Genomic DNA, 144,179 nt, shown 5'->3' on the forward strand with positions numbered 1-144,179 from the left:
CCCATAGATGCGGCCAAGTTGAAGACAGATGCAGGTCTCATTAGTCACGGCCTTTTTCCAGGTAAAGATAATAATTGTTGTATACCTTTCTTTCTTTTTGTAATCCTTACTTATTATCATATATTTTTACCATCAGAAGTAATTGCTCGTCCAATCCCTAATGTTGCTTATCTCCGAAGAAGTGCTTCAGAGGAAAAGAAATCCGATTCTAGGGTTATTAAACCCTCCAAGAAAAGGAAACACACTGCCTATCATCCTTCAAAAAGAAAAACTGTTAAAAAAGATTCCCCTGACCAGGAGAAAACCATCCCGGCTCCAGAAAGTGCCATCAGAGAAGATACCGATGTGCAAATTGTGAAAACAGTTGCAAGTAAGACCCCTGGTCCCAAGATGAGGACCTCCAGAACCTCCAATACACTGAGATGCAGACTTAGGTCTACAGGTCCAGTTTCTAACCAGGGCTTGTCTGGTTCAAAGAAGAAGAAGAAAAGAAGAAAAAAAATTCATACTGCCCCCACAGAAGTTCCCACTGTTGAAGATAGTCCACATGAAGAAATTCCTCATGATACTTCCGTCTTCCCAGAAAAAATGGTTGAGGACGAAGGTCAAGGTAAGGATTTATTTGACTATTCTTCTGAACATCTGAAGAGAATTGCTGAAGACATATTAATACATGTTGCAGGTGATATTATTGAGGAAATAGCTGACCAATTATGTGATGAAAATGATGATGTTCCTGTCTCTCCCTTGGATGTTGTTGCCGAGGATCATGTGAATAAAATTTCCGTTTCCGTTTTACCTTTATCCATCCCTGTGTTGGATGTTGCTGCCCCAGATACTGATGTTGTTGCTGCCCTAGATACTGATGTTCCCCCTTTTGAGAAAAGTGATCAAGATGCTCCTCCTTTGGAGGAAAATAACCAGAATATTTCCCAGGAAATTCATGAAGTAGCTCCACCAAAGAATAATCCTGCCCCACCTAAAGCTCTCATGGTAATTGACCCTCAAAATGGTCATGAAAACCAAGAAAATATCATCATGCAGACTGGTTCAAATGATTGATCAACAGATGTTTTGGGGCTGCCTTCAATGCATTTTCTGAAGTATTGGAGAGAGAAAAAACTTTGTCTCAGGAAAATGATGAACTGATCAAAAAGAACTTCGAATTGGTCAATGAGGTACAGGATCTTCGAAGAAAATTGGGATCTTCCGAGAGAAAATTAACAGCAGCTAAGTTCAGAGAGATTGATTTGATGAATGATCTTGATAGTTTGCATACTGATTATGAAATTTGCTCTGACCATTGTGCTGAATTGCAGGAAGAAGTTTCTATGTTGAGAGAAGCCGTTTTGAATTATAGGAATGAGCTTTTTCAGCTTGAAATGTTAAAGAATGATGCCCTTGACAGGGCTAGAATTGCCACAGGTGAAAGAGAAGATTTTAAAGGAAAGCTAACCAGAGCCTTGGTCTGGTCACAAAGTATTGAGAAAAAAAAGAATGAACTCCAGGAAAAGTTTAATGAGATTGAAAAGCTAAATACAACTTTAGAGTTGGCTCAAGAATATCATGTGAAAGCTTTCAGTTCAATTCTGCTGGAGAAGTCTGCTTTGGAGGATAAAAATAATGATTTGGGGTTAAGACTCGATGAAATAACAGCAAAAAAAGATAATCTTGATGCTTCCTTTAGTTTGGTTTCTAAAGAGAAAGAAAGTCTTCATGCTCTCCTGGATGAAACTTTAAACTTCAAAACTTTGCTGCATGAAGATTTAGAAGCAGAGAGGAAACAGTTTGAAGTTGAGAAGAGAAGAATACAAAGTGAAAACCAGATAGTCTTAAATTCAGTTACCTCCTCAATGAAGGAAGTTGGAGATAATCCAACTTTCCTAGGGTTTTGCAAGAATATGGTAAAGGATTGCTCTGACCAAATTTTTTCAGAAATCCTTAAGATTCATCCTGGTTTAGATTTCAAGCTGTTATCCCCAGAACTTCTCCGTTCTAGAACCTTTTTTAATCTTAGGAATTTGAAGTATCCCAACTCTGATTGCTCATCAGAAGATGATTCTGACAATGACATGAGTGATTCCTCCAGCTTTGGCCCGATCATTTTGCCAGTGGTTCAGATGACAATGATGATGATAACTTACCTGCTCAAGGAGATGAAGAGACTGTTGCTGATGATATTGTTGATGTTGATCCATCTGGTAATGCTACAGATGTTGATCCATCTACAAAACCACAAATTTGAAGAAAACACTCTTTTTGCTTTATGAACTTACCTTTTTCTTTCTTGTCTACCTCTTTTGCATATGAGGTTTTTTAACTTGTCAAACTTTTATATGAATGAAATTTTCTTCCTTCCTTCTGTTGTTGTTTTTTTTTAAAGTTTTGACAGAATAGTATCTTTCGTAATGTTAACTATCATCTTCTAACCAATTCATAATTGATTAGATGTATACATCTTTGATCAAACTTTGTAAATTGACTTCTGCTGAAATACTTCTGATAAAAAAGTATTTGAAAGGAACTTTAATACCTGATCAGATACCTTGAGATGTTGATTTAATACCTGATCTTTGAACTTCGATTAATAGTCCTCGGTGTAACCTGATCCTTGAGTTATTTTATTGATTAATTCCGTCGTACTCGATCCGAATGCTGCCTTAGAAAGATGGCTACTGGAGCTTGACTTCGGAAAGTCGGGATCATTCCTCGGAAGGAACAATCCAGGACCACCCTCGTGAAAGGAATGATCTGTGATTAGCTTAGCATGACCTGGCTTCTTGAGCCTAACTTACGTAAAGTCGGGACCACCCTCGGAAGGAATGATCCGTGATCAGCTTCGGAAAGCATGACCAGGCCTCGGAAGGCTGGCTATTTGAGCCTAACTCACAAAGAGTTGGGATCACCCTCGGAAGGAATGATCCGTAATCAGCTTCGGAAAGCATGACCAGGCCTCGGAAGGCTGGCTACTTGAGCCTAACTCACGAAGAGTCGGGACCACCCTCGGAAGGAATGATCCGTGATCAGCTTCGGAAAGCATGACCAGGCCTCGGAAGGCTGGCTACTTGAGCCTAACTCACGAAGAGTCAGGATCACCCTCGGAAGGAATGATCCGGATCAACTAGCATAATCACGCCTCGGAAGGCTGGCTACTTGAGCCTGACTTCGGAAAGCCGGGATCATCCTCGGAAGGAGTGATCCTGAGTCAGCGTTGAAAAGGCATGACGTGACCTCGTAAGGCTGACCACTTGGGCCTGACTTCGGAAAGTCAGGATCATCCTCGGAAAGAATGACCCTGGATCAGCATTGAAATGGCTTGATCAGAAGAACTGGTTCGCATAAATGTCCTTTGGATTAATAATGAAGAAGAAACTTTGGATGACCACGTTTAATAAAATGCTTTCTCCAAGAATACCAGAAAATTCTTTCTCTTGATAATATTTCTTAAGGTGAATTACATCCCACGGTCGTTTCAAACAACTTCCATGAGAATCCTTCAGCCAATATGTGTTTTTGCTCACAGTTTTTGTTACCACATATGACCCTTCCCAGTTTGCAGAAAGCTTTCCACAGTTCCTTAGATCTGATGCTGATTTTTTCCTCAAAACCAAATCTCCTACTCTGAAAGATTTATGTTTGATTCGAGCATTATAATACGCCGCTGTTCTCCTCTGATATTCCATATTACGATATAAGGCCTTTTCTCTGACTTCATCTAAAAATTCGAGGTTTGCCCGCAGTCCTTCTTCATTAGTTATTGGATCAAATCCCTCATATCTGTTTGATCCCACCATAACCTCCACTGGAACCAATGCTTCTGACCCATATGCCAGTCTGAAAGGTGTTTCACCTGTTGGGGTCCTGACCATAGTCCTATACGCCCATAGTACATGGGGTAGTTCATCAATCCACAAACTATGCGCTTCATCCAGCCTCCTTTTTATTCCCTATAGAAGTGTTCTGTTTGTTACCTCAATTTGGCCATTGCATTGAGGATATGCCACAGATGAATGTTTGCACTCAATATGATAGTCTGCACAGAATTCCTTGAATCTTTCATTGTCAAATTGCGGTCCGTGATCAGTCAGTAGAATCTTTGGTAGGCAATATCTGAATATGACATGATTTCTGAAGAACTTTTCAATTTGACTTGTGGTAGTTGTTGCCAGGGATTCTGCTTCTACCCATTTCGTGAAATAATCGATTGCAGCCACTACAAACTTTTTCCCTCCAGTTACAACAGGAAAAGGTCCCAACAAATCCATACCCCACATAGCAAATGGGAGAGGATTAAGAATTGATGTTAGCTGCTCTGCTGGCTGGTTCTGAATTGGTGCATGAATCTGGCATTGATGACACCTTCTTACATACTCAATCACCTCAGATTGCATACGTGGCCAATAAAATCCTTGTCTTAGAATTTTATAAGCCAAAGCTTTCCCACCTAAGTGGTTTCCACAGATTCCTTCGTGAACCTCGGATAAGGCATAAAAAGCATCAGAGGGTCCAAAACATTTCAAAAGTGGCCCAGAAACTGTTCTTTTATATAATAGTTCATTTTTTAGAATAAACCTGGCAGCTTTTCTTTTCACAGTTCTGGCCTTTTCCCTATCTTCAGGAAGAATACCATCCTTCAGATACTGTATAATAGGATCCATCCAAGATATCTCTGCGTCAATTTCCATTATCTCTGGCTCTGAATATGTCGAAATATCTAGCTCCTCATAATATACAGCTTGTGGAATAGAAACAGACTTTGCGGATGCCAATTTTGCCAGAGAATATGCTTTCATTATTTTGATTTCGAGATATCCTTGTGACTGAGAATTGTGCGAACCACTCCTTACATTGTGATACTTTTTTAAGATAGCTGACCATTCGATCATCTTTCGCACCATACGCTCCGGTGACTTGACTGACCACCAGCTCAGAATCACTTTTTACTTCAATGCTTTGAACACAGAGAGATCTGGCTAGTCGTAACCCTGCAATAAGAGCTTCATACTCTGCTTCATTGTTTGAAGCATGAAAATTAAACCGAAGTGCATTTTGAATTACAAATCCGAACGGATTTTGTAAAATCACCCCCGCTCCTGATCCCTGTGAATGACTTGACCCATCTACATGTAAGGTCCACACAGAAGACACCTTACTAGAATCTTTTTCCTCCTCTGGTGATGAAATACTTTTAGCAATAAAATTAGCCAAAACTTGTGCCTTTATGCAACAAGGAAAAATCAATTTGACATATTTTCATCTCGTGCGATTGGAATAAAGAATTTGGGCAGCAGGAGCTTTAGGACAAAAATCTAAATTCATTAGAAGCACCTCTCTTCTAAATTTATGCAATTTCTTTCTAACTGAATATCATTTTGAAAACATATTAAAATATGGTTTTTCTTTAATTCCATAATTACTTGTAATTTTATTTGGCTAGCAAGGAATACAAAATATATAACAATAAAAATCCAAATCTTTCTCACATAATTGATAATGTAAATAGATGGATTAGGGACTTAAAAATTTTTACCAAAAATATGGAATGGACAAATAATGAAATAACATCCTAGAATACCTGTTTTAAATGCCTTCATTTAAACAATAACTTTTGGAAATTCACCAATGTTAATGTGTGCAGGCATATCTGATGAACTGAATGGAGATAGATGGAGCGTAGGATTGCTCAGGGATAGAATAATCAAAGATGTACAAAAGGAAAAGTAGAAGTTACGAACCAAACATTATTGGACGAGATAAAGAAGAGGTTGGAGGACAGCAGGGCAATGTGGTTAGAGGAGCTCCCGAGTGTCCTGTGGTCATATTGGACAACCACCCAAACCCCAACGGGCGAAGCACCATTCCGCCTGGCTTACGAAACAAAAGTCTTGGCTCCAGTCGAGGTCTTGGCCAGGTCAGGGAGATATCAGGCCTATGTGAAGGAGGACAATGAACAAGGCTTAGGACCAATCTCGATTTCTTAGAAGAAATTCGTGACATGGCTAACTATAGGAATCAAAGGTACTAGAAGAGAGTGACAAAATACTAAAACTCTAGGGTGAACACCCGAAGATACAGGTCGGGAGACCTTATGCTGTGAAGGACCGAGGCTTCAGACTCGAGGAACCAAGGAAAACTAAGCCTGACATGAGAAGGGCCCTACGTTGTTGACAAAGAAACAAAGCCAAGGGCATATTGCCTAAAGGAGCCCAGGACAGGAAAGCCAATCAATCAATCGTGAAACTCCACCAATCTGAGGAAATTCTACCAATGACAGTACAAGTCTTGCATTCAAGAATAAAAACACTTTGTCCCTACCATGGGTCCCAAGCAAACTCCCAGTCATGTCTCTTTGCACCTCACTTGAGGACTAAACATACTCTGAGTACTATGTCCCAGGCACCACCCTGGTCATATCCTTTTGCACCTTACTTGAGGACTAAACGTACTTCTAAGTACTATGTCCTGGGCACCACCTTGGTCATATCCTTTTGCGTCTCACTTGAGGACTATGTCATGGGTATAATCATGGTCACATCTCTTAGCTCCTCATTCGAGGACTCAACATTCTTCAACATACAATATCCCAGACGAAATCCCGATCACATATGATACATTTACAATACGGGGTCCCAAATGTGTTGGAAGATGTCTCAACCACTAAGCCGGATTGTTAATTGGGCACGTCCATAACCATCCATAACCAAGGGTTCCCGAGTACGTTGTCTTCATAACAGTTGGGAGGCATTCGGGACCATGCGTTAGTATGTTAAGCCTTATATGTTAGGCCACAAGAAACATTTTGATCAAGTACAAGCACAATCAAAGATCAAAAGAAATTTCATTCATAAAAAGATGGTCGGGATCAAGGCTGGCTTACAAAAGTTCGGGACATAAAAAGTCCCGAAAAAAGAAAAAGAGTATAAAACGATACAAGTATGAAAATAAAAAATTCAAGACTAGCTCAGAGAAGACATTGGCTCTGTAGATTGATCAACAAGAGGGGCGGCATCAGAAGGGGCAGCAATATCAAGGATAGTATCATCCGGGTCCCATCATCTTCGATCTGAAGCTCAGGAGTGGGCACAGGAGTGGGCTCTACTTTGGGGAGGGGAGAGTCTATGAAGTCCACGGGATTAGGATCCTCAACCATTGCAAGCTCGGGAAGACCCTCGAGATGAAGCATTTGGAGTTCATCGAAAACCAATGGGTCAAGGAATGAGTGCAACTTCTCCATATCCGAGAAGGTAGTCTGCTGTAAGGCCAGCTTAAACGCCTGGTCCCTTCCTTTCTTGAAAGCAACCACCAAAAGAGCACCTTGCAAATCTCTGAACTGAGGAGTCTCGAAGTACTCCTCCAACACCTTCCTCCTCATTTCCTCAGGAGCCCCCCCGGGAGAAGAAGCAGGTTTCAAATGCTCAATGGTCTTCTTTAACTCCTCATTCTTCTCCATTGCCTCATCAAGCGAAGTGTTGGTCTTATCCAAGTCTGATGAAAATTTCTGAGCTTCTTCCTGAGAGACATAGCTTTCCCCTTATATTTATAACTTCAAAACATCAAATACAAAGTAATTGACAATAAAAGGAAAGTACAACTTAGTGCCAAGAGGAGTGCCAAGAGTGAATCCATCCTGTGAGCTGAATAGTACTATACCTGTAACATCCTCTCTTCCAACCAACTAACATAGACATCCCATGACATTTTATACTCTTTTTCATAGCCGGGAAAATGTCAAAATGATCAAGGACCTCAACAAAAGGGGGGGGTGGAATGGGAGATGCAGCCCCTCGATGAAAGCATCAAAGTAAAGAGAAAAACATCCCTCGGGTGGACGGTTAGCTCAGTCGTCCTTGGTCGAGAGAAAATTTTCATATACCTCGAGAATATGAAAATAGGTCAAGAACCTGCTTAAATCTTTGGGAGTAAGGGTGCACGGATAGAAGTGAGGACCCGAAGTATTAAGGACATAATCCACGTGCCATGGGGTAAGGCACTCGCTTTGGGCCCGAGCTAGAGCAGTGGCACTTAACCTCTTCCTATCAGGTTTAGGAGGATAAGGGCCACGAGTCCCACTCGGACGTTGAAACGGAGGGCGAAAAAAGGACCAGCCTGAGAAGAAGATGAAGGTCTAGATTGGGAAGAAGTACCTGATGGACCAGCACAGGAAAAAGGACCATTGTGAAAAGAAGTGGAGGGAGAAGCAGACTCATCCTCGAGTTTTGAAACATCCCGAGAAACTACACCAGGGTTCTCTTCAACCGGGATAGAAGATGGACCCGCTTGATTAGCTAACCTTGTAAAAGAACTCACTAACTCGATGACCTTTTCAAATTCTCTCGTAACGTCATCAACGGGATTGTACCTGGGAGACCGATTGAACATATCCTTTGAAGATTGCTTGTGCAAGTCTTTCAAACGGTCCCACATGAGGTTGATAACTATTGTTTGGTCATTGTCACCCTCACTAGCATAGCTCTCCCAAGCAGGACGGACTTTCTTCCTTGGGTTCTTAGGCAAGTCAAACATAAATCTATAGTCGAGACCCAAACCACATCTCTTGGGCATGATTAAGAATGAACTTACTGATCAGGAAAGTACGAAGATGACTGAAAGCAAAGATTGATCGGCAACTTGGTCAAGAGCAGGGAAAGCGATGAACCTTTACAAATGAAAATGAAAGGGGGTATTTATACCTCTAGAAGAAGTGGATGATCTCAATCAACTGGTCGAGAAGTAACATGATCAACAGCTCAGATTGCGAGACGTTTGAGATATTTAGAAGAGTCATTATGACCAACTGCCTTGTCAGGTGACGTGTTAGCACAAGACTAGGGCTAACACCTAGGAAGCTCAACGGTCATATATTCACCAAAAAGGATCGAGAAGTAAACCAGGAACGATCGACTTCCCGCCAAACTCTGCCCCTCCCAATGACAACTATCATCACCCGGGCCAGGGGGCTAGTGTTACAGACAAGATACACACACGCGCACACGTGGCTGATTGATTGGGTCATTACTCGAGTAATCACTCGGTTGTATGGTCGGGACATGCCCTAGTCATTTCTAACTAATATCGAAGACTCTATTCACGCCAAGGCAAAGAAGGTAAAGTCAACATAAACAGAAGGTCTACCCCAGAAACAGCTGGGCAGGCCAGTGATCGGGATTCTATCAGTTCTAAGTAATGTAATCCACACACTATTTAACAAGGACTCGATCCTTAGGTAAACACACGAACATTTTCTTAATCCTTGAGTAGCACTCGCTCGGGACCTTAATCTAATCCTCGACTGATTTAGCCATCGGAGGCAGTTGCCTGGCATCCAACCTGGCCTACGTCTAACTTCTCTTGCAGGTTTTATCTTTCTGCTTAGGAACTCACTCAGGAGTCATACAACCTGAGTCAGGACCAGGGTCAGATATGAGACGCAACATTAGGTAAGACAATTTGACCAACTTCTACTCCTTAGTTGGTCGACTTACGTGAGTCCAATGCCTTGTGCTCTTCAACTTTTTCCCAATGAAATGCTGATTACCCAAAAAAGAAAAAAGAAAAAAGGGAAGTCAAATAATAGAAATCCAGTAAGCTTCCTTATATAGCTTAGCAGACCTTACTAAAATCCTATGGTGACCTTTAATTTTATAGCAAATTACATATATATTACCTAAATCTGCAAATTGTTACATTTATATCTCTTGAAAATTTTCACATTACGTGAGCACTTCTATGCCTAACATAGTTTTAAATTAGAAGAGACATGTTTGTTTCTGCTGAATCTTAAAAAAAAAAAAACCCAAAAGTGAATGATTCAGTCCACCAATAGATGACAGAACGGTTTTTCTCTTTTTGGTTTTTCTTTTCTTACTTGAAAGTCATAGTGAAACAAATTTGAAGTTATAGGACAACAAGGGGAGGGTTGACAATTTTGGGACCTAGCAGTACCACCTTGTTAAGGCCCAAACAAACCAAACCAAGGCTTATGGACTGAGGGTTTAAAACCGACTGGTTTCAAGTTGGTTCTGTCCAATCTGTTAGTGGCCCGTTACCCCAAGCCGAATAGACCTAACCGTTGTAAGTACCCAAACCCTTTAAACCTGTTATACTTACCCAAGGTTTGTAGTTTGTATAATTATCGGAGTTACCAGTACTATAAATCTATTTTCGTAAGTGAAGGAGATAATGAACTATTATTATTTATCTACAAATTGACGTATGGAAATATTTGTTTATGTTAGTATTTTTGTTTCATAAGAAGTATTTTTGGAACCCAACTTAGTTGGGTTGGTGCTTTCAGCTTTAAAGTGTTAAGCCAAACTCGAACTAACCTAGATTGAATGATTGACACTCCTACAACAATGAATTTGAAAAATATAGTAAATGTTAAATCATCACTTAATCCTATTATTCTGATCATGGGATTATGATTGTTATATCATTTGAAAAAATAGGGTATACAAACATAATAGAAGAATTCAGATATAAAATAAACATAATAATTAACAAACCTAGAAAATGCATATATAATTTATTCTTAATAAAACACTAGAGCCTTCGACCATGTAATCTGTCTATTGGTGCTGAGGGGAGTGGACGTACTTGGGATTTCTTTCAATTGTTTGAAGTGTGGTAGTAACCAAACTCGAAAATGATGGGGACCCATAAGTTAGGAGAAAGTGTGAAAGGACGAAGGTCCGACACCAAGGTCTTGCTGCCTCTTTACATAAGAGATTACCAGCCACCACTGTACTAAAAGCACGCCCACTTACCTATTCTATGGTCAATTTCCATTTTTGATCTCCCAAGTCATACAACAAAATTGCAACTTATAGTTTTGCTAAAGATAGAATAGTTTTGCCCATAACCTATAATAGGAATAGATACTAATCAGAAAACACAGGCTTAAGTAACTTAAAAGTGTTACAGATCGGGAACTTCAAAGACAATTTACTGAATTGTATGTGCTGATTATTTACCTTAGGCAGCCCATGAAATGTGGGCTATTCTTAAGACAAATATCACCTAGAAATTTAGTGAGAATGCTTGCTAAGAAAAGTTGTGATAAGCTGGTTCACCTTGTCTGGAAATTGCTCCTGAACGAAATGTGTTCCTTCGGGCACGAATGTGATCTCCAGATCAGGGACAAAATCTTTCACCATTCCACTCCTTACGTATTCCTCCATTCCAGGTACTCGTAGGGCATAGTCCTTTTCACCCATGATCAGCAGTGATGGTACTTTTAACTCTTGGATCAGTCAAACTCATGTCCTCGTGAAAGGTCCTACAGAAATGTTCAGCTCATTATACAAATAGCTGGAAAGGGTTTTCTGAATCTAATTTTCAGGTGACACATAATATTTGTTTCATTGTTTTTTCTATCTTCTTGAAAGAACGAATAAAAAGTGCTTATGTAAAGAGGCATAGGAAACGATGCCTTAGGTTCAGAGAGACATTTCTTCTTGGAACAAATAATACTCCCATTAACAGCCTGATTCACTATGGTTCTTTTAACACATACATTTATAATTTTAATGAACTCTATTTTTAAGTGTTGTTTTCTAATAAGAAACCTAACTTTATTCAATAAAAGAGAGATCAGAAAAGAAGAAGCATGGTCTCAACTTTTATGTGGGGATGAAAGGATAATACAGAAGAAGAATAGAATACCTATATGGTACTTGCAGTGGAAAACGGAATCCAGATTTTTCATATAGTGTTGCATACTCTTCAAGATCTTCCTCGGTGAACCAGGGAGGTAGGGGAGAAGACGGATCCACCAAGTCCAGGACCTCTTGATTCTGACCTGCTATTGGTAGTTCACTTCCTGAGAAAAGAATGTAAATGTTTCGCACCACTGTCTTAATACTGAAGCGACCAAAATCTGCTTCAGCCCTTCCAGGTTCCTAAAATGTAGACAAGAATTAGTATTTTTCTTCCCCATTTTTTGTTCCTCTTCTTTTTCTAAATAGGCTAAGGTAGTCTTGATGTCTGACCATAAGCAGACAATGGTTGTTGGAATGTTCCACTGAGGCACATTTGCAATAGGTGCATTGAAACTTGGCTTAGAGATGAAAGCTTGTAATATAAGATAGGCCTAGTTGAAATTTTGACAACCATTCTCAGTGGTTTAAGGGGATCACTGAGGAAAGAAACTAATTTGCTGAAGTAAAGAATTTACGGTGATGGTGTACTTCTGAACGCTTAGTCAATAAGATGCCAATTGTTCATACATAATTACCTATTGAACCAGAAGATATCAGAATCTTTTTTTTCCTGAATCATGAGTCATTACCCTCTGTTCTGGATAAACTTAATTGGATCTGATTATGCATAGAGAAAGCAAATGAGAATGGCAACTGGTTTCTTACCTTCCATCTGAAAACATAGAAGCCTTCAGGAAGCTGGTTAAATATTGAAGGCAATGAAGACGGAACATAAGGAACTCCCATTGTCAATACTCCTGAGACCCTGTCCGGAAAGAGAACAGCAAACAAATTGGCAGGAACGACTCCAAAATCTTTACCAATGAGGAAAGCCTGGCATCATGTTTAAGATAATTACATACTAATTAGATTTTTTCCTTTTTTTTTTGGTTGGGGGGGGGGGGGGGTTGGGGGTTGGGGATCTCAAGAAATGAATGAAAAAACAAAACAGAGAGTAAATACAACAGTCCATGCCATTAAAAGATCATGCTTTACCCGAAGTTATGCATATAGTACATCTATTCATATACTTAGGAGGCTAGTTTCATATTGTGGGTACCTGCCAAGCAGCATAAATTTCACCTTTGATCTTGGGGATTTCGATAATTGTTGGGAATTTTAATTATGCCCAAGGGAAATTATAGAATTGCATAATTGGGTGTTACAATATACGAGGATATATTGGTAACCGTCGTCCCACTCTCACAAGTGAGTTATTGGATTCATTGGACTCTCACTTTCTCTTCAAGAAACGCAAGAAGGAAATTGAAGGGAAGAGACGCAGACTTGGCTCCTCTTCTTGATCTTGCTTGATCTCATATCTTTGACCATCCATCCATAAAGGTATGTGGGTTGTAGACTGTATTCTCTTTCCATGAGATTGAGGATTTACCAGTGAAGGATTGCGTGGAGGAACGACTACGTGGATCCTTTCTTTTTCTTCCGCTGCATTTTTCATTTGGGTTTGGCGTATCCAAGTAAGTTTTTATCCTCTCCTTCTGTAGAATATAAATCTGGAATATCATGCTCTCCCATGTAGGACAGAGAACCTACATTGGCATCAAAGCCAAGTTTCCACGTTTTTTGGTTTACCAAAAAAAAAAAAAAAGTTTCCACGTTTTTTATTTCCTTCTGAATCCTTGGATGGTTAATCTATTTTCCTTTTGAATTTTATTGTTGATATCTTGGGTTGGATCCAAGTGAGAGGATCCACGGTTGTTTTGGAACCCTAGCATGGTCAACCTACGGGATAAGCATTTGAACAAAAAAATGCTAATAAACATCCAATCGAATTCTCATGCAAATCCACATAGAATTTATATACTAGTTTCATTCGACGCTAGCAACATGATTCAATAAATAAATGACCCAAATTAAAACTGCTTTACTGCTTACAAAAGTAAAACACAAAGTCATGCTTTGCTATGAGGTGGTTCACACAGAACTTTTCTACCCAATAGCTCCCACTTAGCCCCATCATGCTCTTAATGCCCAAACATCACTCAAGTATTGGGGGCACATGAAGATTTTCTTGACCCATGTTGATGATGTCAAGACATTCGATCAAGCTGCCAAACACCTTGAACTAAAGGAGGACCAGATGATGGTTGATGCCCTTCCCACTGAGGTATGTGTTGCTGAAGCAAGCACCAATAAGGGTGCATACTTTAAGCCCAAGAAGGATAAAGCTCAACCTCAACATTGTAGGCAAGGCAATAAGGGTGGGAATAGAAAGAAGAATGGCCCCAAGCGTTCCAGGGGGACCAGAGGTGGAAAAAAGAAATTGCTTGTGATTTGCTTTAATTGCCAGAAGCCTAGTCACTTTGCTTGTGATTGCACTGAGCAGGAGATATGTACTTTGTGTTATACCTCATCTTGTTATGCAACAAGCACTTCGATGCTTGCTGAATTAACTTCTTTATGAATTGTTGATTTAGGTGTGACAAAACACATAACAAGGAGACATTTGAGCTTTGTGGAATATCACTGTATTCCAAGAGGAAGCAGAAGAATAACAATGGAGAACAACTTGAGTGTGGATGTCCATGGCGCTGGCACGTGCAAATTAGTTTTGCGAGGTAGCTGGACGCTTTTACTCCATAATGTGTTGTATGCTTCAGGTATTCGGCAGAGTCTTGTTTCTATTGTTTTGCTTATAAGACATTGTTTTAGAGTTGTATTTGAGAACAATTCTATAGTTTTGTATCTAGGTGATACAGTTTATGGTAGTGATTTTCTCCAGAATGGTTTTATTGTATTGTATCTAATTATATTAGTGCTCTTATGTGCCAAAATATTGTGTGTACTAGTACTATTATGTGGAATGCTAGATTAGGGCATATTGGCCTTGAAAGGATGAACAGGTTGGCAAAGGAAGGCCTTTTGGGCCAAGGTTCCTTATCTGAATTGCTGACGTGTGAATCATGTCTAACAGGAAAAGCAACTCAAAAATCGTTCAAAAAGGCTTTGAGACCCTCTCTTCCTCTAGAATTTATCCATTCAGATGTTTGTTGACCCATGAATATGCATACTAGGAAAGGACATACCTATTTCATCACATTCATATATGACTATACGCAGTATGCTCATATTTATCTAATTCCTCACAAGTCAGAAGCTCTAGAATGCTTTAAGAAATTCATGAGCTTAGTTGAGAATCAGTTAGATAAAAAAATTAAAACTCTTAGAACAGATAGAGGTCGAGAGTATCTCTCCGATATGTTCAAATAGTTGTGTGATGAAAAGGGGATAACTAAGCAACTTGCTATTCTAGGAACTCCACAACAAAATAGGGTTGCTGAGAGGAGGAATAGAACGTTGCTATACATGGTGAGATTCACGATGGTGCAGGCAAACCTACCCATCTCTTTTTTAGGAGATGCTTTGCTAGCTGTAGCCTATATCCTCAACAGAGTTCCAACTAAACAGTTCCTTCCACACCATATAAGTTGTGGACCGTAAGAATTTGGATTTGAGTCACATGCGCGCATGGGCTTGTGCAACATATGTTCACTCAACCTCTCACCAATATAGGGAGCTTAGACCCAAAGGGAAAAATTGTATCTTTGTTAGATATATTAAACACTTGAATTGGCCATGTCTTTATTGGGCTAGATGAAGTGAGAGGAGAATAGAACTTGAGTCTAAGGATGACATTCTTGGAAAATGATTTTCCATCTCTTGCACGAGTTAATAAAGAGTCATTGAAATTCTTTGAAATGCAAGATAGTGATCTTGTCACTCTAGGAACTCAAATTCTTGATAGTGAACATGAGGTTCATCTAGAAGATCCTGGTAAAAGTTGGAGCGTAGATGTGATAACTCCCTCAGAGGGTGAGCAATCTAACATGCACTTGTGCTGTCGTAAGCATGGGCTAGTTCGTCGTCGATGTTTCGACATAGAGGATAAAACCTACATGGTAGCTCATAAAGAGACTAACCGTGAGGCAACTGAGATAACTCTAGTCGATGAGAAGGAAATGAAGAGCGTATAGGAAGCCTTTGCAGGAACTAGCTCAAAGGAATGGCTGAAAGCTATAGAGGAAGAGATGAAGTTGATGAGAGAGAACCATGTCTAGGACTTGGTTGACTTACCGCCGGGCCAAAAGGCAATTGGGAACAAGTGGGTTCTTACGATCAAGAGAAATGTGAATGGATCTTGGATCTATTGAGAGATTCAAGGGTCGTTTGGTCGCTAAGGGCTACACCCATAGAGAGGGCATTGATTATGAGAAAACCTTTTCCCCTGTGGTTAGGTTTGCCTCCATCCGCCTCATATTAGCCATTGTTGTTCAGATGGACTTAAAGCTTCACCAGATGGATGTAAATAATATTTTTCTCAATGGAGGACTTGAGGAAAAGATATATTTGAATCAACCTCAAGGCTTTGAAGCTAAGGGACTAGAGCATAAAGTGTGCAGGCTCAAAAGGTCTATATATGGCTTAAAGCAAGCATCCAGACAGTGGAATGTGCGCTTCCACCAAGCTATGATGGAAAATGATTTTTCCACGCTTGAGGAAGACCCTTGTGTTTACACCAAGAGATCATATGGTAATTTTCTCATTCTGACATTGTATGTAGATGACATGCTCATGGCTAGCAATAGTAAGGAGCTATTCAAAACCATTAAGAAATGGTTGTCCTCCATCTTTGATGTGAAGGACATGGGTGAAGCATGCTGTCACGCCCTCCCAGCCGGTACCCTATCTGGCATACCCGAGAGTGTGATCCACAGCCCGAAGATCAGGTATCGAGTGATCAACCTCCCACATAAACAATAACATAATCATGAACAACCATAACAAGAGTGCGGAAGATAAATCATAGATCCAATAATGGAAGAATGAATCATAAACGAAACGGAATAATAGATATAATCAGAGTGTCAAACAGATAAGTAAAGTGAAGCAAAAATCCCACTTTACATCCAGCGGAAAAGTAGCTCGAAAGAATAAACTAGATAAAAGCTAATCCCAGTAACAAGTACATTGGGTAACTAAATTATTCTCCACTTTGTAGACGACATCCTTGTAGGTGTAGATCTCATAGATAGCACAAGGACGCTTCCACTCAATGGTCGGACTAAGCATCGTACGGAGCATAACCACCCGTGGGATCTTCAGAGTAATTGTGGTAACCGCAATCACCTTCCCCGGAGATATGTCTCTTCGCCTTGCGCTTCCTCATAGGGACCGTCATAGTATTCCGTACTGCAGGATAGTCTAACAACATTGTACAATAAAGGAATGAGTTTCAAAGAAACTCAAGTAAGGCGATTAAAATCCATAATAACACAAATGGCAGGATTCCAGAACAATCATAAATGCAATATGATACGAGACAAACAATGAATGAATGAATCTAACTCTAAGTATGCTGGTCTCTATTGGCAGACATGCTTTAAGTCATAGCACCGTACTTCTGTAGGAAAGTCTCAATCACTCATCATCAGTTGGTAATGGGTCCGGCATCCCTCGGGACATTCCATGGCTAAGGGGTATAGTCAACACACTCTCTCACAACCATTTGGTATAAGTACTGGCGCATGTCAGGGTAAAGCCTAGCCAAATGCAAGTCTTCTACTTAGTTACATCAAGTCAGATCCAGATACGTCCATTCCTCGTCCCTGACGATCCTTTCCGGTATCCTTCACACTAGAGTCCTCATAGTCCCCGACTACGGACTCATCAACCCTATTGGTTATCCACATATGGTAAACGGGAAGCTCTCACGTCCTCTCACGGGTTGGTTACCGGTCTTAAGCGCCCGTGAGCCCAAGTCTAACCATATGCAACCCTACCAACAAATGGCCCCCACAATGTGATTCCTGTCCTCTCACGGGTTGGTTACCGGTCTTGAGCGCCCATGAATCCCCATTGCTACCACGGGTCGTTCGGTCTCAATACCCCTCCGATTAGGGTCTGACATAACAGGACATCCTAGCCAAACACAACTAGACAATCCTATATATGTCATCCAACAGTTTAGGAAGGTGTCCAGAGGGCATCTCCGGAAACATCCCATAATATTCCCGTCGTAGTCCAAGGACAGAAGTGTCAAAAGGACACCTCTCCTTCCCAAACCATACGTAAGCATACACATGCATCAATTCATATCATCACATATATGGTAACTCCATATATGGAAAGAAATCAGTATAACAATCACTTGTATAACATTGGTAAGTAAATCATACATGAATCAATTCAATATGAATAAGTAATGCTACTGTAATCAAAGTTATGCAACAGTAGAATATCATTGTAAGAATCTAATTAAGGAAACAAATCAATGATATTCAAATATAGAAACTAGATTCATGCTATCTATGTAATTAAGGAAATAACCATCCTTACCTTTTATAACTCGCAAAAGGATCCTAAGAAGTCAAGTAAGATCTTGGCAAACTTGAGAAGAAGGTCCTAAACAAGTATATATAACATATTAGGAAAGTTCCCTAACAGAAAATATATCAAAACATCCGAAACAGACCAATTCTGGAGTTGCTGTACTCATTGGTCGAGTGGATTGGTCGAGTGGTCCAGTCGACCAATCAGTCGACCAATGCAGACAGTAGCTTAGAAAATCAGAGTTTTGAGATATGAAATCCGAATTTGGTGGTTCAAAAGGGTACTAATCAAGGGGTAGACTACATCAGTAGTATTCTAACATATAGGGGACCTCAAAACACTAATCAAATCAAGGTATCAAGATCCAAATTAGGAAACAAAAAGTTACCATAAATAAATCAAACATGGATCTTGATGAATTTTGAAATAGAAAACAAAGACAAGAACTATAGGAGGATGGATCATTGCTTTTGGTAATGAAAACATGAAAACATGCATAGGTCTTCATGGAATAAGGCTTAGAAGCATAAATCTAAATAAGGAAATAAAACCTACCATATATGTACTATCATGCATCATGAAGAACACATAGTAAGGTAGAAGAGAACAACTAGAATTCTATGGATTATGGATCATAGAAAGAAAACACAACCATTAACCACTAACATGATCAATGAAAGAAGATCCAAAGAGATCGGAATTCAGATTAGAAAATTATCGGAGATTAAATCATGGTTTGATCATGAATCCTTCAAAAGCTTGCAATGATCATGGTTAAGATCATTGTTCTAGCCTTAAATCCTTAGGATGATCATGAGAACATGTTCGGAGATGTTTGCAACAGAGGATGCAGCATCTCTTCTACTGCCTCAACTCAAAAAGGAAAGAAAAACAAAGATGTAGGAGAAGAAGAGAGAGTAGACATACCTTTTGATGCAAAAAGAAGAGTTCCGACGAAGATCCGCCAAGAAAACTCCAAGGATGCAAGAGAGATGACTTGCAGAGGTCTTTGGTCCGCTCCAGAGGGTTTGGAGGCAGCAAATACGAAGTGGACTCGAGGTTAGACTTAAATAGAGCAAGAATCAACCTAATTGCCAAAGACAAGACCCATTGGTCGAGTGGATTGGTCGACTGGCCCAGCCGACCAATCAGTCGACCAATGCAGATAAAGAAGGCCAAAACAGGGAATTGAAGGCCCAGATCAAATCCAAACCTAAAGGGGTTTTGCACACAAGTCAAGTGACTTACCTAGTAGGTAGAAATGCCTTCAAACCAAGATAGAGAGCACTCCAAGTCCATCAACTAATTAGATCTTCATCAGGATTCTGTTTCCATAAATAGAACCTCATCATCAACCTTCATGGATTCAAAGCCGTACACCAAGTCCTCTACCGGGATGGCCCAAAGCTGACTTCTTACTTTACTTCGGGTCATCGGACCTACAAATAACAAGGTTTCCGGGTCAAGGTTAGGGCTGGGTTTCACATTCTCCCCCCTTAAAGAAATTTCGTCCCCGAAATTGAAAGCGCACGTGCTTCCAAAGAGGTAAGGAAACTTCTCCTTCATGTCTTCTTCCTTCTCCCAAGAAGCTTCTTCAGGGGTATGGTTCTTCCACCGAATCTTCACCAAAGGAATGGCGCGATTCCGCAGCTGCTTGTCCTTCCTATCCAGGATTTCGGCCGGTTCTTCATCATAGGTCAAATCAGCACTAAGTCCTTCAGTGCTTGCTGCAAAATGTGTTCCGGATTCTCTATGTATTTTCGGAGCATCGAAATATGAAACACATTGTGCACACCAGCAAGAGACGGAGGTAATGCTAATCGATACGCAACAGGTCCAACCTTTTCCAAAATCTCGAAAGGTCCAATGTAACGAGGGCTAAGCTTACCCTTAACATTGAATCTCATCACACCCTTCATTGGTGAGACCTTCGTAAAGACTTTCTCTCCAACTTGAAATTCCAAATCGGTCCTTCTCTTATCAAGATAAGATTTCTGTCTCGATCGGCAGACTTAATCCTTTCTCTTATCATATCTACCATAGCACTTGTAGCTTCAATCATCTCGAGACCTAAGACTTTTCTTTCAATTGCCTCGACCCAAGACAAAGGTGTCCTACAAGTACTACCATACAAAGCCTTGAATGGAGCCATGCCTATTGTTGCTTGATAACCGTTGTTATAGGCAAACTCAACCAAAGCTAGGTGTTCATCCCAATTTCCACCCATATCCACCACACAAGATCCGAGCATGTCTTCCAATGTCCGAATTGTCCGCTCGTATTGTCCATCGACCGTGGATGATGAGCTGTACTCAAGTTCAATTGGTTCCCAAGGCCTTCGCAAACTATTCCAAAACCTTGAGGTGAACCTAGGATCACGATCCGAGACAATACTCAATGGCACACCATGCAGATCGAACCACATTATCCACATAAAGCCCGGCTAGCTTATCCAGAGTATGAGTGATCTTCATAGGAATGAAATGGGCTGATTTGGTCAACCTATCAACAATCACCCACACAGTTGTCATTGCCTTTACTTGTCCGAGGCAAGCTAGTCACAAAGTCCATGGAGATATCTTCCCACTTCCAACTAGGAATAGGAAGGGGTTGAAGTAATCCAGATGGAGGTTGTCGAACGGCTTTAACACGTTGGCAAGTCTCACACTTGGCAACAAAATCATCAACATCCGCCTTTAAACCAATCCACCAAAAATGTTCCTTCAAGTCCTTGTACATCTTGGTGCTTCCCGGTGTACAAGAAAGACCGACCGGTGTGCTTCCTTCAATATTTCATTCTTAACTTCATCGTTTGTGTGCACACACGCCTTCCTCTAAACAATAAAGCACCATCCATGGATATACCAAAGTCGGGGTCCGACTCAGATTCAAAGAAATCTTCTCAACTTTGGTCAAAAACTCCCCGATCGTAACTCGCAGAGCAACAATCTTATCTCTAAGACCAGATCTTGCCGTCATGGCGTAAAGAATAAAATCAGAATTCTCGTGGACGATTTCCAAATCAAAACTTTCAATAGAAGACCACAATGGTAAACTCAAAGCATTTAAATCCAAAGTCTTCTTCTGGTTCTTCCTACTAAGAGCATCAGCAACAACATTTGCTTTCCCAGGATGATACTGAATATCACAATCATAATCGGAGACGAGTTCCAACCATCTCCTTTGTCTCATGTTCAACTCCTTTTGGGTAAAGAAATATTTCAAACTCTTATGATCCGTGAAAATGGCAATCTTCTCACCGTAAAGATAATGTCTCCAAATCTTCAAAGCAAAGACAACGGCGGCAAGTTCTAGATCGTGAGTGGGGTAATTCCGCTCATAATCCTTCAATTGCCGAGAAGCATAGGCTACGACCTTGCCATGTTGCATCAAGACACAACCCAAACCAATCTTTGACGCATCGGTATAAACCGTCATACCACCGGAACTATCGGGTATAGTCAAAACCGGGGCACTGGTCAATCTATCTTTCAACTCTTGGAAATTCTTCTCACAAGCGTCAGACCAAACAAACTTCTCTTCTTTCCTGGTCAACTTAGTCATAGGAGCAGCCAACCGAGAAAAGTTCTCTATAAACCTTCGGTAGTACCCCGCCAATCCAAGAAAACTTCTTATTTCCGTTACTGACTTCGGTCTCTCCCAATCAGCCACAGCTTGGACCTTTTCGAGATCGACACGAATACCTTCGGCTGAAACTACATGACCAAGGAAAACCACTCTCTTAAGCCGTAAATCACACTTGCTAAACTTAGCAAACAACTTCTTTTCCCGCAACCTTTGCAAAGTGAAACTTAGATGACTCGCATGCTCTTCTTCGCTCTTCGAATAGATCAAGATGTCATCAATGAACACAATCACAAACTTATCAAGCACATCATGAAATACTCGGTTCATGAGGTCCATGAACACCGCAGGAGCATTGGTCAATCCGAAGGGCATGACTCTAAACTCGTAGTGACCATACCGCGTTCGGAAAGCTCGTCTTGAAGATATCACTAGACTTCACTTTCAATTGGTGATATCCGGACCTTAAGTCAATCTTCGAGAACACAACCGCACCCTTCAACCGATCGAAGAGATCATCAATTCTCGGGCAGCGGATATCTATTCTTGATAGTCAACTTATTCAACTCACGGTAGTCGATGCACAAGCGCATACTACCGTCTTTCTTCTTGACGAACAAGACCGGAGCTCCCCAAGGTGACACACTAGGCTGTACGAAACCTCTATCAATGAGCTCATTCAACTGATTTTGCAACTCTTTCAACTCAGTAGGAGCCATCCTATACGGAGCTTTAGATACCGGAGCGGCACCAGGGACGAGATCAATAGAGAATTCGACATCTCTGTCCGGAGGCACTCCCGATAGGTCATCGGGGAAGACATCAACAAAGTCGCAGACAACTCGACTTCATCGACTCTTTTCTCCACTATACCCTTGCCTTCGGATGAAGCATCATCCACTAGGGCATAGACTTGCATCAGTGCAGAAAGCACCTTCTTACAAACCCTTCTCTTTTCACCTTGAAATTCAAAGACCGGACTTCCACAAATATGGAACTGAATCTTCTTTGAGGAACAAAGGAACACACAGCTTTGTGGGCTGTCAACCAATCAATTCCCAAAATAACATCGAAGTCCTTCATGTCAAGAATCACAAAATTGGCTTCCAAGTTCTTCTCACCAATCAACACAGACATTTAGATAACCCCTTATCTAGTTTCACAACAGACCAAAGAGGTGTACTAATCAATAAACAACTAGACAACTTCTCAGGGATTAGGTTAGTCTTCTTGATGAATGCAGATGACATGAACGAATGAGATGCACCCGTATCAAATAAGACAAATGCAGAAATAGAAGCGACTAACAATGTACCCGTAATCACATCATGGCTTGGATCCCGCTCAAGATCTGGAAATACCGAAAACTCTACCAGAGGGAGGAGCAGGAACACTCTTCACCATCGGGGCAGGCTGTGCATGTGCCGCTTCGGACAAGCACGAGCAAAATGACCAGCTTGCTTGCAGAGAAGCAAACAGGATTGCTGGATCCAACAGGGTGGCTGCAACAGAGAGGCTTCGAACAAAAGGCCTTGCACTCGCACTTGCACTTGCACTTGCATTTGCATTTGCTGGTGATCGGTTTCCGCCCATACGTTTTAAACCGGCCGGGCTGCTGAAAACCCGTGTTCGACCTACACTCTTAGCCCGAAAGGTAGGAGTGGGGTAGGGTGTAGGTCTCACATAACGACGGTCATTGCGATCCACCAAACCAGAATTTCTTGATCGCCAAGGCTTTTGCACACGAGCACTTTCCTTCTCTCGTTTCTTCCAACTTCTTCGAGTTCTCGCACCACTTGAGCATAGTTCACTATAGGCTGGATCGTGAGATAAGCTTTAATGGCAGTGGCGCAGTCCTTTGAAGAACTTCTTTGCTTTGGCGAGGTCTTCCTTCAAAGAATCTGGAGCAAAGAAATGAAGCTCCTCGAACTTCGTTGATACCCCAACACAGACAAAGTTCCTTGAGTCGAATCATAAACTCAGCCTTCCTTTGCATCCTTCACCGCCTCGGGAAAGTAGTTCATACAAAAAGCCTCTTTGAATAACTCCCAAGTTACAACTCCCGCATGCAAACCTTCCAAAACAGACGAGTGGAAATCCACCATGCATCAGCTTCATGTTGCAACTTCGCTCAAAGAAACAAAATCTTCGAGCTTCCGAGCATTGCAGATGTCGGAAAGCCTTCTCCAACTCACGAAGCCACTTGTTAGGAAACAAGGGGTCCTTGGTAACTCCAAGAAAAGTGGGTACTTGCATCTTTAGAAAACTCTCCATCAAAGTAGTATGAGGAGTTCCAGCTAAACCTCCCGCATTCAAGAGCTGCGGCATGAGGATTCACATTAGCACCAGCCCGGGTCTCATTATGCAGAGTCATGAAACCCACCAACATCCGGTTGAACCGAGCCGCTTGTCGCTGCATCATATTGCCCATGATATTGGCAATATCTCCGAAACTTCCAACATTCGGGGCACCAGGGATCTCATGAGTACCCCGATCAGCATTTGGTATCTCACCACCTCCATAAGGTACTTCACCACCTCCTCCCGAGGTACTTCACCACCTCCATGACCACCGGATTCACCACGCCCACTTCTCGGAGTAACCATTCTCGCAAAACCGAGAACATCAAAATACCGAATTTCGAAGATTCAACATAAACCACAAGTCCAAATGATTTGAAAACTTAAATCATGCTCAAATATATCCATATAGTCATCAAACAATATTCCATAAGGCAAAAATCACATTTTCCAAAAATTCAACAGCAAATGAGGTCACCGTGACCATTGGTCGAGTGGTTGGTCGAGTGACCCGATCGACCAATCGCCGACCAATGAAGATGGAATGCGAAAATTCGCATTATAAGCCTCATTTCCACATTCCAACCTCATTCTAACTTCTTCCAAAGGTGAGAGAGCTCTAGGGAAAATATCCAAGAGTTCCCACAAGTGTTCTTGAGGTGATTTAGTGCTTCAACAACAACACCACAACACACCATCTTCACAAACAAGGTAAATCTCTCATTCTTTCTTCCATTTTCATCTTCTCATGCTTGCATTTCAATAAAACCATGCTTTACTTGTATCCAATGCTAGAGATCATGCTTAGGAATGCTTAGAAACATATTCCCTAGGTTTTAAACACAATGACATGCATAGACAACAAGTTTTAACACATTTGGTGTTCATCTCGCAAAGTTTTATATCGAAATCGATATCTTTAGAAAAATTTCGTTTTCTCTCAAACCGCTTGAAATTTTCGCACGAGATCAAATGCTACATGCTCAAGATGACATTGTAGATAGGTCCATACAATTTGATTTAACCAATTTCAACTTTTCAAAAATCCAATTTTGACCTAAATTGCAAAATCCCCAAATTTCTTCTTGCTGAATTTTTCGCTTTAATCCATGTTTTCGATCGATTTTCATCAAAACAACTTCATAAACATGAAATTCCAAGTATTGTGCACATGCTAGTATGTTCAAATCAAATTTCCCCCAAATTTGAAATTTTCCGAAAAATTACGAAAATACCCTTTTGGCTCAAATCTTGAAATAGCACTAATTGGAATGTCTCTTGTCTCTTCCACAGATACATCATGCAGAGGGGAGGACGAGGAGGAGGTAGAGGTCGGGGTCGCATCGTAGGTGCTCTGAGGGGCAGAGGTCAGGTTCCATTCGAGCCCGAGAGAGGAGGTTAGGAGACCGGACCTATTTGACACACCTCGAGCCGAGTTTCGTACGAGGCCTACTTCAGCTATTGTAACATCGAGATGGGGCGTCTACTTCACTTACGCCAGCTCGTAGCCTTCGAGATCCGGCAGAGGTTCGACACTTTACAAGTGGACTCACCTCTTCACCGAGGATTTGCCGGTATACCCGGAGCTAGTGAGGTTGTTCTTCAAGCAACCTTACTTACACAGAGGAGGCTCGGGGCCGGGGACATCCACTCGGACTTGTCCTCGGGAGCAGTGGTCCTTCGGACTCGGATTCGCTTCTCTACCCGGACATCGGCCGAGATCTTGCAGTGTCCCCTACTACCCACAGCAGTGTGTGTGGATACCTGCAGGAGCAGACCGGACAGCCATCCGTTGCCGTACGAGCTTCGCGAGATATGCTCTACGCTATGGGATAGCCGCCGATGCTTCACACCGTGGACTAGCGGACGGATGACGGGTTCTCGCACGTATTATCGGTCGCATAGTCGGCCGAAACATCATGCCGAAAGCCGGACATCACCATCGGGTCACAGTGATGGAGGCCTTGGTCATTTACCGCATCTACATGGGCTTCGAGATCGATCTTTCCTACATCATTCAGCAGGTCATGCTGGACTTAGTTCTGCGGCCTAGCATGCGGAACCTTTGCTATGGGAGGCTTCGACTTTGATCTTCGGGCATTTCGGGGTGAGTTTTGAGGATACTCCGATGGACACTAGATCACGGGGATACCCCATTGGGACTCGGACCATTCGACGGATGAGACTACATCGGTTAGAGAGATCTCCTGGTCCAGAGGGTGAGGATGATGATGAATCGGAGGATGAGGATCAGGGATCGGAGGATGGAGGAGAGGATATCGGTCCCGATAGTGATGATCAGGCCGGAGATGATACAGATATGCGCGAGGCCGAGCCCGTGCATCACGAGTTTCCTTCATCACACTTCGAGGCAGTGCGGCCCTTCACATGCGGTTCCGGAGACTTCAGATCTTGGTGCACAGATGAGATCGATGACTTCCATGCTAGAGAGGATGGAGGTCGGGACAGGAGCAGATGTACGAGAGGATGGAGTCTCGACAGACGAGATAGAGCGTCGGGTGACTCAGCTAGCAGAGGAGTTCGGAGCATATAGAGATCGGAGTAGATCACCTAGATAGACTGTACTTTAGGATTTTCCCTTTATGCTTTTCAGATGTAATCATTGTAAAAACTTTTGAAATTAATGAAGTTCATTTTGTTTCCCTTTAGTTATTGTATATTATGCACTTTTATTTTCCTTGCATTAGTGACATTTGTTCAAGTATAATTATGGTATGTTATTCAGAAATGTTCTGTTATGCCTCAAAGTTCAAGTTTCTAATTCAAGTTGTTCTATTATTCACTTCTAAGAGTAGATGAGTCATTTCAGATCAATGACTCAGGAATGTTCAGTTGTTGTCTTTTGTGGTTAGGATCTCCTCGAACCTTGGGCTCGATACCAATCATCACGCCCTCCCAGCCCGGTACCCTATCCGGCATACCCGAGAGTGTGATCCACAGCCCGAAGATCGGTATCGAGTGATCAACCTCCCACATAAACAATAACATAATCATGAACAACCATAACAAGAGTGCGGAAGATAAATCATAGATCCAATAATGGAAGAATGAATCATAAACGAAACGGAATAATAGATATAATCGTAGTGTCAAACGGATAAGTAAAGTGAAGCAAAAATCCCACTTTACATCCAAGCGGAAAAGTAGCTCGAAAGAATAAACTAGATAAAAGCTAATCCCCAAAGCAAGTACATTGGGTAACTAAATTATTCTCCACTTTGTAGACGACATCCTTGTAGGTGTAGATCTCATAGATAGCACAAGGACGCTTCCACTCAATGGTCGGACTAAGCATCGTACGGAGCATAACCACCCGTGGGATCTTCGAGTAATTGTGGTAACCGCAATCACCTTCCCGGAGATATGTCTCTTCGCCTTGCGCTTCCTCATAGGGACCGTCATAGTATTCCGTACTGCAGGATAGTCTAACAACATTGTACAATAAAGGAATGAGTTTCAAAGAAACTCAGGAAGGCGATTAAAATCCATAATAACACAAATGGCAGGATTCCGGAACAATCATAAATGCAATATGATACGAGACAAACAATGAATGAATGAATCTAACTCTAAGTATGCTTTGGTCTCTATTGGCGGACATGCTTTAAGTCACAGCACACATCCTAGCAGGAAAGTCTCAATCACTCATCATCAGTTGGTAATGGGTCCGGCATCCCTCGGGACATTCCATGGCTAAGGGGTATAGTCAACACTCTCTCTCACAACCATTTGGTATAAGTACTGGCGCATGTCAGGGTAAAGCCTAGCCAAATGCAAGTCTTCTACTTAGTTACATCAAGTCGGATCCAGATACGTCCATTCCTCGTCCCCTCGACGATCCTTTCCGGTATCCTTCACACTAGAGTCCTCATAGTCCCCGACTACGGACTCATCAACCCTATTGGTTATCCACATATGGTAAACGGGAAGCTCTCACGTCCTCTCACGGGTTGGTTACCGGTCTTAAGCGCCCGTGAGCCCAAGTCTAACCATATGCAACCCTACCAACAAATGGCCCCCACAATGTGATTCCTGTCCTCTCACGGGTTGGTTACCGGTCTTGAGCGCCCATGAATCCCCATTGCTACCACGGGTCGTTCGGTCTCAATACCCCTCCGATTAGGGTCTGACATAACAGGACATCCTAGCCAAACACAACTAGACAATCCTATATATGTCATCCAACAGTTTAGGAAGGTGTCCAGAGGGCATCTCCGGAAACATCCCATAATATTCCCGTAGTAGTCCAAGGACAGAAGTGTCAAAAGGACACCTCTCCTTCCCAAACCATACGTAAGCATACACATGCATCAATTCATATCATTACATATATGGTAACTCCATATATGGAAAGAAATCAGTATAACAATCACTTGTATAACATTGGTAAGTAAATCATACATGAATCAATTCAATATGAATAAGTAATGCTACTGTAATCAAAGTTATGCAACAGTAGAATATCATTGTAAGAATCTAATTAAGGAAACAAATCAATGATATTCAAATATAGAAACTAGATTCATGCTATCTATGTAATTAAGGAAATAACCATCCTTACCTTTTATAACTCGCAAAAGGATCCTAAGAAGTCAAGTAAGATCTTGGCAAACTTGAGAAGAAGGTCCTAAACAAGTATATATAACATATTAGGAAAGTTCCCTAACAGAAAATATATCAAAACATCCGAAAACGGACCAATTCCTGGAGTTGCTTTGTACTCATTGGTCGAGTGGATTGGTCGAGTGGTCCAGTCGACCAATCAGTCGACCAATGCAGACGATAGCTTAGAAAATCGGAGTTTTGAGATATGAAATCCGAATTTGGTGGTTCAAAAGGGTACTAATCAAGGGGTAGACTACATCAGTAGTATTCTAACATATAGGGGACCTCAAAACACTAATCAAATCAAGGTATCAAGATCCAAATTAGGAAACAAAAAGTTACCATAAATAAATCAAACATGGATCTTGATGAATTTTGAAATAGAAAACAAAGACAAGAACTATAGGAGGATGGATCATTGCTTTTGGTAATGAAAACATGAAAACATGCATAGGTCTTCATGGAATAAGGCTTAGAAGCATAAATCTAAATAAGGAAATAAAACCTACCATATATGTACTATCATGCATCATGAAGAACACATAGTAAGGTAGAAGAGAACAACTAGAATTCTATGGATTATGGATCATAGAAAGAAAACACAACCATTAACCACTAACATGATCAATGAAAGAAGATCCAAAGAGATCAGAATTCAGATTAGAAAATTATCAGAGATTAAATCATGGTTTGATCATGAATCCTTCAAAAGCTTGCAATGATCATGGTTAAGATCATTGTTCTAGCCTTAAATCCTTAGGATGATCATGAGAACATGTTCAGAGATGTTTGCAACAGAGGATGCAGCATCTCTTCTACTGTCTCAACTCAAAAAGGAAAGAAAAACAAAGATGTAGGAGAAGAAGAGAGAGTAGACATACCTTTTGATGCAAAAAGAAGAGTTCCGACGAAGATCCGCCAAGAAAACTCCAAGGATGCAAGAGAGATGACTTGCAGAGGTCTTTGGTTCGTTCCAGAGGGTTTGGAGGCAGCAAATACGAAGTGGACTCGAGGTTAGACTTAAATAGAGCAAGAATCAACCTAATTGCCAAAGACAGCACCCATTGGTCGAGTGGATTGGTCGACTGGCCCGATCGACCAATCGGTCGACCAATGCAGACAGCAAGGCCAAAACAGGGAATTGAAGGCCCAGATCAAATCCAAACCTAAAGGGGTTTTGCACACAAGTCAAGTGACTTACCTAGTAGGTAGAAATGCCTTCAAACCAAGATAGAGAGCACTCCAAGTCCATCAACTAATTAGATCTTCATCAGGATTCTGTTTCCATAAATAGAACCTCATCATCAACCTTCATGGATTCAAAGCCAGACACCAAGTCCTCTACTGGGATGGCCCAAAGCTGACTTCTTACTTTACTTCGGGTCATCGGACCTACAAATAACAAGGTTTCCGGGTCAAGGTTAGGGCTGGGTTTCACACATGCTATGTGCTTGGTGTCAAGATTGTAAGAAATAAGCAAAAGAGATTATTGTGTTTATCTCAAGAGACCTGTATTGACAATGATTTGGAGAGATACCAAATTCACAACTACAAACCAATAAATACTCCAGTGGAGAAGGGTTTGCATTTAAGCCTTGACATAGGTCCTAAGACTCTAGAGTAAAAAACCAAAATGGAAAGAGTTCCATATACTAATTTTGTGGGTAGCCTTATGTACGCTATGATGTGTACTAAGCCGGATATTTTTGTTATGCAGTGGGTTTGGTTAGTCAGTACTAATCAAACCCAGACATAGAGCATTGGAAAGCAGTGAAGAGGATATTGAGATATCTCAAAGGAACGAGTAACTACATGTTGTGTTACTTAGGATCGGATTTACGATTAATTGGCTATAGTTATGCCCACTAGGATAGAGACATTGATGAGCGCAAATCAATCTCAGGAAATGCTTTCTTGTTGAATGGCCGGGCCATTTCGTGGTATAGCAAGAAGCATACTTGTATATCACTCTCGACCATGGAAGCAATGTATATGGCATAGTCAACTATGGTGCAGGAGGTTATTTGGTTGAGAAGGTTCCTACTACTTACTGGATTTTTTTTTCTTTACATCCAAAAAGCTTGCCCTTGTCTTCTGTGATAGTATAACACTTTTAGTTTTGTCAAGGACCTCAAGTATTATGGAAAGACCAAACATATACAAATGAGATATCATTTTGTTAGACATTATAACAAAGAAGAAAGTTGTACTTAAGCACATATCTACTATCAGATGGTAGCTGACCCTCTTGCCAAACCTATAGCTAAGGATATTTTTATTTCTTATGTATAGCCCTGAGGCTTGCGTAGATTGTAACTAATTTTTGAACTGAAACTTTCTTATTATTTAGTAATATGAGTTCATTCTAGCCTTTCGTCTCACTTTCTGTGTGATTGTGTTCTTCTAGCATAAAACGGGATATGTCAATAGGTATAAGAATGGCTCATTCACATGAGCATTTGCCTTTGGTGCTTTGGTAGCAAGCGGAGATGATGGATTGTGAATGACCTTGTGTAGGTCGATTCATAATCATGTTGTCGGCTTGATTTTGAAATCAATATAGGATTCTCTATAGTAAAGAGAATCGACATAAATGTTCCCACTATTCATGGTGCCTCTAGAAGCCAAGTGTGAAAACTTTATGTGGTGCTGGGATAGCGACAATAAAGAAACTCAAGTTAGGCGCAAGTGGTGCGACTAGACTAAGACCTGTATGGTGTTAGGAGAGACATACGTTCTATTGTGTATATAATGCTCCGCTATAGCACATATATCATACTACGTGTGCTTAGCGACCATTAGAAATGAGAGGATGGATCCCCTGCTTCTTTCATTGTGTGAGTCCTGCACTTTATGGTCCATAAATATCCTTAGGGGTGTTACCTATGGTCATGATTGATTTGACCTAAAGGAACATTACCGAGAAAGGAGTCAATCCCAACTGTGTGATGGTCAGGGGCAAGAAGAAATGTTTGATTCAATTGCACCTTAAGAGTTTATGCTGGCGCCAGCTATATTAGTTACAGTAGCAAACATTTTAAGGACAAGAAGGTGATCTCTAAGAGGAGTCGAAATACTTTTTGTCTGGTGAGTTTGAATAAACTGAGGACTCTGTGGTATACTGATGCTTATTTGGTGTGTTTGTTTGAGTGATGTTGTCATTTTGGCCTTCTAAGAAGGTTTCTAGTTTGGAGCTCACGAGTGCAGGTATATCACCAGTCACATGACCCATTTACAATATGATTTGTGGATGTTGGTGTCTAGGACACAAGTGGTTCATCTATCTAGGATACATAATAGAGAGATCGAAATGTGTATATCTAGGATATACATCTAGATATACATGTGTGTCTAGGACACATTGTGATAGAGAGATCGATACTTGTCCTTGTGCATGTGGGAGATGTTAGGAATTTGAATTATGTGCAAGGGCAATTATGGAATTGCATAATTTGGCGGTTACAATATATGGGAATATATTGGTAACCGCCCTCCCATTCTCACAAGTGAGTTACTGGATTTGTTGAACTCTCACTTTCTCTCCAAGAAACGCAAGAAGAAAATCGAAGGGAAGAGACGCAAACTTGGATTCTCTTCTTAATCTTGCTTGATATCATATATTTGACCATCCATCCATAAAGGTTTTTGAGTTGTGGACTGTATTCTCTTTCCAAGAGATTGTATTGGTGATGGATTGCGTGGATGAACGACTATGTGGATCCTTTTTGCTACATTTTTTATTTGAGATTAGCGTATCCAGGTAAGTTTCTATCCTCTTCTTTTGTAAAATAATAAATCTGGAATATCAATGCTCTCCCATGTTAGACAGAGAACCTACAATAATCACTATCTGTACATTAACAACAGCTCATAATTATGGAAGAATAGCATAAGCCAAGCAGTAGCCATTGATGAACAATCGCGAATAAAAAAGATCCAGACCATTACTGTCAATTATTCTCTGGATATCAGTCCAGTAATTAACTCACAGCTTGTGTATCTCACAGCGTATTCAAGTAATCTACTTTTCTTTGTCAAGCCCTCAAGTCTATTTTGATCATACATCTCTAGAAACCATAGATGGATCAGATGAGTCACTGCAAAGTCTGATTCACTTAAGCATGTTTTCTAGTGAGAATCAGATTAGCACTATGGTTCAAACTTCTCTTGACGTTACCAATAAGATGATGAGCTGCCAGTGGCTCCCACCAAAGCCCTGATCAGACACATAATAGCATTTAATAGAGTTGGAACTTAGCTTAGCCGAACCACATTAAATATGGAATCAAGTTCATTACAGGGCAAGCAGAGTATATTTGGAGGGCGGTAAATACAAAAGGACTTGAAGGATACGATATGTAACGTGAAAGACAAAATAATTTGGGATTAGGGTTACACTAGAAACCAAATTATACCAAAAGAAAACTGAACAGAATTGAATTTTTAGTTCACAACTGAAACGAGATACCTTGGGTATAGAGAGGGTGTTGAGAATGGCAAGGAGATCTTCAATAAGATCCTTGAATGAGCCCTTCTCAGGTTCCTGAGGTTGCTGGGAGAGGCCATAGCCTCTCCAATCGGGTGCTAGTGCCCTGAATCCAGCATTGGCAACGGCGATCATCTGGTGCCGCCAAGAATACCAAATCTCTGGGAACCCATGTAAGAACACCACTGATGGCCCTGTAAGTTTCAGTTTTCAGTCAGTATAGTTCTAGCTCAGTGTGAATCATCTCCTTACCAGAAATTAGAATTTGGATCGAGAAAAAAGAAATCAAAAGCATTGAATCCCAACCAGTTCCTATCTCCGCGATATGAAGCTTTAACCCTCTTATATCAATGTACTTGTGCTCGATCTGATCCATTTAGGGCCTTGGATAAATTTTAAGCAAGCAAACTACCAAAAGAGAGAGAGAGACAGAAAGGCAAAAAGAGAAGCTCCTCCTTGCCACGGTTTAAGTCCGGGCAGGGCCACGCCAGCAAAAATGTCGAGAGCGACCAAAGTAGCTGAAGACATTGCAAGAAAGTACACAAGACAGGAACTCCTCCACGGTTTAAGTGCCATGCGGGGCCACACCAGCCAAAATGTTAAGAGCCAGTGAGCCACCAAAGTATCTGAACGTATATTGTAAAGAAGTCCCAACAGTTTTTTCAGCATGATCATGACAGCATGAATTTTTTTTTTTTTAAAGAAAATCAAATTTATTCAAGTGGCAAAACTAAGGAAGCAGCACTAAAATCCTGCAACCAGGAGTAAAAGATGGCCAAAGAGTCATTGCTCCCTAGAAATAAGTCATTAGATGATATAGTAAAGTCAATTGATGGGGACGGCAGAGTTGAATATTTTGATGCTGGGATATGTTTATGAGTCGGGATTCTAGTCTGCGAGGATAGAAGCTTTGTGCTCCATATGTTCAAGACGGTCAACCTATAATGTATTTTTTTTTTTTTTTGGTATTTCCTTTAGTCCACTTTGTGGATATGTATATCATATCCAATATGCTTGTCTGGTTTTGTAGTTGTCACAACCAGTATTCTAAGGGTTTATTGGGCTCAATCCATCCCTTAGTTTTAGTTTTGTTCTCTTTTGTTTGGTGTTTTTGTCTGTATTTTCTTTCAAGTTTATGAATGAAATGTTGAACTTTTGACCAAAAACAAAAAGGGAGACAACCTATAATGACAAGATGGGGACACCCGAAATATATGGTGATAGAGATTAACAGAGGGATATCCTCTACTCTCTAGACTCTGTACATCTTTACAACACGTTTTCTTTCTTTATATTCACATGTCTTGTAATATCCACATTGACTTCTTAGCCTGTGAATCCAAGAAGTTTCAGCTCAATCGTGTTTGGGGCAGTCTCTTCCAGTATGATTTGTAAACTTATTTTTGCTTTCCTCTTACATTTTCCTAGAGAGTTTAATATAATCTTTCATTTGCCTAGGAAAAGGAAAAAAAATAGAAAAGATCAAAGGAACCAGGCTCAGCCTTGAGCGAGATATTGGGTAGTTTCACTCTAGCCGAATATATCTAAAAACCATCAAAGAAAATTATTGCCTTCACTTTTCATTATTATTAGGGTAAATATCACTTATCTTCCCTCTTAGCTGGACAAATAGCACTTACACCCTCTCTTAGTTGGATAATATCACTTACCTCCCCTCTTACCTAGCAAATATATCAAACACCTCCCATCTCTTAACTTTCTCGGTTAAATTTAACTTTTACCGTTAAATATTTTTCTAAAGCCCCAAACTACCCTTGACTAAAAATAATTTTTTATTTTAAACCCTAAATTACGGTAGTCACCCTAGCAATTAAAATACTAAATTACCCTCAATTAAAATAATTATTAAAAACCAAAACATCATAGTTAAAACCCAATTATCTTTAGAGTAATTTTCATCTGGACCCCCTAAGGTTTAGTCCAGATCAGTTTTAGTCCAGTTTAAGTTTCCTTTTGCATATGGCTCCCCTATGGTTTCAAGAAATGATTAAATAAGGACATGCTTAACGGAAATAGTTAGTTTAATAAATTTTGTGATAAAAATACCCTCTGTCCTTTGAACTTTAAACCCAATCATTATTTTTTATTTTTTTTCCTGGCGTAAACAATAACTTAGTTGGTTGTCTACTTGTCTTCACACCATGGTTATTCTATTTGTCAAGATTGTTTAATATTATCTGGTGCAATTTCAATGCACAAGCTAGGATGCAATATTCTAACAAGGTATTTTAGGGAGGAGGACTAACTAATCTCCATATATAACCGTGTAAATTAGAATTATACTTTCCATGGAATGGGCTATGAGTAGAGCCCCTAGAACCAATCGTTTGAATGGTCGCGAGTATGTACTAAATCAGATCGAAGCTCCTCCAGCTGCCACTTTTTATATCTCAGCTCCCTCCCTCGCCCTCTCTAGGCCATGTTTAATGGCCAGTAAGTAGTACTCCAGCTTGATGAATGAATGAATGAATGCCTCCTGCAATTGGAATTTGGAAAGAAATGAAGAAAACGAGGATGATTTCCATTGTGGATGAGCGACATGAGCCGTTGGGAGTTGCTTGAGTTTGACTTCCCAAAGACACCCACCATATCAAATCTAGCAGCAAGATAGAAGAAAGAAATTGAGATGGAAACACCAGCAGCAGCAGTAGAAAATAATGATGTTGGAAACGTAGCGAGAAAAGTAAGATATAGCAGGTCGATTCTACTTAACGAGAGAGAGACGGGCCAGCGCCAATGTGAAAGAAAAAGTTCGTTTCAGTTTTCAGTTAAAATCAAAACCTGTATTGAAGAAAATGATGGATTTAAAGCAAACCATTCGTCTTCTTCCTTTCCTTCGGTTGTGAAGTTGAAGAGCAAAACTTATTTTAGTAAATTAAAATAAAAATAATAAAAAGAAGTCCAAAGGACACAAGGGTATTTTTGTCCCAAAATTTATTTAACTCACTATTTCTGTTAAGCATGTCCTTTTTTATTCATTTCTTGAAACTACAGGGGAGCCATCTGCAAAAGAAAACTTAAATTGGACTAAAAGTGACTTGGACCAAACCTCAGGGGTCCAGATGAAAATTACCCTTATCTTTAATTATTAAAAGCCCAACATACCCTTCTTTTTTTAAAAATAAAAAATAAAAATTATCAAACAATTAAAAAACCCAAATATGTGTTTAATTTTATCAACATACTTTTTTTTTCAATTGCATTTTTAATTTTACTTGATAGTAGTATGTGTATTTTTAGTTGTTTGATAAAATTTAAAAAGAAAGGTATGTTGGGCTTTTAATAATTAAAGATAATTTGGGTTTTAACTATGGTGTTTTGATTTTTATTAATTATTTTAGTTGAGGGTGATTATGATAATTTAGGTTTAAAATAAAAAATATTTTTAGCCATGGGTAGTTTGGGGTTTTAGAAAAATATTTAACGGTAAAAGTAAAATTTAACCGAAAAAGTTAACAGAGGGAAGGTGTTTGATATATTTGCTAGGTAAGAGAGGAGGTAAGTGATATTTACCCTTATCATTATTACACTAGCATTACAAAATTTTGACCTAATGTAAACTTTTGAGTTTTTTTCATTTTGCGCACTTAAGTGTTTAATATTTTAGTTTGTCCGATCTAATGAATTTAAAATATTAAAAAAAACCCAATGTTATTTTTTTAGCCTTTGAATGTAGAGTTTCCAAGTTTAAGACATAGACACTAGGCAACCACTGTACCACTTCCCCTGAGTTTACAGAGGAACAAAAGCTTCTATTCTCCATTATTTTTTCTTCTTTGTATTCTTCTCAGATCAGATCGTGGAACGTCTCTGCTTTTCTTGCTTGTTCTTATTTCTCTATGTCTTCTCATTTGCAGCAAGTAGTATGGTCCCTAGTTTATTCACTAGTCACAAATCCGATGATCTGTCTGGTCCCTCCTAGATCTGAACTCCTTCTCCAGTCGTGCAAATCTCTCTCCCAAAGAGTACATATAGGACTCTATCATCTCTTGTCGAGCCTTTATCCTCTTAAGTGTGGAAGAAATAGATGACTGATGAGAAGCCACACTTGGAGCCTCAAAAGTCGTATGTGATGGACCCTCAATCGCAGCGGAAGCGTGGTGTAAGAATCTCCTCGTGTCTCGAAATCTCATCCTGATCTCATCCTGATTTCTATGATCTTCATCTCCCTGATTATCAATATCATCCTCATCTCGAGCTGAAACCCCGTCATGATCATCATCATCACCATCTCGGTGTTCATCACCAACAGCATCACCATCATCATCCTCATCCTACTCATCACCATCGTCCCCTCATCCTCTGACCTAGCTTGCGTTGCGAAGCCCCTATGATGTCTGTGCCAACCATAATCCACCAGTGGAAATCCCGTATGTACGAAACATCCAGAATGCGAGCTAGTACCCTGGTAGTGAAGCTAATCACTCTGCCTCCAACCATAGACTCGATGACAATCCTAGTGTTATCTGTTTAGGAAATCGTTCCTGAGAATAGAACTGATCTCTCATAGCCTGAGATTACTCTTCTAGTCGTGTCAATCTAATCTTCTATAATGCATATGTGTGTCTCTATCCTCTCTTGTGTGGAAGTTACTGTTGACAGCTGAGAAACCACACCCGGTGCCTCAAAAATTGTATACAATGGACCTCCATCCTCAAATTATCGAGCTGGAATAGTTTCCTCCTCATCTTCCTAAACCTCTTGATCCTGAGTCTCATCCTCATTATACTCGTCCTCATCATCATCTTCATCCTAATCTTGAACCTCATTTGTAGTCTGGATTGTTGTCTCCTTATCCTTGCATTACCTCTGCTTGTGGCGAAGGAATAATACTCTAATCCTCGTCTCTACCTCTCCTAACCCTTAAGTGTTTTCTTTGTGGTGGTTTGATGGGAATCTAAAGAGACAAGTTGAAATTTGCATTTCATGAGTAAAGGAAGTTAAGTAATGCAATAGTTGGCGAAGAAGGGTATTTTGGTAAATTCTCGGAAATTTTTTTGTTTTCGATGGAAGCTACGATTTGGACTTGTTAACATGTGTACAAGAGTTGGTTTAACATACTAAGAAGGTCGTTTGGAGAAGATTCAACGAAACCCTTGGATGTTGGAAAATTGTAGCAAGGATGAAAGTTGTGGAAGATCCCTCCAGTAGAACTACTAGCCGTAGAACGTGTCCCCGACCTCTATCAACCCTCCTCCCTCCTCTAGGCATAGTGAACCTGTTGAGTCAAGAGAAGTTTGCATTTGGATTAGTTCTTGTGCTTGTTTGAATGGAAGAGTGACATTTTCGTAATTTTTCGAAAAATGTTGATTTTGTCAAAATTGTGGTTTGAACATGCTAGCATGTACATAAGACTTGGATAAACATGTTGGGATGGTTTGTTTGAAGAAAATCTATCAATTTTGCAGTGTGGATGTGAAAATTCAACAACTTTAGATGAAGGAATCCTCTTTTGGGCAAGGTTTTGTGATTTTTGGAAAGTTGGATTTTGACCAAACGAAGTTATGAGCACCTTCCTCATGTTGAAATAGTCATGTAGGAATTGGTTTGGTGTCAAAATTCATTTTGGTTTGAAAATGGGACGAGTGTTTGTGAAGTTGGGATTTTTGTAAAGTGAATAGTGAAATTGGTGCAAGTGTGGCAAATCTTTTTGGTTGAAGTTGGGAATTGTGTGGAAATTGGTTAGAGCATGTATCTAAATACCCCTAGAAATGTTTCTAACCAATATCAGCTAGCGTTTCTCAGTTTTGAAGAAAATCATGTTGTTGGTAATGAAATTTGAAGAGAAAGAAAGGTAAGAATGAAGAGTACCTTGTGTTGTTGACCTGAATAGTTGGTGTGAAGTTGTTGAAGCCTCTTGAAGTCTTGGAACCTTAGGAACCCTAGAGAACCTTTTCCCTTGAACCAAACTCGAAGTTAGAAGTGTTTGAAGTGTGATTGAAATGGAGAAAGTGGTCCCTTTTAGGCTGTTTTGCAAGCAGGGCAGATTTTGCTGTTTTCAGCAGTTTTGTGAAAAATTTGATTTCGATGCATTGTTTAGATTTTAATGACCTATGCAGCTGATTTAAATGTGGTTGACTTGTTGGAAGTGTGATGTTTATGGAAGACCTTTGAAACCCTTGAACCTTTTGAGAAGCCTAGAAAACTTTTCTTCAAGATCATTATTCGTAGCCTTTGTTCCTGTCTTCGCTCGAATTATCACCTATGCATCTCTTGCATTCTTAACGTCAGCTTTTGTTTTGAGTTCCTAACAGCTATTTAAGAAGTCAGCCAAGAGTCCAGTGTTCTTTACCCATTAAATCTATTTTTCATTATACCTTCTATTCGGTGGAAGAATCACACCCCTGAAGAAGTTTCCTCATCTTTTTGAAAGCCCAGGTGTGCTTTCAATTTCGAGGACAAAATTATTTTAAGGGGGGAGAATGTGAAATCCCACCTAATCCTAATCTTGCTGCTGTGCCAAATGCATACCTACCATATACATTGTTCGATTTATTCTCTGTCGTATGAGTTGCCTAGTTTCAATTGGTAGAAGTTTACCTTGAAGCTGATCTTTTCTCCCTTCTATTCCTTCTTAGGCCTTCTATTCCCTTTGATAGGAGGGTGATCTTAAGTCATTCCCATGACTGATCCTTCTATCCCGGCTGTTCTAGAGTGGATCTCCATACACTCTATAACCTTGTGAACTCTCCACATGATGATTTCAAAGAGAAATCAAGTGTGATCTTCATGATTTGTTATTCCTTCTAATTGTTTCAAGATTTCAAGCTTTTCATCTCCTGTTCCTCAATCAAAGGTTAGTAATCTCTCTTGTGTTGTATTGATCTACTCTTACTATGTTTTATTCTTGTGACTGAGATTTAGAAGAAGATGCTGCATCCTTGCAACCATCTCTTCTACAATCTTCTGTCATTCTTAAGGTTTTATGATCTTCATATTGATCTTCGCCATGATCATTGTGAAGTTTTCATGAAGCCATGATCATACTTTCGATTTGATTTCAAAGCATGTTAGATTTATTCCTTGTTTTCCTACAAAAGACTTATTGTTATTTATTTTCCGTAGATTTTGGGAGAAGAAAGTCAAGGTAAAAGCGATGTATCTCCATCTCTTTTGAAAGCCTAGTACTCTCTCAATTTCGAGGACAAAATTATTTTAAGGGGGGGCGAATGTAAAATCCGGCTCAAAACTAGCCAGGACACCCTATTTGTTTTGGGTGAAGAAAGACTCGTTTGATGTTAGACCTTAAAGTTGGACCTTGATTTCAGTGTTATAATCGTTGAAAGCCTTAGGAAGTCATGCCAGACCTTTCCCTTAGGGTAGATCTGTGATGTCCGGCCTTATCCTAACCTTGACCCGGCCCGGAATCTGTTATGTTTGTAGGTCTGAAGACCCGAAGTGGGGGGAAAAGAGACTTGTGGACCCTTTTGGTTGATGATTTGGTGTTGAAACCCAAGCCCATGGACATTGACGATGATGCCCCTCACTTGAGAGCATTGTCAGTGTTAGTTTTGAATCTGCGCACCGAAGAGGGGTGAATTAGTTGAAATACCTAATGAACTCCTGTACTCAATCCGAAGGTATTTTCTGAAACTAGACTTCTTGATGGACTTGTAGGAGAAAACCCCACTCAATTTGACCCCATATAGTCATCCAAATCCTTATCCGAAGTTGCTGAACTATGTCTGGCAAATCCTGCTTACGCATCGAAGAAGGTGAGCTTAGTTGGTGGACCTAATAAACTCCCATGCTTGATCCAAAGGTATTTCTAGAAACTAGACTTCTTTATTGACTTGTAGAAGAAAAAACCTCACTCAATTTGACCCCGTGTAACCCTCTGAATCCCTGTCCGAAGTTGCTGAACTATTTCTGGATTTTCTGCTGAAACCTGTTTTGGTCGATCCTCTTTGGTCGATGCCATCAACCAAAGTGCATCGACCAAAGTTGTCCAGATTCGAGAAAAAGATGCTTTTTGGATATTCCTTCCTCTATTTAAGTGAAACCTCGAACCTAGAACCATATTTTACTCATTTCAACACCTGAGACCGTGGGAAGACTCCTCTTTGGCTTGGGTGATGATCTTCTACAAGAATCATTTTCTCTTTTCTCCAACTATCATCTTCTAAGGTATGATTCTCTCTCTTGCTCTCTATCCTACCCACTTCTCTTCTTCTTTTTACTGATGAGGCCATGGACAAGGTGCTGCAACCTTGCAAACACCTTGCCATGAATGTCTCTTCCCATTTATACTTGCTTTTCCTTCATTCTTGCTATGCCTCACTTGCATCTTGATCCTTGCATATGCATTACCATGATTCTTTGCTTAACAACTTGATTTCTTATACTAGACTGAAATGTGGAGTATGATTAGCCTAACTTCTGGCTTGCAATTGATTGTAATCTTGTTCCTAACCCATTCCCAACTTATTCTCTAGCTTCCCTTTCAATTTCATTGATTTCTCATGAATGCTAGGATTCTTGTCTTTAGAACATAGGACCTCAATTTGGGGGTTTTCATTTGGACCATTGGATTGTGATAATACTTGCTAGGTAGTGTTCTTACATTATTATTAATCATCCCTCCAAGTTTCGGATCGATCCGAACCCCGGAAAACCAATTTCGAACCAAAATCCCCAAAACCCATTATGCAACCCCGAAGACAATTTTGGTCAATCATGCTACTGACAGCAACCTTGCTCCGTTTTGACCCGATCGACCTCCGATTTTCCCGATTTCTTTTCTAACATTTCATTTATGTTTGTCTAGGGTCTTATTACCATATTTGGATCATTCTTTTGAGATTGTTGGATTATCATCATCGCGACTTAAGGTAAGGACGGTTGTTACCATAACTACATAGATTATGTGATTCTTGCTTCTATGTTAGAGACTTAGTAGATTTACCTTCTTTATCGTATTTCCTACAGTATAAGACTGTTATAAGTACTTAAAGTATAGTAGTGCCATGTTTACATATTCTTTTGTTATCATGATTATGTATTCTTAATAAATTCATATGTAATTGATCATGTTATGGTATGTCTCTTTCTATATGATGAAATGTCATTTATGTATGATATGATAGAATTGAGAATGTGATTGAATAGGTATGATTTGGGATTGGGGAATGTCCTATTGACATTTCTGTCCTTGGACATCGGAGGGAATAGTATGGGATGTTCTCCGAAGATGCCCATCGATGCTTTTCCGAATTATTGGATGACATACATAGAACTTGTCTAGATGTATGGCTAGGATGTCCATGTCGTATCAGACCCGAATCGGAAGGGCGTTGAGACCGAACGACCTGTGGTAGTAGTGTAGATTTGTGGGCGCTCAAGACCAGTAACCATCCCGTGAGAGGACATAAATCGCTGCGGATACCCGAAAGGGGCCATTTATTGGTAGGGTTGCAAATAGCTAGACTTGGGCTCACGAGCGCTTAAGACCGGTAACCAACCCGTGAGAGGATGTGAGAGCTTCCCGTTTACTATTTGTGGATGACCAATAGGGTTGATGAGTCCATAATCTGGGATTACGCTGACTCTAGTGTGAAGGATACCGGAAAGGATCGCCCGGGGCGAGGAATGGACGTATCTGGATCTGAGTTGATATGACTGAGTAGAAGACTTGCATTGGGCTAGGTTTTGCCGTGACATGCACCAATACTTAGACCAAATGGTGATGTGAGAGAGTGGTGACTAAATCCCCTACCATGGTTTGGGAGGACTTTACCCAACTACCACGGTAGTCCCAAGATACGGAATTGGTTGAGGGGGAGTGAGTGACGACCCAAAGAAGTATGGTGGTATGACTTAAAGCATGTCTACCTTAGAGACTAGCATTCATGGAGTTAGAATCATACTTGCATCATGTGTTTCATATCATATTGCATCATGTTATGGTTTGTATCATATGGCTTATGTTTTATGGAATAACTGCCTTGCTGAGTTCTTTGAACTCACTCTTTTTTACAACATCTTTGTTAGACTCTATTGCAGGTACTACTACTGTCGACTTTGACAATCAACACTCTGAAGACCAAGTTGATGACCCGTACCCCATTGATCATGGTGTACAAGTTGATAAAGACTAGTAGTTCGAGATTGGGACTTATCTAGAGCAGTTCAGTTTTATACTTATGTGTTAGGGATGGGATATCGCCTCATTCCCTTTTTAACCTATTTATTTGAATTGTCGAGACCGTAGCTTAGTTTGTTCCTTTGTCATTTTGGGAACCGGTTATAACCCTTAATTTTAGTCGATCTACCTTCCACTATTATTATAGGATGGGTTTTCTCCCTCCTTTTCACACTTGACTGTTTATCCTATTTGAATCATTTCCGCACTCTGATGTTATTTGTTAATCCTTCTAAGATCTTTTCTTGACTTTTATTATTAAATTATTTGAATACAAAGAATTGTTCTTGCTTTTGATTATATTATTGTGCTAAGTGACTATGATTGTTCCTAAACTTGATCGGCGGGACCGTGATTCACTCCCCGGGTAATCCAGATAGGGTACCCCCTTGGTGGATTTAGGGCAAGATGTTACACAAGTGGTGGCGCTGCAAGCTTCTGATCAGCGCGAAGCGGGAAGGCGTGTAAGAGAGGGAGGAGGTATTTACCTCTCTTCCACAAGGGCATTCCCCGCGAAGGGAAAGAAGGCCTCTAGAGGACCAGAATGTTGGTTAGAATTTCCAGGAAGATGCTTGGAGACAAGGCAGAGAACCAAGAAGAACTGGGGAACTCCCTAGAAGAGACAAACGATTCGAACAACTGCAAGGAAGCACTACGCATTCAACGACAAGGTTGGAAGCAGGAGTGCGAACTCACTCACCAACCCCCAGGCGTGTGGTTCGGGAAAACGCACGCGTCACCGGTGATAGTTCAATGCATATTGCCCAAGAACTAGCCAATATTAATCAGAGGCTCGGACAACTGACCAGAGGAAAAATAACTGACGATATATATTCGGTCATCAAAAAAACCCCGTTCGCCGAAGCGATAGCCGGATATCAATTTCCTCACAATTTCCGGTTACCAACTTTTTCTTCGTTCGACGGTTCGGGAGATCCTATCGCTCATATCAGTTATTACCAGCAGACTATGGCAGTGGCTGGTAATTTAGATGAAATTCTTTGCAGGGTATTCGGTTCATCTTTGACCGGAGCAGCGCAGAAGTGGTTCTCGAACTTTCCCTCAGGAAGGATTGTGGACTTTGAGGAGCTAGCATGAAAATTCATCGGTCGATTCCAAAGCGGAATTCAGATCAAGAAGACCAAGGAAACCTTGTTCACTATTAGACAAGGGAAAGCGAATCGATTCAAGAATACCTGATAAGATTCAACAGGGTCACGATGGAGATTGAGAATTTAGATGAACAAGTACCTAAAACTGCTTTGTTCACTGGACTCACTGTCACATCCCCCCAGCTGGTGCCCTAACTGGCATACCCGGGTGTGTGATCCACAGTCCCAAGGAACAAGTATCGAGAAAATCATCCTCCCACATAAGTAATAACCTAATCATGAACATAAATAATCAATGTGCCAATATAAATGAGAAATCCAAATAAGGAAGGAAAAGATCATATAACATCAGAGTGCGAAAAGATAATAGATAATGTCAAGTCAAGGAGTAAAGTGAGGCGGAAACTCACTCTACCAAAACAACAGAAAAGTAGCTCAAAAAGGAAAGAAAGGAGATTACAACTAATCCCAAAAAGAAGTAACAGAAGTAACTAAATTGTTTTCACTTTGTAAAGAACGTCCTTGTAAGTGTAGACTTCTGAGATAAGGCAAGGATGCTTCCACTCCATAGATGGACTAATCATGGTACGAAGCATGATCACCCAAGGGATCTTCAAAGTAATCGTCGAAACAGCTATCACCTTGCGAGAAATATGCCTCTTCACCCTACACTTCCTCATACGTACCGTCATAGTATTCTGAACCTGTAGAGAAGTTTAACAAAAGATATGGTACAAAAGGAGTGAGTTTCGAAAGAAACCCAGTAAGGCAGGTTAAATCCACAATAACATAAATGACAGGATTATAAAGCAAAGCATAATGCAATATGATATGAGACAGACAATGTAAGCATGAATCTAATTCTAAGTATGCTGGTCTCTATTAGCAGACATGCTTTAAGTCTTTTTTTTTGGGTGAAGACATGCTTTAAGTCATAGCACCATACTTCTTTAGGAAGGTCTCATCTCACAACGCAGGTTGGTAGTGGGTCCTCCATCCCTCAGGACAATCCATGGCTGGGGGTATAGGTCACCGCTCTCTCACATCACCATTGGTTTAAGTATTGGCGCATGTCAGGGTTAAGCCTAGCCAAATGCAGGTCTTCTACTTAGTCATATCATGTCAGATCTAGATACATCCATTCCTCCCCTCTCGGGATCCTTTCCGGTATCCTTCACACTAGAGTCCTCATAGTCCTAGACTACGGACTCATCAATCCTGTTGGTCATCCACAAATGGTAAACGGGAAGCTCTAACGTCCTCTTATGGGTTGGTTACCGGTTTTGAGCACCCGTGAGCCCAAGTCTAGCTATTTGCAACCCTACCAATAAATGACCCGCACAATGTGATTCCTGTCCTCTCATGGGTTGGTTACCGGTCTTGAGCGCCCATGAATCCCCATTGCTACCACGGGTCGTTTGGTCTCAATACCCTTCCGACTAGGGTTTGATATAACGGGGACATCCTAGCCAAACACTGCTAGACAGCCCTAGGTATGACAACCAACAATTCAGGAAGGTGTCAATGGGCTCCCCCGGAAACATCCCATAATATTTCCGTTGATGTCCAAGGACAGAAGTGTCAAAAGGACACCTCTCCATCCCGAACCATACCTAATCAGTCACAATCATCAGTTAATCATATCATACACAATTCTAGTAACTCCTCATATAGAAAGTATACAATAACATGATCCATCTCATATACAATTGACAATAAAAGACATTCATAAACTAAAGAATGCAAGTAAGTAATGCTACTGTAATTGAAGTAAGTGCATCAGTAGTGTATCCATAAAATAATCTATTTATGGTAACAAATTAGAATGATTCTAATATAGAAACTAATATCACACAATCTATGTGATTATAGAAGTAACCATCCTTACCTTATATAACTTTGAAGAGAATCCCAAGAATCAAGGAGCATCTTTCTAAACTTGGCAAGAAGATCCTAAACAAGTATACATAACTTATTAGGAAAGAAGTCTAAAAGGTAGAAGATCAAACGAATTAGAACAGACCAAGAAAAGAGCTACTGTCTTCATTGGTCGATTGATTGGTGTACTGACCCAGTTGACCAATCAGTCGACCAACTGAGTCAGTAACAAACAAATAGAGAGGTTTCTGATCCGAAAACAGAATTTTGCGATCCGAAACACCACCATACAAAGAGGGAAATGCAATGACAATGTAATAGTACAAAAGAACAAGTCTAACACTATCATTGATCAAAACCTAAAGATACAAATAAGGAAACAAAACTTACCATAAAAGTAACAGTCAGGGTTTTTGAAGAAAACATGGTATGATCATGAAGGGAAAAACTAGATATTGATAAATTACTAATCTAGTAAAGAAAACATAGAGATTGTACACTAATCTAATCAAGAAAACAAATCTAAGAATATAAGAATTTGAATCAGAAGATGAATCAAAGAAGAAGATCAAAGAGAAGATCATGGTTCCTTCAAAAGCTTGCAATGATCATGATTAAGATCATTATATTAGCCATCAATCCTTAGGAAACCATGAGAGATGAGTGGAGAGATGTTTGCAACAGAGGATGCAGCATCTACTCTACTGTCTCAGTCCAAAAAGAAAAGAAAAACAGAGATGGGAAAGAAGAAGAGAGTGTAGACATACCTTTTGATGCAAGAAAGAGAGAAATGTAAGAGTTTTTGCAAGAATCCAACCTAGGATGCAAAGAAAATGATTAGGATGGAGCTCTGAGGAGACGAAATAAACTCGAGCTTGCACTTAAATAGAGAGACCAAGACCTAATCAGCCAAAACAGATCTCATTGGTCGATTGGCCCAATCGACCAAGCATGACAACAAGGCCAAAGTTGGGATTTGGAGGATCAAATGAACACCAAACCTAAAGAGCTTCAACACACACCTCAAATGATTTACCTAGGGTGTAGAAATGCCTTCGAACCAAGTCAAATAATACTCCAAGTCTTTCAACTAATCTCATCTTCAATCAGGTGCAGTTTCCTTTTTAGTTCTGAGCAAGTTTCCATAATTGGAACACCAACATCAACATCCATGGGTTCAGGGTCAAACTTCATATCTTCCATTGAGATAGCCCACAGTTGACTTCTTCCTTTACTCCAGGTCATCAGACCTACAAACAACAGGGTTTCCAGTCAAGGTTAGGGCTGGGTTTCACACTCACCAACCGGAGACTCTTGGAGTTATTACTTCAGGATATGCCTACCACCTATGCTGAAGTGGTACAAAGGTGTCAGAAGCAGGCGGAGGTAACAGAGATCTTGGATTCGCGTCAGGGAGACATGAAGGCCTCTGCAAAGGAGCAGAAAGCTCCCGAGAAAAAGCGAAAGCCTAAGCAGCATGTTCGGGATCGAGTTGGAAGGCCCCGTACGGCATGGCGACAGAGATATCCCGATCAAAGCGAGTATACACCCTTGAATACTCCTCGGGCAAACATCTTAAATATCATCAAGGGGTAGAATATCCTAAAATGGCCACCGAAGCTTCCAACAAAGCCTAGGGAGCGAAATATGGAGAAGTACTACCGTTTCCATAAGGTTTATGAACACTATACCAATGACTGGAGGCATTTAAAGGCCGATATCAAGAGATTGATATCGCAAGGTCACCTATCCGGCTTTGTCAAGGGGAGACGAACAGAACCACGAGGAACCGGTGACAAAAAGGAGCGTTCGGTAAGTCGAGAGCGGCCAACCGAAGCTCCTAAATCTAAGAAAGGCAAAGAAGTGATCGATGCTACCCGATCAACCATTTTGACAATATTAGTTGAAGCCCAAATCCAAATTTATTAGAACTGGAGAAACGCAGAAGTGGAAAAGACCGAATGGTGAGGGTTCGATCACCTTCGGTGAAGAAGATGAGAGAGACATATGTATACCTCATGATGACGCCATAGTCATCAAGGTAGAAATTGCACGCTGAGAGGTGCACAGAGTATTGGTTGACACAGGGTCTGCTGTAGAACTTTTATCTTATGAGGCTTATCAAAAGCTTAAAGTCGAGGAAGATCTAATGGAGCCGTCATCTACGCATCTTTATGGCTTTGCCGGGTCATCAGCTATAGCCAAAGGATCGGTACAATTGGATTTATCAGTTGGAAGTTTCCCCAAAGAAGCTACTATTTGGGTGAACTTCTTGGTGGTTCGGGAACTTCTGGCTTACAACGTCATTCTCAGCAGGCTATCCTTATCAAAGTTAGGTGCTGTAGTTTCAACAAAGCACCTGAAGATAAAATTTCCAACTAATATGGGAATTGGTTAGGTTTCCTCTGACCAAAGAATTTCCCAACAGTACTACGTGGCATATCTTAAAGATAAGGAAGGGCCGAGGAAGGCCATGGCATTGCCAATAGAGATACGGGATGATCGGGATGAGACAGAAATGCAAAGACCCGAGCCAGTAGAAAGGTTGGAGCGAATCCAGCTGGATCCTGACAAAGAAAAAAGAACTACTCATATCGGATCCGAGCAGCTGGAGGAATTCAAAACAAAACTGAAGTTATTCCTTCAGGAAAATAGTGATGTGTTCGCATGGTGCGCGGAGGATATGCCGGGAATTGATCGGCAAGTACCAGAGCACAAACTTTGGATAGATCCAAAGGTAAAACCAATTATTCAAAAGAGGAGAAACTTCTCAATAGAAAAGCATGAGGCCATCAGGGGCGAAGTCGAAAAGTTGAAGAATTCAGGGTTCATTGAACCCATCGAATGCCCAATCTGGTTGGCCAATGTGGTAATGGTCAAGAAGGCAAATGGAAAATAGAGAATGTGCATAGATTACACAAATCTCAACAAGGCTTGCCCGAAAGACTGTTATCCGTTGCCCCGGATAGATCTTTTAATAGATGCCACCGCTGGATATGAAACGTTAAGTTTCATGGATGTATATTTAGGGTATAACCATATCCTCATGAGCCGGGAGGATGAAAAGTTTATTGCTTTCATGACCAATCGTGAAAGCTTCTATTACAAAGTCATGCCGTTCAGCCTGAAGAATGCAGGGGCTACTTATCAGAGGTCAGTAAACAAAATATTCAAGGATTTGATCAGGAGAAATATGGAAGCATACGTTGATGATATGCTGGTGAAAAGCACAGCAAGATCAAAGCATATTGAAGATTTGGCAGAAGTATTTTCGGTACTCCGAAAATACCAGATGAAGCTAAACCCAAAAAAGTGTGCCTTCGGTGTATCGTCAGGGAAATTCTTAGGTTTCATGGTATCTCAAAGAGGTATTGAGGCTAACCCGGCCAAAATACAGGCTTTGATTAACATGGAATCTCCTAAGATCGTTTAGGATGTGCAATGCCTAATAGGGAGAGTAGCTGCGTTGAATCGATTCATCTCACAGTCAGGAGAAAAATGCCTCCCCTTTTTCAAAGCACTCAAGGATTTGAGGGGCAGTAAGGAGGCAAAATGGTCAGAAGAATGTCAAAAGGCGTTAGAAAATCTGAAAGAAACATTGGGTAAACCACCGCTTTTATCCCGACTAGAGAAAGGAGAAATTTTGCAAATTTATTTAGCAACATCACGCTCGGCGTTAAGTGCGGTACTTGTTCGGGAGAAAGACAAGAAGCAATGGCCAATCTATATGTCATCCATGTGCTCCTCGACGCAGAAACGTGATATTCCCAGATCGAGAAGCAAGCTTTGGCTCTTATGATAGCGGCCAGGAAACTAAGGCCATACTTTCAAGCACATCCGATAGAGGTATTGACTACTTTTCCATTTAATAAAGTTCTTCGTAAGCCTGATTTGTCTGGAAGAATGGTAGCATGGTCGGTCGAACTTGGCGAATTCCAAGTAAGTTTCAAGCCTCGAACAGCAATCAAGGCCCAAGCATTGGCCAATTTCGTGGTAGAAACCACTACACCGACCGAGGAAGTAGCCGAACCTAGTATTCCGACCATGTGGGAGGTATACGTAGACGGCTCGAGCAATAAGCAAGGAGTTGGGGCCAGGATTCTTTTGAAAAGCCCAGCAGGATTCATAATTCGCTATGCTTTGAGGTTCACATTCGAAGCAAGCAACAACGAGGCAGAATATGAGGCCTTGATAGTTGGACTCCGTCTGTCAAAAGCACTGGCAATAGCAGAGGTAATTATCTTCAGTGACTCATAGCTTATTGTCAATGAAGTGCAAGGAGAGTATGGCGTCAAGGAGCCCCGATTGTAAAAATATTAAGAAATCGTGCAAGAGTTGCAGAAGGAATTCAAGAATTTGAAAGTATGTCAGATTCCAAGAAAAGAAAATGCAATGGCAGATGAGCTTTCGAAACTGGCTAACGCCAAAGAAAAGACTCTAGACCCTTTGGTCTACATTGAGGAACTAGCATTCCCAAGCAGTCAGAAAAAGGAGATATCCTATATTGAAACTGAACGATGCTGGATGGACCTGATTGTGGAATATCTCAGAGATGATAATCTACCAGAAGATCCAAAGGAAGCAAAAGCAATCAAGGTATGGGCGTTAAGGTTTGTAATGTAAAATGGAAGGTTGTACCGAAGATCTTATGCTGGACCCCTCTTGAGATGATTGGGTCCCGAAGGATCGAAAATAGCATTGGCAGAAGTTCATGAAGGAATTTGTGGGGCACATATGGGCGGTCGAGCTCTGGCCCACAAAATCTTAAGGCTCGGTTTGTATTGGCCGAAGCTCCAAGAGGCGGCAATGGAATACGTTCGTCGCTGTAGCAATTGCCAAATCCATGCCACAATATCAAAAAGGCCAGCTGAAACCCTAACATCAATTCTGGACCCCATCCCCTTTGTGATGTGGGGAATTGATATTATGGGAAAATTCACCAAGGCTGCGGGCGGAAGAGAATATCTCATCGTAGCAATTGATTACTTCACCAAATGGGTAGAAGCTAATGCTTTGGCAACCATCACTGAAAGAGGGTGGAGAAGTTCGTGTTGGAATCTATCATCTATAGGTTCAGGATGACAAAAATCCTTGTAACCTACCATGGTACACAATTCGACAACCCACATTTCGAGCAGTTCTGCAACACTTACCTGATTGAACATCGAATGTCATCAGTAGCATACCCACAAAGCAATGGGAAAATGGAGGTTACTAACCGAACGCTACTCGATGGAATAAAGAAAAGACTCAAGTTTGACAAAGCCTTATGGGTTGAAGAATTGCACAATGTTCTGTGGGCCTATCGAACTACAGTTCGGACTCCCACCGAAGAAACTCCATTTAAATTGGCTTATGGATTTGAAGCATTAGCACCCGTCGAAGTAATGACTGGGACACTTCGGGAAAGAGAATTCGAAAGAAAAAGCAAACGAACAAGGATTGCTAGATAGCCTCAAACTACTAGATGAAGTTCGGACAAAAGTAGTTGCTCGAACCCAACATTATCAACGAAGGATAACGTCACACTATAATTCCCAAGTAAAGCGTCGGCAGTACCTAGCGGGAGATCTAGTGTTAAGGAATACTTTAGCTTTAGATCCACGCCATCAGAAGAAATTAGATCCTTCGTGGGAAGGACCTTATATGGTAATCAAGCTAGTTATCTTGGGGGCATATAAGCTGAAGAACATGGCAACAAAAAAAGAGCCGGATCGTTCGTGGAATGCTAGACATCTGAAGAAATATTATCCCTAGAAGATTATCATTTTCATTTATGATGTAAGGCATTCGACTCAATCAATGCAATTCTCGGTTTTCAACACAACATCTTTTGATTCGGGGCAACACACAATATTTAGCAAAAATAGATCAAATCAAAAGGCATCGGTTTAAAACCCGAGTGAGACCTCCGAAAGCTTAGAAGAATTCTTCGGAAATTCCTAAGTAAGGCATCGGTTTAAAACCCGAGTGGGACCTTCGCAAGCTTAATGAATTTCTAAGGAAATTCTTAAGTAGTCATAGAGGCATATGTTTAAAACCCGAGTGAAACCTCTAAAAGCTTAAAAGAATTCTTCGGAAATTCCTAAGTAAGGCATCGGTATAAAACCCGAGTGGGACCTTCGCAAGCTTAATGAATTTCTAAGGAAATTCTTAAGTAGTCATAGAGGAATCAGTTTAAAACCCGAGTGAGACCTCAGAAAGCTTAGAAGAATTCTTTGGAAATACCTAAGTAAGGCATCAGTTTAAAACCCGAGTGGGACCTCCAAAACGTAGAAGAATTCTTTGGAAATTCCTAAGTAAGGCATCGGTTTAAAACCCGAGTGGGACCTCCAAAACTTAGAAGAATTCTTTGGAAATTCCTAAGTAAGGCATCGGTTTAAAACCCGAGTGGGACCTTCGCAAGCTTAATGAATTTCTCAGGAAATTCTTAAGTAGTCATAGAGGCATCGGCTTAAAACCCGAGTGAGACCTCCGAAAGCTTAAAAGAATTCTTCGGAAATTCCTAAGTAAGGCATCGGTTCAAAACCCGAGTGAGACCTTTACAAGCTTAATGAATTTCTAAGGAAATTCTTAAGTAGTCATAGAGGCATGTATGTCATCCAATAATCCGGGAAAGTGTCGATGGGTATCTTTGGAGAACATCCCATACTATTCCCTCTGATGTCCAAGGACAGAAATGTCAAAAGGACATTCCCCAATCCCAAATCATACTTATCCAATCACATTCTTAGTTCATCATATCATACATACATGATACATCATCATATTGAAAGATACGTCATAACATCACATGATTAAGCATACAAGTAAATGACAATAATGAAATAGACATGATGGATAAAGTAATTAAACATGGTGCTAATGTCATAAGGTAACTACAGTAGTCATATGATATCTAACTACAACCAATAAGTTGAGTCTACTTAGTTGCCAACATCAGTGTGTAACAATCACAAAGTCTATGTCATATGGGTATAACCATCCTTACCTTAAGCCGCGATGATGATAACCCAATAATCTCAAAAGGATGATCCAAAGATAGTATTAAGACCCTAGAGAAACATAAATGAAAGATTAGAAAAGAAATCGAAAAAATCGAAGGTCTAACGGATCAAATCGGCGAAGCGCACAATTCAACAGCTGATTGGCAAACTGGCTTGGTCGACTAACTCAGTCTGACCAAGTGAATAGTGCCCGAAGCCAAATAGTGATTTTTGGCTTAAAATCGATCTTCCGGGACTCAGATCGATCCAAAACTTGGAGGGATTCATTGTATCAGTATAAGAACACTACATAACAAGAATTAGCCTAATCCAATGGCCCAATTGAAAAACCCCCAAATTGAGATCTTATGTTCTAAAGACAAGAATCATAGCATGACTTGAAATCAAATGAAATTGCATTGGAATGGAATGAATTAGCTAGGGGAATTGATAGGCAATGGATTAGAATCATAAGCTAGCATAGAACATAAACATTGTACACTATAAACCTCAGTTTAGAATAAGAACACATGAAGTTAAGAAGAAAATCAAAGTAATGCATATGCAAGGATTGAAATGAGAGCATAACATCAATGGAAATAGAATGAGATCAATGATTAGCTAAGAGTGAACACTTGGAGTGATGGTTGCAAGGTTGCAGCATCAGCTCCAAGGTTGTAACAGCAAGAAAAGAAAAGAAAATGAGTAGAATAGAGAGTGAGAGTGATGAATCATACCTTGAATGTGCAAATGGAGACAAGAGACAATGATTGGGGGCAAGAATCCTTCACAAACACCAAGAGAGTGTGGGAAGCCCTACTCTCGTTCTCAATGGCCTAAATGAGTATAATAGGGTTCAAAACACAAGAACCACTTTAATAGAGAGAGGAATATCCAAAAAGCATCTTATTCTCGGATTTGTACAACGATTGGTCAACTGGCTTTGGTCGACTGACTCAGTTGATCAATCAGTCGACCAAGCATGTACAGCAAGCTTGAATCAGGGAAATGAAAGGCTATATGGGTCTGAATTGAGTTGGGTTTTCTCTTACAATTCAATAAACAAGTCTAGAGTAGAGAAATACCTTCGAAACAGGACCGGAAGCGCATCAAGCACTTCAACTAAGCTTCCCCTCTTCTAGGTGCAGTTTCTCACTAAACACTGACTGTGTATCCAAGTAAGGGGCTTCACTGTCAATATCCATGGGCTCCAAATCATACACCGAGTCTTCAACTTTTAGGGCCCACAAGTCTCTTCTTCCACCACTGCGGATCTTTGAACCTACAAACATCATGGATCCGAGTCAGGGTCAAGGTTAGGATAGGGCTGGGTTTCACAATAATTCCTCTCATTCAGTTTATCTCCTTTCGTGAAGCCAGCAACAATGCTCTTGGTAGTAGCCTTTTATTCTAGAGACATTATATACTAGGATGAGTTCAACTGTTCTAACATAAAACACAACACAAGCAACATCAAATCACACTAGCATAGTCAACCTATGGGATAAACATTTAAACCAAAAGATATGCTAACAAACATTTAATCAAGTTCTCATGCAAACCCATAGACTTATATACTAGTTTCATTTTATGCAAGAAACATCATTATAGACACAGTTTTAATAAAATAAAACATCCAATCATGTTTATGCTATGAGGTGGTTCACACAGAACGCTTCTACCTCACTAGCTCCCACTAGGCTCCATTAGGCCCTCAATGCCCAAACATCACACAGATTGTCGGGCCATTGGTCTCCAGTAAGTTAGAAACACATTCTGAATTGGACAGACCAATATCCAAAAAAAACTATCTCCCAGACGGACTGCCGTCTCCCTGACAGTCGTCCGTCTACCTTCTGTGACTAGACGGACGTCCGTCTAGCCCAGACGGATGACCATCTGGCCCAGACGAAAATTCTATCTAGGCTACTGTGATGGTCCACACTGTCAGACCAATAAACGAATGTCTGTCTGGTCCACTGTGACCAAAGAACATCATTTTTCATGAACAGATTTTTTTTCAAAACCAAGAAAAACACGTTTTTTCTCCCAAAAAATTCATTAAAAAAATATGCATAAAAAAATCCAGCAATCATTAAAAAAAAATAATTCATGGATTATCAATTCATGCAAAAATTCATAAGGAAAATTCACAAGGATCCTCCCACTCGGATCCGAACAAAAAATTTAGGGTTTCTAAAAACCCTATCAATTCTCCCATGGGTTTCATATTAAACCCTGGATTCTTCGCGAGTTTCCATAAACCCTTGATCCTCCCATTGGATCCATTCAAAAAAAATAAACAATGGGGAGGAACAAAGAACCGTGGGAACCTTAGGCTCTGATGCCAATGTAGGTAATATTCCATATAATTTTCAATTCAATAGTTGATAGGGGAAAGATCTTTACCTGGATTTGCTTTCCTGTATATAGAATGTCTTGCAGCGGAAGTAAACTGGATCCACGTCTTCATTCCTCCACCAAAGCTCCACTGGGGTGATTCCACAATCACTAGGAAAGAGAACAAGTTTCACAACCCAAATGCCGTGTGGAAAGGATGGTAGGGAGATTTAAAGCAAGGAACTCATTTCCTGCGCTTCTAGGAGAGAGGGAGAGAGGGAGAGAGAGAGATAGGAGCCGCCTCTATTTTTGGAAAACTCACACACGAATGAGTCACTCACTCTCAAGTGATGTCGGTGGTTACAAATATATAACCTATATTTTGTAACCGCCCTAAAAGTGATTTTCTAGAAGTTCGAGTTGAATGAGGACTCCAAATTATCGGAATTAATTCTAGCTATAGAAGTGACCCTTTAGCACTGTTATGATCTTGCTCACCAATGTATCGACCTATCTTACTGCGGGAAATTGCTTATGCAGAGCAATCTTGATATGGTGCCTGCGAAACTTGAGGTTCATATCAAGAAGCTATCGGGAATTTACACTTCTGGATTTCTTAGTAATGAGATTGCGGTGTCCAAACCAAATGCTGGAGCTTGTAGAGATGACATGAAGTTCTATGCCAGGGATCTATTGACATGGCTCAAAATAGGGGATTCAGAGATGGCTTTGGTGGCCTTGAACGAGATCTTATGGAGGACGAGAAGTATGTTAGAATTGTCATTGTTATGGACGAAATAGTAAGTCTTTTGGAGGGTTTTCTGGGGTTTCCTGAGATTGGAATTCAAGAAGAGTCAGCAAAGGCAATTTCAGTGATTGCAGGATTCGATTCTTACAGAACTCTTCTTATTGAAGCTGGGATTGTTGCACCACTGATTTGGGTTCTGGAGAACGGAACTGATTTAGGAAAAGAAAGAGCTGCAAGAGCTTTGCAGAAGCTGACAAGGAATTCCGAGAATGCTTGGTTGGTTTCTGCTCATGGTGGAATCACAGCATTGTTGAAGTTGTGCACTGCTGGAGACGATGACAGTGGAGACTTGATAGTCCCGGCTTCCGGGGTTCTAAAGAATCTATCCGGAGTAGAGGAGATCAAATAATTCATGGTTGAAGAAGATGCAGTATCTTCCTTCATCAAGCTTGTGAGATCAAAAGATGAAGCCTCACAAGTAAATGCAATAGAACTCCTCCAAATTGTTCTTACTCGAGATGAGTCCATGCGCCAGATCGTCATCAGAAAAGGAGCAATACAGGCACTTGTCCATGTCTTGGATCCCAGTTCTTCCTTTTCCTCAAATTCACGAGATACTGCACTTTGGGCATTTGAAAGTGTCTGTTTCTCTTCCTTGAGTTCTCTAAACATCCTCATGAATTGCAAATTTCTCGATCAGCTTTTGTATTTACTAGGCGATGGCGAGCTCTCTGTTCAGGAGTTAGCAGTGAAGGTGGCACTTAATCTATGTGGCATAACAGATGAGATAAAGAAGGCAATGGGTGATTTGGGTTTTATGCCTGCGCTATTGAGATTGCTCGATACAAAATCTTCTAATGTTCGAGAAATGGCAGCTGGAGTGCTCTGCAGCACGGTTTTGGGCGAATTCTGCAATTGCTTGACCCAGTGAAAGTGAAATCTGGTAATAATTTCTTCCTCTCCCTATTAATGTCACTGACAAGTTGTAATAATGCAAGAAGAAAGATTATGAAATCTGGTTATTTGAAGTATTTGGAAAAATTAGCAGAAATTGAAAATGCAGATGCCAAGAGAATTTTAAGGAAGCTCTGCACAGACAAATTCCGAAATATATTGAATGGAATCTGGAGCTCTTGAACTATGTTCTGGGGGGTTCGATTATGATAAGTTCTTTATACTGAGAGCACACAAATACAATTATTGAAATGAAATGCCTGGTTTTACGCTCCTGTTTAGAAGAGGCTGGAGATGAAGTGTAACCCATTCATCTCTAATTTCAAGTTACTTAAAGAAGTGTGCTGGGAAAACAGAAAAGGTAAGATATATCCAAGCATCTTTTCAGATTAAGATCACTATTTCCCTATAAACCTGCCATGGTTTTCCATTTCCAAATCTGTCCTTGACCCTGGTTGTCAAGCCTTCACCATAGTAACTACGTGGACACGAAGATCTGTCTCGCTCAGAAATGTTTGCACGGTAGAATTGGGAGATAGAAACTCACACTTGTCTGCAATCCCTTGAAGAGCAATTTTAATGTGGATATCAGACATCCTGCAATGCCTCTAGTTATAAACCTGCCATGGTTTTCCATTTCCAAATCTGTCCTTGACCCTGGTTGTCAAGCCTTCACCATAGTAACTACGTGGACACGAAGATCTGTCTCGCTCAGAAATGTTTGCACGGTAGAATTGGGAGATAGAAACTCACACTTGTCTGCAATCCCTTGAAGAGCAATTTTAATGTGGATATCAGACATCCTGCAATGCCTCTAGTTATCTTTAAGCTGAAATTTCAGGGTTAAGATTTTAGTTTACGCAGAAGAAGAGGGACCAATGCACCAATCATGAATCCGACATGTAAACCCCTCTATAATGGTGGGTTTCTATTATTGAGCCAAGCAATCTCATTTCAAGTAGACACTGGAAAACAGAAGCTTGAAGTGACTAGATTGGAGCCTCTGTGCATTCATATCATGTAAGTAAAAACTACAATTTTCTCGTCAAAGAGAACCAGGCATACATACTTTACAAGGGGTGGTTGGGGGATTGATCGGGTTGTTGGGCTAGATTTATCAGGAAAGGCCACAAGTAACCAAACATAATAATGGTATAAGGATGCAAGAGACAGAAGGGAAAAACTAGAAACTTACAGTACAATTTGAGGAAGCAAAAAGCAAGCTTACCTCATCACAGGAGCCACAGCATACATCACTAAAACTGTGTAGAAGTACATAAGAGAAATGAGAAAGAACAGAGAAGGATTAGAGAATTGAACTTATTTATCATCTCGTTCTCCCAGCTCTTAATCAAAATTGATAGCTTTGCAAACTGATGTCTCCACCTCTGATTCATCTGCATTGAAATATGATCTTTCCCCATTTAAATCAGAAACCCGCTTGGCAGGTCCAGAATCTCGTGGACTTTCTTCAATGCATTGTGTGGTCCTGATACGTGGAAGCAAGTCAGCAATTTTGAGAACAGAAAGTTGTGATCTGTTCACTGAACTCTTCCTCCGATCCGTTGCAGCATCACTTGGAGTTTCCCACGATTTCTTCAACCTGTGCTCGTTTGCCTGATGCTGCCCCTGTTCTGCCTGAGATCCCAGTGATTTTCCAATGGAAGCCCTTTTCTTATCACACCTTTTTGAGTCTTCCTTGTAATTTTCAGGCAATAATCTATTCCTCTGATCAGGTTTTATGGGATCTCTAGTAGCTTGTGAAGAGGTTTGATTGTAACGGCTTGGTACAATCCTCCCAGGTTTTAGGGTTTTTTTGGAGGCGACTGGTTTTTCTCCCTCTTCGAATAGATTTTTGGGTTGAATGGACGACATGAGTGACTCATCTCGTTTCACAGATTTCTTTGAGCCCACAGTTGTTAGTGCTTGCTTGGAAGCCTGGATTTTGGAAACAGAGGAACGTGATTTTGGGCTTGAACTCAAGCTTCGTCTCCCTTTCCTTACCTCAACTTCTTTGATGCCTTCAAGTTTCCAGAAGCACGATTTCCGGCGGTTCTGTGTAGACTGAATAGGGGTGATTTCAAGCTTATTCATCTGCCGAGATCTTATGCCGGCAGCGATTTCTGATGGACCAAGAGTCATCCCCCTCCGCCGGAATTTTGTACCCGTCATCGTTGCTGGAGGTTCGACCATCTCTGTTGTCGTGAATTTTGAATTCTTTGTACTCTGTTTCTCCTCCGCTAACTTCGCAGGAACTGTCCGCTCGCCCCTTTCAATGGTTTTCAAATTCTTCTTTCCCTTTTCTAACCGAAGTGCTTCTAATTTGGATGTCAAACGGCTAATCTCCAGTTCAATGTCTTCGATCTCAGTATCAATATTTCTCGTAGCACTGTTGACTTCATTTTCGGCATCGGAGGGAGTCGGGGAAAGAAGAAGCATGCCCTCTTTGAAAAGCACCTTTAATGGTTTCCCTTGTGATCTTCCGGTGGCTTCATTTTGTTGCAGGGGCTTGAAGGGTGTTGAAGATCTTAAAGGAAAATTTTCTTGGGTGCAAGTAGGACTGAGATTTTCTTTGCTAGATTGAAATGCTGTTGATTCCGGAAGATTGATGGACCAAGAATCTCTATTATCAAAGGCGGCGTTGTTCCAAACCTGAAGATCTGGTGCGGCATTAATGGCGTCTGTATGTTGAAGAATACTCATTTTTCTCTACGATAGAGATCAAGAACAGAGACGGGAGAACAGCTGAACGAGAGGAGAAGGTTTCTTGAAGATGGAGCGATGCAGCGATGGAGTGGTGGAATGAATGGGAAGTAGCTTTTCAGAGTGGGAAGAAATTCGACCGTTGAGGGAAAAAAACAAGAATTATACGTTGATGGTCGCTGTATCTTAGCCGTTGGATGCTAAGACGCTCCCCTAAACGCTCCATTCTGTTCTTAAATATCAAATTTGAAAATTCTTACCGTAAAAAGATGTCAATTTTTTTAATTTAATTCGTACAGGGATTCTATTTGTAGGGAGCGGGTTGGCCTTTTTCGGGACATGCAGATGGGGACCGACGGACAGTGGTCAAGGAAGTCAACCACCAGTCGTTTAACGAACATCAGTAAATGGGCCTGGGCTTGATGATAGATACCAGTCAAGGTTGTCAATCTTGGATCAGATCGGCCGATTATGGTCTGATTGTTAAGTTATCGGTACAAATCGCCCCGATACGGCTGCGAACGTCTTGTACAAACTCTGGGGAAACAGGATAAGAAAAGGGATCTGTCACAACAGACAAGGGTAACAGTGTCTATTACGATATGGGTTTTATGGGTATCAATAGGCCTCGGTGGGTTGAGCCAATCTAAACCTAGCCGCTAGCCCTATCCTAAATAATGATATAAACCCGACACCATAGAACAAAATCCCATCAAAACTTGCGAAATTTCCAAAGAAAATTTTCATTTTGGAAAATGTGAGACGAAACTCATGAGGACTGAAAAAAAGTCCTCAATTTTGATCGAAATTGTCGAAATTTCGTCGAAACTTGGTTCAACCCAATTGGACCAGCTGGTTCATGAGGGAAAAAATTCTCAAATTTCGTAGGAAACTTGGAAAATTTCGTGGGAAATTTGGAAAATTTCGTGGAAACTTGAGAAATTTCGTGGATGAGAAATTTCGTGGAAACCTAGGAAATTTCGTAGAAACTTGGGACTTTCTTGTAATTTTTGTAGCTTTCCCAATTTCAATTTTTTTGTTTATTTCATGTTTCCCCAAATACCATGACAAATACCCCTCCATCAGGACGTCCCTATTCAAAGTGTGTATTCCCTCAGGTTGGTTATCTTAAGCATATTGATGACCAGACTCATAAAGTTACAGTGGTCAGTTAACTTGACAACCATAGGCGTAAAATGTCATGGGATATCTATATTCGTTAGTTGGAGGAGAAGATGTTACAGGCATATTACTACTCAACCCACAGGATGAATCCACTCTTGGCACTCCTCTTAACACTAAGTTGTATTTTCCTTTTATTGTCAACTATTTTGAAGTCAGAAATTATATATTGAATGTTATGTGCTTAAATAGTTAAGTTTTTAATGTACTTTTTGGACAACTCTACATTGATGTTATGTACATTGAATGACATATCTACATTGATTTTTTTAGCAAAATACAACAAATGCATTCTTTATATTCTAATTAGCTTAAATACAGGATCCCACCCCAAAATACTCTCTAAAACCTGTCGAAATTTGTACGGAAAAGTCCTCGGTTTCCTCGAAATTTCTCAAGTTTCCACCTAAGTTTCCCATTTTCACCAGATCGAAACTTGAGTTTCCCTCGAATTTTTTACCATGCCGACACCCCAACCCTGCATAACCCTACCAGGCCTAAGAACTAAGGGTACAAACACAATTGGATTCAAAACAGAGAGTTACAACATCATATCTACATCTTATTACTTTTCTCAAACGGTTTTTGGCTGATTTTTTTTGTTCTCAATGCAATAAACACTAGTAAATGTTTCTTAGTGGGTTAACAAATGGGTATGTAATATAATAAATTCCGGAGAATGTAAACATAATTATTTACAAACGCAAAGAAAATACATGTAATTTGCTGGAGGAAAAAAAAAATTCAATGCACCCTTGAGATACTTACCCTCAAATTAATGTCACTCCCTGAGTTATCTAATTTATCAATCGGAGTCCCTATTACTAACGCCGTTAATCTTCAGTTAGTTTTTATTTATAGTTTTTCAATATTAACCCCACATTCTAGCGGAAACCATCCTTGGCTTCTCATTCTCCCGCCGGTTTCCATACACTTAGCAAACGACGGGGTTCCAACTCCTTCGGTGACTTTTGCCCGTCTCAACAATTCCTCTCCCAAGCATCTGTATTCTTCTTCTTCCATCTTTCTCAAACACATGCAATTATGCTTTCCAGACCCAAAGTTACCTTCTTCCTAGGGTGTAAAGAAAGTTTTGAGAGAATAAGCACAAGCAAATCTGCCATTTCAGATTGTAGAAGCCCCTATACAAGCTATGCTTCTTCAACCTCCAAGGGATGATGATGATAGCACCGTCTTGGCAAAAGTTTTTCTTCATATCTTCTAAGAACATTTGCTAGCTTCGGCTCCTCACTACAAAACCCCTCTTCTCCCTTGCAAAGAAAAGTTTCGAAATCTGTCAATGTGTAGCAGTTATTTAATTAACTTATCCATGAAACTATGTTAATTGGAGCTCAACCGCTTATGGCACAAGTGAAATGTTTTAAGAGATGGAGATAATGTTATTCCATTCAAGGGCATTGTTGTCTTTTTCAATAGCATTTAACTGTGATTTCTAATTGCAGGACACTAGACATTGTGAGTCTCACATTTATAATTTTTTATAATTTTTTTTATTTTTGTGGTCATAAAGCATCGGGAAAGTATTTCCTTGTTAGGAGAGGTGATTCTAATCCATTCAGGGGGTGGCACTAAAAATTTCCGAGAAAAAAAGGGGTTAAAATTTTCAAACAATAGCTTCAGGGCATGAAACTGGAAAGAATATTGTCAAGAAAATTCAACATGAAGATTTCTTAATTTCTCTTTGAAGATGAATTTTTCATCACTATTTTTCGGTTTGGTTTCAGAGATTGACATGCTAATACTGGTTGACAATAAAATATAAAAGCATAAGGCCTGTTTGGTTACATGAATCCAAAGATTTGAAATCTCTGGATTCACAAATGGGAGATTTATACCCTTTTGATTGTGTGAATCCATGGATTCATGAAATCTAGGGATTCACCGTTTTACACTAAAAACATGAATTTGTAGATTTATGGGTATGAGGTGAAATCTAGAGATTTCGCCCCTACTAAAAGCGCTAAACATTTGAACCATGACTCCATAGATGTTTTTTTCAGGATGAATCTACAAACTTTTTTTTTCCTTCTTTTTTTGGGTAGAAAAGAGAGCTTTAGTTATTCAAAAGAAAACCACGAGGGAGCTTACATCTTAGAGAGTCATAGAGCAGGATCCATGTTAAAAGGGGGGGGGGGGTATGGTGGTGCATGAACCAATCTTGAGATAGTGCAGCAGATTTGGCCAACTCATCGGCGGCGAAATTTGCTTCATGATGTACATGTGTGAATGAACAATCCATGAAGGCTGTCGCTAGCTTGAGAATATCATTGAGTAAATGGGATATTTTTCAGCTATGACAGGATGTTGGGTGTGTAATAGCCTGCACCAGCGCATGATTGCACTTTCCACGAGGATATGGGTATTCACTCTATGTTTTCCTTAAGCCATATGGTGTTATTCAATGATGTGATCTATCATGAGACTATGATTTACTCTTACTATAGTTATTTGATTTTAACCTATGTTAGATCTATTCTTAAGTTGTTTTCTATGCATGATCTACTGTTCTCTTATCTTTACAATGAATCTCCATTTATTCTAGCCTTTTCGTGAGAATCCGCGGATTAAGCCTATTAGGTGATTTATTAGGATTCTATTCCAATGACCTTGTTTGGTATTTAGATCATCATAAATAGTCTCCGTAACAAACCCTGTATTTCTAACCCGAAATCCGTATTGTAGGTGCGATAACCCGAAGGTCAAGCCGGATTAAGTTGTGGAGTGTCCAGATAGAAGTCCATGATCCATACCTTGAACCCATGGATTTGGATTCTCTTGATGAAGAACCTGCCTTGCTGGGAAGTTAGACCCCAAGTAGAAGTCAAGAGGTGTTTGAAGATGTCCGGAGTGAAGGTAAGACCTGCCACATGTGTTGTTTAGGGTTAGGTTAAGGTTGGGAGTCAACCTGTAACAACCCTTGTATTTCTAACCCGGAATCCATATTGCAGGTCCGATAACCCGAAGGTCTAGCCAAGTTAAGTTGTGGAGTGTTTGGATAGAAGTCCATGATCCATATTCAGAACTCATGGATCTGGATTCTCTTGATGAAGAACCTACCTTCCTTGGGAAGTTGGATCTCGGTAGAAGGCAATAGGTGTTTGGAGATGTCCGGAATTAAGGTAAGACCTCCCCCATGTGTTGATTAGGGTTAGGTTGAAGTTGGGTGTCAACCCCTTGAGCAAAGCACCTAAGTATAGCAATGTACTAGGGGGCAGTTGATTGGGACCGCCAGGTCCTGATTGCGGGGTTTTGCCTTAATTTTGCCCTTGATCTCTAAAAAGCAACCCTCGCCCTATTAACATATTATTAACTCGGGATTGCTGTTTTGGATGGTTAGGTGGCAGTGGAGACATGCTAAAAGGTGAGCAAAGTGCGGATTGTGATCTGGAACCTTTTCCCTTCTTTTCTTGCTGATTTGGTTAAGGTAAGTGAATCCCCATTCACTCAGTCTCTTTCTTTAGCTATTGAATAGTGTAGATCTATCTCCTTTGTGTTTGTGGTTACCTACCTTGTTACTATATCCCCTTTTCAATGTTCTTGAAAGGATCCTGTCCGAGAACAAATCCCTACATTTGTAGAAAGGATGGATCTATTCAATGGAAGGAAATTGGGTGACAGTTCTATGCTAATTTAGGGTTTCTGATTTACCCCTTGGTTATAGACATGTTAAGTTCAAAATTCGGATTGAGATCATCCCAAAACCGGATTGAAATCAGATGATCAAAAGCCTGAGTTTCGGATTGGAAACATTCTGTTTTTTGGGTGGTTGCTCAAGGCGGCTGGCTGGGTCACAGTAAGTATGTGGGTTTTGGCTTTTAGTCCGTTTGACTCATTTGTCTTATATGATCTTGTAGCCTTATTTATAGGTGTTCTCTGTTTCTACTGAAAGTCTTATAATTGTTATTGGATTGCATTCTAAAGGACTTCTACTTATTTACAAGTAAGGACATACATTCTTGTCTTTATGCAATGACTTGAACATGCAAGAGCAGTTACTTTCTTTACTATTCTTTAATCATATACTTTGTTGTAACTATATTAAGCATGATGACATTACTGTATACTTGTTGTTTGTGATGTTCTTTTATGTACTTTTTCAATTATAATATTGAACAACTAATTATGGTATGATAGTGATTGGTGTATTGTAGTTGTGATGGAAAGGGTATTCCATTGGGATATCTTGGCTTGAGATATTAGAGGGTTGTGGTATGGGACACATGCTCACTGATGCCTCCAACACTATCATGACTACTGGATGACATATCTAGGGAGTCTAGAATTGCATGGCTAGGTACCCCACATACTACTACTCTTTCTTAGGGGAATTGAAACCAGATGACTAGTGATGATGGTGACGTGACTCTATTTCATCCTACACTGGTAACTAGTCCGTGCAGAGATTCAGTGGTCCACTTTTGTTCATGTAATGGTAGAGTTGCAAATGTTAGGGTTGGGCTCATGGACGTCCAAGGAGCGGACTGGGTGTCGTGAGGAGTCATGAGAGCATTCCGCCCCAACAATATGTTGATGACCATAGGGTTAGGGAGTGGAGTCTAATAGCGGTAGCCATCTTGTGAGGGTTCTCATTCCTAGGTTGTGAAAGATACGGAACCGATTTGGTTGATGCCATAAGGGAAGTATCTGGACTTCATGTAGTGTGTTACCATTATGACTTGCATTGGATTAGAAACCCCGACATGCGCCAGTACTCATTGCCAATGGTCGTGGTAAGATAGTGTTGACTTAATCCCCAACCATGGATTCCCTGGTGTGGACTTTACCCCTTTACCTAGGATCCCAACAAAGGTAACCAGTCTGTGAGGGATTTAGAGTGACTAGACCTACCTAGAGGAGGGCTGGTGTTATATCTTAAAGCATGTCAGCTATCTAGAGACTTGCATAGTTAGATCTTAGTAGCATTCATACTATTGCATATCATTCATATCATATTTTGCATTGCTGATTGTGTTGACATATGGATGAGTATTTAGTTATCTTACTAAGTTCATCATAACTCATTCCTTTTCCTTGTATGTATTATATAAACTATACAGATGGTTGCACAATGACGGAAGTTAGAGTGGATCCATATGAAAGACCCCTCTCCTATGAAGAAGATGTGGCATCGTCAATGGGAGATGGAGATAGCTTGTGCAGGAGCTCCAGCGGATGCATGGAGTGCGCTTATAGCACCCATTGATGGATAGAGGAGACAAATTGCCAGACATTTTGTTGACCGTCTGGAAAAGAACTAGAGAACCCCCTTCCTTTCTAAACATGAGACACAGTTTTTAGCTTTAGAAAAAGAAACTAGAAAGAAACTTATTTAGTTATTTTGATTGCTTAGGCTGAACTCATTATTCTTTTTTATCATTGATTCTTTCCTTTATCATTTTATTAGAGTATTTGGACTCTTGTAATCCTATTTATTAATTATTCAACTTGCTCTTGCTCTTGATTTATCTATACTTGCATTTATTATTATTGATGGGTAAGACCGTGGATCCTGTGATAGTTCGCACCCACGGGTTGTTGGGCGGGTAACCAAGACCAGCGGGTGGGGTGTGACACAACCCCTTAAGCAAAGTACCCTTGTACTGCAAAGTACTAGGGGGCGGTCGCTTAAGGCGGTTGATTGGGCCAATCAACAGCCCCAAGTGACCGCCATGGTCTGCTTATGGGATTTTGCCCTAATATGCCCCCTTCCTCTATAAATAGAAAATACCGTGTTTTTAACTCATTATTATATTCGGGATTGCTGCTGTGGACGGTCAAGAGGCAGAAGACACATGCTGGAAGGTGAGGAAAGTGTGGTTTGAGATCTGGATCTGTTTCCCTCGTCTATTTGTAAATCTGGTTGAGGTAAGTGAATCCCCTTCACTCAATTCTCTTCATTCAACTTTGGAATGGTGTAGATCTATCTACTTTATGTTGAGGTGACCTAATTGTGATTGATTGTATACCCTAATCAATGTGTTTGAGAGGATCCTGTCCGGAAAACGAATCCCTGTATTCGAATAAAGGATGGATCTAATCAAGGGAGATGATTTGGGTGTTAGATCTCTGCTAATTTTAGGTTTCTATTTTGCTCCTTTGTTAAAGACTTGTTAAGTTTGAAATTTGGATTAAGATCATCCCAAAACTGCATTGAAATTGGATGATCAAAAGTCTGAATTTCAAAGTTGGAAGACTGTTTGTAACTGGGGTGGTTGCTTAAGGCGGTCGCTTAACCCAAGCAACTGGCTAGGTCACAGCAGCTATGTGAGTTTGGTTTTTGCTTTGATTTGACTCATGACTCTTATGTATTCTTGTAACCCTATGTTTAGATGTCTTCTGAGTCTATTGAAGATTTTGTAATTGCAGTTTGATTGCATTCTATTAAGCTTTTACTTAATTACAAGTAAGGACACACTATCTTGTTTATATACAATGACATGTATATGATGAATCAGTTGTTTCCAATAATATTCATTAATCATGTACATTGTTGTAGTTGTTTAAATCACTTTAATACTGTTATATATATATATATATATTTGGTAAACTTAATACTGTTATATTGATGAGCACATTTATGTATGAAATCTTAGGGCATAAAGCATGCATTTTATACACTTAGAGTGGAGTTACCTTGGGGTTTATGTTGTTTTTGCAGATTTTAGGACTTTTCAAGATTTAAGCAAATATTTGGAGTTTTGGGCTTGAATCATGCTATTTTACACGCCAAGAAGTCCATTCAAATTCTCAAATGCGAAAATGGGTCTGATCTGGAGCATGATGGGCTAGAGATGTGTGATTATGGGCCAACTCCGATTTCTTGAAGAGATAAAGAAAACAAATTTGATCTACGACTGAGATTTTAAATCAAATCTACAGAGATATTATTGAGAGAGTCCAAATGGAAGAGAGTCCTTGCATACCTCAATATCTTATTTCCTATCTTGGATTTAATTAAAGAAAGAAAAAGAGGAAAATGAATTATATTCAGAAAGAAAAAGAGGAAAAATCCCGTTTTTGAATGTCTCTGTCCAGTTTCGATCAAACCCTTCATCGAACGGTCATCCGATGTCTGATCGTGCTGATTTTTGGAGGAGGGCTTCACGACTACTTAAACCTCAAATCCAACGGTGGAATTATGCATCTGATCTCTCTAAGTTTGCGCGATTACTACGTCAAAACCCTAATTGGCTGAGTCAGATAGAAACCCTGAGTTTTATTCAAATTCAGCCGTGCTTCATATCTCATGTAAACTCTATAAAAGGAGAGCATACTCCATCAAAGGAGGGGGTGTTCTAGAGCTTAGTAGAAGCATTCTTTCTTCTCTCTTTAGTTTATTTAGCTTTCTTAGTTTTCTTTGCTTGCATTAGTGAGATTTAAATTTCTAGATTCAATGTTTAGGTTTAATCTTTTTATGTAATGCAATTCAAGTTCAAGCTTCAAGCTTCAAGTTTCAATTTTTTTAGATTCATTTTTCTCTGGGTCTAGCAATTGCAGAGTTAGATCATTCTAAATCTAGATTTGGTTGTTAGGGTTGGTTGAGATTCGAATCGTTTGTTCAATTCGCAAGTAAGTAACCTTCTTTATTAATCTTCTCTCCTCCCTCCATTCCCGCTTCTATCTACCCCTCCATATTCTTAATTTAGGATTTACTTTCATTATTATTTATTGTTCTCCCTTCCCCTTGATCCTTGATTAGAGATGCCTATAGTCGTGCCTCTTATTAGTTAAGGCTTTCCTTTTCCTTTTATTGCTTTGTTTATTGCTCTGTTATTTACTTTCTGTTATTTACTTTTTGCCTATTCATTCATAATCTCGGACCACATAACTGGAGCAAGCCTACAGTCGTGCCTCTGCTTCTGGTGACGGGTGATGTTGCATCTGCATTTTAGCTATGAACTAAATTTTACTGACTGCTTTAACATACTAACTGGTTTTACTTTTTTTTTCCTTTTTATTTTTATTGTTCGCATTTTTTTCCTGTCTTTTATTTATGCATTGATTGTGTTTAATTTATTTTTCGTTTCAATTCGATTGCATTAGACGTATAGATTATGATCGTTTAGTTTAGTTAATTAGTTAACAAAAATTGAATCATTCCACTCTCGCATTACTATTAAGAAATTGAATTATAAGTGGCATATCTCCTTGAGATCGACCCGTTAGCTACACGATACCGTGCGCTTGCGGTTACTTTTAAAAAATTTCAACAACAAGTTTTTGGCGCCGTTGCCGGGGAGGTATTAGTCCACTTTGTTTTTCTCATTCTTAGATAAATCGAAGTGATTTAAAAAAAAATTTAAAAAAGAAAAATTCAAAGATATTACTCTTAACTTGAGTATAAACAAAAAAATATAGTAGTCCCCACTCTATTGTAGAATCCCCATGATTCGATTGTAGGTGGCTCCGAAGACTATACGGATTCCCTTGCTGTCAAACCTATACAGCGCTCAACTATACGGCAACCTTACAACTTTGGAATCATTGTTTCAATCTTTGTGGTGGGAAATTCACTAATTTCCTTTTGTTTTTGTTATTTCCATTTCTTTTATTCTTTAGTTACTTTATTTTTATTTTTATTTTAAAAAAAAAAATCTCATTGTTTCATAAGAGTCATTAATTGCATTAGGTGGTTAGTGCATGTGTGTTTGGACTCGTGATTCTACAAATAGAATTGTCCGAGTGTCTAACTTGACCATGGAAGGTCTACCTCCACCACCTCCACCTAAGAGTCTTAGGGATAGATTTTATCCTACCCGATCTGCACAACCTTCCTGTATGCGTTTACTTGAAGTGAGGGGTAATAATTTTGAGCTCAAATCTCATTATCTATCTATGTTACCCCAATTTCATGGGTTACCTGATCAAGATGCATACTTGTTCCTTAGGGAGTTTGAGGAGGTTTGTGTCCTTATGAAGGTACAACAACTCACTGATGATGCTGTAAGACTACGGTTCATTACATTTGCACTAAAGGACCAGGCCAAAAAGTGGCTTTATAGCTTACCTAGGGATAGCATTATCACATGGGAACAATTTACTGTCCTATTTTTGAAGAAATTCTTTCCTTTCTCTAAGACGAATAAAAGAAGAAATGATATTCTTCAATTTCGTCAGAAACCCAATGAGTCCTTTGCTAAGGTAATGGAGAGATTTCAAAGCCTTCTCCAAGAATGCCCTCACCATGGTATAGAATTATGGCATCTATGTCAAATAATTTATGAGGGTATCGATTATCAATGCAAACAACTTTTAGAATCTATGTGCCCCACAGGATTTACATCATTCACTGATGATTCCGAAGCTTGGGAATTTCTTTTAGACCTAGCAGATAGAATTAGAGAATGGGAGTCAACCCAAGAATCTGAAGAGACTAGTAGGGGATATTTTGTTGATAGCCAAGTTCATAAGGAAGTACAAATAGATAATCTTTTAAAAAAGTTAGACTTTGGTAGTTGACAATTCTATTGCTATGTGTGCATGGTGTCAATCTCCTACACATGTAATTGAGGAATGTCCTAGCTATTCTGGAGGCCAACATGAAAATGTCAGTGCGATGTTTCCAAACCCGTACAGTAACACGTACAATCCTGGGTGGAAGAATCATCTTAACTTTTCATGGTCTCAAGGGCAAAACCAAAATGGATTAAGCAATTATTCCACACAAAATCACTTTGGTGCCCCTCAAAAGCAAAATGCCCAATTTTCTTATAATCCAAATGTCCAGTTCCCTCAAACCCCAAATTTTCAGAATGCCAATTTAGCTAGGCCTGTCAATCCATCTATTGTGCCTCATATGCCTCACATTGCACAAAATCAATCATCACCTGGTTTCAACAGAGGTAACATTCCAGAGTTTTCTCGTCTCTCTTCCTTAGAGAAGAATATGGAAGTACTTTCCAGCACCTTCATGACTTCTATGCATAATATGGAAAAACAAATTTCCACTCTTGCAAGTGCTTTGTCTGAGCAAGAAAAAGGTAAAATGCTTAGCCAACCTGGGTTAAATCCTAGGATTCAGATTCAACAAAGACTACCAAATCAAGTCAACCAAGTTGAATCCTCCCATTCTTCTTTAGCTTCAATTAATTCTGTGTCTGCATTGAAAAGTTGGAAAGGGTATTTAACAGGTGAGTCACATATCAATGAAAAGAGCGAGATTAGTGACCATTGTGATGAGGAGATTGTTCAAGTATCTCCGAATAAAAGTTTGTCTGAGGAACCCATAGAAGTTGAGGATGAGCCAGTTGCTTTAGCAGTACCTAAGTTTGGTGAACCACTATCAGAAACTATGAGAAAAGAGAAAATTTCAAATGAGAGTCCTTATGTTACTAAGGCCCCTTATCCTAGTCGTCTAGTTAATAAGAAGAAGACTGCAACTATGGAGAAAATTTTTGATGTCTACAAAAAGATAGAAGTGAATATCCCTCTTTTGGATGCCATATCCCAGATCCCCGCCTATGCAAAAGTGTTAAAAGATTTATGCACTCATAAAAGAATCACTAGCATTCCCAAAAAGGTGTTCTTGGCAGGTAACATTAGTTCCATAAATACTCAACCTGTAGCAACCAAGTATAAGGATCCAGGGAGCCCCACCATAGCTTGTGTCATAGGCAATACACACATTGAACATGCTTTACTTGATCTTGGTGCAAGTGTGAATCTTTTGCCTTACCATGTTTATAAGCAACTAGGACTGGGAGAATTGAAAGCAACTAGAACTACTCTTCAGTTGGCAGATAGGTCAGTTAAGATTCCTAAAGGGATGATTGAAGATGTTTTACTGAAAGTGGGAGAATTTATTTTTCCAGTTGATTTCATTGTGCTAGATACTAAACCTTTTTCAATCAAGGATGAAATCCCAATAAATTTAGGAAGACCATTTTTGGCTACTAGTAATGCATTAATCAATTGTCGAAACGGTCTTTTATGGTTGTCTTTGGGAAATCGAACTGTGGAGTTTAATATATTTAGGATAGGGAAACAACCACAAATAGAAGAAGAGATCAATATGCTTGAGGAATCTTTTGATTTTCCTAATGATGTGATTACCAACTTTGAGATTGATTTTGATTATGAATTTCAAGAATGTAAGGATATGTTGGATGATGATAATGAAACTTTCTTTTCTGAAGTCTTAAATTTTCACACACCTTTGGAGCCTATTAAATCTCTATCCATCTCCATCTCCATTCCCAAGCCCTCAATAATTGAACCCCCCAAGCTAGAATTGAAAGAGTTGCCTTCTAATTTGAAGTATGCTTTATTGGAACAAGATAATACTCTTCCTCTCCTTGTTGTCTCTGATTTAACCTTCGACAAAGCAGAAGAGTTGATCACACTGTTGAATGATAATAGAGAAGTATTGGGTTGGTTTGTCACTCATATCAAAGGTCTAAGCTCTTCCATTGAACAACATCATATTCATCTTATGAAAGATGCAAAACCTTCTAGAGAACCTCAACGTATGATGAGAATTTTCTTTAACATTGTGAATGTTTTTCTTGAGATCTTTAGAGATGATTTTTCAATTCACGATTTTTCTTATTTGGAGTGCCTTCCCCATCATACATTGATATTGAAGATAAGACTAAAGCTTCCCATGATAAGCACATCTTGACTGAAAGGTATACCCCTCATTTGTCTTCTTTGTTTAGCATACATGCATTGAGGACATTGCATTACTTAAGTGTGTGGGGGGGGGGGGGTATAGCTGCGTTGTAGATTTTAACTTTGACTTTTGGTTATTATACATATTCTTTCAATTGCTATGATATGTGAAATGAGAGTGATTTTGGTACCCATCATGAACACATAAAAACCCTGTTGAGAGGAAGGTAACTTGTATATATGTTGAGATGAGATTTACCTTAGAAAAATAAAAGGCCCTTAACTTAAGGCATTGAACCATCTATGAATTTTGTGGGTCCTTGTTTCTTTGGCTAGAAGTTGAGATCAATTTTGTGTATGACATGACAAAATAAAAGAAAGAAAGAAAAAAAAAGAGTAGAAAGTAAAAGTTGAATTCCTTGGAACTAGATAGGGCACTCCGACTCAGGAATCGAGGTGACTTGTTCGAAACTCTGAGGAAGGAGATTATTGAAAAGAACTCTCGTATCACTGTCTATGTGGGCATATGCAAAGGAAAGCTACAAAGTAACTTGGGTTTCTGGTGTCTGCTCCACCATGTCATTCAAGCCAACCGTAGTGGAGTAATATAGAGTTCACTACTCAAAAGAAAAGAAAGAGATCAATACAAGTGTCATCAATGCCTTGGTAAAATTGTTTGGTCAAAAATACTTCAAAACCTTAGTACTTGGTCCCCTTACTTTATGAGTGGTTTTGCTTAAAGGAGAGGTGTACTTGAAAGATATAAGGTGAATCTTTGATTGAGATATATGTTAAGTCTCAAGAATCAATATGGGGTAATAAAGTTCAAATGTGGGGGATCTTAAATCAATGGTGAGAAAAATTGTCATAGCTATTGATCTTGTATGAGTACTTACCAATTGTTAGAGTTGGAATTTGCAATGTTTTATTTTGAGCTAAAATTGGAATTTTGGATGTACATTCACTGCTAACATCCACGAGACAAAACTCGTCCTCTAGGAGTAACCTAGTGGTTTAAAGGCCTGTTGCACATGCTAAGTTTAACCGTGATTCTTACGAAAGTGAGTTAGGATTTATTTTGTTGCACTAGTTTCTTACTTGCATTTGAATTTTCTTTAATTTTTGCTTGAGGACAAGCTTAGTCTAAGTGTGGGGGAATCTGATGAGCACATTTATGTGTGAAATCTTAGGGCATAAAGCATGCATTTTATACACTTAGAGTGGAGTTACCTTGGGTTTTATGTTGTTTTTGCAGATTTTAGGACTTTTCAAGATTTAAGCAAATATTTGGAGTTTTGGGCTTGAATCATGCTATTTTACACGTCAAGAAGTCCATTCAAATTCTCAAATGCGAAAATGAGCCTGATCTGGAGCATGATGGGCTAGAGATGTGTGATTATGGGCCAACTCCGAATTGTTGAAGAGATAAAGAAGGCAAATTTGATCTACGACTGAGATTTTAAATCAAATCTACAGAGATATTATTGAGAGAGTCCAAATGGAAGAGAGTCCTTGCATACCTCAATATCTTATTTCCTATCTTGGATTTAATTAAAGAAAGAAAAAGAGGAAAATGAATTATATTCAGAAAGAAAAAGAGGAAAAATCCCGTTTTTGAATGCCTCTGTCCAATTTCGATCAAACCCTTCATCGAACGGTCATCCGATGTCTGATCGTGCTGATTTTTGGAGGAGGGCTTCACGACTACTTAAACCTCAAATCCAACGGTGGAATTATGCATCTGATCTCTCTAAGTTTGCGCGATTACTACGTCAAAACCCTAATTGGCTGAGTCAGATAGAAACCCTGAGTTTTATTCAAATTCAGCCGTGCTTCATATCTCATGTAAACTCTATAAAAGGAGAGAATACTCCATCAAAGGAGGGGGTGTTCTAGAGCTTAGTAGAAGCATTCTTTCTTCTCTCTTTAGTTTATTTAGCTTTCTTAGTTTTCTTTGCTTGCATTAGTGAGATTTAAATTTCTAGATTCAATGTTTAGGTTTAATCTTTTTATGTAATGCAATTCAAGTTCAAGCTTCAAGCTTCAAGTTTCAATTTTTTTAGATTCATTTTTCTCTGGGTCTAGCAATTGCAGAGTTAGATCATTCTAAATCTAGATTTGGTTGTTAGGGTTGGTTGAGATTCGAATCGTTTGTTCAATTCGCAAGTAAGTAACCTTCTTTATTAATCTTCTCTCCTCCCTCCATTCTTGCTTCTATCTACCCCTCCATATTCTTAATTTAGGATTTACTTTCATTATTATTTATTGTTCTCCCTTCCCCTTGATCCTTGATTAGAGATGCCTACAGTCGTGCCTCTCTTTAGTTAAGGCTTTCCTTTTCCTTTTATTGCTTTGTTTATTGCTCTGTTATTTACTTTTTGTTATTTACTTTTTGCCTACTCATTCATAATCTCGGACCACATAACTGGAGCAAGCCTACAGTCGTACCTCTGCTTCTGGTGACGGGTGATGTTGCATCTGCATTTTAGCTATGAACTAAATTTTACTGACTGCTTTAACATACTAACTGGTTTTACTTTTTTTTTCCTTTTTATTTTTATTGTTCGCATTTTTTTTCCTGTCTTTTATTTATGCATTGATTGTGTTTAATTTATTTTTCGTTTCAATTCGATTGCATTAGACGTATAGATTAGGATCGTTTAGTTTAGTTAATTAGTTAACAAAAATTGAATCATTCCACTCTCACATTACTATTAAGAAGTTGAATTATAAGTGGCATATCTCCTTGAGATCGACCCGTTAGCTACATGATACCGTGCGCTTGCAGTTACTTTAATATTGTTATATACTTGTTGTTTGTGTTATATTTATATATTGAATCACTTCATGATATGAAATGAATGGTTATGATATGATCTTGATTGATGTAATGTAGCTGTGATAGAAAGGGTATCCAATTGGTTATCTTTGATCGAGATATCAGAGGCTGTGGTATGGGACACATGCTCATTGATGCCTCTAGCACTATCATGACTGCTAGATGACATACCTAGGGGGTCTAGAATTGCATGGCTAGATACCCCACATGCTATTACCCTTCGGTAGGGGAATTGAAGCCGAATGACCCGTGATAATAGTGACGTGACTCTGTTTCATCCTACAATGCTAACCAGTTCGTGTGGAGACTTAGTGGTCCACTGTTGTTCATGCAATGGTAGGGTTGCATATGTTAGGGTTGGGCTCATGGACGTCCAAGGAGCGGCTGGGTGTCGTGAGGAGTCATAGAGCATTCCACCCCAATAATATGTGGATGACCATAGGGTTAGGGAGTGGAGTCCAATAGCCAGTCCGTGAGGGTTCTCATTCCTAGGTTGCGAAGGATACGGAACTGAGTTGGTTGGTGCCATAGGGGAAGTATCTGGACTTCATATAGTATGTTACTAGTATGACCTTGCATTGGATTAGAAACCCCGACATTCGCCAGTACTCATGCCAATGGTCGTGGTAAGAGAGTGTTGACTTAAATCCCAGCCATGGATTGCCTGATGAGGACTTGACCCCTTTACCCGGGATCCCAATAGAGGTAACCAGTCTATGAGGGATTAGAGTGACTAGACCTACCCAGAGGAGGACTGGTGTTATATCTTAAAGCATGTCAACTATCTAGAGACTTCCATGGTTAGACCTTAGTAGCATTCATATTATTGCATATCATTCATATCATATATACATTGCCGATTGTGTTGACATATGGATGAGAAATGTGTAATCCTTACTGAGTTCGTCATAACTCATTCCTTTCTTTGTATGTTATATTAAACTGTACAGATGGTTTCACATCCTCGAAAATTGGAGAGAATTTGTATGATCAAACCCTCTCGTATGAAGAAGATGTGGCATCGTCAGTGGGAGATGGAGATAGCTTGCATGAAACCTCCTGCAGATGCTTGGAGTGCGCTTATAGCACCCATTGATGGCCGAAGGAGGTAGATTGCTAGACATTTTGAGGATCGTATGGAGAAGAACTGAAGAACCCTCTTTCTTACTATTCATGGAAAGCACTATTTAGCTTTAGAGAAAGAAACTTGAAAGAAACTTATTTAGTTTATTTTGATTGTTTCCGCTAAACTTGATATTCCTTTTGAACATTGATTCTTTCTTTGATTCGTTCTTTGATTATTTTATGGGAGTATTTGGACTCCTGTAATCCCTTTGATTAATTATATGAACTTGCTCTTGATTTTCTATTACTTGCATTTATTATTATTGATGGGTAGGACCGTGGATCTTGTGACTGATCGCACCCATGGGTTGTTGGGCGGGTAACCGATACCAGTGGGTGGGGTATGACAGTCTCCATATGTTGTAGAATTTTTCTATTAATTTTGGAGTGTTTCGATGTGATTCAAAGAGTTTCCAACCAAAGTTGAAAGCTTCTGTCTGTATACAGAATGCTTGGTTGATACCATCAACCAAGACCATCAACCAAGGGTGTGCTTGATAGCAACTTTTCCCCGTTTTGACTTTGTTTCATCTCCGATCATTAGAGTTTATTTCTTATACTCTTAACATGTTTGTTTAGGGTTATATTGGTGATTTTGAACTTGCTCTCTAATCTCTTTTTCAAAGTTTACAAAGTTGGATATAAGGTGAGTACGTTCACCCACAATATGCACAAAGACACACTTTGATATGTTAGGACTTATATGCATATGTTAGCTACTGTTGTGAAACCCAGCCCCATCCTAACCCTGACCCTGACTCAGATCCGTTGATGTTTGTAGGAGTGGTGGAAGAAGAAACTTGTGGGCCCTCGTAGTTGAAGACTTGGTGTATGATTCAGAGCCCATGGACATTGACAGTGATGCCCCTTACTTGGATGCATTGTCAATGTTCAGTGAGAAACTACACCTAGAAGTACTTGGTGCACTTCTGGTCTTGTTTCGAAGGTATTTCTCTTATCTAGACTTGTTAATTGACTTGTAGGAGAAATCTCAACTCAATTCGGAACAATCTAGCCCTTCTTTTCCCTGGATCAAGCATGCTGTCCATGCTTGGTCGACTGGGCCAGTCAACCAAGCCAATCGACCAAAGGATTTCCAAATCCGAGAATTAGATGCTTTTTGGATATTCTCTTCTCTACTTAAGGGAATCTCATTTCTTGAACCCTATTTTTCATTCCTAGCTTGCTGAGGACGAGGGGAGAGCTTCCCAAAGCATTTCCTTAGTAGTGGTGAAGATTATCCATTCAAATCATTGCCAATCATTGCCTCTTGTCTCCATTTGCATCTACAAGGTATGACTCCTCTCTCTTGCTCTCTATCCTACTCTTTTCTTTTCTTCTTCTTACTGTGTAACCTTGGAGTTGGTGCTGCAACCTTGGAACCATCACTCCAAGTGTTCATTCCTTGCTAATGCATGATTTCATTTCATTCCTACCTATGCTATGCTCTCATTTTGATTCTTGCATATGCATTGCTATGATTCTCTTCTTTACTTCTTGTATTCTTGTCCTAAACTGAAGTATGTACTATGCTAAGTCTATTTTCTATGCTAGCATATGATCCTAATCTATTGCACATCAATTCCCCTTGCTAATTCCTTCATTTCCATTGTAATTTCATTTGATTTCAATTAATGCGATGATTCTTGTATTTAGAATATAGGGTTTCAATTTGGGGATTCTTAATTAGACCATTAAATTATGCTAATTTCTTGCTAGATAGTGTTCTTATACTATTACAATCAATCCCTCCAAGTTTTGGATCGATCCGAGCCCCAGAAGCTGGGTTTCAGATAAAATATCACTATTCAGCCCCACACTGTTCACTTGGTCGACTGCTTGGGCGGCTGGGGCCGTCGACCAATTGGTTGCTGAATTGTGGGCTTCGCCAATTTGAACCGTTCGACCTCCGATTTTCCCGATTTCTTTTCTAATCTTTCATTTATATTTGTCTAGAGTCTTAATACCATCTTTGGATCATTTTTTTTGAGATTATTGGATTATCATCATCGCGGCTTAAGGTAAGGATGATTATACCCATATAACATAGACTGTGATTATTACACTGATGTTGATAACTTAGTGGGCTTAGCTTATTGGTTGTATTTGGACATCATATGACTACTGCAGATACCTTGTGACAGTAGCATCATGTTTATTTACTCTTGTTTATCATGTCTATTAATTCTTGTTATTTACTTATACACTTAATCATGTGATGTTATGACGTATTTTTCAAAATGATGATGTATCATGTATGTATGTGTTGTAATGTGAGGAATTGCTCCTCTAAAAGTAAGTTTTCACAAGACCCCAATAGGGTATTTATAGTTACAACCTAGTAAGTCTTATACTAAGTAAGAAAAGGAAATATAGAAATAAAACTCTAGACTTATGAGGAAATATAATCCTATTCTAATTAGGAAACCTCAGTCTATGTTTTCAACACTCCCCCTCAAGTTTGAGCATGGATATTTATCATGCCTAACTTGCTCATAATGTAATTGAATATCTTCATGCTCAAGCTCTTAGTGAGCACATCAGCCCGTTGCTTGTTTGAAGTAACAAAGGTGATATGGATCAGCCCAACCTCAAGCTTCTCTTTGATGAAATGTCTGTCAATCTCCACATGCTTAGTCTTATCATGCTGTACTGGGTTATGAGCTATGCTGATTGTTGACTTACTATCTGAGAATTACTATATAGGAACCTCAAAATCTGTCCCAACCTCTTGAAGCAACCCTTTAAACCATAGTACCTCATAATGCCTTGTGCAATCGCCCTAAACTCAGCCTCAGCACTGGACCACGCAACTACAGCCTGTTTCTTGCTTCTCCAAGTCACAAGGTTACCTCCCACATATACACAATACCCAGATGTAGATCTCCTATCATCTGGACATCCTGCCCAATCTGCATCTGTATATGCCTCAATCTTCAAATGTCCATGAGCTGAAATTAAAATTCCTTTTCTTGGAGTAGTCTTCAAGTATCTCAAGATCCGATATACTGCATCCAAATATGAGGAATAGGGATCATGCATATATTGGCCAATAAGACTAACTGCAAATGTGTATTAGATCTAGTGTGACATAGATAGATCAACTTTCCCACTAATTTTTGATACCTTATCTGTCAACTGGTTCTCCTTCCTTTGCCTTCAAGTGTAGGTTAGGCTCAATAGGAGTCTCAACAGGCGTACATCCTAGCATTCCAGTTTCCTCAAGAAGATCCAATATATACTTCCTCTGGGATAGAGATACACTGCTAATAGAATATGCCAACTCTAAACCTAGGAAATATCTTAGTTTTCCCATATCTTTGATCTCAAATTCAGTTCCCAAAAATGTCTTTAATGCTGAAATCTCATCCTCACTACTGCCTGTGATCACAATATCATCCACATATACTAAAAGTATAGTAGTGTGGCAACCATCTCTTTTAATAAACAAAGTGTGGTCTGCATTGCTTTGCTTATAGTCATTAGATATCATTGCTTTATGGAACCTTCCAAACCACTCTCTTGGAGATTGCTTCAGCCCATATAAAGCCCTCTTTAACTTGTACACTTCCCTATAAGTCTCTATAGTAGAATACCCAGGTGGTATATCCATATATACCTCTTCTTGGAGTTCTCCATGCAAAAAGGCATTCTTCACATCTAATTGTTGTAAACTCCACCCTTTATTAATTGCAGATGAAATAATAGTACGAACTGTGTTCATCTTGGCAACAGGGGCAAATGTCTTCTGGTAGTCAACGCCATAAGTCTGAGTGAAACCTTTGGCCACCAATCTTACCTTGTACCTTTCAACAGTCCCATCTACCTTGTACTTGATCACAAACACCCATTTGCACCAACTGTCTGCTTTCCTATGGGCAAAGTCACCAAGTCCCACATTTTGTTTTTTTCCAAAGCTTGCATTTCCTCATCCATAGTTTCTTTCCAGTTTGAGTGAGATAATGCCTCCTGCCAAGTGTTAGGAATAGAAGTAGAGGACAAAGAGGAAATAAAACTTTGAAATTCTGGAGATAGAGACTGATATGAAACATAATTGAAAATAGGATGTTTGGTGCAAGTTCGAGGCTGCTTTCGTAATGCAATTGGTAAGTCTAAAGTAGGATTAGAAGAAGGGTCAAAGACAGACTCACCTGGAGGAACGGATTGTTCAGGGCCAAGAACCAAAGCTTTTGACTGGCTTGGTTTAGAAGGGGTCACTTGTTGCTTTTTTTGATAGGTCTTCAGAGGTCTAGTCTCCCCCTGTATATCATCCACCAGCTGTTCCTGTCCGGTCATTCCATCTTCCAAAGGAGGATCATCTGTAGGAATCTCAGGAGAAATATCGAAAGGAGGAATCAACATTGGAACCTCTTCACTAAAACTCTCCCCCTGAAGAGGTGTAGGGGAAAAAAAAAAAGGAATTTGTTCCTGGAACACAACATCCATAGAGACGAAAAAACGACGAGAACTAGGATGATAACACTTATACCCCTTTTGTGTAGGAGGATAACCCAAGAAAATGCACTTTAACCCACAAGTATCTAACTTTCCATGAACATGGTGGTTCCGGACAAAGGCAACACATCCAAAAACCTTAGGTGAGACTGTAAAGACTGTTGTACCTAAAAGAACCTCAAGGGGACAGCGTTGGTCTAAGACTTGGGAAGGCATTTGGTTAATTAGATATGCCGCAGTAAGAACGGCTTCACCCAAAATCGAAGAGGCACATGCATAGAAAACATGAGGGAACGTGCTACCTCAAGTAGCTGTCTATTCTTGCGTTCAGCAACCCCATTTTGAGGTAGAGTGTTGACGCAACTAGTTTGGTGTATGATACCATGGTTTGCTAAGTAGGAAGGGAATGCGCCACCCAAGTACTCAGTTCCGTTATCCATATGAAGGATTTTGACTGTGTCACATCCTCCCAGCCGGTACCCTAATTGGCATACCCGAGAGTGTGATCCACAGCCTGAAGATCAGGTATCGAGTAATCAACCTCCCACATAAACAATAACATAATCATGAACAATAATAATCGATGTGCGAAAGATAAACCATAGATCCAAATAAGGAAAGAATGAATCATATATAAATCAGAGTACTAAATATAATCAGAGTGTCTAAATCAGATAAGTAAAGTGAGGCAAAATCCCACTCTACAACCAGCGGAAAAGTAGTTCTAAAAGAGAAGAAACAGGATAGAATCTAATCCCAATAGCAGGTACAATAGGTAACTAAATTGTTCTCAATCTTATAGACAATATCCCTATAAGTATAAATCTCATAAACGGCACAAGGGCGCTTCCACTCTATCGTCGGACTAAGCATCGTACGGAGCATAACCACTCGCGGAATCTTCAGTGTAATTGTCGTAACCGCAATCACTTTCCTGGAGATATGCCTCTTCTCCTTGCGCTTCTTCATACGAGCAGTCATGACACTCAGATCCTGTAGAATAGTCTAACAAACATTGTACAAAAAGGAATGAGTTTCAAAAAACTCAGTAAGGCAGTTAAATCCATAATAACATAAATGGCAGGATTACAAAACAAACATAAATGCAATATGGTATGAGACAAACAATGAATGTATGAATCTAACTTTATGTATGCTGGTCTCTAATGGCAGACATGCTTTAAGTCATAGCACCGTACTTCTTTAGGAAAGTCTCATTCACTCATCATCAGTTGGTAATGGGTCCGGCATCCCTCGAGACATTCCATGGCTGGGGTTATAGGTCACCACTCTCTCACATCACCATTGGTCTAAGTACCGGCGCATGTCAGGGTAAGGCCTAGCCAAATGCAAGTCTTCTACTTAGTTACATCAAGTCAGATCCAGATACGTCCATTCCTCGTCCCTGACGATCCTTTCCGGTATCCTTCACACTAGAGTCCTCATAGTCTCTGACTACGGACTCATCAACCCTATTGGTTATCCACATATGGTAAACGGGAAGCTCTCACGTCCCCTCACGGGTTGGTTACCGGTCTTGAGCGCCCGTGAGCCCAAGTCTATCCATATGCAACCCTACCAATAAATGGCCCCCACAATGTGATTCCTGTCCTCTCACGGGTTGGTTACCGGTCTTGAGCGCCCACGAATCCCCATTGCTACCACAGGTCGTTCGGTCTTAATACCCCTCCGATTAGGGTCTGACATAACGGGACATCCTAGCCAACACTACTAGACAGTCCTAAATATGTCATCCAACAGTTTAGGAAGGTGTCCAGAGGGCATCTCCGGAAACATCCCATAATATTCCCGTAGTAGTCCTAGGACAAAAGTGTCAAAAGGACACCTCTCCTTTCCAAACCATACTTAAGCACACACAAGCATCAATTCATAATATCATATATATGGTAACTTCATATATGGAAAGAAATCAATAATTACAATCAACTTGTATATAACTGGTAAGTAAATCATACATGAGTCAATTTAATATAAGCAAGTAATGCTACTGATATCAAGACAGTACCACAGTAGTATAATATTATAAGAATCTAATTAAAGAAATAAATTAACAGGATTCAAATATAGAAACTAAGATATGCAATTTATGTTGTTAAAGAAGTAACCATCCTTACCTTTTATAACTTGCAAAGGAATCCTAAGAAATCAAATAAGATCTTGACAAACTTGAGAAGAAGGTCCTAAACAAGTGTATACAACATATTAGGAAAGATCCCTAACAGAAAAGATATCAAAACATCCAAAACAGACCAAATCTGGAGTTGCTGTACTCATTGGTCGATTGGATTGGTCTCATCGCCCTGATCGACCAATCAGTCGACCAATGGAGACAGTGGCCTACAAAATCAGAGTTTTAAGAATAAAGAACCGAATTTGGTGGTTCAAAAGGGTACTAAACAAGGGGTAAACTACATTGGTAGTATCCTAACATATAGAGGACCTCAAAACACTAATCGAATTAAGTCTTCAAGTTACAAATTAGGAAACAAAAAGTTACCATAATTAGATCAATCATGGTTCTTGAAGAATTCAAGATAGAAATCATAGACAAGAACAATAGGAGAATGAATCATTGATTCAGATAAAGATATCATGGAAAGCATACTTAGATCTTCAAGAAAATAGACCTAAGAGCATAAATCTAAATAAGGAAACAAAACCTACCATAGATGTAACTGTCATGATTCATGAAGAAAGCATGGTATGGTAGAAGAGAAACAACTAGAGATTGATAGATCATGGATCATGTAAAGAAAACACAGCGATTGACTACTAACATGATCAATATAGTAGATCTAAGAAGATCAGAATTTAAATCAAAAGATGAACAAAGACAAGATCATGATTTGATCATGATTCCTTCAAAAGCTTGCAATGATCATGGTTATGATCATTGCATTAGCCATTAATCCTTAGGAAGATCATGCGAGACAAGTCCAGAGATGTTTGCAACAGAGAATGCAGCATCTCCTCTCTGGTCTCAACTCAAAAAGGAAAGAAAAACGGAGATAAAGAAGAAGAAGAGAGTGTAGACATACCTTTGATGCAAGAGGAAGAGTTTTGACGAAGATCCGTCAAGATAAACACCAAGGACGCAAGGGAGATGACTTGTAGAGGTCTTTGGTTCGTTCCAAAGAGTTTGGAGGCAGAAAAAACGAAGTAGACTCGAGATTGGACTTAAATAGAGCAAGCAAGACCTAATTACCAAAGACAAAACCCATTGGTCGAGTGGATTGGTCGACTGGTCCAGTCGACCAATGAGTCGACCAATCAGTTCAGCAACTCCTAAACAGGGAATTGAAGACCCAGATCAAATCCAATCCTAAAGGGGTTTTGCACACATATCAAGTGACTTACCTAATAGGTAGAAATGCCTTCAAACCATGATAGAGAGCACTCCAAGTCCATCAACTAATCCGATCTTTATCAAGATTCAGTTTCCATAAATAGAACCTCATCATCAACACTCATGGATTCAAAGCCAGACACCAAGTCCTCCACTGGGATGGCCCAAAGCTGACTTCTTACTTTACTTCGGGTCACTGGACCTACAAATAACAAAGTTTTCGGGTCAAGGTTAGGGCTGGGTTTCACAGACTGTCGCCCCAAACTGAGTCCTAATCATATTATGAAAATTTTGAAAGCACGAGAAAACGTCACTTTTTTGGTGAAGCAAGTAAACCCATGTGGTCCTAGTACAACAGTCAATAACGGTAACAAACCATCTATGACCAGATAAAGACAATGTTCGAGAAGGACCCCACACATCAGAGTGAATGACTGAAAAAGGAATTTTACTACGATTATCTGAAATAGGATAAACATGCCTGGTCTATTTGGCCAAAATACATGCCTCACAATAAAAATCATTTAAATTGCACCTTTTAATCAGATCAGGAATAATTTGGACAAAATAGGTAAAGGAACATGGCCAAGATGACTATGCCACTGTAATAAGGTAAAAAGTGTAGGGGAGGTGGAACTAGAGACCGTAGAAAGAGCTGATGGGGACCCATCCATTAAGTATAGCCCCCCTTTCTGTCTACCATTGCCAATCGTAAGCCCTGTTTCCAGGTCCTGAAACACACAATGAGAAGGAAAGAAAGTTACTTTGCAGTTCATATCACGAGTAAGGCTACTAATAGATAAAAGATTAGTCGAAAACTTAGGAACATGCATGACATTAGATAAGGTAAGAGAAGGCGAACAGATAATAAATCCTTTCCTAGAGATAGGGGAGAGAGACCCATCAGCCGTTCGAACATTCTGAGCAATAGGGACAGATGAATAAGTATGAAACAAAGTAGATGAGCCTCTCATATGGTCAGTTGCCCCAGAGTCGATTACCCAAGAGGGATAAGTCAAATTGACATTGTGACAACAAAAAATACCATTGGGGATTTGTGGATCAACAGAGGGATCAATGACAAAGGCTATACTTGTACTGGAAGTCGGTACTGGAGAAGATGAGTCAAGTCTGGACATCAATTGGGGAAGGTGTTGGAGCTCATCTAAGGAAAGAGGTGTTGGAGTACTCAGGGTGTCAGAACTAGCTTGATTTGTAGATGTTTGATTGTTGCCCTTGATTCCATTTCTACCTCCTCCACGGGAATTTGTCAGATGTCCATGCAACTTCCAACACTTGTCATTTGTATGACGCTCTTTTCCACAATACTCGCACTTTACTAGAGGGCAAAAATTACCAGAACTAGATTTATTATTGCCATAACCAGCCACCAATGCAAATCTATCAGATGTTTGAGTGTGTACCATAGCTGTCCTTCAACTATCCTCGGTATCTACCATGGCATAGGCTTGAGCCAGAGAAGGGAAAGGTTCTCTAGAAAGGATCTGTGCGCAAATTTGATCAAATTCTATATTCAATCCTACCAAAAAATTATAAACTCTCTGTTTATCTTCCCATTGTTGATAGGCAATAGCATCTTCAGCATTCTTTGGTGTAAACTTCCCATAAAAATCTAAAGTCTGGTAATATCCCCGAAGAGTGTTATAGTACTGAGAAAGAGGAAGGTCCTTCTGCTATAACTGACTGATTTTTCGTCTAATTTCAAAGCATTGTGCATCATTGCCAACTCTAGAGTATGTATCTTTAGTAACTTTCCAAATAGTTGCCGCATCATGAAGGAGGAGATAACTTTCCGCTATGCTAGATTCAATGGAGTTGATGAGAAAACCCATGACCAAGCATTCATCTTTATACCACTTGGAAAGTTGCAGACCAGGTGTGGAAGGTTTGGTAGAAGTTCCATCAAGATGGCTAGTAAGACCACGAGCACCAATAGCGAGAGAAATTGAACTAGACCATTTAAGACAATTTGTCTCATTAAGTTTCACAGTGGTTATCTGAAGCGGAGAAAACTCACGATCCTTATGAATTGAAGACATGGGAGACTCTTCAGATGTACCAGATAAAGGAGATATGGGATCATCCATCATCGTAAGGAGAAATTATTCAAAAAGTCCCTGAACTTTTTCAAAATTTACGAAAAAGTCCCTGAAATATTTTCAAAATTACTCCCACTAATTCATGTGAAAAGTATCTCCTCAGGTACCTCCAATTGGTATATTGTTGAATCAAAGTACACTAGGAAAGTTTCCAGGAAAGATTGGAGGGACACAACCGGTCCGCTTAAATACCATACTCTTTAGACAAAATTTTCCTAGATATGAACTTAATCACCAAATATATATTTCCAGGATATCCGAAAAGAAAACAAACATGTGAATAGTGACTTCAAAAAAAATTTCTACAGCACCTCTGTAGGATGGAAACAAAACCTTGCTCTGATAGTAAATAGCGATTTCAAAAATTTTTTCCTAGAGCAGCTCTGTAGGATGCAAACAAAACCTTGCTCTGATACCATGTTGTAATGTGAGGAATTGCTCATCTAAAAGTAAGTTTTTATAAGACCCCAATAGGGTATTTATAGTTACAACCTAGTTAAGTCTTATACTAAGTAGGAAAATGAAACATAGAAATAAAACTCTAGACTTATGAGGAAACATAATCCTATTCTAATTAGGAAACCTCAGTTCATGTTTTCAACAGTATGATATGATGAAATTGAGAATTGATTGGATAAATATGATTTGGGATTGAGGAATGTCCTTTTGACATTTCTGTCCTTAGACATATGAGGGAATATTATGGGATGTTCTCCGAAGATGCCCATCGACGCTTTCTCGGATTATTGGACGACATGCATAGGACTTGTTTAGATGTTTGGCTAGGATGTCCTTGTTGTATCAAACCTGAATCGGAAGGGCATTGAGACCGAACGACCTGTGGTAGTAGTGTGATTTGATGGGCGCTTGAGACCGATGAGTTATATTTGTGAGAGGACATAAATCACATTGTGGATACCCGAAAGGGGCCATTCATTGGTAGGATAGCAAATAGCTAGACTTGGACTCACGGGCGCTCGAGACCGGTGAGTTATATCCCTAAGAGGATGGGAGAGCTTCCTGTCTACTATTTGTGGATGACTGATGAGCACATTTATGTGTGAAATCTTAGGGCATAAAGCATGCATTTTATACACTTAGAGCGGAGTTACCTTGGATTTTATGTTGTTTTCGTAGATTTTAGGACTTTTCAAGATTTAAGCAAATATTTGGAGTTCTGGGCTTGAATCATGCAATTTTTCACGTCAAGAAGTCCATTCAAATTCTCAAATGCGAAAATGGGCCTGATCTAGACCATGATGGGCTAGAGATGTGTGATTATGGGCCAACTCTGAAATATTGAAGAGATAAAGAAGGCAAATTTGATCTACAGCTGAGATTATAAATTATTAATCAAATCTACAGAGATATTATTGAGAGAGTCCAAATGGAGAAAAGAGTCCTTGCATACTTCAATATCTTATTTCTTATCTGGGATTTAATTAAAGAAAGAAAAAGAGGGAAAAGAGTTATATTTAGAGAAGGAAGAGGTAAAAATCCCGTTTTTGAATGTCTCTGTCCAGTTTCGATCAAGCCCTTCATCGAACGGTCATCTGATGTCCGATCGTGCTGAATTTCGGAGGAGAGCTTAACAACTACTTAAACCTCAAATCCAACGGTGAAATTATGCATATGAGCTCTCTAAGTCTGCACGATTAGTACGTCAAAACCCTAATTGGCTGAGTCAAATAGGAACCCTGAGTTTTATTCAAATTCAGCCGTGCCTCATATCTCATGTAAACTCTATAGAATGTGGTCTAGAGCTTAGTAGAAGCATTCTTTCTTCTCTCTTCAGTTTATTTAGGTTCTCTCTAGTTTTCTTTGCTTGCATTTGTGAGATTTTAATTTCTAGATTGAATGTTTAGGTTTAATTTTTTTTATGTAATGCAATTCAAGTTCAAGTTTATTCAAGTTTTAAGTTTTTAGATTCGTTTTTCTCTGGGTCTAGCAATTGCAGATTTAGATCATTCTAGATCTAGATCTGGTTGTTAGGGTTGGTTGAGATTTGATTCGTTTGTTCAATTCTTAAGTAAGTAACCTTCTTTATTAATCTTCTCTCCTCCCTCCATTCCTGCTTCTATCTACCCCTCCATATTCTTAATTTAGGATTTACTTTCAGCATTTATTTATTGTTCTCCCTTCCCCTGGATCCTTGATTAGAGATGCCTACAGTCGTGCCTCTCTTTGGTTAAGGTTTCCGTTTTACTTTCAGCAATTTACTTTCTGTTATTTACTTTCTACAATTTACTTTCAGCATTTATTTATTGTTCTCCCTTCCCCTGGATCCTTGATCAGAGATGCCTACAGTCGTGCCTCTCTTTGGTTAAGGCTTCATTTTCCTTTTATTGCTTTGTTATTTACTTTCTATTATTTACTTTCTGCACTGTTTTTTTTCTTTAATATCCGTTCCCCCGATCGGTGGACTGTAAGCTACGGAAAATGGTCCACGATCAAAATCATTATTATTATACTCCCCTTCCCTCGATCCAGAGCTAACACTCAGATCACTTCCCATTTCCTTTTATTTTTATTGTTAGCATTTTTTTCCTGTCTTTTATTTATGCATTGATTGTGTTTAATTTATTTTTCGTTTCAAATCGATTGCATTAGATGTATGGATTAGGATAATTTAGTTTAGTTAATTAGTTAACAAAAATTGAATCATTCCACCCTCGCATTACTATTAAGAAGTTGAATTCTAAGTGGCATACCTCCTTGAGATCGACCCGTTAGCTACACGATACCGTGCGCTTGCGGTTACTTTTAATTTCACAAACAGTGACCAATAGGGTTGGTGAGTCCGGTGAGTTATATCCGTTGACTCTAGTGTGAAGGATACTAGAAAGGATCCCGAGATGGGAAGAATGGACGTATCCGGATCTGACATGATATGACTGAGTAGATGACTTGCATTGGGCTAGGCTTTACCTTGACATGCGCCAATACTTAGACCAAATGGAGGTGTGAGAGAGCGGTGACCGAAACCTCAGCCATGGATTGTTCGAGATGGATGCAGGACCCATTACCAACCGGTGCTGAGTGATTGAGACTTACCCAAAGAAGTATGGTGCTATGACTTAAAGCATGTCTACTATAGAGACTAGCATATGTAGTGCTAGAATCATATTTGCGTCATCTGTTTCATATCATTTTGCACCATGTTATGTTTTGTATCATATGGCTTATGTATTATGGAACCTTGCTGAGTTCTTTTGAGCTCATTCCTTTCTGTGCAATTGTTTTGTTAAATTTCTCTGCAGGTATTGAAGAAGCTGATGGCTCCTTCCTCGAGACGAACCAAGATCCCTCATACTACTCTGAAGGTCTTGGCCACTATGAAGGTTACGGTGAAGATACTGAGGGTGGTTACCCTCCGTACCAGGATTAGCCCGACCTTAGTGTGGGAAAGGTCGTGTTTGGTCTCCTATGTGTACACCTATGAGGATATCTTGTATAAAATCGAAAGACCTTAGTTTAGATCTTACACTGTTATTTCTTTGGAACATGGATGTGTAACTTTAACTTTCACTGATTTACTTTCCGTTGTGTATTGAAGGAGTGATTTCCGCTCACTTCCTTCATTTGGATTATATATTTGATATCTTTTATTCCGCACTCTGATTATATGTTTTATCTTATTCATGATTCCTTTTATTATATGCTTTAACCTTGATTATTATTGTTCATGATTGTGTTATCGCATATGTGGGAGGCATGGTTGCTCGATACTTGATCCTTAGGACTGTGGATCAAATACCCGGGTATGCCAGGTAGGGTAATAGCTGGGTGGATGTGACAATTGTAGTTTTACTTTTTCTATAATGTTTTACTTCTGTAATTACAGTAGTCTACTCATGATGATATGATTTACATACTATTTTTGGTTATGAATGATGTAATTGTGAGTTGGACTATGTTGTGATACCTATGAAATCATGATATGATGTGATTGCCTAAGTTGTGATTGGAGAATGGGGAATGCCCTTTCGGCGTTTCTGTCATTAGACATCAGTAGAGGTGGTATGGGACACTTTCCTATGGCGCCCCTTGGTGTTTTCCCTAATTACTTGTTGACATCCCTAAGATATGGTCTATATGAGTTTGGCTAGGGAAAACCCTGTCATATCTGACCCCATCGGAAGGGAAATTGAGATCGAGTGACCCGTGACAGCAATGTAGATTCTCAAAAGATGTGCATCAGAGTCGTGAGAGGACGTAATTCACATTGTGGGGGCATTCATTGGTAGGATTGCACATGATAATCCTGGGCTCATGGGCGCTCAAGACCGGTAACCAACCCATGAGAGGACATGAGAGCTTCTTGTTTATCATATATGGTTGACTAGTAGGGTTAAAAGTCTACGTATATGAGAGGGAGACGATGACTCTAGGTAGGGAGATATCGGAACGAATTGCATAGACACGAAAGGGAGGCTATCATACCAAAACTGACTGTATAGTGCACGGAAGGGAGAAATCCGACTCCGAGTAGACGTGACTCAATAGATGACTTGCATTGGGTTAGGTATTTACCCTAACACATGCTAGTACTTAGACCAATGGTAGTGAGCGATAGTGTTGACTAAACCCCAGCCATGGAATGTCCAAGAAGGATGTAGGACCTAATTACCACCGAAAAACCCAAAAGACGTGCATTAGAGCCGTGAGGGAGAGTGATTTGGGACCTACCCAGAGGAGTATGGTGTTTTATCTTTGCCAATGGAGACCAGCATACTTAGAGTTATAAGCATACTTGCATTCACTGTGTCATGTCATTGCATCATGTTTGCTTTGAACTGCTTGTAGTTGTTTAGTGTGAATTGAACTACTTGTTGAGTTCTTTAAGCTCACCCTTCGGGATATATGTTTTTAGATTTTGTTGTAGGTTTCCAATGACTTCGAAAGTCAAGACATCAAAGCCACGGCGACTGACTGGTACTCTATGCAAGGTCTTAGCTGTTACGAAGATAACGGTGAAGGTGCCTTGTGTGATTATGAAGTGTACCATGATTAGCCTTATCTTGGAGTGAAAGCATCCATTTTTTATTACAAGAGTTTACGAATTTGATCATACTTTATATGAGTTGAAAGAGTTGTATGAATATAATAGTTTTCTTTATGTTCTTAGTTTATTCCGGTTGTAATAGTTTTAGACTTACTTTAGTTTTAACCTACTCTTTGCATTTGGACCTGTAGAGTTATTTTCCGCTACACTCTATAGTTGTTTTCTCTAATTATTCTCTGATGATATTTCAAGTTTATTTCCTTTGATTGATTAATAAAGGTAAACATTGATTATTTCTTGCTCATGATTGTGTTATTGTGTTATGTGGTTATAAGGTTTCCCTAGACTTTACCATGGAATTTGTGGAATCACACCTCCGGGTATCACGGTTAGGGTAATTGTGAAATCCAGCCCTATCCTAACCCTGACCCTGACCCAGAACCTTTGATGTTTGTAGGTCCGAAGACCCGGAGTGGAGGAAAGAGAGATTTGTGGGCCCTCTTAGTTGAAGACTTGGTGTTTGATTCCGAGCCCATGGACATTGACTGTCACATCCACCTAGTCGGTACCCTATCTGGCATACCCGGGAATGTGATCCACAGTCCAAGGATCAAGCATCGAGGGACCATGCCTCCGACATACATGATAACACAATTATAAACAATGATAATCAAGGTAAAAGCAATAAATAACAGATATCATGAATAAGATAAGATCAAATAATCAGAGTGCGGAAATAAATGATACCAAGTGTATAAGTGTAGCGGAAAAGTAGTAAAATGAGTGAAAGTCACTCTCTCAAAAGGCAGCGGAAAAGCAGTAAAATCAAGTTAAGTTACAATCCCATGTTTAAAGAGTAACTCAAGAAAGTTAATTACATATCCCAAATGTTTAACAAAAACATAGGGCAATGGGGCACTAAGCAAGGGTTTCTTCTATCTTAATAATTGTCTCCTCAAAAGTGTGGACGAAGAAAGCCCAGCACGGCCGCTCCCTCATTACAGTAGGGCTAACCCTGGTACGTAATGTAATCCTCTTCGGCACCATAACTCTGATCTTCACCGTAGCTACCACCCGGAGGGTAGTATGAGGGATCAAAGTCCATCTCGTAGAGTGTGCCATCAGTCTTCAATACCTGCAGGAAAATCTAACAACATTTGCACAAAAGGAATGAGTTCAAAAGAACTCAACAAGGCAATTATTCCATAGTTCATAATCATATAAATACAAATCATAACATAATGCAATGTGATATGAAACATATGATGCGAATATGATTCTAACTCTATGAATGCTAGTCTCTATGGTAGACATGCTTTAAGCCATAGCACCATACTTCTTTAGGTAAGTCTCAGTCACTCAATACCAGGGGGAATTGGGTCCTGCATCCCTCTCGGACAAATTCATGGTTGGGTTCACCGCTCTCTCACATCACCATTTGGTCTAAGTATTGGTGCATGTCAAGGTAAAGCCTAGCCCAATGCAAGTCATCTACTCAATCGTATCAAGTCAGATCTGGATACGTCCATTCCTCCCATCCTGGGATCCTTTCCGGTATCCTTCACATTAGAGTCACGGATATTACCCACCAGACTCATCAACCCTATTGGTCATCCACAAATAGTAGACGGGAAGCTCGCACGTCCTCTCACGGATATGACCCACCGATCTTCGAGCGCCTGTGAGCCCAAGTCTAGCTATTTGCAACCCTACCAATAAATGGCCCATTTCAGGTATCCGTAGCATGGTTTATATCCTCCTCCGGGTTGGTTACTGGTTTTGAGCGCCCATCAAACCATACACTACCACGGGTCATTCGGTCTCAATGCCCTTCCGATTCGGGTCTGACACGATAAGGACAATCCTAGCCACACAACTAGACAATCCTATGCATGTCATCCAATAACCCGGGAAAGTGTCGATAGGCACCTTCGGACAACATCCCATACTATTCCCTCCGATGCCCAAGTTATACCTAGGCAATCACATACTCAAGTCCATCATATCTCATACATTTGATACATCATCATGATAAAAGTTAAATCATAACATCGAAATGATCCATCATGAATACAAGTAACAAGAATAATAAATCATTATGACAAGAGTATATGAAATCACAATACTACTGTTCTAAAACATGTATAGCAGTCCTATAATATTTAGAAGCAATTAAGAAACTATGTTCACTAAGTATAAGCACCAAAATATAAGTTCATAGCCTATGTGTTTATGGAGAGATAACCATCCTTACCTTAGGTTGAGTTGATGACGAATCAAGAGTTACCAAGGAATGATCCAAAAGTAGTGTTAAGACCCTAAACAACATAAATAAGAGATTAGAGAAGAAATTCGGAAGATCGGATGTTGACTGGGTCAAAACTGGTTGAAGTTGTTGTCAGCAACAAGTTTGGTCGATGCACTTGGTCGATGTGAAATCCAGCCCAAACCTAGTTAGGAGACCCTATTTGTTTTGGGTAAAGAAATGTTAGTTTAATGTTACACTTTGAAGTTGGACCTTGATTTCAGTTTTCTATCTCCTTCTTCTCTATTTTCCTCTTCTTACTATTCTATTTTGATGTTTTGATTGTGAAGAAGGTGTTACACTATTGTAACTACCTATTCTCTAATCTCCTTATGTCTTAGAGTGAACCCCCAATCACTCTATGCATTCCTTGAAACCACATGGTGAATCTCTTCAATTCTTCATTGATTTTGATTGAGCTTTGGACAGCATGATCATTCTACTGTAGCTTCTTTTCTAATTAATGTTTAACATGTTTAATCTTAGCCTTTACTTCTGTTCTATTGTATTTCATCTCCCTGAATCAATTCCGCTTTCTTTCTAGCCATTATAGCCTTCTATGTTGACCATTGATATAAGCATTCTAGTAAGTTTCTATTTTTGATTCCTCTCATTATAGGATTAGTATTCTTTCGCTTTTCTATTTATTTATTCTTGCCTCTGATATGTTCTTGATATTCCATTAGAGGGAAGCCTTGTTCTCTCTAATTCTTCCCTTAAATCCATGGTGAGTTTGCTATGAGAACCATGTTGTTTCCAATTTAGAAACTCATGTTCCCAAGTTATAAAGTACAGATTTTTGGACCATGGATGATGTCCAATTCATGCTAGATAGTCTTAGTATGTTTGTGTGAAGTTCCCTTTCGAATTTCGGATCAATCGGACTTCAAACGAAGAAGTTATGACCAAAACAGTGCATTTATGTACCTTGCTGTCTCCATTGGTCGACTGATTGGTCGATTGGGGCCAGTAGACCAATCAATCGACCAATGAGATCTGGTTTGCTGATTAGGTCTTTGCTTGCTCTATTTAAGTTTAATCTCGAGTCTACTTCGTATTTTCTGCCTCCTAAGCCTCTAGAACGAACCAGAGCTCTCCCCAAGTCATCTCCTTTGTGCCTTTGGTGGTTTTCTTGTTGGATCTTCATCATTTCTCTTGCTCTTGCAACACAAGGTATGTGATCACCCTCCTCTCTTCTCCATCTTTAGTTTCTTTAGTTTTCTTTCCTTTTTGGGCTGATAAAGTAGAGAAGATGCTGCATTCTCTATTGCAAACATCCCTCTACTCGTCTCTCATGATTTCCTAAGGATTAATGGCTAATGCAATGATCATGATTAAGCTTTTGAAGGAATCATGATCTTGTCTTTGTTCATCTTTTGATTCAAATTCTGATCTTCTTAGATTTGTTTTATTGATCATATTAGTAGTCAATCGTTCTGTTTTCTTTACAAGAGTTGTAACCTATCAATCTCTAGTTCTTTCTTCTTGATCATACCATGCTTTCTTCGAAAACCATGACTGATACATTTATGGTAAGTTTTGTTTCCTTATTTGTGTCTTTAGATTTTTTTATCAATGATAGTATTAGGTTTGTTCCTTAGCACTAGAATACTATTATGATGATTCCTTTCTTGTTTGGTGGCAATTCGAATCACAAAATTCAGATTTCGGACCAGAAATCCCTGTTTTTGTTTGTCATTGACCCTATTGGTCGACAGGGTTAGTAGACCAATCGACCAATCAATCGACCAATGAGAACAACAACCTCATATTTGGTATGTTTTGGATGATTTGATCTCTTACCTTCTAGGTTTTTTTCCTAATATGATATATATACTTGTTTAGGACCTTCTTGCCAAGTTTGGGAAGATTCTCCTTGATCCTTGGAGATTCTCTTCAAGTTATATAAGGTAAGGATGGTTACTTCTATAATTACAGAGATTGTGTGATCTTGGTTTCCATATTAGAATCTTTCGGATTTGTTACCATAAATAGATTCTTTTATGGATATACTACTGTTGCACTTACATTAATTACAGTAGCTCTATTTACTTGTATTATTTAGTTTATGAATGTCTTTATTTGTCAATTGTATATGAGATGGATCTTATTATGGTATATTTTCTATATACTGTAAATGTATATGATATGATTGATTTGTGATTGTGACTGATTAAGTATGGTTTGGGAAGGAGAGGAGTCATTTTGACACTTTTGTCCTTGGACATCGGAGGGAATAGTATGGGATGTTCTCTGAAGATGCCCATTGACACCTTCCTGAATTGTTGGTTGTCATACTTAGAACTGTCTAGCAGTGTTTGGCTAGGAATACCCCGTTATATTAGACCCTAGTTGGAAGGGTATTGAGACCGAACGACCTGTAGTAGCAATAGGGATTCATGGGCGCTCAAGACCGGTAACCAACCCGTGAGGGGACATGAGAGCTTCCCGTTTACCATATGTGGATAATCAATAGGGTTGATGAGTTTGTAGTCAGGGACTATGAGGACTCTAGTGTGAAGGATACCGGAAAGGATCACTAGGGGCGAGGAATGGACGTATCTGGAACTGAGTTGATATGACTAAGTAGATGACTTGCATTTGGCTAGGCTTAGCCTTGACATGCGCCAATACTTAGACCAATGGTGATGTTAGAGAGCGGTGACCTATACCCCTAGCCATGGATTGTCCCGAGGGATGGAGGACCCGCTACCAACCGACATTGTGAGATGAGACCTTCCTAAAGAAGTATGGTGCTATGACTTAAAGCATATCTGCCAATAGAGACCAGCATCCTTAGAGTTAGATTCATGTTTACATTGTCTGTCTCATATCACATTGCATCATGCCTTGCTTTATAATCCTGCCATCTATGTTATTGTGGATTTAACCTGCCTTACTGGGTTTCTTTCAAAACTCACTCCTTTGTACAATATATGTTGTTAGACTTCTCTACAGGTTTGGAATACTATGATGGTACGTATGAGGAAGCGCAAGGTGAAGAAGATGAAGAAGAGCCGACTGAAGATGTGTATTAGATTTCTTTTGTTTCTTCTAGACTTATCTTTTACTGTACTTGTATTAGCTTAGAGCTTTACTTAGATTTCGATCTACCTTCCGCATATGTTGTGGAGTATATTTCCGCTATACTCTACAGTTGTCTTTGTTTGGTATCTTTTTATTCCGCACTTTGATATTCTATAGTGATCCTTTTGAGATCCTTTATTGAATTTGATTATTTACTTATTAGAATACAATGATTTGTTCTTGATTTTGATTATGTTATTGTGCCAAATGGATATGATCGTTCCTAAACTTGATCCTTTGGGCTGTGGATCATTCCCCCTGGTAACCCAGATATGGTATAGGCTGAGTGTATTTGGGCGGGATGTGACAGATGGTATCAGAGCCCTAAGTTTTCGGACAATCATAACCATAGAACACAGTAATGTAAGCATCCTTGAGTCATAGATCCAGAAGTGACTCAAACTTTCTTAGAAGTGAATAATAGAAAACTTGGATTAAAAACTTGAACAAACAAAGCATAATATACCAAGTTTGAATAATACACAATAATTAAAGTTTATGACTTGTACTTGGGTTGTAGTCATGGTTAGAGTTAAGTTGTTAGTTTTAAGTTATTGTGTATGTGTGTTGAGTTTTGAGTTGAAATTTGTCGTGGTGAGTTGTTTTTGGTGAGTAAGTTGTCATTGTGAGGTGTTGTCGTCATGAGTTGTCATATGAGTCTAAGTCATGTTGCAATCATGAGTTGTCATATGAGTCTGAGTCGGGAGTTGTCGTTGGGAGTAATGGTTGTGAGTAGTTGTTATGAGTTATAGGTCATAACTAAACATTAACAACTACTAATGCAACAAAAGAGATGCATAATGTACAATAACACAAGTGAAACAAACTAAATTTCATTAATCACATAAGAGATTTTTATAAGTTTGAAAGGAAATATATCTAAGCATAAAAGGAAACTCCTAGTACTATCTATCTAGGTGATCGACTTCAGTGATCTGTCTGGTCCCTCCTAGATCTGAACTCCTTCTCCAGTCATGCAAATTCTCTCCCAAGGTATACATATAGGACTCTATCCTCTCTTGTCGAGCTTTTATCCTCTTAAGTGTGGAAGAAATCGATGACTGATGAGAAGCCACACCTGGAACCCCATAAGTTGTATGTGATGGACCTCCAATCTTACGGAAGCGTGGTATAGGAATCTCCTCGTGCCTCAGAATCTCACCCTGACCCTGATCCTCACCTCCCTGATCATCAATAACATTCTCATCTTGAATTGGAACCCCATTATGATCATCATTGTCTCCATGCTCATCCCCATCATCATCATCATCATCACTGTCGCCGACATCCTCATCCCCATCATCATCATCATCATCACTGTCGCCGACATCCTCATCCTCTGTGTCATCAGCCTTGACAATGTCACCCTCATCCTCTGACCTAGCTACATCGCGAAGCCCCTATGATGTCCCTGGTAGTGAAACTGACCGCTCTGCCTCCAACCGTAGACTCGATGACAATTCTAGTGCTATTTGTTTAGGAAATTGTTCCTGAGAATCGAGCTGACCTCTCATAGCCCGAGACTTTCATCTTAGTCATGTCAATCGATCTTCTATAATATATTTGTGTGCCTCTATCCTCAAAACTATCAAGCTGGAATAGTTCCCTCCTCGTCTAATTGAACTTCCTGATTCTCCTTATCATCATCTTCATCCTGATCTTGAACCTCACCTGAAGTTTGGATTGTTGCCTCCTTATCCTTGTATTATTTCTGCTTATAGCATAGGAATAGTACTCTGATCCTCATCTCTGCCTCCCCTAATCCTTAAGTGTTTTCTTCGTGGTGGTTTGATGGGACTTTGAAGAGTCAAGTTGAGTTTTGCATTGTATGAGTAAAGGATGTTAAGCAATGCAATATTTGGTGAAAAGGGGCATTTTGGTAAACTTTTGAAAAAGTTTGTTTCTGATGGAAACTGCGATTTAGATATGTTAGCATGTATATAAGAGTTGGTTTAACATGCTAAGAATGTTTGTTTGGAGAAGATCCATCAAAACCCTTGGAGTTTGGAAAAAAAATTCTGCAAGAAGGGCATTTTTGTAATTTTTTAGAAAAAAATATGATTTCGTCAAAATTTTGATTTGAACATTCTAGTGTATTCATAAGACTTGGATAAACATGCTGAGATGATTTGTTTGAAGAAAACCCATCAATTTTGCTTTATGGACATGGAAATTCAGCAACTTTGGAAGAAGGAATCCTCTTATGGACAAGGTATTGTGATTTTTGGAAAGTTGGATTTTGACTGAACGGAGAGTGGGAGTATCTTCCCCATAGTAAATCAGTGGAATTGGTTTGGTGTTAAAATTCAATTTGGTTTGAAAATGGGACAAGCGTTTGTAAAGTTGGGATTTGGTAAAGTGAATAGTGTTTTTGAATCAAAGTGTGGGAAATCTTTTTGGTTGAAGCTTGGTTTTGTTTGGAAAATAATGGGAACATGTTTCTAAACATCCCTAGGCACTATTCTAACCTTTAGCCTCAAGTATTTCTCAGTTTTGAAGAAAAACATACCAATGGTAAATGAAGTTTGAAAGAAAAGAGAAGAAAAAGAAGGTCTTACTTGTGTTGTTGATCGATGAAGGTTGTAAGTTGTCGTTGAAGCCTCTTGAGAATCTTGAAACCTTAGGAGCCCTAGATAACCTTTCCCCTGAGCCAAACTTGAAGTTGGAAGTGTTTGAAATGGGATTGAAATAGAGAAAGTGGTCCCTTTAAGGCTGTTTTTCAAGCAGAGTAGATTTTGCTGTTTTGGCAGTTTTGGAAAATATTGATTTTGATGCATTGTTTGGATTTAATGGCATTTGTAGTTGAAATCAAGTATGTTTGACATGTTGGAAGTGTGATTATGAATTTGGACATATTCTCGTATATTTTTGACTTTCGATTGGTTTGTCAGAATGACCGGAAGAAGGATTTGTGGTGCTTCCTCAAGTCGGAATGGAAAGAGAGTTGTTCGTAGAGCTGGAGTGTCCTCTGGCAGTGTTGAAGCCCATAACCCTTTGACAAGTCAAGCGACAAGTAACCCATCTGGTGCTTCTCCAGTGGTCAACTACCAGGAAATCATTAATCTTTTGGGGGATATGTTGCAACAGCAGAGTGCACAGTTCAACCGAATCTTGACTGGGATTTTGGCCATGCACAATGAGACCCGTGCTGCTGCCCAGACAAACCCTAATCTCGCTACTGTGCCTGATGTTGGAGATAGAGGTTTGGTCACCAGAAGTCCCTACCCAGTAGAAGTTCTAGCTATGTTAAAAGGTCCGACAGAAAGTTCACTAGGCCTGCACCGTATTCCACCTCGACTTATCAGCCCCGGACTGTGGGACAAAGTGTTGGGAATGCAAAGCTCAATCAAATTGCTGCAGACCCAAGGCCAATGAATCAAAGACCTCTAAAGCCAGTGCGACTGTAGGACCAGAGAGAACTTGTTTGTTTTTACTGCCGTCAAATAGGACATTTCGCTCGTCGCTGCCCTCATAAACCAAGTCGTCGAGCTACTTTGGCTGCAAAACCAGTTCAAGCCCCTCCTGTCGGTGAAGTGTCCAGCATCGTTGAAAGCGAGTTAGAACCAAAACAAGATCTCGCAACCGGTACATTGCTCTTATCCTTTAACTTCTGCTATTGATCTAATCTTTACTTATGCATTGTATACATACCATATGCACTGCTCTGATTTATCTTTGATTGTGCATTGTATGAAGACCACATGCATTGCCCTGATTTATTCTTTACCTATGTATTACATACAAATCATATCCGTTGCTTGATTTAATCCTTACTGATGCAATGCATATAGGCCATATGCATTGTTTTGATTTACTCTTGCCATATGAGCTTGCCTAGTTCGTTTGTATTGAAGTGCCCGTGAGTATTGTTTTGAGTTCCTCTTAGCTGGTTAAGAAGTCAGCCAAGAGTCCAATGTTCTTTACCTATTAGATCTATTTTTCATTGTACCTTCCATCCCCTGGTAAAGTTTCGGTGGAAGAATCACACCCCTGAAGAAGTTTCCTCATCTTAGTGGAAGCCCAAGTATGGTTTCAATTTCGGGGACGAAATTTTTTTTAAGGGGGGGGGGGGAGATTGTGAAATCCCACCTTACCCTAACCTTGCTGTTGTACCAAATGCATACATACCATATGCATTGTTCGATTTATTCTCTGCTGTACGAATTGCCTAGTTTCGTTTGGTAGAAGTTTACCCTAAAGCTGATCTATTCTCTCCACGATTTCTTCTCGTGCCTTACATTCCCTTTTATAGGAGGATGATCTTAAATCATTCCCATGACTAATCCTTTTATCTCTGCTGTTCTAGAGCGGATCTCCATACACTCTATAACCTTGTGAATTCTCCACGTGATGATTTTGAAGGGAAATCAAGTGTAATTTTCATGATTTGTTATTCTTTCTAATTGTTTCAAGACTTCAAGCTTTTCATCTCCTATTATTCAATCAAAGGTTAGTAATCTCTCCTGTGTTGTATTGATCTACTCTTTCTATGTTTTATTCCTTGTGATTGAGACTATGAAGAAGATGCTGCATCTTTGCAACCATCTCTTCTAAAATCTCCTTTCATTCTTAATGTTTTATGATCTTCATATTGATCTTTGCCATGATCCTTATGAAATCTTCATAAAGTCATGATCATACTTTCGATTTGATTTCAAAGCATGTCAGATATATTCCTTGTTTTCTTACAAAAGACTTATTGTTATTTGTTTTCCGAAGACTTTGGGAGAAGAAAGTCAAGATAAAAGCAATGTATCTCCATCTCCTTGGAAGCCAAGTACTCTCCCAATTTCGAGGACGAAATTATTTTAAGAGGGGGAGAATGTGAAATCCAGACCAAACCTAGTTAGGACACCCTATCTATTTTGGGTAAAGGAATGTTAGTTTAATGTTACACCTTGAAGTTGGACCTTGATTTCAGTTTTCTATCTCCTTCTTCTCTCTTTTCCTCTTCTTACTGTTCTATCTTAATGTTTTAATTGTGGAGAAGGTGTTACACTACTGTAACTACCTATTCTCTAACCTCCTTATGTCTTAGAGTGAACCCCTAATCACTCTATGCATTCCTTGAAACCACATGGTGAATCTCTTCAATTCTTCATTGATTTTGATTGAGCTTTGGACAACATGATCATTCTACTGTAGCTTCTTTTCTAATTAATGTTTAACATGTTTGATCTTAGCCTTTACTGCTGTTCTATTGTATTTCATCTCCCTGAATCAATTCCCCTTTCTTTCTAGCCATTATAGCCTTCTATGTTGACCATTGATATAAGCATTCTAGTAAGTTTCTATTTTTGATTCCTCTCATTCTAGGATTAGTATTCTTTTGATTTTCTATTTAGTTATTCTTGCCTCTGATATGTTCTTGATATTCCATTAGAGGGAAGCCTTGTTCTCTCTAATTCTTCCTTTGAATCCATGGTGAGTTTGCTATGAGAACCATGTTGTTTCCAATTTAGAAACTCATGTTCCCAATTTATAAAGTACAGATTTTTGGACCATGGATGATGTCCAATTCATGCTAGATAGTCTTAGTATGTTTGTGTGAAGTTCCCTTCTGAATATCGGATCAACCGGACTTCAAACGAAGAAGTTATGACCAAAACAGTGCATTTCTGTACGTTGTTGTCTCCATTGGTCGACTGATTGGTCGATTGGGGCCAGTAGACCAATCAATCGACCAATGAGATCTGTTTTGCTGATTAGGTCTTGCTTGCTCTATTTAAGTCTAATCTCGAGTCTACTTCGTATTTTTTGCCTCCTAAGCTTCTGGAACGAACCAGAGCTCTACTCAAGTCATCTCCTTTGTGCCTTTGGTGGTTTTCTTGTTGGATCTTCATTATTTCTCTTGCTCTTGCAACACAAGGTATGTGTTCACTGATGAACACATTTATGTGTGAAATCTAAGGGCATAAAGCATGCATTTTATGCACTTAGAATGGAGTTACCTTGGGTTTTATGTTGTTTTTGCAGATTTTAGAACTTTTCAAGACTTAAGCAAATATTTGGAGTTTTGGGCTTGAATCATGCTATTTTACACGTCAAGAAGTCCATTCAAATTCTCAAATGTGAAAATGGGCCTGATCTGGAGCATGATGGGCTAGAGATGTGTGATTACGGGCCAACTCCGAAATATTGAAGAGATAAAGAAGGCAAATTTGATCTACGGCTGAGATTTTAAATCAAATCTACAAAGATATTATTGAGAGAGTCCAGATGGAAAAGAGTCCTTGCATACCTCAATATCTTATTTTCTATTTGGGATTTGATTAAAGAAAGAAAAAGAGGAAAAAGAATTATACTCAGATAAGGATGAAGCAAAAATCCCGTTTTTGAATGCCTCTGTCCAGTTTCAATCAAACCCTTCATCGAACAGTCATCCGATGTCCGATCATGCTGATTTTTGGAGGAGAGCTTCATGACTACTTAAACCTCAAATCCAACGGTGGGATTATGCATCTGATCTCTCTAAGTCGGCGCGATTAGTACGTCAAAACCCTAATTGGATGAGTCAGATAGAAACCCTGAGTTTTATTCAAATTCGGCCGTGCTTCATATCTCATGTAAACTCTATAAAAGGAGATCATATTCCATCAAAGGAGAACGTGTCTTAGAGCTTAGTAGAAGCATTCTTTCTTCTCTCTTCAGTTTATTTATGTTTTCTCTAGTTTTCTTTGCTTGCATTAGTGAGATTTAAATTTCTAGATTCAATGTTTAGGTTTAATCTTTTTATGTAATGCAATTCAAGTTCAAGCTTCAAGTTCAAGATTCAATTTTTTTAGATTCGTTTTTCTCTAGGTCTAGCAATTGCAGATTTAGATCATTCTAGATCTAGATCTGGTTGTTAGGGTTGGTTGAGATTCGAATCGTTTGTTCAATTCGCAAGTAAGTAACCTTCTTTATTAATCTTCTCTCCTCCCTCCATTCCCGCTTCTATCTACCCCTCCATATTCTTAATTTAGGATTTACTTTCAGCATTATTTATTGTTCTACCTATTCATTCATAATCTCAGACCACATAACCGGAGCAAGCCTACAGTCGTGCCTCTGCTTCTGGTGACGGGTGGTGTTGCATCTGCATTTTAGTTATTTCCTTTTCCTTTTATTGCTTTGTTTATTGCTTTGTTATTTACTTTTGGTTATTTACTTTCTGTTATTTACTTTATGCCTATTCATTCATAATCTCGGACCACATAACCGGAGCAAGCCTACAGTCGTGCCTCTGCTTCTGGTGAAGGGTGGTGTTGCATCTGCATTTTCCTGTCTTTTATTTATGCATTGATTGTGTTTAATTTATTGTTCGTTTCAATTCGATTGCATTAGATATATAGATTAGGATCGTTTAGTTTAGTTAATTAGTTAACAAAAAAAAAAATTGAATCATTCCACTCTCGCATTACTATTAAGAAGTTCAAATTCTAAGTGGCATATCTCCCTGAGATCGACCCGTTAGCTACACGATACCGTGCGCTTGCGGTTACTTTTAAAATTCTACAAACAAGTTTTTGGCGCCGTTGCCGGGGAGGTATTAGTCCACTTTGTTTTTCTAATTCTTAGGTAAATCGAAGTGATTTAAAAATAAAAAAATAAAATTCAAAGATATTACTCTTAACTTGAGTAGAAACAAAAACGTATAGTAGTCCCCACTCTACTGCAGAATCCCCAGGATTCGATTGTAGGTGGCTCCGAAGACTATACGGATTCCCTTGCTGTCAAACCTATAAGCGCTCAGCTATACGGCAACCTTACAGCTTTGGAATCATTGTTTCAATCTTTGTGGTGGGAAATTCACTACTTTCCCTTCATTTTTGTTATTTTCTTTTCTTTTATTCTTTAGTTACTTTATTTATTTTCTTTCATAAGAGTCATTAATTGCATTAAGTGGTTAGTGCATGTGTGTCTGGACTCGTGATTCTACAAATAGAATTGTACGAGTGTCTAACTTGACCATGGAAGGTCTACCTCCACCACCTCCACCTAAGAGTCTTAGGGATAGATTTTATCCTACCCGATCTGCACAACCTTCTTGTATACGTTTACCTGAAGTGAGGGGTAATAATTTTGAGCTCAAATCTCATTATCTATCTATGTTACCCCAATTTCATGGGTTACCTGATCAAGATGCATATTTGTTCCTTAGGGAGTTTGAGGAGGTTTGTGTCCTTATGAAGGTACAACAGCTCACTGATGATGCTGTAAGACTAAGATTCATTACATTTGCATTAAAGGATCAAGCTAAAAAGTGGCTTTATAGCTTACCTAGGGATAGCATTATCACATGGGAACAATTTACTGTCCTCTTCTTGAAAAAATTCTTTCCTTTCTCTAAGACGAACAAAATAAGAAATGATATTCTTCAATTTCGTCAGAAACCCAATGAGTCCTTTGCTAAGGTAATGGAGAGGTTTCAAAGCCTTCTCCAAGAATGCCCTCACCATGGTATAGAATTGTGGCATTTATGCCAAATAATTTATGAGGGTATCGATTACCAAACAAAGCAACTTTTGGAATCAATGTGCCCCACAGGATTTACATCATTCACTGATGATTCTGAAGCTTGGAATTTTCTTTTAGACCTAGCAGATAGAACTAGAGAATGGGAGTCAACCCAAGAGTCTGAAAGGACTAGTAGGGGATATTTTGTTGATAGTCAAGTTCATAAGGAAGTACAAATAGATAACATTTTGAAAAAGTTAGAGACTTTGGTAGTTAAAGCTACACCACCAAGTCAAGCACATTTTATTGACAAATCTATTGCTATGTGTGCATGGTGTCAGTCTCCTACACATGTAATTGAGGAATGTCCTAGCTATTCTGGAGACCAACATGAGAATGTCAGTGCAATGTTTCCAAACCCGTACAATCCTGGGTGGAAGAATCATCCTAACTTTTCATGGTCTCAAGGGCATAACCAAAATGGATTAAGAAATTATTCCACACAAAATCACTTTGGTGCCCCTCAAAAGCAAAATGCCCAATTTTCTCATTATCCAAATGTCCAGTTTCCTCAAGCCCCAAATTTCCAGAATGCCAATTTAGCTAGACCTATCAATCCACCTATTGTGCCTCATATGCCTCACATTGCACAAAATCAATCATCACCTGGTTTCAATAGAGGTAACAATCCAGAGTTTTCTCGTCTCTCTTCCTTAGAGAAGAATATGGAAGTACTTTCCAGCACCTTCATGACTTCTATGCATAATATGGAAAAACAAATTTCCACTCTTGCAAGTGCTTTATATGAGCGAGAAAAAGGTAAAATGCCTAGCCAACCTGAGATAAATCCTAGGATTCAGATTCAACAAAGACCACAAAATCAAGTCAACCAAGTTGAATCCTCCCATTCTTCTTTAGCTTCAATTAATTCTGTGTCTGCATTGAGAAGTGGGAAAGGGTATTTAACAGGTGAGTCACATATTAATAAAAAGAGCGAGATTAGTGACCACTGTGATGAGGAGAATGTTCAAGTATCTCCTAATGAGGGTTTGTCTGAGAAACCCATAGAAGTTGAGGATGATCCAGTTGCTTTAGCAGTACCTAAGTTTGGTGAACCACTATCAGAAACTATGAGAAAAGAGCAAATTTCAAATGAGAGTCCTTATGTTCCTAAGGCCCCTTATCCTAGTCGTCTAGTTAATAAGAAGAAGACTGCAACCATGGAGAAAAATTTTGATGTCTTCAAAAGGATAGAAGTAAATATCCCTCTTTTGGATGCCATATCCCATTTCCCGCCTATGCAAAAGTGTTGAAAGATTTATGCACTCATAAAAGAATCACTAGCATTCCCAAAAAGGTGTTCTTGGCAGGTAACATTAGCTCAATAATTAGTCAACCTGTAGCAGCCAAGTATAAGGATCCAGGGAGCCCCACCATAGCTTGTGTCATAGGCAATACACACATTGAACATGCTTTACTTGATCTTGGTGCAAGTGTGAATCTTTTGCCTTACCATGTTTATAAGCAACTAGGATTGGGAGAATTGAAAGCAACTAGAACTACTCTTCAGTTGGCAGATAGGTCGATTAAGATTCCTAAAGGGATGGTTGAAGATGTTTTACTGAAAGTGGGAGAATTTATTTTTCCAGTTGATTTCATTGTGCTAGATACTAAACCTTTTTCAATCAAGGATGAAATCCCAATAATTTTAGGAAGACCATTTTTGGCTACTAGTAATGCATTAATCAATTGTCGAAATGGCCTCTTACGATTATCTTTTGGAAATCAAACTGTAGAGTTTAATATGTTCAGGATAGGGAAACAACCACAAATAGAAGAAGAGATCAATATGCTTGAGGAATCTTTTGATTTTCCTAATGATATGATTACCAACTTTGAGATTGATTTTGATTCTAAATTTCAAGAATGTATGGATATGTTGGATGATGATAGTGAAACTTTCTTTTCCAAAGTCTTAAATTTTCACACACCTTTGGAGCCTATTAATCCTCTATCCATCTCCATCTCCATTCCCAAGCCATCAATAATTGAACCCCCCAAGCTAGAATTGAAAGAGTTGCCTTCTAATTTAAAGTATGCTTTCCTGAGACAAGATAATCATCTTCCTGTTATTGTTGTCTCTGATTTAACTTCTGACAAAGCAGAAGAGTTGATCACACAGTTGAATGATAATAGAGAAGCATTGGGTTGGTTTGTCACTCATATCAAAGGTCTAAGTTCTTCCATTGAACAATATCATATTCATCTTATGAAAGATGCAAAACCTTCTAGAGGACCTCAACGTATGATGAGAATTTTTTTTAACATTGTGAATGCTTTTCTTGAAATCTTTAGAGATGATTTTTCGATTCACGGTTTTTCTTATTTGGAGTGCCTTCCCCATCATACATTGATATTGAAGATAAGACTAAAGCTTCCCATGATAAGCACATATTAACTGAAAGGTATACCCCTCATTTGTCTTCTTTGTTTAGCATACATGCATTGAGGACATTGCATTACTTAAGTGTGGGAGGGGGGGGGGGGTACAGCTGCGTTGTAGATTTTAACTTTGACTTTTGGTTATTATACATATTCTTTCAATTGCTATGATGTGTGAAATGAGAGTGATTTTGGTACCCATCATGAACACATAAAAACCCTGTTGAGAGGAAGGTAACTTGTATATATGTTGAGATGAGACTTTCCTTAGAAAAATAAAAGGCCCTTAACTTAAGGCGTCGAACCATTTATGAGTTCTGTGGGTCCTTGTTTCTTTGGCTAGAAGTTGAGATCAATTTTGTGTAGGGCATGACAAAAGAAGAAAAAAGAAGAAGAAGAAGAAAAAAAAAAAAAAGAGTAGAAAGTAAAAGTTGAATTCCTTGGAACTAGACAGGGCACTCCGACTCAGGAATCGAGGTGACTTGATCGAAACTCTTAGGAAGGAGATTATTGAAAAGAACTCTCGCATCACTGTCTATGTGGGCATATGCAAAGCAAAGCTACAAAGTAACTTGGGTTTCTGGTGTCTGCTCCACCATGTTATTCAAGCCAACCGTAGTGGAGTAATGTAGAGTTCACTACTCAAAAGAAGAAAAAAAAAGAGAAATAAATACAAGTGTCATCAATGCCTTGGTAAAATTGTTTGGTCAAAAATACTTCAAAACCTTAGTACTTGGTCCCCTTACTTTATGAGTGGTTTTGCTTAAAGGAAAGGTGTACTTGAAAGATATAAGGTGAATCTTTGATTGAGATATATGCTAAGTCTCAAGAATCAATATGGGGTAATAAAGTTCAAGTGTGGGGGATCTTAAATCAATGGTGAGAAAAAATTGTCATAGCTATTGATCTTATATGAGTACTTACCAATTGTTAGAGTTGGAATTTGCAATGTTTTATTTTGAGCTAAAATTGGAATTTTGGATGTACATTCACTGCAAACATCCACGAGACAAAACTCGTCCTCTAGGGGTAACTTATTGGTTTAAAGGCCCGTTGCACATGCTAAGTGTAACTGTGATTCCTACGAAAGTGAGTTAGGATTTATTTTGTTGCACTAGTTTCTTACTTGCATTTGAATTTTCTTTAATTTTTGCTTGAGGACAAACTTAATCTAAGTGTGGGGGAATCTGATGAACACATTTATGTGTGAAATCTAAGGGCATAAAGCATGCATTTTATGCACTTAGAATGGAGTTACCTTGGGTTTTATGTTGTTTTTGCAGATTTTAGGACTTTTCAAGACTTAAGCAAATATTTGGAGTTTTGGGCTTGAATCATGCTATTTTACACGTCAAGAAGTCCATTCAAATTCTCAAATGTGAAAATGGGCCTGATCTGGAGCATGATGGGCTAGAGATGTGTGATTACGGGCCAACTCCGAAATATTGAAGAGATAAAGAAGGCAAATTTGATCTACGGCTGAGATTTTAAATCAAATCTACAAAGATATTATTGAGAGAGTCCAGATGGAAAAGAGTCCTTGCATACCTCAATATCTTATTTTCTATTTGGGATTTGATTAAAGAAAGAAAAAGAGGAAAAAGAATTATACTCAGATAAGGATGAAGCAAAAAGAATTATACTCACCCTCCTCTCTTCTCCATCTTTAGTTTCTTTAGTTTTCTTTCCTTTTTGGGCTGAGATAGTCGAGAAGATGCTGCATTCTCTGTTGCAAACATCCCTCTACTCGTCTCTCATGATTTCCTAAGGATTAATGGCTAATGCAATGATCATGATTAAGCTTTTGAAGGAATCATGATCTAAATCATGATCTTGTCTTTGTTCATATTTTGATTCAAATTCTGATCTTCTTAGATCTGTTTTATTGATCATATTAGTAGTCAATCGCTGTGTTTTCTTTACAAGAGTTGTAACCTATCAATCTGTAGTTCTTTCTTCTTGATCATACCATGCTTTCTTCGAAAACCATGACTGATACATTTATGGTAAGTTTTGTTTCCTTATTTGTGTCTTTAGATTTTTTTATCAATGATAGTATTAGGTTTGTTCCTTAGCATTAGAATACTATCATGATGATTCCTTTCTTGTTTGGTGGCAATTCGAATCACAAAATTCAGATTTCGGACCAGAAATCCCTGTTTTTGTCTGTCATTGACCCTATTGGTCGACTGATTGGTCGACAGGGTCAGTAGACCAATCGACCAATCAATCGACCAATGAGGACAACAACCTCATATTTGGTATGTTTTGGATGATTTGATCTCTTACCTTCTAGTTTTCTTTCCTAATATGATATATATACTTGTTTAGGACCTTCTTGCCAAGTTTGGGAAGATTCTCCTTGATCCTTGGAGATTCTCTTCAAGTTATATAAGGTAAGGATGGTTACTTCTATAATTACAGAGATTGTGTGATATTGGTTTCCATATTAGAATCTTTCGGATTTGTTACCATAAATAGATTCTTTTATAGATATACTACTGTTGCACTTACATTAATTACAGTAGCTTTATTTACTTGTATTCTTTAGTTTATGAATGTCTTTATTTGTCAATTGTATATGAGATGGATCTTATTATGGTATATTTTCTATATACTGTAAATGTATATGATATGATTGATTTGTGATTGTGATTGATTAAGTATGGTTCGGGAAGGAGAGGTGTCCTTTTGACACTTTTGTCCTTGGACATCGGAGGGAATAGTATGGGATGTTCTCCGAAGATGCCTATTAACACCTTCCTGAATTGTTGGTTGTCATACTTAGGGCTGTCTAGCAATGTTTGGCTAGGAATACCCCGTTAATATTAGACCCTAGTCGGAAGGGTATTGAGACCGAATGACCCATTGACACCTTCTTGAATTGTTTCTTCTAGACTTATCTTTTACTTTACTTGTATTAGCTTAGAGCTTTACTTAGATTTTGATCTACCTTCCGCATATGTTGTGGAGTATATTTCCGCTATACTCTACAGTTGTCTTTGTTTGGTATCTTTTATTCGGCACTCTGATATTCTATAGTGATCCTTCTAAGATCCTTTCTTGAATTTCATTATTTACTTCTTAGAACACAATGATTTGTTCTTGCTTTTGATTATGTTATTGTGCTAAATGGATATGATCGTTCCTAAACTTGATCCTTTGGGCTGTGGATCACTCCCCCGGGTAACCCAGATAGGGTATAGGCTGGGTGTATTTGGGCATGACAAATGGCATCGACGAAAGATGATCGCCCAAAATTGTCTTCGGGGCTGCATAATGGGTTTTCGGGATTTTGGTCCGAAATTGGTCTTTCGGGGTTCGGATCGATCCGGAACTTGGAGGGATGCTTAAGAACAGTATGAGGACACTACAAATCAAGGAATTAACATAATCTAATGGTCTAAATAGAAAGCCCCAAATTGAGCTACTAAGTTCAATAGACAAGAATCATAGCATGGATTGAAATCAACTGCATTTGCATTGGAAGGGCATGCATTAGCTAAGGGAATTATAGGAATTGAATTAGGATCATATGCTAGTGGTAACATAGACATAGCACACTATATACTTCAGATTTGTACAAGAAGGTATGAAGATAAGAAGAAAATCAAGGAATACATATGCAAGGCTTGAAATGAGAGCATAACATCAATGGACAAGGGAGAGAATCATAGGTTAAGCAAGAGTGGACACTTGGAGTGATGGTTGCAAGGTTGCAACACCATCTCCAAGGTCTTAACAGCAAAAGAGGGATAGCAAAGAATAGAAAATGTTGGAAAATGCCATGTCAGCATTTTGCCACATCGGCTTCCATTGATTTTGATGATAACAAACATGAAACTTGAATTCACCATGTTTTGATGATAACAAACATGAATTAGAATTCATTATGGAAAAACATGTAAATAACATGTATATGAATGAGTGTTTATTTGCTATTAATTATCATTCATATCTTCCAATCATTCATGTGTTTATCATCATCAAAAAGGGGGAGATTGTTGGGAAATGCCATGTCAGCATTTGCCACATCAGCCTCTATTGGTTTTGATGATAATAAGCATGAATTACTAATGGCTATATTGAGTTATGATGTTTTAGTTCAAGATGAGAACAAGTGGACCAACTCCAAGTCAAAGCCATATGCAAGTCAAAGCCAAGATCATGCCAAGACAGACATGAAGATGGACATGAAGTTTAAGTCAAGATGACCATGCCAAGACAGACATGAAGATGGACATGAAGTCTAAGTCAAGATGACCATGCCAAGATGGACATGAAGACCGTTGCACAAAATCAAGTCGAAGACCAAGTCAAAGATCAAGACTTAGGCTAAATCAGGGCTTAGGACACCTTTGCATACACACACATGTAAATGCATCCATAATATGTAATCCATGTTACTAGAGTGACCTAGGACATGTTAGTAAGGTGTACAACGCTTAGGATTGTCAAAACGATCCAAAAATCCAAGCCATATCCCAGCCCAAAGTTGTTTAGAAAAACAGAGCCTAGACGGATGTCCGTCTGAGCAGACGGACGTCCGTCTGTACTGATAACTCTGTTTCTCAGAAAACAACAGAAAGCCAGACGGAATTTCCGTCTGGCAGACTGATGTCCGTCTGGCCCAGATTTGACTATAAGGCTAGTTTAAAGAGAATATCCTCTACAGCTGTTTGCAACGGATACTTTTGAGATGGATGACCGTTTGACCAGACGGACGTCCGTCTGGGCTGAAAAACAGGACAAAAATGTGTCCGTTTTCTATCCGTTGGGGATTGGGTTTTGGCACTCAAAGGTGCTCTATATAAACCCAATTCACCTCATTTGAGAGGAACAACACTCACACTTGATCACCCACTCCCCAAGTGATCCTAAAGCTCTCAAATTGCAAGAAAGCCTTGTGCTTTGCCTTTCACCTTTTCCCCAACCTTGAAGAACATACCAAGGTGTTAAAGTAAGCTTGTGGAAGTCAAGCTTGAGGTGATTGAAGGCTTTGGTGGTGCATGCATTTCATATCTTGAGCATACAACTTTTATTGCATCACACACACACAAGAGGTAAAGTGTCACACCTCTTGTTAAGGTAACATCCTTCTCTTGTAATTGTTTTCAATTCTAGTCTAGGTAGATTAGAATTGGTTTTGGGTACTCTTGCCCGTGAACAAAGATTGGTTGGGTGCTCTTGCCCGTGAACAAAGATTGAAGAGGGTGCTCTTGCCCTAAGATAAACAAAGATTGTAAAGGGTGCTCTTGCCCCGTAACAAAGATTGTAAAGGGTTTGATCTCTACCCATTGTATTGAAAGAGAATCACTAGTGGAATACTCTCTTAAGGCCAAGAGAGGAGTGGACGTAGACTTGCAAAGTCGAACCACTATAAAATACTTGTCTTGTGGTTGATTGTATTGTTTAATTTCATTTGAATTTTCAATTTACTTTGTATTTCCGCACAAACCAAAAAATTGGGACAATCCACTAGTTGCAACCTAATCACCCCCCTCTAGGTTGCACCAACAGAAAAGAATAGAAAATAATAGAATAGAGAGTAGGAGTGATGAATCATATCTTGTAGTTGTTGATGGAGACAAGGAACAATGATTAGCAATGATTTGGGTGGAATCTTCTTCACAAATGCCTAGGAGGTGGTTTGGGAAGCTCTCCCCACATTCTCAGGAGTGATAATGATTGGAGTAGGGCTCAAAACACGAGGCTAGTATAAATAGAATAGGGAATATTCTGAAGAATCATTAATTTCGAGTCTGGGAAACTTTGGTCGATGGCATCGACCAAAGAGGATCGACCAAAACATAATTCAATAGAAAATCAGAATTAGTTCAGCAACTTCGGGAAGGGATTTGGAGGGCTATATAGGGTCAAATTGAATGGGATTTTCTCCTACAATTCAATCAAGAAGTCTAGTTTCGGGAAATACCTTCGGATTGTGCACGGGAGTCCATTAGGTACTTCAACTAATTCACTCTTCTTTGATGCGCAGATTCTCACTAAACACTGACAATGTACTCAAGTAAGGGGTATCATCGTCAATGTCCATGGGCTCAGACTCCGACTCATAATTATCAATCAAAAGGGTCCACAAGTCTCTTCTACCACCGCTTTGGGTCTTCGGACCTATAAACAACACTGGATCCGGGTTAGGGTCTGGGTTAGGATAGGGCTGGATTTTACATTGACGGTGATGCCCCTTACTTGGATGCATTGTCAGTGTTCGGTGAGAAACTTAGAAGAGGGGAAGCTTAGTTGAAGTATGTGTTGCGCTTTTGGTCTTGTTTCGAAAGTATTTCTCTGACCTAGACTTGTTGATTGACTTGTAGGAGAAAACCCACTTCAATTTGAGTTGTTCTAACCTTTCATTTCCCTGTATCAAGCTTGTTGTTCTTGCTTGGTCGACTGGGTCAGTCAACCAAAGGATTCTCAAATTCGAGAATTTGATATTCTCTTCTTTACTTAAGTGAGCCTCGTGACTTGAACCCTATTTTACTCATTTAGCTTGCTGAGAATGAAGGGAGAGCTTCCCAAGACAGTCTCTTGGTAGAGGTGAAGGAATATTGCATCAATCATTGCCAGTCATTGTCTCTTATCTTCAATATCATCTCTAAGGTGTGATTTCTCTCTCTTGCTCTCTATTCTACTCTAATCTCTCCTCTTACTTGCTGTTGTAACCTTGAAGTTGGTTTCGGATCAAAATTCACTATTCATCCCTGTTACTATTCACTTGGTCGACTAAGTCAATCGACCAAGTCAATCAACCAATTGATTGTTGAATTGTGTAATTCCTTGATTTGATCCGTTCGACCTCCGATTTTCCCGATTTCTTCTCTAATCTTTCATCTATGTTTGTTTAGGGTTTGAATACTATCTTTGGATCATTCTCTTGTGATTATTGGATTAGCTTCACCTTGACTCAAGGTAAGGACGGTTATCACCATAAATCCATAGACTATGTGATTATTACATTGATGTTGGCAATTTAGTAGGCTTAGCTTCTTTGTTGTATTTGAACATCATATGACTGTTGTACATACTTTAGGACAGTAGTACCATGTTTATGTACTCTTGCTTATCATGGTTATTCATTCTTGTCAATTTCATATATGATTGATCATGTGATGTTATGATTTATCTTTCAATATGATGAAGTATCATGTATGTATGATATGGTGAAATTGAGAATGTGATCGGGTAAGTATGATTTGGGAATGGGGAATGCCCTTTTGACATTTCTGTCCTTGGACATCAAAGGGAATAGTATGGGATGTTTCCAAAGATGCCCATTGACGCTCTCCCGTATTATTGGATGACATACATAGGACTTGTTTAGTGGTGTTGGCTAGGATGTCCTTGTTGTATCAGACCCGAATTAGAAGAGCATTGAGACCGAACGACCCGTGGTAGTAATGTGGTTTGATGGGCGCTCAAGACCGGTAACCAACCCGTGAGAGGACATAAATCACATTGCGGATACTCGTTAGAGGCCATTTATTGGTAGGGTTGCAAATAGCTGGACTTGGACTCATGGACGCTCGAGACCGGTGAGTTATATCCTTGAGAGGACGTGAGAGCTTCCCGTCTACTATTTGTGGATGACCAATAAAGTTGATGAGTCTGTAGTCCGGGACTATGCTGACTCTAGTGTGGAGGATACCGGAAAGGATTTTGAGAGGGGAGGAATAGAAGTATCCGAATCTGGCATGATATGACTGAGTAGATGACTTGCATTGGGCTAGGCATTACCGTGACATGCGCCAATACTTATACCAATGATGATGTGAGAAAGCGGTGACTTAAACCTCAGCCATGGATTGTCCCTAGGGATGCAGGACCCAACTACCATCGGAGAACCCAAGATACCGGAATGGTTGAGGGAAGAGTGATTTGAGACCTACCCAAAGAAGTATAGTGCTACGACTTAAAGCATGTCTACCATAGAGACTAGCCTATATAGAGTTAGAATCATATCTGCATCATCTGTTGCATATCATCTTGCATCATGTGACTTATGTATTATGGAATAACTGCCTTGCTGAGTTCTTTCGAACTCATTCCTTTATGTGCAATTGTTTTGTTAGATTATCCTACAGGTACGAAAGGATTTGATGGCACTTACACCGAGACGAACTCGAATGAGGCATACTACCCTCAGGGTACTGGCTACCATGAAGATTACAGTGAAGATACCGAGGGTGATTACGCTTCATACCAGGATTAGTTCAACCATGGTGTGGGAGCGGCCGTGCTTGGTCTCATATGTTTATACTTACGAAGGCATTTTGTATAAGACTGAGGAAACGATTGTTTAGACTTTTATCTTGTTGTGTCTCTTTTTAAGACTTGGATCTGTAAACCTTAACTTTGATTTGATCTACTTTCCGTTGCTACTGAGGGAGTGATTTCCGCTCACTCTCTTCCTTTGGATTATATACATTGGTATCGTTTATTTCCACACTCTGATTATATTGTTTCTTATCCTTATCATGATTTCATTGTTTATATGATACGACTTTGATTATATTTCTATTCATAATTGTATTATCGTGTATATGGGAGGCGAGGTTGCTCGATACTTGATCCTTGGGGCTGTGGATCACATACCCGGGTATGCCAGGTAGGGTATCGACTGGGTGGATGTGACACTACTGGCTGGGGGGATGTGACAAAGAGAATCCTGACAGCTCGTTCCTTGTCCAAAAGCAAATATTACCTAATGATTAGAGTCACGTGCTATACTGCCAATCCCATAACGTTAAGGATCAGAAAAGGAGGATTCATCTACATTGAGCTTGATTTGATCTGGCTATGGAGGTTCCCACCAAATGAGAGTAGGTGTCTTGCTAGAGAGATATTGAGGGGAGGGAGGAGAGAAGTCATCTATCGCTTGTTGTAAGTGCTGCACAACATGTTGTTGCCTAGGGGGTCGGGGAGAGTGTGTGATAAGATTGTAGTATCCCCAAAGAGCCCAAAGTGCAATGAGGGTGTGTAGGTTTTGCGATCTATGAGGTATGATGGGGTAGAAAGGGTGACATAGGCTTGGAGTTGGGGGCAGAAGGGTTGTGAGGGGTCCCACGGATGGAAGTGAAGGGTGTGCCAGAGGTGAAGGGTAAAAGGGTAGCTCATAAAGAGGTGATGTGCCAAAAAATTAGGGCGACCATAGGAAATACATTGGGGGGGGGGGGTGGAACATAACATCCTCTTGCTGTCAACAGATCTGTTGTGGGTAATTTATCATAAATAGCTTTCCATAAGAAAAAGATGATCCTAGGTTGGAGGGGGAGATGCCAAAGCTGAAGCCAGTTAAAGGTGGGAAGTGGGGGTGGGCAGGTGTGAGATGAAGTTGCCAACCTGTAAGTTGAGTTGATAGTAAACCTTCTTGCTGAAGTATGCTTCCATATGAGACGATTCGCTGTTGGGGATAATGGAAGGGGTATGCTGAGTGCTTTTGCTACTATTTCAGCTGGCCACCAAGCTAGAACTTTGCATCGATTACAAGAACCTGTCTCTAAGTTAAAGAAGTCTGAAACTTTGAGTGGAAGGTAAAACTGCTAGATAACAACCCTGATCCTGGGGGTGGTTTGGAACCCAATTGAAGTTCCAAGGGCTCACTTGTTGACCATCTCCGAGCTGGAGAAAAAGACCCTCCCATAGAAGGTCCCTTGCTTTAATTAGTGACTTTCATCCCCCACGAAGCTATTGCTGATGAGGGCGCATCTAGAAAAGAACAATGTTTGAAATACTTTTGCTTCATCAATCTTCCCCAAAGGGAATCCATGGGGTTTAGTAGTTTCCATGCCTTCCGAGATAGAAGAGCGATGTTAAAGTTAGCAGTTCTTTTAAGATTGAGGTCGCCTTCTCTAGTAGGATGACAAATCAATTCCGAGGAGATGATGTGAATATGCTTTTGAGTTCCATTTGACCAGAAAAGAGTTCTCTTGCAAGCTTGTTGAGAGTATGAGTGATTGAGACTGGTAAATGAAAGAATGACATGAAATATGTGGGTATGACAGTAAGGATAGATTGAATGAATACTTTTTTCTTCGCATAGAAAAGGTATTTGACCTGCTAGTGTTGGAGTCTATTATTTACCCTAGTGAGAAGGGATTCGCAATGCTTATTTTTTAAGCTTACCAGACACAAGAGGAATCCCAAGATATCTACAAATTTCATTCAAAAAATTTAGCCTAACCAATCAGTTAATTTTATGAATTTGAAATTTCTAGATTTTTGAAATCTCCGGATTCAAGTAAATAACCAACCCTAAAAATATTTATTTTTTTACCCTAAATAGATAGCGAACTCACTCAATATGAACGGTCGTGGATCATTCAGTTCAGTTGAGAGGATTGGTGCAGAGTCGGATACGTTAGTTAAGAAAAGTCCTCTGTTTTTCTTTTATTTTTATTAATTAAAAATTTTCTTAAAAAGAAAAGATTAAATTCATCCAATCTAGAGTTTTGACGGTGATGGATCATCCTGTAGCTCAAATTTCCTATCAAAGCCTTAGCGTAATCTAAAAGGACTTGTACGTGACGTGATTGCACACCGTTCTTGAATTCCTGTTTCGCTATAAATTTGAGGTTCTCCTCACTCTCTGTGTCATCAAAGATCTTTAGATCAATCGTTTCTTTCTTTTACCTACCTATGACGATCGTTTCTTTCATCCTTCCCACCTTAGTCTGGCGGAGAAGATCTCCTTACACCTAGTGTGCTTCAGCTGCAGAGGTGTCAATTTGATTGATTGATTTTTTTCTTCTTTCTCCTTGTTCTTTCGAGAAATTTTCTTTTGCAGGTTCTGCGTTTTCTGGAGTTGGAACTTTTTCCTCAGCGAGTCTTGCTGATGGAGGTGCAGCCGAATTTTGTTTCTCTCTTTTTGAATTTTGGTAGAAGAGGTTGGATAGGAATTTTTCAGCGCAAGCGGTTGTGACCAATCGAAGCTTGATAACATTCGTTGCTCAAAGAAGAGAAAGGTGAGAGAGATTGGTGCCGAATTTTACTCATGATGTAAAAGAGATATCTACAAGCCCTCAATAGACATTCGAGGGATATGTATCGAAACCTCTGTGTCATCAGACCTTTGCCATGTCAGGTGCGCTTGCTTGGCAGGTCACAAAAGTGAATGAAAAAATCATCTTTTTTGGGGGGTTTCTTGGGGAGATCGCACGGGGTTGTAGCCCGGATCTCCCCATTGTTGCATTGGCCTTTTGTGTGTGTGTTTTTTGCTTTCTCCGTAGCTCCTATCGATCCTCCTTTTGGGTTTCTTTCGAAACGTACAAACTGACGAGGCAATCTGAGACTTCAAACCTAGATCTATACATGTCAATCTACCAACAGAGGCCAGCAAGGAATCGATTTGATGCATCCACTGCGAATGCCGAAGGTACATTCGTTACACATCAATTTCACTCGTTTTAATTTTGCATCCTGAATCACACTTGTATGTTCTGTTCACCTACTTCAGAATTATCAACCAAATTAATGTGATCATCGAATCAAGGTAACTCAATTTTCGTTAACTGCATGAACGTCGATTCCCCGACCAAGAAATCGACTGTAGAAACGGAACTGGGTCATAATTGTGTTGTAATCACTAACCCCTCATTTACTGTGTCAAATTTAACCTTATGAATGGTTAGTTTTGCTTTCCCCTCGTAAGGAATTATGCAAGGATTCCTAGTTAATTAGTGTCTAATGGAAGAGTTCACGAATTGTTGATTTGTGGTGGTTGGCTTTTTATCTGCCGATTTATCAATATATTGGCCTTAAGAAGTCCCTGGCTTTGCACACATAATTGAAGTACTGCAGGCACTATCCCATGTCACCTGCTTATGATGCAGATTGTGGAAGATTAGGGCACAACGATGTTGTGGTTCTTGGGTCGTTGCCCTCGTCACAGGAGAGAATTAAGTTCACCGGTGAAATTCTTGGAAACTTTAAAATTTCTTTATCAGGGTGTATATATCTGTTTTATGTTAGTTACTTTTCAAGACCCAAGCATGAATTTCATCTAATTCACATTGCTTTTGGATGTAAACCTCAACTGAGTTTAATTTCCATGGCTTTTATGGATGAAGTTTTTGTATGGGTGAAGTTTTTATTCTTTGTGAAAGGCAGATGTGATCAGTTGCAAATTTAATTTGCAGTCATTTTACCTAGTAAATTTTGTTTGCATTTGATATGGGAAAATTTGTACCAAATTGGGTCCACCGTCGGTTCAGTCTTTGACCCCGTCGAAGACAGCCTGACCCCACGGTCAGGTTCAGACATCCGGTCGAATCATTATAGCCTGATGAGGGATGAACCCTGCAGTTCCAAAGATAAGCATGACCCCGAGGATTTCGGGATACATGATTGAGTTATACTACTATGAGGATTGAACAATCGTGTTACACATGGAAACTACCACTGATGCGGGGTGAGATTGTGTCTCATAAGGAAACTGCTTCCACTCCAGAGAAAATGGGTAAAACCCTCCAATCGGACGGTCACCAAGAAGGATCACGAACGAATCCAACGATTGAGAACAAGAGGTAAAACCTATATAAACAAGTAGCTTACGCACAACAGAGGTATCTGAATCGTTTTCCTTACTCTCATATTCAAATTTTGCTCTGCAACTAACCAGAGCTTTGTGAACAGTTCCATAACTGACTTAGCCTTCGGAGGTGGCCTCCCGACCCCAAGGTCGGCCCACGTCTAACACTGTTTTGTAGGTGATTCCTCAAACATCTCAAGGCTGAGCAGATTTTGAACACATCATTTGGCGCCGTCTGTGAGAAATGTTTCAAAAAGTCATGGTTACTAGATAAACAATAGCATCAAAAACTCAAAGGAACCAAGACATTCCTCCTCCTCCTCCGGGAGGAGATCCACCTCCAGCAAGAGATATTCTTGAAGGAAGTCGTGCTCGAGAAGTTTGCGAAGATAAAGGATTGGTTGCAGATGAACATCTGAACAACCCAAACAACCTTAAAAAACAGATGAATCAAATGCAGATCCAATTCCTGGAGATGCAACAAACGCTTCGTACAGTGGAGAGACGTTTGGTAGCTCCTAGAGATCCAAATTGTCATGATCGGGAGGAGGCACAAGGACACACGCGAAGGATAGGGATACGACTTTCCCCAGTTCGACGACGTTCTTCCCAAAGATGCATCAACTTTGCTCGAGTGAGACTTCGAAAGATGGGGCTTCGGTTACGACCAAATGAGACCTCCCAACGAAGCATCAGCCTTGCCAGAGTAAGACTTCCAAAGATGGGGCTTCGGTTATGACCGAGTGAGACCTCCCAACGAAGTATCGGCTTTGCCAGAGTGAGACTTCCAAAGATGAGGCATCGGCTACGCCCGAGTGAGACCTCCCAAAGAAGCATTGGCCTTGCTCGAGTGAGACTTTCAAAGACGGGGCTTCGGTTATGACCGAGCGAGACCTCCCAAGACGAAGCATCGGCTTTGCCTGAATGAGACTTCCAAAGATGAAGCATTGGCCTTGCCCGAGTGAGACTTCAAAAAATGAAGCATTGGGTCAGCCCAAGTGAGGTTTTCGAAGATGGGGCTTCGATTACGACCGAGTGAGACCTCCGAACAAGGCTTCGGTTCCTATTGACTAAGACCTTTCAAGATGAAGATGGGGCTTTGGTTACAACAGAGTGAGACCTACCAACAAGGCTTCGGTTTCGGCCAACTAAGACCTTCCAAGACAAAGATGGGGCTAAAGTTACCACTGAGTGAGACCTCCCAGCGAAGCATCAGCTTAGCCTGAATGAGACTTCCTAAAGACGGGGCTTCGACTATACCCGAGTGAGACCTCCCAACAAGGCGTCGGTTACGATCGACTAAGACCTTCCAAGACGAGGATGGGGCTTCAGTTACTACTGAGTGAGACCTCCCAACAAAGCATTGGTTCAGACTAAATGAGACTTTCGAAGATGGGGCTTCGATTATGATCGAGTGAGACCTCCCAGCGAAGTAACGCTTCCAACCGAATGAGGCTTCAAAAGATGAGGCATCGGTTTAAAACCCGAGTGGGCCTCCAAAAGCTTAGAAGAATTCTCCGGAATTCTCTAAGTCGAGGCATCGGTTTAAAACTCAAGTGGGACCTCCAAAATCTTAGAAGAATTTTTTTCAGAATTCTTTGAGTTGAGGCATTGGTTTAATACCCGAGTGGGACCTCCAAAAGCTTAGAAGTATTCTTCGGGATTTTCTAAATGATGGCTTCTGTTCCGACCGACATAAGACCTTCCAGCAAAGGCTCTGGTTCCGACCGACTAAGACCTTCCAAAGATGAAGATGAGGCATCGGCTATGCTTGAGTGAGACCTCCTAATGAAACATTGACCTTGCTTTAGTGAGACTTCCAAAGATGGAGCATCGGCCTTGCCCGAGTGAGACTTCCAAAGATGGAGCATCGGCCTTGCCCGAGTGAGACTTCCGACCAAAGATGGAGCATCGACCTTGCTCGAGTGAGACTTCCAAAGATGAGGCTTTGGCTATGCCTGAGTGAGACTTCCCAACAAGGCTTTAGTTCCGACCGACTAAGACCTTACAAATGAGGCATCGGTTTAAACCTGAGTGAGACCTCCGAAAGCTTAAAGAATTCTCCGGAATTCTCTGAGTTAAGGCTTTGGTCCCGACCGACTAAGACCATCCAAAGAAGAAGATGAGGCATCGGCTAAGCCCGAGTGAGACCTTACGAAGCATCAGTCTTGCCCGTGTGAGACTTCCAAAGATGGAGCATCGGCCTCGCCTGAGTGGGACTTCCGACTAAGATGGAGCATTGGCCTTGCCTGAGTGAGACTTCCAAAGATGAGGCTTTGGCTATGCCGGATTGAGACCTCCAACAGGGCTTCGGTTCCGACCGACTAAGAACTTCCAAATGAAGCATCGGTTTAAAACCTCAGTGGGACCTCCGAAAGCTTAGAAGAATTCTCCGAAATTCTCTAAGTTAAGGCATCGGTTTAAAACTCGAGTGAGACCTTCGAAAGCTTAGAAGAATTCTCCGGAATTCTCTAAGTCGAGGAATCGGTTTAAAACCCAAGTGGGACCTCCAAAAGCTTAAAAGAATTCTTTGGAATTCTTTGAGTCAAGGCTTCGGTTCTGACCGACTAAGATCTTCCAAAGATGAAGATGAGGCATCGGCTAAGCCCAAGACCTCCTAACGAAGCATCGGCCTTGCCTGAGTGAGACTTCCAAAGATGGAGCATCGGCCTCGCCCGAGTGAGACTTTCGACTGAAGATGGAGCATCGACCTTGCCTGACTGAGACTTCCAAATATGAGGCTACGGCCATACTCGAGTAAGACCTCCCAACAAGGCTTCGGTTCCAATCGACTAAGACCTTCCAAATGAGCCATCGGTTTAAAACCCGAGTGGGACCTCTAAAACCTTAAAAGAATTCTCTAGAATTCTCTAAGTCAAGGCATCGATTTAAAACCCAACTGGGACCTTCGAAAACTTAGAAGAATTCTCTGGAATTCTCTAAGTCAAGGCATTGGTTTAAAACCCGTGTGGGACCTTTGAAACCTTAGAAGAATTCTCCGAAATCTTCTAAGTCAAGGCATCGGTTTAATATCCAAGTGGGACCTTCGAAAGCTTAGAAGAATTATCCGGAATTCCCTAAGTCGAGGCATCAGTTTAAAACTTGAGTGGGACCTCCGAAAGCTTAGAAGAGTTCTCCGGAATTCTCTGAGTCAAGGCTTTGGTTCCGACAGACTAAGACCTTCCAAAGGCGAAGATGAGGCATCGGCTAAGCCCGAGTGAGACCTCCTAACGAAGCATCGGCCTTGCCAGAGTGAGACTTCCAAAGATGGAGCATCAGCCTTGCCTGAGTGAGACTTCCAACCGAAGATGGAGCATCGGCCTCGCCCGAGTGAGACTTCCAACCGAAGATGGAGCATCAGCCTCGCCTGAGTGAGACTTCCAACCGAAGATGGAGCATCGGCCTCGCCCGAGTGAGACTTCCAACCGAAGATGGAGCATCGGCCTCGCCCAAGTGAGACTTCCAACCAAAGATGTAGCATCGGCCTTGCTCGAGTGAGTCTTCCAAAGATTAGACTTTGGCTATGCCTGAGTGAGATCTCCCAACAAGGCTCGGTTCTGATCGACTAAGACCTTCCAAATGAAGCATCGGTTTAAAACCCGAGTGGGACCTTCGAAAGCTTAGAAGAATTCTCCAGAATTCTCTAAGTCAAGGCATTGGTTTAAAACCCGACTGGGACTTTCGAAAGCTTAGAAGAATTCTCCGGAATCCGGAATTCCCTAAGTCGAGGGATCAATTTAAAACCCATGTGGGACCTCCAAAAGCTTAGAAGAATTCCCAGGAATCTCTAAGTAAAGGCTTCTATTCAAAACCTGAGTGAGACCTTCGAAAGCCTAAAGAAATTCTAAGGAATTTCACATGTAAGAGGCATTGGTTTAAAACCCGAGTGGGATCTCCAAAAGCTTAGAAGAATTCTAAGAAATTTCTCAGGTAAGAGGCATCAGTTTAAAAGCAAAATGGGACCTCCGAAAGCTTAGAAGAATTCTCAAGAATCTCTGAGTAGAGACATCGGTTTAAAACCCGAGTGGGACCTTCAAAAGCTTAGAAGAATGATCGAGACTAAGAAGCAAACCAAGCATTCGGTCTATGGGCTTCTCCCGAACGCTCGGCTTGGGGTGCTTATATTGTGGATAAAATATTACTGAACTGGGTCTACCTTCGGTTCATTCTTTCACCCCAGTCTGACCCCACGGTCGGGTTCGAGCATCCGGTCGAATCATTTTAGCATGATGAGGAAGGAACCCTGTAGTTCCAAAGATAAGCATGACCCCGAGGAATTCGGGATACATAATTGAGTTATAAACGGTTATTGCTACTCTGAGGAGTGGGTAATCGTATTAAACATGGAAACTACTTCCACCCCCGAGAAAAGGGGGCAAAACCCTACAATCGGACGACCACCAAGAAGGATCACTAACGCATCCAACGATCGAGAATCAGAGGTAAAACTTACATAAACAAGTAGCCTACGCACATACGAGGTATCTAAATCGTTTCCCTTACTATAGTATTCAATTTTTTCTTTGTAACTCGCCAGAGCTTTGTAATCAGTTCCATAACTGACTTAGCCTTCGGAGGTGGCCTCCTGACCCCAGGGTTGAGCCATGTCTAACATTGTTTTGTAGGTCATTCATCAGAGATCTAAAGGTTGAGCAAATTTTGGACGCATCACTCCTCTCATTCGGGGAAAAAGGAGTTATAATAAATGGAAAAAAAAAAAGTTCCAAAACTTTAAACAACTCTGGCAGTTTCAATAGATGATAAGAAAACCCCATTAAAGAAAATAACCACAACATTTAAAGTATTATATTGAACATGTCCATGTGTCAACAACCTTACTGAGTCCCTCGACAAGACTAGTATCATCCGGCCAAAACTTCTATTTTGTGGCATCTTATTCTTGCTGTTAAATAGTATCCTCTAGATGTTTATGGCCTTTGGAGCATTCCTGTACAATCATAATATAACAGAATTGAATAAATGAGCAGCAATGCACTAGCATTATCAGGGGCAGAATTAAGACCCATCACCAATAAGCAGAAAAAAATATATGTTTTATAAAAGGGAAAGGCTGCCTGGCAAGGTAAGTTCAGCCATCCATATACCATTTTATTTATTTATTCATTTCTTCTTATTCTTCTTATTCTTCTTATTATTTTTGGGGTCAAGATCAGCCACCCATACACAAAAAGTCAGTGGTGTTTGAAATAGAGAATTATAATGATAAATCCAAATGAAATACAGAAACGATTGTCATGCTGGACATGTCATATTTTTACAAACTTTGCACGCGTATGTTTAATACATAAACCTCAACATAAGGTTTCTGAATTTTCATTTCTGTGTTGTATCATTATTTAAGATTTATTATTTCTAGGGTGTCAAAAGCAGATATTGAACTTCGAGCTTTCTCCTTTATTCAACTGTCCCTACTAGGGTTATCCAAGGTTAACAAGAACTTGTTTACATTGGTTAAAAATACTTTTTTTTTAACAGAATGCTGTAACAGAGAAACAGAAAATGCTAATGTGGCCTTTGAATGTAGATGAACTGTAACAGTTCCCCCTCAAGCTGGAAGAAGAGAGAACTGTGAGATCGTGAGATTGTGAGATGAAATTTAGTTGTGTGGTTGGGTTCTCCTTTTGTCTACTTTGAGTCGACTTTGCCTAGGATTGGGTGCTTTCGTTTCTCTGGGTTTACTTTGTCTGGAATTGGATAATTTGTAACTTTCTGACCTTGTATAGTTATGAACTTAAAGTCTTCAAGGAAAGCCAGTTGATTCCCAGCTTGAGATCTTTTACATAATATTCTTTCTTTAGATTATTTTGAGGGGGTTTACACCTTACAGATTTGAGTATTTACATGGAGTTATAGATGAGACCTATAATCAAGTTGATCATGTGAAGTGCTTGTTTTTTACTATGAAACTGTAGAGAGCTTTACAGATTTTCTGTTGTACTATTAGCTTTACAGTCAATTGAATGCATGGCTGCAGCATGATCAGTACATTATGTTAAAGCATGAAACAGGTTCTATTGTTGGATATTCTTTTCATTTACCATGCTTTTGACTTCCAACTCTTTGCTTAGAAGACAACTAGAAAATGGTATTGTTTGATACATGAGCTCGATAGCAACTGAGGCTGGGCTTATATTCATTCTATGAAACCTACATGGTTCAGTCTGGAATTGCATCTAGCTAGGTTCATGCAGCTGATAAGCGCACAGCCGTACATTGATTCTCTGGTTTATTTCCTTTTTGGTTGAATTCTCTGCTTCAACTGATCAAGAAAAGTGAGTAATGACCCAAAATCTATCATGTTAGTATAAAATTCTCATTGATTAGACTTTTAACATATAGCTCAACCAACTTTGTATCTATTGTTACCTGATGACAAGTTTAAATTTAAGTTTTTTGACATCATTGTCTCCATGCATAATGTCTTAAATGTGGCACTTATGAAGTACTTATATTTCAAACTCTATGGGTTTTTAACTCAAATTGGTAGAACATTGGCATATTTTGCATGTCTCAAGTAGTTCGAGGGGATGGTGGTTCAAATCCATCAAGATCGTTCATGTAGTAGTAAAAGTAATCATCCGCACAAAACAGTAAAGTCACATTTTAATCAAATTATCTATACAGTAAATTATTTTTATATAGGTATGACCATACGTGATTTCTTGTTTGCGCACCCTCCCTTCACCCCACCCGCAAAACACCCTCTTTTCTTTGTTTAGGAACCAGTTCAGGAACAGGTGTACCAAACTTTGTTATATCTAGAGTCAAAGAACACAACTTAAGAATATTCCAAAAGTTATTAATCAAGAGTATGACCTCGGTTTGAACTCCCAAATAAAATATCTAACGAAGCCACAGTTTAAGAATAGAAATGTCACTCAACACAACCTAAGTAATTGATAGGTAGAATGACATTAGTGTCCTCTTTTTCTACTTCCCTCAGTATACCTTTTTGTCCCAAGCTGTAATTGTAACACATTTTAATTCCTTCATCTCGTCACCATTCGTAAGGGGACTTGAATTTGCAAATTCAAAACAACCTTTCTCGCAGAAGTGCAAAGTGAAGACTCAAGATTGGATTGTGGGGTGGATAACCAAAAATGTAAAGGTGAGAATAGTTTACTAGTGATGCGTCCAAAATTTGCTCAGCCCTTAGATCTCCTGAGAATGACTTGCAAAAACGAACGTCAGATGTGGCCCGACCGCTGGGTTCAGGAATCCACCTCTGAAGGCTAAGTCAGTTGATGAAATTAATCACAAACGGCTCTGCTGGAGCACAGAGCTAAGGAATGAATAACGAGAATACGATTCAGATTGTATCTGTCCTTCTACCTTGTGAGTAGGTGATGTCTTATATAGAATGTACCTTTTGATGCATCCAAAATTTGCTCAGCCCTTAGATCTCTTGAGAATGACCTGCAAATTAAAGCGTCAGATGTGGCCTGACCGCTGGGATCGGGAGTCCACTTCTAAAGGCTAAGTTAGTTGATGAACTTAATCACAAACGGCTCTGCTAGAGCACAGAGCTAAGGAATGAATAACAAGAATACGATTCAGATAGTAAGCATCTGAGTGTTTTCGTCCGTCCTCTCCTTTGTGGTGAGGTAATGTCTTATATAGAGTGTACCTTCGAATCTTCTTCGTTGGATGTATTTGAGCCTTCTTCGGATAGTCGTTGGATCTTAACAGATAGATCCGTTGAGTGATAGACTTCTACTAGTTTGGACTAGTAGAGGACTCCTAGAATAACCCGATTGTTATCTGAAGGTTATCCATACGATAGTGATGAGTGACAGCCGCTGGAAACTGCTACCCGTCATTAGGTTGATTAACCTACTCCAAAAGTATCGGATTAGGGCGTGCTTGTGGCTGATTTAGTTTTCTTCCTCAGCAAGCTACCTCCTGAACTCGGCTCGCTCGGAAGCTAGTCGATTCCTTTCGTCTCGACCGGGGTCGAGGGTCAAAACAAGAATGAACCAAGGTCGATCATATTTTCTCCATAACACAAGCCCCCCAGACCAAGCGTTCGGTCGATCCCAAGGGCTTGGTTTTTAACTGGGTTCTTCGTCAAGTAATAGTCTTTGCATAACCCATTAAATGTCATTTCACATTTAATGCGGTTGTGTCGCTTTTTCCTAGAGCATTGTGAGGGTGCCACCACGCATCCTCTTGCAGTTGAAACTATCGTGGCTCACGCAATCAAAACAACGGTTTCTGAACACCTGTTTTGGATTCGTGAGTTCAAATTTTCGAACCGTCTTCAAATCTCGATCGTTGATGCCGAATTAATCTCGATCGTTCACGTCCTCGAACACTCGTGTGGGTGCTTAAAAGCGGTTCGTTGTCTTTGTAGGTTTCATTCTTCTTGTCTGGAATTTTGAAACCTCGTCGTCTTCTTCGCGCCTTTAAGATTCTCTCGTTCTCGCGCTCTCTGCCTCAGTGATTCAGTAAGTTTACTGATCCCTTTGCAAAGTTTACTTTCTGTCTCCAGGTTTCTTTTTCTCTGGAAACCACCATCAAACCTTTTAGTAATGGAAGATAGTAGGGTTTCTTCTGGGACTTCCCCTGTGCCTAGCGCCGGTAAAAGCGATAGTGGCGATGAGGCCTTTGTTTCTATCCCCTCCGAGCAGTCGGATAGTGACAATAAAACCCTAACTGCTCTCTGGCGTGACTTTGCAGAAGTTAGCCAAAAAAGAGTAGAAGAAAAAACCAAGACTTTTTTTGCCTTCCTGAGTTTGGACCATCCATGACTCCTAAGGTGACTGGCCGAGTCTTCGGGCAGTCAAGACAACCTACCAAATCCGCTGGTGGACCTGATTCTGTTGCTTCCTCCTATAATGAGGAAAATCTTCCTTTAGCTGTCCAGGGTTTTGACTTTCCTTCTTCGTACCATCTTAGGGCTCCCAAACCTGATGAGAGAGTCGATTCGACCCTTCCGGGTAAGTTTTCCTTGTATATAGATGCATTGGAAAGCGGGGTTTGCTTTCCTTTCTTCAATACATTGTTTGCAGCCATTCTGAATCATTGGGACATTTGTCCTGGAATGTTTCTTCCCAATAGCTGGCGTCTCATCATCGGCTTCTTGGGTTTATGCTTTGAACTTGGCATCACGCCTTCTCTTCCTCTTTTTGTACATTTTCATGTTCTTTCTATTTCCCATCATTCCGGTTGGGTTGTGCTTTCTAAGCGCAATAAAGTGGAGCTTGACTGGACGGGTAGCATTCTTGCCAAAAGAACCTGCCCTTCCAATCATAAAGGATGGCGCAAACGGTATTTTTTTTGCCGAGCACCTCAATAAGATCTTAATTTCCCGATCGTCTAGAAGCAATACACTTCATAGTCTGAGAGTAACCGGGTCCTTCCCTTATCTAAAGAAGATAGAGCGGCCGTTGGGAAGATCAAGTCAATTCCATGGTATCAAGAGATACATGGATATGAGATGGAATACAACTCCATCCTTCAGTACTGGGGGTTGGCTCAACGTGAGCTTCCTAATCACCAAGTTTCACTTTCTTGATGATACTGTGAATTCTTTCAACTCTGACTCTCGTCTTTCTTTGCAGTGCCTCCAAGAATGAATCCCGAAAGTCTTCGGGTAAAGGCTGCTAGGGCTGTTGTGACTACTGAACAACAGTCTCCTCGAGCCTTGACTGCAGAACAAGTAGCTTTTGCACCACCTCCAGACCTTTCCTACAAGGGTATCAGGAACCTAAAGTCCGTGGTTGAGGCTTTGGGCAGAGGGAAAAAAACAATGGAAGAGGTAGATATCCCCTCTCCCGCTCGAACTTAAAGGAAGCACGACTCCGCTGATGCTTCCTCCCAGAAGAAATCCAAGAAGAATAAAGATTCTGAGGAGATCTTCGTACCTCAATGGAAGCTGACGTGGATAGATAGGGCAACACAGGATCCTGAGAAGGCTGCTGAATGGAGCTCTCTCAGTCTTTTGCCAGCCGATTGTCAGGCATTTGAAGCCCTGGAGGATGACGTTCTAGTTCGTCACTCCACAAGGTACTGTTTTTCTTGTCTTCTGCCAATTGCTTTGTAATCTCTCATGAACTTTTCTGATAATCTCCTCGTCTTTCCAGGAATGCCATGTTGAGCTTTTATCAACACATGGAGGCGTTGAACCGAGTTGGTAGCAATGGCTCTTTGCTGTAGACCTATGAAGAGAATTTGGCAAAGGCCAATTCTGAAGTGGACCGGCTGAAGAAAACAACCGAAGAGTTGAAGGAGAAGCACGATGAGGAGATGAATTCCTTAAAGAAGGAACTTGACTCGTCAATTTCTCGTGCCCATGCTGCCGAACGTGAGGCCAGGAAGCATAAAAGGGAGGCTATTGCTTTTGGCGAGAGCCTCGAGTTTAAGTCCTTGGATAATGAATGTCTGTTGAAGATGGCAGTTCCCAGCGAACCCGAACATATTAAACCAGATCTTCGGAGGGACTGCATTCGGAAGTACCTGAACAGCGTTCCATTCTCCAATTTGCTGGGCTCCTTCAACCTTCAAGCTTATCGAGCGGGCCAAAATGACGTATGGGAAAAAATCCTTGAATCTAACCCTTCCTTCGACACAACTCCATTTCGAGAGGAGTGTCACAAGGAAATCTTCGGGAAGCTTAAGTTGGAATTCCCCGACTGAGTTTTGGAAGAGGAGGATCCTATTCCACGAAACCCGAATATTGAGGAGTATCTTGTTGATTCACCACCCCTTCCCGAAGAACCTCCACAGCCTGCTTCAGAAAGAGATCCTGATAAAGACTCCTCGGCTGACTTTTTTTTAAGGGTTGGCCCTCCACGTTCTTAATGAAATAGAAATCGTCTTCTTTATCTCAAACTTTTTCAATGATTGCCTTAATACTTCCTCATCTCTTATCCAAAAAATTGTCCTGGGAACAAAATGTAAATGATATAGGTTATCACGTAGATTAACTTGTACCTTAACGGGGGATAATGTTCGGGATATCATGAAGATGCGTTTGGGAGAGATGTGTTCAGCCTCTGATTACTCCCAACTGCACCTTCATTTTTTGCGAAGTCCAAACTTTTCCCTGCATTCGTATACCCATTACTCCTCTCAAGGAGTTGGAAATACTCTATTATTTAATGGTGGTGCGACGGTTGGCAGTATCCTCGTATCAGGTGCATATTGTTCCACGTGGAAACTTCGTTTAATCTTCAAATTTTGAATTTGAAGTGCCGTTTTCCCCTGACTGTTGATCCTGCTTTTTGAAGAATTCGAAGCGTCTCTTCGATTTAGTCCCTTGGTTGCCTTAGGATTTCAACCATCGCATCCTTCTTTGAGGCTAATTAAGCCCCTCAAGGGTACTTCACCCTTATCTCACTATCTGCAAGTTATTTCTGTCTGGTAGATTTGCAAAACGACATTCCGTCTTCCTTTGCTGTGTCCATACTCTTGTCCTCCAACACTATCTTCGATCGGAATCTGAACGAGTAAGTCTTCTTTTCTGTTAATGTCACTAACCTCTTCTTCTCCCTGAGTAAGCGCCACAGTATTCATACTTGGGGTTTACTTATGACAGAAGTTCAGAGTAGTTCACGCTTAACAGAGATCTAGGGTTTTCCCTTTTCTGTATGTTGTTGGATTTTCGTATTGACATTGCTTTTTTGTATTTGCAGTGCCTCCCAGAATTAACTTGGACTTTATTAGGGCAAATTCTTGCAAGAAAACTGCCCCTGTACCGACGAAGGTTGCTTCTTCCGAGGTGATTGCCATTGGCAAATCTTCTAAACGTGAGGAGACTACTGTTGGTGAATCTTCAGATCAGATTCCCACAGTTTCTGCTGATGTTTCTCCCACGCTCCCTCTGCCTAAAGAGACCGTTTGGTCTTCCAAGGAGGATGTGGCTCCCTCCGTCGTTGCTTGTACTGCTGATGCCTCTGCTGCAGAGGCCGTTCAGTCTTCCTTGATGAAGACCCTTCGGGCATCTGAGACAACTATGTTGGCATCCGAGGAAGATGTGGTCCCTGTGGTGCCGCTTCTATTTCCAACTCTAAAGCTTGTTTGGCATCCTCCTTCTCTCCTTCTCTGGATCTGGAGGATTTTGCCACCAGGAAGCGCTCTAGGTTGGTTGTTGATGTAGCTCATCCTTCTTGTTCGTCGAAGAGGTTTGACTTGGTGACAGGCGATTTTGATAAGGCATTGGAATGGTGCACTGCTGTTCAAATGCCTGCCGAGAGTAGAGCACTCTCCACAATCCTAGACAGTGATTTTATGAAATCATTGGTGATGTAAGTTTTTCTTCATTACCTTTTGTTCTGAAGACTCTTCTTTTGCTCATGACTAACTCTGAAGTTGTTGCAAGAGTCTCACTGGTAACTTCCACAACCAAGTGGAAGCAGCCTCTAGACTCAGTAGACTGAGTGATGAAGTTTCCAGGCTTCGAGAAGACTCCAAAGCCAAAGATGCTGAGATTGCTCGTCTTGGAAACCTAGCTTGGGAGGTTGCAAAAGAGAAGAATTCTGTGATCGAACGTCTTCGTTCGGATTTGGATGATGCCAGGGAGAAGATCCGTTGGCTGGAATGGGAAGCCTGGGAAGTCGGGGCGAAAGGGTCTGAAGCGTTACCCCAAAGGCAAGCTGTTATCCCTTTGCCCGAGTCCCTCCCAACTGATGTTCGCAGGGCTTGCATCTTCAAGTATTTGCACAGTAAGCCTTTTGTTGATATGTTGAACGCTTATAACTTGCAGGCATACCGGGATGGCGAAAACAAAGTATGGGAATCGATATTAAGGAGAAATCCCTATTTCAACACGACTCCCCACCACGCCAATTGTCATCCTGAAGTGTTTGCCAAGCTGGTACTTCCTCTTCTTGCCTAGACCAAAGATACGACAGACCTTCCACCTCCGGATCCGGATATCATGCATCATCTCGACGATTCTCCTCCTTATTCTCCTCTCAAAGGATTCAGTTATGAAGAGCTTGCCTTGATGCAGGTTTGATCAAAGATCAGACTTCTTTTGGTCAAGCTAGATAAAGAGTATGGAATTGTAGAGGATTTTGATAACATGCGTTTTACTGACTCTGTTCTTCTTCTTCTTCTTGAATCTATGCTGCTTCTTGACTCTGTGTTACTTCTGGCAAAGCTCCTTCGATCTTGTTTAACTTCTTAATGATCACCGACGATGACTTTCTTTTTTGACCGAGCGAAGATTGTACCCCAACACTTGTTGTCTCATATGTATGCTTGGTGTAAAGGTTGGCCTCTTCTGGTCGTTTAAAGAAATAAAGAATTAACTTCATCTTTGAACTTTGTCAGTCACTTGAGTCATTGTTGCAGTAGGTCTTAGTTGTTCAATACAATGCCTTTACTTATAGATTTCCGTAGAAATTCAATAAGTCTGAGAAGGAACTCACTCGGGTTTTAAACCGATGTCTTGTAGAAGGAACTCACTCGGGTTTTAAACCGATGCCTTTACTTAGAGAAATTCTGAAAAAATTCAATAAGTCTGAGAAGGAACTCACTCGGGTTTTAAACCGATGCCTTGTAGAAGGAACTCACTCGGGTCTTAAACCGATGCCTTGACTTAAGAAATTCCGGAAAAATTCAATAACTCTGAGAAGGAACTCACTCGGGTTTTAAACCGATGCCTTTTGATTTTGTCGCTGGATCTGTTCTTGAGTGTGTTGTATGATGCCCCCAATCAAAAGACAGTATGTTGAAAACTGAGAAATTGTATTGATTGAGTTGAAATTTGTTACATCATGAATGAAAATGATAATCTTCAAGGATAATATTTCTTCAGATGCCTGGCATTCCACGAACGATCCAACTCTTTCTGGGTTGTCATGTTCTTTAGCTTGTAAGCCCCCGAACCGACTGGTTTAATAACCATATATGGTCCTTCCCATGAAGGATCCAATTTCCTTTGATGGCGTGGATCTGAAGCTAAGGTATTTCTCAATACCATTTCTCCTGCTAAGTATCGACGATTCTTTACTCGGGAATTATAATGTGACGCTATCCTCCATTGATAATGTTGAGTTCGTGCTATTGCTTTTGCACAAACCTCATCCAATAAATCAAGGCTATCAAGCAGTCCTTGTTCATTCGCTTTTTCTTCGAATTCTCTGTCCCGCAGTGTTCCGGCCATTATTTCCACAGGTGCCAATGCTTCATATCCGTAGGCCAGTTTAAAAGGAGATTCTCCTGTAGGTGTCCGAACCGTAGTTCGGTAGGCCCACAGTACATTCTACAATTCTTCGACCCACAAGGCTTTATCAGCTTCGAGTTTTCTCTTTATTCCCTCAAATAGTGTTCGGTTTATAACCTCTACTTGACCATTGCTTTGGGGGTATGCCACTGATGACATACGATGCTCGATCAAATAAGTTCCACAAAATTGCTCAAATTGTGGACAGTCGAATTGGGTGCCATGATCAGTAATGATTATTTTTGGCATTCCAAACCGATATATAATTGACTCGAGCACGAATTTCTCCACCTTTTTTTCAATGATGGTTGCTAGGGCGCTAGCCTCGACCCATTTGGTGAAGTAGTCGATTGCTACTATAAGATACTCTCTTCCGCCTGACGCCTTGGTGAATTTGCCCATGATATCGATTCCCCACATCGCAAAAGGGGTGGGATCTAAAATCAAAGTCATGGTTCAGCTGGGCGTTTAGATTTTGTAGCATGGATTAGACAGTTGCTACATCGGCGAACATATTCCATAGCAGCTTGTTGGAGCTTAGGCCAATATAACCCAAGCCTCAGAATTTTGTGTGCCAGGGCCCGACCGCCCATGTGAGCACCACAAATTCCTTCATGCACCTCAACCAGAGCTAATTCCAATCCCTCGAGACCCAAACATCTTAGGAGGGGTCCAGAGTAAGATCTTCTGTACAGCCTTCCATTCTGCATAATGAATCGCGCTGATTGTACTTTGATTAATCTCACCTCCTTCAGATCCTCTGGTAGTTTATCATCTCTCAGATATTCAACTATTGGATCCATCCAGCAACGCTCCGCTTCAATATAGGAAATTTCCTTCTCGTGATAACTTGGAAATGTTATCTCTTCGATGTAGACCGAAGGGTCTAAATTCTTTTCTTTGGCATTGGTTAATCGGGATAGCTCATCTGCCATTGTATTTTCTTTTCTTGGAATCTGACATACTTTCAGATTCCTGAACTCTTTCTGCAATACTTGCACAATCTCTTGATATTTTTGTAACTAGGGTTCCTTAACAACATATTCCCCCTGTACTTGGTTGACAATAAGCTGTGAGTCACTATAAATAGTTACGTCTGCTATTGCTAATGCTTTTGATAATCTAAGTCCAGCTATAAGGGCTTCGTACTCCGCCTCGTTATTACTCGCTTCGAATGTAAATCTCAATGCGTACAGAATAATAAATCATGCCAGACTCTTCAGGAGAATTCCAGCCCCTGCTCCATCCTTGTTACTTGAACCATCCACATATACCTCCCATACTGTTGGGATAGTGGGTTCGACAATGTCTTCCATTGGTGCAGTAGTCTCTACTACAAAGTCGGCTAATGCTTGAGCTTTGATTGTCGTTCGAGGCTTAAAGCTTACTTGGAACTCACTAAGTTCAACCGACCATGCCACCATTCTTCCAGACAAATCAGGTTTACGAAGAACTTTACTAAGAGGAAAAGTTGTAAATACCTCGATGGAATGAGCCTGAAAATATGGCCATAGTTTTCTAGCTGCTATCATAAGAGCTAAAGCCTGCTTCTCGATCTGAGAATACCGTGTTTCTGCGTCCAGTAGTACGTGGCTGACATAATAAATTGTCCATTGCTTCTTGTCCTTTTCCCGAACGAGAACTACACTGACCGCCGAAGGGGATGCTGCTAAATATAGCTGCAATACTTCTCCCTTCTCGGGTCGAGATAATAGCGATGGTCTTCCCAGTGTCTCCTTCAGTTCCTCGAAAGCTTTCTGACATTCCTCAGTCCATTTTGCCTCCTTGCTACCCCTTAAGTCTTTGAGAGCTTTGAAAAAAGGTAGACACTTTTCTCCAGATTGCGAGATGAAAAGGTTCAAAGCGGCTACTCTCCCCGTCAAGCACTGCACATCCCGAACAGTTTTGGGGGCTTCCATATCAATGAAAGCTTGTATTTTGGCTAGATTAGCCTCAATACCCCTTTGTGGTACCATGAAGCCCAAGAATTTGCCTGACGAAACTCCGAAGGCACACTTCTCCGGATTTAGCTTCATCTGGTATTTTTGTAGTACTGAAAATACCTCTGTTAAATCTTCAATATGTTTCGTCCTTGCAATGCTCTTTACCAGCATATCGTCAACATAAGCTTCGACATTTTTCCCGATCAAGTACTTGAAAATTTTGTTGACGGCCCTCTGATAAGTAGCTCCTGCATTCTTCAGGCCGAACGGCATGACTTTATAATAAAAACTTTCACGATCAGTCATGAAAGCCGTAAACTTTTTGTCCTCCTTGTTCATGAGGATCTGATTATACCCTGAGTAGGCATCCGTGAAACTCAAGGTTTCATACCCTGCAGTTGCATCTATCAACAGATCAATCCTAGGCAATGGGTAATAATCTTTAGGACAAGCCTTGTTGAGATCTGTGTAATCTGTACACATCCTCCACTTCCTGTATTCCTTTTTGACCATTACCACTTTGGCCAACCAGATTGGGCATTCAATTGGTTCGATGAAACCGGAACTCTTCAGTTTTTCAACTTCGCTCCGAACAGCTTCATATTTTTCCATGGAGAAATTTCTCCTTTTTTGGATAACTGGTTTCACCTTTGGATATATCCAAAGTTTGTGCTCTGCAACATGCCGATCGATTCCTGGCATGTCATCTGCAGACCACGCGAACACATCACTATTTTGTTGAAGAAAAGACTTCAACTCCCCTTTGAGTTCTTCCAGCTGCTCAAACCCGATATAAGTAACTCTTTTTTCATCACCAGGATACAACTGGATTTGCTCCAACTTTTCTACTGGCTAGGGCCTTTGCATTTCTGCTTCATCCTGATCATCTCGCACTTCAATTGGTAACGCCGTTACTCTTCTCGGGCCTTCCTTGTCTTTCAGATATGCAACATAACATTGCCGAGAAATTCTCTGGTCAGATGAAACTTGATCGACTCCCATCTCAGTCGGTAATTTTATTTTGAGGTGCTTCATAGAAACGATAGCACCTAATTTTGATAAAGATGGTCTCCCGAGGATGACGTTGTAAGATGGGAGCTCCCGAACTACCAAGAAATTTACCCGAACGGTAGCTTCCTTGGGGAAACTTCCAATTGATAGGTCCAACTGGACCGATCCTTCCACTATTGCAGATGATCCTGCAAAGCCATATAGATGCGTGGATGATGGCTCCATCAAGTCTTCATCCACCTTAAGTTTTTGATAAGTTGCATAAGATAAAAGGTCTGCAGCAGATCCGGTGTCAATTAACACCCTGTGTACTTTGCGGCGTGCAATCTCTACCTTGATGAATATGGCATCATCATGAGGCAGACAAATGTCTCTTTCATCTTCTTTGCCAAAGGTGATCAAACCCTCACCAGTTGGCCTCTTACGCTTCTGCGTTTCTCCGGTTCCAACGAATTTGGATTTTGCTTTTAGCTTCCGAAGTGATTCAGGCTCGGGACCTCCAAATATTGTAAGGATCGGTGATCGAGTAGCATCAATCACCTCCTTACCCTTCTTAGATTTAGGAACCTCCTTCGGTTGATCTGGGCTAACTGAACGGTCCCTTTTTATTGCTGCATTGTGTGGTTCCTCTCGCCTTCTATTGACAAAACTGGACAAATGTCCTTGGGATATCAATCTTTCGATATCTGCCTTTAAATGTCTACAATCATTGGTATAATGACTGTAATCTTTGTGGAAACGACAATACCTTTCTCGATCCTACTCCCCTGGTTTTGTAGAAAGCTTCGGAGGCCACTTCAAGATATTCCTTTTCTTGATAATATTCAAAATATTAGCCCGAGGAATATTTAACGGAGTATACTCACTTTTGTCGGGAGATCTCTGCCACGCCTGATGAGGCTTTCCAACTCGATCTCGAATATTCTGCTTTGGCTTCTGCTTGTTCTCAAGAGCCTTTTACTCTTTTGCGGAGGCTTTATTATCCCCCTGGCATGCGTCTAGGATTTCTGTGACTTTCGCCTGTTTTTGGCATCTTAGTACCAATTCAGCATAAGTTGTAGGCATATCTTGAAGTAATAACTCCAAGAGTCTTCGATTAGTGAGGCCAGTGAATAAAGCAATTTTAGCTACTTGCTCATCTAGGTTTTCTATCTCCATTGTAACTCTGTTGAATCTTTTCAGGTATTCCCGAATCGATTCACTCTTTCCTTGTCTAATAGTAAACAAGGTTTCCTCAGTCTTCTTGATCTGGATTCCACTCTGGAATCGTCCTATAAATTTGAGTGCCAACTCGTCGAAATTCACGATCCTTCCTGATGGGAAGTTTGAGAACCATTTATGTGCCGCTCCAGTTAAAAATGAACCAAAGACCCTGCAAAGAATCTCATCAGAATTACCTGCAACCGCCATAGTTTGCTGATAATAACTGATGTGGGCCGTGGGATCTCCGGAGCCATCGAATGTAGAAAAAGTTGGCAGACGGAAATTGTGAGGAAACTGGTATCCAGCAATGGGCTCGGCAAATGGAGTCTTTTGAATAACTGAATAGATATCATCAGTTATCCTTCCTCTCGCCAATTGCTCGAGCTTCTAATGGATGTTAGCCAATTCTTGACCAATATGTGTCGATCGATCTTCAGCAACACGATCACGGCCTCGAACAACGCGATCATTATCACGAACAACACGATCATTGTCAAGAACAACACGATCATCATCATGAACAACACGATCATCATCACGAACAACACGATCATCATCACGAACAACGCATCTAACAGTTGGTGAGTGAGTTCTCACTCCTGTAACCAACCTTGTATTTGAATTAGTAGTACTCCCTTGTGGTCCGTCGAACCGATTGTCATGCCTAGGGAGATTTTCAGTTCTCCTAGGTACTCGGTCGCCTTCACGGAAGTTTTGACCAACGTTTTGTTTGTTAATTAGTCTCCGATCCCGCTGCAATGTGCGCCTTCTTGCATCACGACGATCGGGCTCTTGTGGTAGTACCACTTGTCTGGTCAGTGCACGGAGTGCCTGACTTACATCCAGCATCTGGAGTTTCAGCTGATCCAGTTGATGCTGGAGTGAATTTGGAGGATTATTACCTCCTTGACCACCATCTACTTCGAGTGGTCAACTTCCCTGAGGAATATCTGGATTGTTTACTCCAGGAATTTGGACGCCAGCATCTCGCTGTGCAGCTGCTGCTGCTGCCGCTGATCTAGTCACTATAGTTTTCTGGAAATGTTTCCCACGACAGCGCCAAATGATGTGTCCAAAATCTGCTCAGCCCTTAGATCTCCTGAAAATGACTTGCAAATTAAAGCGTCAGATGTGGCCCGACCGCTGGGATCGGGAGTCCACCTTCGAAGGCTAAGTCAGTTGATGAACTTAATCACAAATGGCTCTGCTAAAGCACAGAGCTAAGGAATGAATAACAAGAATACGATTCAGATAGTAAGCATCTGAGTGTTTTCGTTCGTCCTCTCCTTTGTGGGGAGGTAATGTCTTATATAGAGTGTACCTTCGAATCTTCTTCGTTGGATGTATTTGAGCCTTCTTCAGATAGTTGTTGGATCTTAACAGATAGATCCATTGAGTGATAGACTTCTACTAGTTTGGACTAGTAGAGGACTCCTAGGATAACCAGACTGTTATTTGAAGGTTATCCATATGATAGTGATGAGTGACAGCTTCCGGAAACTGCTAGCCGTCATTAGGTTGATTAACCTACTCCAAAAGTATCGGATTAGGGCGTGCTTGTGGCTGATATCTTCCTCAGCAAGCTACCTCCTGAACCCGGCTCGCTCGGAAGCGAGTTGATTCCTTTCGTCTCGACCGAGGCCAAGGGTCGAACCAAGAATGAACCAAGGTCGATCATATTTTCTCCATATCACCTACGAATCTCCTTCGTTGGATGTATTTGAGCCTTCTTCAGATAGTCGTCAGATCTTAACAGATAGATCTGTTGAGTGATAGATCCCTACTAGGTCAGACTAGTAGATGACTCCTTTGATAATACGATCGTTATATGGTAGTTATCCATATAATAGCGATAAGTGACAGCCGCCAAATGCTGCTACCCATCTCTTTATCGAATAGCCTATTCCGATCGTAGCGGATTAGGGCGTGCTTGTGACTGAGTTAGTTTTCTTCCTCAGCAAGCTATCTCTTAGACTCGGCTCGCTCGGAAGCGAGTCGATTCCTTTCGTCCCGATCGAAGTCAAGGGTCGAACCAAGATTGAACCAGGTTCGGTCATATTTTCTCCATATCACGAGCCCCCCAGACCAAGCGTTTGGACGATCCCGAGGGCTTGGTTTTTAACTGGGTTCTTTGTCGAACAATTGTCTTGCATAATCCCCAACCCATTAAATGTCATATCACATTTAATGCGGCTGTGTCGCTTTTTCCTCGAGCATTGTGAGTATTCTCACTTTTTGTGGGGGTGATGCCACGCGTCCTTTGTAGCCGAAACTATCATTGCTCACGAAATCTAAACGATGGTTTTTGAACTCCTGTTTTTAATTCGTGAGTTCAAACTTCCGAACTGTCTCCAAATCTTGATCGTTGATGTTGAATCCATCTCGATCGTACATGTCCTCGAACACTCGTGCGAGTGCTTAAAAGCAGTTCGTTGTCTTCGTAGGTTTCATTCTCTTTGTCTGGAATTTTGAAACCCCGTCGTCTTCTTCATGCCCTAAAGATCTTCTCGCTCTCGAGCATTCTGCTTCAGTGATTCAGTAAGTCTACTGACTCCTTTGCAAATTTTACTTTCGTCTCCTGGTTTCTTTTTTCTTTCTAGAAACCACAATCAGACTTTTTAGTAATGGAGGGCGGTAGGGTTTCTTCAGAAATTCCTCCTGGACTTAGCGCATGTAAGGGCGATACTGGTGATGAGGTCTTTGCCTCCGTTCCCTCCGAACAGTCGGATAGCGACAAGAAAACCCTAACTACTCTCTGGCGTTACTTCGCAGAAGTTAGCCAACAGAGAAAAGCAGAAGAAAATGCTGGGGCTTTTTTTGCCCTTCCTGAGTCTGGACCATCCAGGACTCCAAAGGTGACTGTCGAATCCTCTGGGCAATCCAAACAACCTATCAAGTCCACTAATGGACCTGGTTCTATTGCTTCCTCTATCCATTCAACGCTTTGACTTTCCTTCTTCATACCAACTTAGGGCTCCCACTCCTGATGAGAGGGTTGATTCGGTCCTTCCTGGCGAATTTTCCCTGTATATAGATACTCTGGAAAGAGGAGTTCGCTTTCCCTTCTTCAATACTTTGTTTTCTGCTGTTCTAAATCATTGGGACATTTGTCTCGGAATGCTTCTTCCCAATAGCTGGCATCTCATCGTCGGCTTCTTGGGTTTATGTTTTGAACTCGGCATCATACCTTATCTTCCTCTTTTTGTACATTTTCACATTCTTTCTCTTTCCCATCCTCCTGGTTGGGTTGTGCTTTCCAAGCGCAACAAAGTTGAGCTTGACTGGTCGGGCAACATTCTTGCCAGGGGAACCTGCCCTTCCAATCACAAAGGGTGGCGCAAGCGGTATTTTTCTTGCCGAGCACCTCAATCAGATCTTAACTTCCCGACTACCTGGAAACTGTATACTTCATACTCTGAGGGCTACTGAGTCCCTCAACTATCCAAAGAAGACAGAGCTGCTGTTAGGAAGATTAAGTCAATTCCATGGTATCAAGAGATACATGGATATAAGATGGAATATAACTCCATTCTTCAATACTGGGGCCTGGCTCGACGTGAGCTTTCTAACTGCCACGTTTCATTTTCTTGAATGTACTGCGAACTTTTTCAACTTTCTGACTTTCGTCTTTCTTTGTAATGCCTCTCAGAATGAATCCAGACAACCTTCGGGTGAAGGCTGCTAAGGCCGTTGTGACTGCAGAGCAAAGGTCTCCTCGAGCACTGATTGCAGAACAGGTGGCTTCCATGCCTCCTCCAGACCCTTCTTACTAGGGTATTAGAAACCTGAAGCCAGTGGTTGAGGCTTCGGGGAGAGGGAAGAAACCAATGGTGGAAGAGGTTGAGGCCCCCTCTCCCATTCAAACCAAAAGGAAGCATGACTCGGTCGATGCTTCTGCCCTGAAAAATCAAAGAAGAATAAGGATTCTGAGGAGATCTTCGTCCCTTAGTGGTCATTGACGGAGACAGATTGAGTCACACAGGACCACGAGAAGGCTGCTGAATGGAGCTCTCTCGGCCTTATGCCTACCGATCGGCAGGCCTTCAAAACCCTGCAAGACGACACTCTGGTTCGTCTTTCCACGAGGTATTACTTTTCTTGAGTTTTTACTACTTGTTTTGTTATCTCTCTTGGGATTTTTTGATAATTCTCTTGCCTTTCTAGGAATGTTGTGTTGGGCTTCTATCAACACATGGAGGCATTGAGCTGAGTTGGTCGTAGCGGCTCCTTGCTACAGACCTGTGAAGAGAATTTGGCGAAGGCCAATTTTGAGGTTGACTGGTCGAAGAAAGCAGCCGAAGACTCAAAGGAGAAGAATGATGAGGCCATGAGTTCTTTGAGAAAAGAACTTGACTTGTCGGTCAGTCGTGCTGCAGCTGCCGAACACGAAGCCAAGAAGCAGAAAAATCTTGCTATCGTGTGCACTGAGAGCCTTGAGTTTCAAGCCAAGGATAATGAACACTTGAAGAAGATGACAGTTCCTAGCAAGCCCGAACATCTTTCACAAGATCTTCGGAGGGACTGTATTCGGAAGTATCTGAACAATGTTCCTTTCACTGACCTGATGAGTTCATTCAACCTCCAAGCTTATCGAGAGGGGCCGAATGATGTTTGGAAAAAGATTCTTGAATCTAACCCTTCCTTTGACACAACTCCCTTTTGTAGCGTGTGTCATAAGGAAATCTTCGAGAAGCTTGAGCTGCCTTTCCCCGATTGGGTTTTGGAAGAAGAGGATCCTTATCCAGCAGATCCAAATATCGAGAAGTATCTTGCTGATTCGCCGCCTATTCCCGAAGAAACTCAAAAGCCTGCCTCAGACAACGATCCTTCGGCCAAAAAAGTAAAAAACCAATAGGAAGCTATCTTCTCTTTTTTTATGTAAGGGTTGGCCCCCCATGGCCTTCTATAATGAAATAGAAATTTGCCTCCTTTTTCTCGAACTCTTCCAATGTTTGTCATTGGTGAATCTTCTAAACGTGGGGAGATTGTTGTTGGTGAATCTTCACATCAGATTCCCATAGCTTCTGTTGATGCTTCTCCCACGCTTCCTTTGCCTAGAGAGACCGTTCGGTCTCCTAAGGAGGATGTGGCTTCCTTCGTCGTTGTTCGCATTGGCGAAACCCCTGCTGGCACTACATTGGAGTCCTCTTCCATGATGAAGGCCCTTCGGGCTTCTATGGAAGATGTGGTCCCCGCAGTCATCGTTCGGGCCTCCAAACCCAACTCTAGTGCTTGTTTGGCATCCTCCTCCAATCTTTCCAAGGAGGTTTTCTAGGAGGCCGAGGATTTTGCCACTAAGAAGTGCCCTCGGTTGGCGGATGATGTGTTCCATCCTTCCTAGTCATTGAAGAGC

The 144,179-nt window shown here is 40.2% G+C and overlaps 1 protein-coding gene, 1 non-coding gene and 2 pseudogenes across 3 annotated transcripts; 1 reads left to right on the forward strand and 3 right to left on the reverse strand.

Moving 5' to 3' along the window:
- Window positions 1–10,489: 10,489 nt before the first annotated feature.
- Window positions 10,490–33,580, reverse strand: LOC149029019 (epoxide hydrolase 3-like; annotated as a pseudogene). The gene is made up of 5 exons (XR_016172336.1): window positions 33,355–33,580; window positions 33,031–33,242; window positions 12,366–12,533; window positions 11,665–11,900; window positions 10,490–11,278 (listed from the first exon to the last, which is right to left on the reverse strand). The product of XR_016172336.1 is annotated as an epoxide hydrolase 3-like (transcript).
- A 13,955-nt stretch (window positions 33,581–47,535) lies between these two features.
- LOC149029020 (uncharacterized) lies at window positions 47,536–57,411 on the forward strand (annotated as a pseudogene).
- Window positions 57,412–57,840: 429 nt separating this feature from the next.
- LOC149029021 (uncharacterized) lies at window positions 57,841–60,097 on the reverse strand. Its single transcript, XM_089140158.1, has one exon. It carries the CDS (start codon window positions 59,929–59,931, stop codon window positions 58,576–58,578), a length of 1,356 nt encoding a protein of 451 aa, XP_088996284.1. The 5' UTR covers window positions 59,932–60,097; the 3' UTR covers window positions 57,841–58,575.
- Window positions 60,098–105,386: 45,289 nt separating this feature from the next.
- On the reverse strand, window positions 105,387–105,493 carry LOC149029022 (small nucleolar RNA R71). The gene has a single exon (XR_016171346.1). It is a non-coding gene; the product is annotated as a small nucleolar RNA R71 (small nucleolar RNA).
- Window positions 105,494–144,179: the final 38,686 nt, after the last annotated feature.

Source organism: Hakea prostrata, chromosome 1, assembly GCF_041222555.1.
Source record: "Hakea prostrata isolate BN-2017 chromosome 1, UWA_Hpros_2, whole genome shotgun sequence".
Taxonomy (NCBI): Eukaryota; Viridiplantae; Streptophyta; class Magnoliopsida; order Proteales; family Proteaceae; genus Hakea; species Hakea prostrata.

Coding starts and splice junctions, on each gene's coding strand:
- LOC149029021 (XM_089140158.1), bottom strand. CDS start 59,931: ATGAGTATTCTTCAACATACAGACGCCATTAATGCCGCACCAGATCTT.